This window comes from Netta rufina (genome assembly GCF_964035555.1).
Source record: "Netta rufina genome assembly, chromosome: 1".
Classification (NCBI taxonomy): Eukaryota; Metazoa; Chordata; class Aves; order Anseriformes; family Anatidae; genus Netta; species Netta rufina.
Genome location: NC_140123.1, coordinates 138,121,448 through 138,265,626, shown reverse-complemented (window position 1 = coordinate 138,265,626; position 144,179 = coordinate 138,121,448). Strand labels below are relative to the sequence as shown.

General features: G+C 39.2%; 2 protein-coding genes across 2 annotated transcripts in view; both read left to right on the top strand.

The window, feature by feature from the left end:
- Window positions 1–31,596: 31,596 nt before the first annotated feature.
- PDE3A (phosphodiesterase 3A) lies at window positions 31,597–127,439 on the top strand (the record flags this gene model as incomplete). The annotated part of the gene is made up of 15 exons (XM_084286563.1): window positions 31,597–31,647; window positions 82,792–83,052; window positions 87,722–87,876; window positions 94,014–94,129; window positions 97,344–97,563; window positions 101,356–101,441; window positions 101,884–102,053; window positions 103,388–103,525; window positions 108,695–108,806; window positions 112,296–112,409; window positions 113,869–114,068; window positions 115,037–115,240; window positions 118,304–118,459; window positions 122,712–122,952; window positions 127,192–127,439. Exons 1-15 carry the CDS (start codon window positions 31,600–31,602, stop codon window positions 127,437–127,439), a joined length of 2,469 nt encoding a protein of 822 aa, XP_084142689.1. The 5' UTR covers window positions 31,597–31,599.
- A 16,528-nt stretch (window positions 127,440–143,967) lies between these two features.
- Window positions 143,968–144,179, top strand: part of SLCO1C1 (solute carrier organic anion transporter family member 1C1) — a gene marked incomplete at both ends in the record, with an annotated part of 25,755 nt that continues 25,543 nt past the window's right edge. The window contains one exon of the mRNA XM_084281705.1: window positions 143,968–144,052. Coding sequence (XP_084137831.1) covers window positions 143,968–144,052 — 85 coding nt within the window. The remainder of the gene's footprint in view (window positions 144,053–144,179) is intronic.

Below are 144,179 nucleotides of genomic sequence, written 5' to 3'. Positions count from 1 at the left end.
ATGGTCTGTCTCACTAGGGCTTGGAAAGCAGTCCACACCAAGACAGCCACTGAAGTCACTTGGCTTGGACTTTTTCTGTGTTTTTTTTTTTTTTTTTTTGTTTGTTTGTTTTTGGTTTGTTTGTTTGTTTGTTTGTTTTTGGTGTGTGTGTTTTTGTTTGTTTGTTTTTAATATTTCTGTTGGTAGGTTAGATTTGAAGCATGTATTGCTCATAGTTGATTTCAAGTAATATGGGAACAATGGGAAAAAGAAAAAAAAAAAAACTGGTTGAAGTACATCTGGAGTATAATTCCGCAGTGGAAAATGCCTAGCATTGCTTGAAATACACAAAACTTTGTCTGGATTGCATCAATATGGAAATAGTAGGCCATTCTCATTCTCCAAGAGTCTCTGTGAATAATATGCAGAAAAAGACAGCAACAGGCTGTAGCTCAAGTCTTTGCTTTGAAGAAGCACAGCACTTCTCTTCTTACATGGTAACCTTTTTCCTGTGTCAGAGGTATTTTCTCAATACGTATCAAAACTAAAAGGAAAGACCTTCTTTTCAAACTTTTAAGTGTTTTTTGTTGTTGTTGTTTTTCTGTTTTTCTTTTTTTGTTTGTTTGTTTGTTTCTGTTTTTAACTGCCTTCTTAAGTGATTAGTTAAAGAACCTCAAAATATATTTGGTATTCTGGAAGGAAAGACTCAGACAATAAAGACAGTGTGACACTGTACCTGATACCTAAGAGAGGCATTCTTCAGAATGATGTTGAAGCCTTGCATGCATGTTCTTTACATCGTACAAAAAGATGCTTGCATCTAAAGCAGTATAGCTCTGTTTAGGAAGATACAGCTGGGAGCATAAATACATTGCAGTTTGCTCTGCAAACTGGGCCTGCTCTGGAAGGGAGGAAGGTAGATGGAGCTCTGATGCCAGTAGATTGAACATTTGCTTTCTTCCTTGACTATAATTGCATTTACTGTTCAAATTTAAGTGTTTCATCTTGATTCATGCTATGACAAGTTCAAAACTGTGATTGAGTGCAGAGTTGGGGGCTGTATGCTAGAAAGCAAATATTCTGTTTGATGAATGGTTGCTGTGGCTTTCTTGTTTTGTTGCATATTGAAGGTAGGAGGGAGAGAGGTTTTTTTCAGGGTGCTGGTTTTCTTTTATTTTGTAGCAATAAGAAACACTTTAATTTAAAAGGATAGATTTTCATGGGACTGTGGCATTTGTCCAATATCTGTTGAACAGCTGTCAGCCTTATGGCTACATGTTCTTCTTATGGAAAGTTTTTGTTATCACATAGGTGACATTGTTACATCCAATCCTGACACTTTTTTTTGGTCTTTTTTAAGAAAACGTATTCTGTGACAGTTGTCATAAATATCAGTCACTTCTGGTGCACTCAAAGTGCTCTGGTATTAGCAGTAGGCAGAATACTGTTAATCATGGTACATTAATGAGGACAAAAGTAGCAACTTCCCTTTTCAGCAGTCCATTAACACTCTTGACTGATTAGTTCAGAAGGCACTAACAGTTCCAGGCAAATGAGTCAGCAGTGAGTCAGACCAGACCCTGAGTCAGCATCACACCACCCGGCTGTGGAGGCTCACCAGGAAGCCACTGCCCTTGCTAGAGCATAGCTGGCCAGCTGACGGAAGTGATCCTTCCCTCCAGAGCTCCTAAGGCTGCCGTGATGCGCTGTTCATGCAAGAAGTGTCCGTGAGCAGGATTAGGTCAGTGGAGGGGCCAAGGCTGAGAGAAGAGGCTGAAGAATTTGGCTGAGATTTTCTTGCTCTCTTCAGGCTTCCTAAAATGGGATTATAGGGAAGGTGGAGCCAGGTTTATCTCAAAGATATATATGACAAAGTTCCAGAGACAACCAGTAGAGAAAGAGAAAATCAGATAGATAGAATTTTTCGTATTAACCATAGTTAAAAACACTGGAACACCTGTGTCACATCTACCCTGGAGATGGAAAGCTCACCTGGACCAAAAGCCTGAGATAACTTAACATTGGTAATAATCTGTGCTTTGATCAGGCACTTGGACTAGAAGACCTCCAGACGTCTTTTTCAAGCTAAATTATTTGTTATTTAATAAATTACATACTTAAATGGGTTCTCAGCATTTAATAAACTCCTACTTAATCCAAACTGAGATTCACCTATAATCTTTTAATTGTGCTGTTTTCTTAAAACAAGCAAACAAACAAACAAAAACCACCTTTGGGATTTCTAAGCCTGATGGATTCAGCCTTAGATCAGCCTTAGATTCAGAGAGCAAGAATTTTCTTTACATTGATAGGAGCTAAAAATTGTATTTGAAAGAAGCGAGATTCCAGAATGCTGAATGGTTGGTACAAGTTGGTACTGTAAGCTTCAGTCTGTGACCAAATGCTGCATTGTTTGCTCCTTTAGGAGTGCTTGTGTTCATACTGAAATGTGGCAGTGATGCACCAGCTTCTCTTCTGGACTTTGTCATTATGCATATTAACCCCAAATTTGTAGCTAGTACTGTGGGCCTTAGTGGCTGCGTGTGTTCTGCAGTTGTGGTGAGCTGCTCTCTGGAAGTCCAACACAGCAAGGAAATAGCTTTGTGTATCTCCAGGTTTGTTGTCTTCACACAGTAAAAAGATAAAATATATTGGACAAATACATTGATTTTAGTAGGCTCTGTGGTACTAGGAAGACTTGCTACTTTTTTTTTTTCTACCTCCTTGTGTCTCGGGTGCCATTGAGGAGTGCTCCCAGGCTCTTATCTCATGGATGCACCTTGTTCCTTCTAGAAAAAGTGGCAAAAAAATGTACAATAACAACAACAAAATAGTACCATTTTTGTTGTTGTTGTTGCTATTTGTTTCTCTAGCAAGTAAGATTCAAAACTGAGTAGTCTAGAAATTTGCAGAGAGATTTGCTTGCTTGCAAGAAAGACAACATTGTCATGGATTTGTTCTCTTTTAGAAGACTCGGAGTCTTACTGCTCCCAAGTTTCCCCTTTCACTTTTTGCTCAGGGACTTCATTCTTTTACCCTTGACATTTCTTGAAGTGAATATTGAGTTTTTGTTTTTCCTGTCATTAGGCTGGCCTACCTCAAGGAAAAGTTCAGACTCTTCCAGGGAGAGGATCAAAGAGGTCAATTATAAATGAAAGGTAGGGGAAGGAGGGATATTTTCCTGTCTTGCTTCATCATTTTCACTGATGGAGTCTGTAGAAGCAGAACAGTCTGGTGCTTGTAATATTTAGGGATGGCTCTGTGTTTTCTGAGCTCATTATGGAAAAGAGCCAGCTAGAGAGCTGGAGAAGTTAGCAGGCTGCCCACATGTTTAGAATGGGCTGGGAAACTGCTTCAGGTTCCTATTTCCCAATCCCTGCCCACAAAAAGGAGGGAAGGGAGGAGGTTTCTCCTGTTCTTTTGTGGGGGGAGGAGAAGGGGAGGAGAAGAGGAAGAAAATTTTGAAAATGAGAGAGAGATGAGAAGAATCTCTCTTTTTCCCTCCTCCTCGGGGGGCTGGTGCTAGATAGAGCATTTGAATAACAAAATGCCATGTTTGGGTTTTCAAACGCTTGAATTTCAACTGTGTCGTTGGCCTCAGAAACTTGTAAGGAAGTCCAAAAGAAACAGTCTTCCTCTCCAAAGAGCTTTAGCTTGCATCATGTAGGCTCCTTTGTTTGTAGAGTCATATTTAGTGATGTAATGAATAAAAATGTGGAAGTGGTGTTTTTCAAATTTGACTCTCAACCAGCTCCAGACTTGGACAAAAGAAATGAAGAACTGTTTTTAGCCTATACGTGTCACTGTATAGATGAAAGCCAAAAACATTCAGCCTTATCTTGTTTTGTTTCGTAAACTCTTCATAGATTACCCCCCTACACTCCCTCCCTTTTGTGAAACCAGAGAGAGGGAAGAAAAATGTTGATTTTGGAAAGTATGATCTCTCCTGACAAGAGAGGTACTGATGTATGGTTGGCTGCTTTGAATTCTTTTTGTTGTTGTTGTTGTTTTATCCCAACATCACAAGGCAATTCATTGGGAAAAAAATGTAAAACAATCTTTAGAGAATGACTATAGCAGCAGCCCTGCAATACGTACCTACCTACTGCATCTTGAAGCAGGGAAATAAAATGTTCTGCATCTTCAGCTTGAAAAAGTTTTCCTGCTCTTAAGAGTTTGTGTTTCTCCAGAGAATTTATAATTATCAGGAGTCAAGACCTTTTGTATCTTTTGCACGGTCTTGTCAAGGAAATAATTTTAGGTGGCCTCTGTTGAGCAAGTTGGCAGATTTTTTTGCATTATAGAATTTACTTATGTTAAAATGTGCAAGCTGACCTTGGCTAGCCAGATGTGACTTGTGTGACATCACCATGCCCATGGCAGTAATTAAAAGATACTGCTTAATTTATTTGTACTACTTCAAGCTGTCCAAAGTAGAGTGAAGCTTTAAATAATGAGCTTTAAGTAATGCTCTAGAAAAACATGATATATTCATTCCCTGTCCCAATTCTTTGCTTCTTGCTAGAATTTTGCCCTGGCTGTGTGGGTGTAGACAAGAGGAGGAAGAGGCAGGAGAGATTTTTGCCCAGTCTCTTCACTGCCTTTCCTCTCTTTTCAAGAAGAGGCACTCTCACTTCAGTCATGAGAGGGGGAGTGGGAGGCAATGGCAAGGTTGGCTTGGCCAACCATTCCTCAGTTCCTTGGCTCAAAAGCAAACCTTCCTCCCTCTCATCAGATTTGCTTTTCTGTAATCCCTGTGAGGAGCTAGATGAGGCTAGTCGTCTTGCTCTTCACAGTTGTCAGCTAGTTGGGGGTTGCGTAAAAGAGCCACCAAGGGAGCTCCTGGAATCAGGCAGGTATTGCCTGTTCCCCGCATTCCTTGCATGGAACTCTCTGTCCTTTGCCCAGCTCTCACATTTCTACTTCCTTCCTTTGGGAGAAAGGTGGAACAGATATGGAATTTGAACATGGGAAACCTCATGCATAGAAATGGAGAAAGCAATGATGTTTTGGCCTTTATAAATCTCCCTTAATCCAATATTTCTGATTATATACTGACCATACAGGTGATTGCTATTGTAATAGCCATGTTACCTTTTTACTCCCCCTGCCCTCCCTCCAAATTATTATTTTCATCATGGCACTTGTTGCTGTCATAGACTTTTTCTGATTTAAATCCCAATCTATTTATTGATATTACTTGATGTTTTGTCCACCCTAGAGCTTTTGAGACCTGGATGCAGTGGCTGTAGCATCCCCTGCATCAGATGCAGCAGAGCTGTTGCCCCCGTGTCAAGGGGGCAGGTGTGTACCAAGCAGATCAGGAGGGATGCCATCATGCTGTCACTGGAAGTTGTGGGATAGTGCCAGAACCACTGGGCTAGCTGGGTCTCTTGCTGACAAAGCGATATGGTCTGGAGTATTGACGTTTCCATATTTACAGTCTTGTGTGAGCCAGCAAAATTATTTAAATTATTTGGCATTTAATTTAAATATTTTGTTTTGAAGAGAGAAGGGTAAGGGACTTATTATTATTATTATTATTACTGAAAAAAACAGATTTTGGATAGAATTCAAATTTTCAGACATAGGTAATTCTTGGCACTAGAACATATGTAGCCAAAGATTTATATGCTTTTGAAAAGCCTTTTTTTTTTTTTTTTTTTTTTTTTGGAGACATGTTTATACTAAGCATTTATTTTATGCTATATATGCAGAAGTGTATACAATTAGTCTTTGAAAGTGGGTGCAAAGTGAAAACAGGTTTGAATTCAAATCCTCTAGCTTCTGAGTGTAAGAAAAAATGAGAGTCTTATGAGGGATATGAAAACATACTTTTTTAATAAAGCAGGTTTCTTCCTATTGACCAGGTAGAACTACTATAAGGGTGTTGTAGGAAGGTGTTATGCTTCAATATGAAGATCCTCTTTGTAATTAGTCATTTTCATATTTTGTAGATTTTCTTCTTGAAACTTGGAATATGTACAAACCTCGCAGTCTTTCTTTGCTGTAAAAAAATAAAAATTATCTTAATTCTGTGAATGGGAGGGTGGGAGAAGGGAGATGTCACTTATCAGAAGGCTTAAAATCAAACTGAATTTTAAAACCTGTTTTTGCAGTCTGTATGAACTCAGCTAACTGATGCTGCACCAGCTGAACACACAAATGTTCATTCCCTCTCTGTTTCCCTTGACCTGAGTACAAACATCACCATCCTTGATTAAGTTAGAGCTCTGCTAAAGAGGTAGCCTAAAATGCAACTGCCCACTCAACCATAGCCAGGCTTCATTATAACATTTTTTCTCACTTTGTTTTCCTTTGCTCTAAAGAACTAAATTATATAGAAGTACCAATAACTGAATAACAGTGCATGTCAGAAAAACCTCTGGGAGAGCTCTCTTGAAAGCTCAAGTTTACAAATTATTAGATTAAAAACAAGGTCTCAGGAAAATAGTTTGTTAGCAATGCAATATTGGTCTTTGGTGAAGAAATACAGTTAGAAGCTATGAGAGGTGTTTAACTTTTTTCTTCTTAAAGAGAGCATGTGGTTACACAAGGGTTGAATGATTGAAGGGTTGGTTTCTTCCTTCAGTTAGAGACTAATGTTTCTACGGAATCAGGTAAATAGAAGTCATCTTGTCTAACTGAAGAAAGAAAGGAAGAAAAAAAAAATCTGAGCTTAAAGTGATTTTTGATTATATTTTAATGAGACAATATTTCTGAGCCCATTCACACTGGATGATTTCACTTGCTGCTGCTTTTAAATATTCATGAAACTTGAAGCAAAAACAAAGACAGGTCTCACTTCTCTGACTGTATACCTCATAAAACTCCACTGGAAAAAAAAAGAAAAAAAAAGAAAAAAAAGGAAAAAAAAAAAAAAAAAACATTATAAAAGGGTTTATTGAGCTTGCAGAAATGAGGAGCAGGCTAGAATTACGGTAGCCTGCATGAGCTTAACTAGCCTGTGTTACATTCCCCTCCACCACCCACTTCTTGCTCACCCTGTGTCCTAAGCCTTTAAAATACGTGTCTCCTACACATGCCTCTATATTTCTTTTCTTACATCTTCCTCAATCCAGTCATTGCATGGAATAAACCTGTGTTGGGTGTAAATCTGTGTTCTCTACTGAGGGAAGCAGTATTTTCTTGGATCACATTTTTGAGGCTGTCAGAATGTGTTTAGAGAATGACTCTGGAGATTGCAGAAGGAAGAAAAATCAGGGTTAAGATAGGTGAATGATGCCCTAGAGTGCTGACTTTTTGTGCAGTACTAGGTAATTTGTTTAAAATCCAGATTTTTATAAGCAAGTTCCTGTTTTTAATGACTGCCTGACCCCTTATCTTATTTACTGAATGCTTTCAGAGATCAATGGGAAGTGTTTTCAATGTGGAAAGTGTTATATAATATCAAAAATTCTCAGAAACAGGCCTCAGTTTTCTCATACTGTACCTTTCAAATTAGTAGATGTATTTGATCTGACACTCTTTGTCTCAGCCCTCTTCCTTAAGGAAGTCTTATTCAAATAAATATTTCCAGAGCTTTCAGATACTGTGGTTATGAATGTTAAAAGAAAAAATAACAAAGAACAGATAGGAAAATTTCCATAGCTTGGAGTTAAGACATCTTAACACTATACACACTGAAGAAAATGCAGCTGCTTGTTCAAAAGCATTTGTAGGCAGCAGCCATTCTGTGTGCTGAATGAAAAAAGGACTCTGTATTGAAATACTTTTTTCACTTCATTAAGCTGTATGCTGTGCCATAGAAGAAAGCATGAAGTAAAACTAGACTTTTAGATTAAAGATTTCCCTGTGGATTTTCCTTTGTTTTCAACATTTATTTTTTATTTTCATTTTTCATTCCTAAGGTTTTCATGTTTTAGGTAAGCCAGTAATTCAGAAGGACTGGATTTCCATACTGCCTTCTGGAGTATGGTCTTGCTCAAGTTGGAAAAGGGTTTTCATTCTATCAGGTGGATGCTTCAGTATGTTTCTCCAGGTCTCACTGCTCTTGACACATCTTACCAGTGTTTTTCCTGGCTCAGATTTCTAACCTTGTTTCTCGGTCCTTGGCCTGCTCTCAGTGTTACAGAGCTCACCAGTAGCACATGTTATTGAAGACCCCAGTGCACACATCCTTACTCCATTCTCATGTCTCCCACTGCACCATGCTGTCTCCATTTCTTTTTGCTCCCCTGGTTTCCACCACAATCAGGCTAAATGCAGCTCTTTGTTGAGTACCACTGTGGATTGCAAACTCGCACATTCCCCAAATCCTTGATATTGCATGGTTCTTTCCAGGATCACTCCCTCACCCCTCCCATTTCTCAGGTCCTCATCACTTTGCAGCTGCTTGCAGTGGGTGTAGCATGACTAGATTTGAGGTGCTGAGGCTTTTATCCAGGCAGTGAGTTTCAGCTTTCACAGCAGAAGATTGGACTTTTTGCTATGCGTTTCCTTATTTTTATCAGGGAGATAAAGTTTCTTATTCACCTTCTCAAAAGTATTTGAAAATCCAAAAAGGAGCATTTCTTCAAGCTCTAAGCACTGAGCACCACTGATAATGAATTAAAGGAAATAAAACCAAAGTGGAGTGGGTGATGGTAGGATGTACCAAATGCTCAGGTAATTTTCCACAAAAGTACAGGGAAGCTTTCAAGCCATTTTAGTGCTGAACATTACTGCAAAAATCTCACAGTGCTTTTCTTCAAAGCACTGGCCCCAAAGGATAAACATCATGGGCTTCAGGGAAGTCAATTCAGCCTCTACATGATGTCTCCCAAGAGTTGTTCTCTTCACTGGAAAATTCAGTACTGCGCGTTCTGAGCTGCCCAAACCTGTGCACACTGCCATCTGCGCCTGCTGCCATATGCTTCCCTCAGCTTGCTGCAGCCAGGAACTGTAAGTGCTCTTTCTGATGGGTTAGATGTAGCAAGAGGAAGATTTTCTATTCTAACACCAAGGTAGCATTTCTTGGAGGAGCAGCAGGGGCAGGTGGAGGTTTGTTGGTTTTAACAGCCTTCTCTGCATGTTTGCTACTTGCAGCATTTCAGGATAGTCTTCCTACAATTTGGCAGCCTTGGATACTGCATGAAAAAGACCTTGTAGCACAGACAGCAGGTGCTGCATATGCAAGGAGATTTTTTTTTTTTACCTCCTTACTGGTGTATCATTCATTTTAAATTGAACAGCTTTTCCTTTCTGCAGCATAGCAGTAATATTCTTTGACACCTGACTAAGTAACCTTGCTCAATAACGCAGCAGCACTTCTTCAGAAAAGTTGCTTCCTCCCTCCTGCCCCCCACCCTATGCCTCTGAGTAGGAGATGAGAGCTGCAGGAGGTCATGCCTCAGGTTTCCCCAGGTCTTTATTTTTAGCTTCATAAATAATATATAAACAAACTTCAGAGATGTATGCAGCTAGTCAGCTGTGTGCATCCGCAGTTTCTCAGGGATATCATTAACTTTGTGAAGGTGTGTGTGTATACATATGTGTATATAGACATAAATATATTATACATATGTATAATTAAAACTCCTTGAATGATCCCTTCAAAAACATCGCTAGGTAATTTTTACTGTAAGAGTTAAACGTTTGAAGAGTAGAGTCCCATGCAAGGTTCCCATGGGCCTATTTTTAGTTTCTCTTATGGGAAGAATGGCAAAAAATAGACCAGGACCGTGACTTTGGATTTATTGTGCATAATGTTTATAGGTTAGCTGACGAGAGTGTGTGCATGTGTATGTACCACAGGACTTTAGTACTACGTTTCCTGTACATTCATTAACAGAACTCCAGGCAGAGCTGCTGTAGTTCGAGTGCTCATAATACTAATTTTAACATGCTGCTATAAAATGCGTCACAACTCTGAAGTGATATTTTGAGCCTTGATTAGGGATTAGTGACCTGAAATATCCTTATGTCTCCGGTGATCTTTTCTTGAGTTCAGCAGTGTATTTCCGGATTTGCCCAGAGTGCTTTGCTCCTCCACTGCTCTCCCCTTCTACAGAAGATATAGGTGGGGAGGGGATGCACACCATTTTTGTTGCACTTGTGCAGGCAGTGCATTTTTAGCCTACAAGTACTATGCTGCTGATGCTGCACCTTTTAGACTTGGATAATTTTAAATAAAGAAAATGATTTAAAAGTCTCTTTCATTCTTTTTCATTTATTTGTTTATTGTCTTTACCTTCTGCTATCCATGCTGATTTTCTAAATTTTGTTTGTTCTGACAGGTCTTGCTCAGTCTGGAATGCTGTCATTATTTCAGAAGTGTCAATTGCAGTCCTTCTGTGACTGTATGACTCTAAGTGTTAATGCGCTATATTATGATGCTCATTTCCAAATCATGGTTGGCAGGGATCATGTAAAAGACAAGGGCATAGACACTTGCTGTCTCTTGTGTGGAAAAGATGCACATTTAAATATTGAGAATTTTAACAAACTAACTCCAGCTGTTATTAACCTTTCCATTAAAATACCCACCTTGTATTTTCCAAGTCTCTTTCAATTGCAGTTGCTTCCCTACTAAATAAAATATCTTGCTAGCATGGGGGGTAGGCGGGTGGCGGGTGGTTATGGAAGAGGGATGGCAGAGGAAAGGCAAATATTCCCCTGCCTCCAAGACTTCATCTGGGTGGAAGAGACATGCTGATTGCTGTGGTGGCAACTCCAGATTTGGTCTGGTACCTTCTAAGAGTTGACTATGGTGAGTGTTCCTCTCTCCTCTGTGCTTCCAGCACCACAAAAACACACAGATTTGGGTAGCTGTTTCTCCTACATATAGTGGATACAGATTCAAAAACAAAACAAAAACACTAGACAAATCTATTCTGGGGGAGTGGAGTAGCTGTTTTCCTTAAAAAAAAAAAAAAAAAAAAAAAAAAAAAAAAAAAAAAACTGACTTCATCAGCCAGCTAGTCCCATTTCTCCTCAGATAAATGCTTACACCCACTGCATCACACGCATGGCCTGTGTTTCATTTGTATTTTATAAACTGCACAAAGTATTCAAAATATATTGCAAAAACTGATGGTTGCCCTGCTTGATGTCAGAATTATCACAGATAATGAAGCAGGGAACAAGAATAAAAGGGGGAAAAATCTTTCAGCGGTTTCCATATAAAAGCTTGTTTTTCATTTCTCCCCTTCTCTCGTGTATGTAACAACAGCAGGCAGGCACTGGAGTCCCTCCGAGCAGAAGAACCACTGAGGGAGGCAAGGAGGTGGCCAAGCACTGTTCTTTCTGGCCTCCCTCCATGCCTCTCTGCCAGTCTTTGCTGCTTTGCTGCTGTCAGCCTCCAGTTGGGGCCGGTGGTGACGTCAGTGGCTTTCAGCAAGCGACCCCCATGGCAAACCTGTGTAGCATTGTGCACAGCAAATAAGAACTCTCTTATGAGGTCTGCAGCTGGCTGGGCACAGGCATATGGCAGCAAGGATATTTTGGAAGAACAGGCACTGCTTGACAAAGAACCCAGTCTCCCGATAAAGGTTTACACTGGCACTTCCCTGTGTTTATAATACTGTATGCCAGGGGCATGGCCTTTTTTTTCATCATATTGTTGCTTAACTGTTTTTAAACCTAATCAGCTCATAGGTCAGGGAGTCTGAGAAGCAGAAACTTGATATCAATATTATTTTTTCCTTAGATTTCTCAGACTGGAGCTATGCTGTTATAACTGCCCGGACTCAAATCTGTTTCATATATAAAGTGAAGTAAGTTTGTCAGGACCAATTGTTTCTGTTATGAGAAGGAAGTTACATTTTTGAAAACATTCTCAAAATAGACTCAATATTGCCTTTTTTTTTTTTTCTTCTTATAGATATTCACGCTTGTTTGCTTGCTTGCATTTTCCTATGTTAGTTTATTATTACAAGATAACATAAGCGTGGCTGTTTTCAAGAGGGATTGTTGCTATTTGAGTGTGTTTTTAGAACTTCTTTCCCTTGCAAACTAACAATCTCAATAATAAGCTTTTCCTAGATCTAGGCGTTAAGGCGTGCATGTCATGCTGTTCTTCTATTGGTTACTTTGATAACTGGCATTTTAAATGATCGTACTTAACCTTTATTAGTCATTCAGGCTGATTGCTTAGTTAAATCCATATTTACACTGATAGCTAGAGAGGTTTTTGGTCTAGTGTAACTGCTCCTTTGGGGTTTCATTATTTGTAAGACAGTAGCCCCTAAGGTCTCCAAATGGGTATACAGCCTCATTGTTTGGAAAGCTGAATAAACCCAGGACAGAAGCATGCTTCCTTCTGTCCCAAAGAACTCACACTCAGAGTTTTTGCTTAAGGAGAATTCTACCTTGAACTGTTTCTACACCACCCCCAGCCTCACACAATATGCAGGGCTTAAACGTAGAGTCCTTCATGGGGAACTGCAAATTCTGAAGGGCAGTAAGTTTGTTTATGGCTTTTTGTGACTGCACTCAGTAACAAAGCAGCTCTTTGGCTTCTGGAGGCTGAGCTGTTGGTACTGCACAGCCTGTATCCTCTTAGGGCTGTAAAAATTCTCCAGCAGTACATAACATTCAACTTGCTGCAGCTTTTTAGCAGTAAAGACTTTATTGGGCAATGTTCTGTGTGAAGAAAAACCTGAAAATATGTAGTCATAGGTTAGGAGAGATGCTAATAATACAACAAGCAAACAAACAAGAAACAGCAAAAGCTAAAAAGAAGCCTGGGGTTTTCTTTTCACTTTCTTTACTGATTACTCAAGATGCAAATCAGTCTCTTGTCCCATGCCAACTTCACATTTCAGGTTACTATATCTACAGCTGTCTGAAATACACAGATAAAATATGTTTTCTGAAAAATCTTTAACAGTAAAATATATATATTTTTAAATCATTGTATTTTAGTTTCCTTAGCTTCATCAGTCTTGTTTAAAAAAAAAAAAAAAAAAAAACCTGCACAGTGAAAAAGGACTTTGCAGTTTTCAGGTTGCATTAAAACTTCTTTGTCCCTCTGTATTGAGAATGAAATTGCTGAGTTGCTGTTGATTATTATTTTAAATCCTGGTGCATCACAAGTGACGTACAGGGTGATTTTCATCCTTGTCTTCTTGGTAGGGATGGGATTCCCTACACAAGTAAAGAGGGCCCAGAGCAAAAGGCAACACAGCTGGGTCTGCAGAGCATGGGCTATACTTCACACACCTCATGAACTGAGCAGACAACTGTGTACAACTGAATCACTGTGCAATTTTTTCATGGAATTTTTCTCAAAAGAATCATTTTCAGCTAGTTGAGTAAGGAGCCACTGCTATCTTCAAGCCTGTTTCTATCACATCAGTGGGACAGTCTTTTTCTATTGGTCCTAGCCAGGAACTGGAAAAAAAAAAAAAAAAAAAAAAAAAAAGGAAATTAACTGCACCCTGGTACAGCTGATCCCTCGGGTTGTTCTCTAAATTGAACTTACTGCTTCCTCTTTTTTTCCACTGGGACTTAGGGGCAACTAAGGAGGAGGTTTGTGAAGAAGAATGGAGTGCCTTATCTGGCCACTTTGCCTCTTGCTAGCTTGCTTAATTTAAAGATGTATCCCATGGTATCAGGGTGGCCTTTAAAAACAGAACACCACCACCGCAAACAGAAAAGCGGAGAGAAGTCGTTTGCTCACTGAGCAGTTATAGATATCAGCTAGACAAATGATTAAGCTCTGTGCCCTCTCTCTTCTCATCTGTCCTTGGTTTCTTTGGTGTAAAACCAAAAGTCTGGTCATAGCCTGGCATACCTGGTGTTGTTTGCTTTTGATCATGGAAACTTGGGAGACCCTGAGATTTTCTGTAAATATTTCTTTCTGTAGAGTTGCTCTTCATTGTGCAAAATATATATTAATTAAAAGGGGGAGAATTGAAAGACTCTCCACTCTCTTATTAAGAGATGGAGAGGAAATGTGTTTCCTGCCTGGTAAGCCTACCTCTCAGTCCAAATGCATGATCCCTCTGCCACACCTTAGCCACAGCAGCAGGCAGTGCATTTATGCAGGACAAGCCACCTTTATGACGTGGCACTAATCTGCATGTTTGTGTTATTTTGGAGCTGCTGTTGCGTCCAGCCAGGTGGAGAGCTCACAGCTGTACAGGGTGAGCTGGCACTGAGCAGAGGAGCCGAGACATCAAATGCATGCGATGCACACAGGAGATGTTTGGCTCCAAGTCGGCATATAAGCAGCATTAGAAAGGCCTTCTGTTGATATCTGTACAGGTGAAATTCCTCCCTGGTATGAAATCCTAGACCTATGACCCCCCTACATAGAGCAAAACAAAAACAGCCATCTGCTTGCCATGTTCTTAGTATATTTCTGTTTGGGGTTTGTTGTTTTCTTTTCCTCCTTTCTTCCAAGAAAGTTGACATCCTGCTTCCAACCTCCTCCTACTAGGAAATTAACTTAGATGGTAATCAAAATTAAAGACTCCTCCAGGAATAACTGCAGCTATATTCTGTCCCGTCCTGGCCATGAAGATGAAGGCATCTATTTTAGGCCCTGGTCCCCGGACAGAGGTGAGTCTGCGCAGAGGAGGGCATGGCACTGGTGCAATCCTGGCGGAAGATGGCTGGCAAGGTGCAACTCACACACAGAAGAACATGCATCTGCAGCCCCCAAGTCATTTTGCACCATTCTGTTGTTATGTGACGGGAACTGCCAGCTAGCTAGCTGAAGTGTTTGTGCTGAGGCTTAGAGTCATTTAAGTTCGTACCCCTGCTCAAGCCTGCTTTTAAGTGCATATTACTCGGTTCTTGTATGAGCTCCAAGGATATTCCCTCTTCTCCTTCTGCCTCCCATTAAGTAACAAGATTACAGCAAATTGTTGGCCTAGATATAGCTTGCTGTGCTCCCTGGGTCGTAGATCAGACTCTGACCTCATTCTGTCTTTGCTCCCTGACATCTACATCCTGTGAAATCCGCTGGGTCCTTTGTCATTACGGCCATGCACTTTGTACACGTTGCCATCCCATCCCATCCCGTGTCTGGCAAACCCCTTCCCTATGCTCCCACAGTGGCACACACGTGGCTCTGTTCTCCTGTGCTGGTATGGAACAAGGGTGGGCAGGAGGGCTGCTGGATGAGGCAGAGCCACGAAGCAGCCTGCAGCATCCTGAGCTCACCAGGTTCAGCCTTGCACTGGGATGGTGTGAGTCTGGTGCTTCGTGGCCCCAGGAGGGTTAACTGACCTGTGAGGTGCTGATGTTTGGCCACTGTTATTAAATCAAGAGGTACCCTGTGACTGGGTTTATAAGGAAGGCTGTGGAGGCATTTCAGGAAAGGTATGCAGCTTTTTTCCAATAGAAAAAGCAAGCAAGAATATTTTGAAATACTCTGTAAATGAAGTTTCATTACCACAACAGCAGAAAAACAGATTTGGGTCTGTAAACACTTTGGAGCCTGAAACTAAAGTGTTTGGCTTTTTTTATTATTATTTTTTTTTTTTTCAAATTTTTAATTCCAACACTACATAGTAAAACAAAAATTAAATCCTGTTTTCCCTACATATTCCCTAGAAACAAGAGGTTCTGGTATCTTATAGGTGTCCTTTTCCCCTCCAGTACTTGCATGCAAAATGAAATCTTCACTGAATTCAGTTTAAATTTAGTGTTGATGAAACCTAGCTTTAACCTAGCTTTAATTCTTGTGGTTAGGTCTACTGGTCATGTTTTTGCTCCTGCTCCTGTGCAGGTGCTCTTTGCATTCTGGGTATGAGGAATTAATCTCTTCTTCTGTGAGTTGCTTCATGACAGCCTGAAATCACTTTTCTGACAATTATAAATGATCAGAAGTCTATTTCATTGAAGAAAAAAAAAAAAAAAAAAAAAAAAGACAAATACTTCACATAATATTAGAGCTATGGTATCCATGTCGCATATTTTTAACTCTCTCAAGTTCTTCAAATAAAGGCTTAGCATATATTTTTGCAGCAAGGCAGTAGGAATTTCATGCTAATCTGTACTATTGCAATAGCAGATATTTAGGTACTGGATAAGCTACTGGGTAAATTTTCACATGCTTTCTGACCTTTCTGATTCTGGCATCGGCTTGTCTTCTCAAGTAGCAACTGAGATAATTTGGCCCCTGAGATAAAGAAGGAGAGATAAAGACATTTTTAGCAATCTCTTGCTTTAGTTCTGGCATTTTGTTCTGTCCTGTCTGTCCTCCTTGCAGCATGGAAGGATGCAGCTTATTTATTATGTTTTACCATATCTACTGTTCGGAGATACTGTGCAGAGCTGGGGTTTGTCCTCTGGGCACTTTCCCACTGGTGCAGTGGCAACTTGCTGCAAACCCTCAGTTTTCAATCCTGTCTTTATTTGCTTCCTTCTTTACAGTTCTAGTAGTTAGAAACCTCATTTTTTCCATCCTACTGGAACTGAAATTTCTAAGAAAACATGAAATGCTTTGAGAATTAATGTCACTTCAGATATAATCTGTACAACGGCAGAAAATCATCATATGCATTTTCTGTAACTTGCAATGAGAATATTTAGTAAGACTGCAGTAAGAGGTTCCAAATATTTTGAACTTTACTTCTATGTGCAGGAATTACGTGCATCTTTATCCCCTTATTTCTTGAACCTATGTATTTAATATTGTGGAAAATGCTGGTGACATTATGCATCTGGATACTGAACCCCACTTCTAGTCACAGGGCCAACAAAGCATGTCATTATACACTTTTAGAGGGGTGTTGCCTCAAAGCCCTTGTGCTCCTTTGTGGTCATTTCTTCCTCAAATCCATGCTGCAGGCTGCCACATAGGAGGGCTTTTCCTCTCTACCGTGAATATTCACTTTTGTATAACTTCTTGGTACAAACTCAGTTTCCTCCCATCAGACTGGCTTAACATCGGCAGCTGTTCTGTCCACCCTGAACTTTCTGAATTTCTCTTTAACCAGCACTGGTGTTTTAACATGAACTGTCTTTCACTGAGAACAAATGAAAACACCAGTCCCAGGACCACACTGTATGTGCTGGGGGGAAGGGGCGGATGTGGGGGAAGAAAAGTATTAGGTTAGGAAAAATATTTAGGATATATTCATTTTTGTTTATGTTCTATATTTAGGTATGAGAAGGGAAGTTATTTTTTTCTTCTCTTCTGCAGTTCTCTCAAGCTCATAAAGCATCTGTTTCTCAGCTTCTGTTGCTGCTGCCCGAACCAAGGTTGTTGGTGGCCCTGGTTCCCCTTCAAGGAGGCTTTGTTCCAATCAAAGACCCATTGAGCATGCTAAAGGTGTGCAAGCACATGCACTGTGCCTTCAACATGAGAATTCACAGTTTAGTTCCCGGTGTTGTATTTGTGTTGATGCTAATAAGCTAAGTAAAATGCAATTGTTCACCATTTCTCATTTTGAAAACAGAATTGCATGGAAATAAAATAGAAAGTGGAAGAGATGAAATACTCTCCAATTTATGGAGCTCTTGTGGAGAACACTTTCATACAAGAGATGCCTCATGCACCATGATCACTTGATTTGATGAGTAAATTGGAAAGCTTCATGAGGATGCTTTTTTCTCCTGGCATTTCAGTTCTCCATCCATTCCCCCTCACTGTTCATCTCTGCATCTCGGTGTGCAGCTGAAGTGGTTTCAACATCGCTTGGGGAAGGTTCAGGTCAAATCTGGGACACAGCCTTTTTTTTTCTTTTCTTTTTTAGCTTTGTTCAAGTAGTTTTCTGTAACAAAAGAACAAAAGTCCTAAGTGAGTAAAGAGTACTGCAGGATGTCCCGCCATAGGCATAGGGGAGAAACTTTCACTATTTTTGATCCTTTGAGGTTTCCTGTCTTTCCCATTCCACTTTAGTGCTTTCTTAAAAAGGAAGACTGTTGATATTTGAAGCCTGTCCTTTCTCTGATATTTAGAGGCCTGAACAGTACATTTTCCAAAAGAGCGATAAGATCTCCTGGCAGCTGAACATGAGAATAATTCTGTTCCCTGGTGTATGCCCTCGACGCCCCCAAAAAAGAACTTGGACATAAATAGTTGGTCAAAAAGAAGTCTATGGTCTGGTCTCATGAACTGGAGGTATTTAGTTTCTGTTCCCAGTTTTGCAGTACTGTGCTGAGTAAATGCCTCAGTTCTCCATCTGTGAAATGGAGATAAATCAATTTTTTTTTCTTACATAGGTCTGCAAGTTTGTATGATGGTCTGGAATTAAGTGCTTTAAAAGTGGTTGCTGCTAAGATTTATCTGATTTGCAGCTGATATATAATAGCAGGGAGAGACTCAAAGCTGTTTTACAGAGTCAGAATAATTGTGTTTAACCTAATCTCCTGGAAGACTGGTCTGGTTCCCAGGCATAAGAGCAAAAACAAAGGACAACATCCAGACCACACTGAATTGATGAAAATGTTGTTGCTAGCATTAGTGGATTAGGGCTGCATCTATAATCAATACAGATCTAGAGATCTCTTTATGATAGTCATAGAACCAGATCTGTGCTGCTGTTTAGCACTTGGCAGTTCTGAGTATTTTGTGTTTTTTGTGTTTGTTTTTTTTGGAGCTAGAAACATAAATACCTTTCCATCTGGATTCTCGTGGTAAAGTGATATATACTAGTGTCTACTGAAATAACAGTTCTGCTGAAGAAAAATAGCATTTTTACACAAGTTGAACATACAAAGATGAAAGAAAAATATTTGTGACACAGGAAGAAGAAAAGTAAATCACTTTTTCAGCAAAAAAAGGAAGGAGCTGAAGCAATCATAATGGGATTTAATGGAAAGAAAAGCTCTGTTTCTGAGTGATGGCAGAACAGCTTGTCATAGAAAGAGGAAAACTGCTATTTTGATCAAGTTTGTTTTAGAAGTGTATCTCAGGAACACGCAAAGTCATTATGTGAGAAATAAGATTCTGGGGAAAAAAAAAAAAAAAAAAGAAAGGTCCAGTGGTGTAGGGGGAAGTAATATATATAAAAGAAAGGAAATTTTTGAACTTTCCATTTTGAATAGATAAAGCTTTTTGACATACAGCCACAGAAGTGCTACTTAATTTCATTGAAGCCAATTTGACAAATGTAGTTTACTCAAAAGGATGGTTTTCCTCAATAGCAGATTCCTTCGACAAGAAAATGTTCCGGCAATTCAGTTTAACAGACCAAATGCAGAGTCCTAAAACAGAGAGCCAGGGGCAGCCACACATCTCAAGCCTACCCCTGTCTTCCTACTTCAAAAGCCCTCCTATGGAGGATCCCTCTCCCCTTCACCCTGCCCTGCCACTTTCTCACTCACTGTAGAAGAGCACCCAGTATTTTCATCTTCACCATGGCACCCCCAAATAGCATGTATTCAATACATCCCCCACACAAACATCACAATAGAGACTGCACTTCTCATGGGCTCTGGTTTTGCTGTTAGCAGTAGTGTGACGCTATGGAAACACTGCCCAAGTGACCACATGGAATTAAACACTGGCAGACAACATTGCAGGGGAATGTATTTTATGACATCTCTCTAAGACAACGGGTATGGTTTCATTACTTTTAAAATAAAATCTTAGAAATAAAACCTCTGAAGAGTCATATGGGTTTGAAAGGCAGGACTTAAAATCACAGAAAATAGTGCAGCCATTGTGAAAATCTAGTTTGACTTCCAGAAATCTCCACTGAAACTGGTCCCATTAGAGGGGGAAAAGCTGACTGATGCTTCCCCCCTGTGCAGCACAAGCCCAGCATTCTTGTGACTGACTTTTGCCTGTTTATATCTAGCATCTCTGCAATCCAGATGGGGAAAAGCACGTGTGACAGCGTGTGTGTGATTTGGAGCAGCAGATGGGTGCGAATGACAAATTGTTGCCTGTGTAGGCACCTACCTAGAGATTACTCAGAGTCCTGCCTCTGTGTGTTGTTGTTTTGTTCCTATGCACCATTATCAAGGAGGGCACTGTCAGGGCTCCTGCATATGAAGCCTCACCTAACTTGACAGGGATCCTGTGCAGATGTCCCCATTTGAGTGCCTTTCAGTACTGATGTCCATTAGTGATGTGCCTGTCATCTAAAGAAACACTGACCATATTAAAAATTGTAGAGAGAGAAAAGCAAGGTGGGACTGACTTTGCATTGCAACTCCCCAATAAATCCCCAGTAAAGACATCCCATGCTAGTGTCTTTTTGTTCCCCAAGTGGGCCTGTCATCCTGCATTTCTTGCCCTGTTTGAGATGCCTTTCCATTTTCTGCTCTTGCTCTGGATGTGCTCCATATAAAGAGAAAAGTGATGGAGAGCAAAGTTTGCTGAGATAAGGGTTGGCTGCTTCTGTTGCTGTCCCACATCGGGAGCTTTTGATGTTCTCAGTGCATGGACATGCCCTTATCAGCTGGTACAGGGTTTCTCATGTTGTCCAACATCATGACTGCAATCAAAACGATGCCGTTTCCAGCAGTGGTGAAATTTACAGCCCAAATGTACTTTTACATGCATTTCAGCCCAACTGTCACTTCAATTTTTTTGGACGGGGAAATCTGCTTCCTTGAGCTGGTCCCATGAGCATCAGAAGGGTGATCGATGTTGCGGTTACACATGCATGTGTGCTTGCTAGTTTAGCAATGTATGTGGTGCAAGGTTTGATGTCTGATGCACAGCGGTAGTATTCTGTCATTTCTCTACATTAGTCCTACTAGCTCTGCTGTGACGCCTGACTGGGGTATGACGGAGGAACCTCCTCACTCTGGCAGCTCTCTCAGCCAGTGAAGCACCAACATTTGGCACCTCTGATCCCTTAAGTTTGCGGCAGGTAATCAAATCCTAGTGCTGTCTGCCTGAAACATGTATTCTGGGACCAGGAATTTTTGTGTGAATGTCTGTATGAAATTATCATGGTGAATTTTCTGTTTGTTTCTTTGTTTTCTTTCTCTCCTTAAACCATGTGGTTACATGGATGACTAGAAAAGATCCTTGGTTTACTGCTGGATAGGCATCTGAGCCCCATGTAAGCATCCCGCCTAGGACAGCTGGAGGAGATGCGGGAGCTAGGCTGCATGTGGAAGGGGTGGGTGAAGCATGCCTCACTGGGAGAAGATCACTGAGCTGATTTAATTAGTTCTGTTTCAGAGGATTCAGTTTTGCTCGGGTCACTGCTACATTCATCTATTTGCTTTTTTCCCCCCTCTTAGCAATAGACAAATGCAGGGTGATAATTAGTTTGGCAGGTTGATTGAGATTGGGTGGCAGGGAGGGGAGTTTTCCTGGATGAGTGATGAAGCATTGCCGGTTGAGCTTAAAGTGAATAGTCTGAAATAGAAAGTAGTTAGTATAAAATCCCCCCAAGGGTGTGTTTAAACTGAATGTACTTTGAATTTTGACATTGAGGTTTTTTAGTAAGCTACCAGGCTGTATGGTAGAATTTTAGGACATTTGTTAGCTGGGATCTAGCTGTTGAAATGTCAGTGCTATTCTTCTGCATTGTAAAACCTCAAAGCTAGGAAAATGGGGTGTTAATGGAGGAAGTTGGTGTGAGCATCAAGGTGGAGTGAGCTTTGGCAGAGTGATGCTGTCTCTTTTCCAGGCCAGTCCTGGAAGCTGAGGCTTCACCCAGCCAGATGCAGCACTGCTGTCAAGGCGGGAGAAGGCACTGCTGGGCTACCTGCTTTGGGCCCCGGCTCAAGAGAAGCCCCGTTCTTGGTGTCTTGGAATTTTTTATTAATAAATCTTAACTATTCCTCAGCATCCTGCCATTTAGGTTAATATGCTTCAGTACAACTCTCTGCTGAAACTATAAGAAATTAAGTTTATAGCTTTCTGCCCCACCCTATTTTAACCTCATCAAGGGCTGATTCCTGTGATCACTGTGCTTTGTGTTTTGTGCCAGTCAGATATTTGGTTGCCAAATTAAAAATGCAAGGTTTGGTTTTTCCTTTTCAATAAGTTTATGTGGTAGCAGAAGAGATCTGGTTTGTTCAAACTACTGAATTCTGCTGCTTACAGGATTTCTGGTTTTGTGGGTGTAATGGCAGCTTGATGTTCATTTGGTTTCTCAGGCCAAGGAGCTTGCGGGTTTTAGCGTGTCCACCACCTTTCTTCTTGTAAGAGTCTTTTTGCTCTGGTGAGGCGTTCTGAGTTGACAGCCATGCCAAAATGCTATCCTGCATGCACAAAGGATGTGCAGTGTGGAGACACAATAAAGTCATGCTTTACACTTCCAGCATTGCCTGGAAGTTTCTATGAGGGTTTGGTTCCCTCATAGAGGAACCAGTTCTGAAGGGTAAATGTCTGACAGAGGTTCTATACCTACTCAGTCCTTAGGTGTTTTTTGTTGTTGTTTGTTTGTTTGTGTTTTGTTTGTTTTGTTTTGTTCTGTGGTTTGTTTTTCTTTTTTTCTTCCCCTGCTGAGACTGCCAATAAGGATGTCAGTTCAACAAGGTTTTTCTCTTTTTCTTCTTTTTCTTCTATGAAGTAGACACTTATCCACTGGGAATTGCATTGGGAAATTCCTATTTCTACATGGTATGCCAGAGACTGGTCAGCTGTTAGCATAGTGCATTGATTAAACTAATTGATACTCAGCTGCCTTCAATATGACCTTTCATGTTTTGGGTTAGTATTTTGGGTGATTCACCTAAAATACTCAGAGGTTGACTGAAAATCCTTTAAAAGTCTTCCTGCTCTTCCAGTGTGTTTGTAGTTGCTATGCAAAAAAAAAGAGTCTTCCGTATCTTCAAGGAATTACTTTATTTGGAAGCAGAGATCCCCTTGTTTACAGATAAACAACAAAGAATAGCAAGTCAGCTTGTGTTGGGTAACAAAAGAAATAAAAAAGAAATAAAAGTAAATAGAAATAGAAAAAGAAATAGAAGTAAAAAGTGCAAATACTAAACTGGAACCTCAGAAAAGGTGGCAAATGAGGGGAAAAACTGTGTACTAAAGAGAAAGTGGTATTTGTAGCATACATTATACAGTGGATTTCTGATAGAAGAATTTTGACTCCTATTAAGAAAAAAAAAAAAAGCATTAGATACCTAAAAAAAATCTTTCAGAATGTAAGTTGACTTTGCAGCAGCTAGCTAGCTTTATCAAGCTTGTGCCAGGTTTGGTATTGTGACTGGGGTTCTTAATGCATAGTTAATGATTCCCAATGGAAAAAAGTAAATAAGCTTTCTGACTTTTTTGAGGAACTTAATTACACCAGAATAGACTTGACTGTGTAGCTTTGAAATCCAGGGACTTAATGTGTCTACTTTGAATAGTAAGCAAGGTTTAAATAGTAATTTTCATCTTTTTAACATTCTAACATTCTATTCTTGTTCTTTTGCCAGCTTGTTGCTACACTTAGGAGACTTGATATTGCTGTGTTGTCCTGCCATCCCCATACCAAGGAATCTTCTGTGTGTTATTGTCAGAGAATTATGGCCGTGGCTAAGGCAGGAGGATATCAGATAATCATTTTTTATCTCACCAGGACAGCTTTTTTTTTTTTTTTTTTTTTTTTTTTTTTTTTTTTTTTTTCCCCTAGGGTTTTAGTTTTCATCACAGTGCCCAGAATGGGAAAGTGAGTAAATGGAAAAATTGGAGATTGCTTTGGCTTGTTGAATACGTGTCCACCAGATCAACATGTCGATTATTCATCCACCAGATCAGTTTAAGTGGATAAGAAATCTACTTATGATCATTTAAATTGTTTTATTTGTTCATTATGGAAATTGTTTAAATATTCAGATAATGCTATTGACTTAGGAAGCCTTTGCTAGAAGAAATGTGTTCCACATCTGCCAGTTCTTTGTATTGCATCCATCCTTGAGGGGGGGGAGGGGAGAGGGGACAGAGAAGCAGAGGAGTCCAGGGGAGGTTGAATGAAAATGGTTGCTTTTCTTTAAAAATAACCACAGAAAAATATCCAGTTCTTTTCTGTAGTTTATTACACCTCTGCCTCCAAAACCCATTGTTTAAAATCCTATTTGATGTATGAAAGATTAATAGGGATCTGATAAATTTGATGGTGGGACTGAAAATAACAGAAACCTGTGGGGATTTGTTTTACTACTGTCATCTGTTTAAGTACTTGTGACAAAAATTTCTATAAATCCAGAGACAGGGTGTGGAGGTGGATATTCCCCTGCCTTTTCTTTTTCCCACCTACATTTTTTATTTCACTTCACGCTATTGAAAGTTAAACCTGCTCATTTCAGGCTATGGCATAAAGCAATGGGCACAGCAACTGCCCGCCAAGCCACCACTGCCCATTGCAGTTTGCTGTGCCATGCATCTCCTTGCCTCCTGCCCCATGCAGGAAGGCCAGCATCCCTGAAGAAGTCAGATGCAGTTTATTGTCTGGAAATATTTTAAAAGGTCATATGCTGCCATGAGAAAAGTCCTCAAAAATGTAGTCTCTCTTGCTGTCTCGCCCAGCGCCAGATATGATCTCATGCCTTTTATTCCTTTGGAGCAGAGTCCTTGGGTAAGTGCTTGGGATGGTTTCTTCACCACGCTCTTGCCTTTGGGGTTGTTCTCCTCTGCCACAGCACCCATCCACCTCCCCTTAGCCATAGCTTGCACAGTGCCATATTTCCTCCCTTCTCTTCTACTCATGGCTCTGCATCACATCCTCTGCCCTGACAGTCTCTGCCTGATGCCTGTATTTTTCCTGATGCTGGTGATGCTGAAGTTAGCTGCCTGGCCTGCCAGCCAAGCCTTCCTGGGGCTGCAGGAGTCAAGGAGGTGGCTGCCTCCACAGCTGCCAGCTTCACAGGGACCCCAGCTTCAGAGGTTTCACCCCACGCACACACAGGGCTTCTCCTGTGGGGAAGCTGCTCACTGCAGTGACCCATCCTTCCACCTCACTACCCCTGCCTCCGTTTCACAGCAGTGCCAAGGTTCAAAGCAAAACATTTCTCTGTCTGTGCCTCAGTTTAAACATCATCTCTCTGCTTCCAGCTGTTATCCAGCAGCCCACAAACTTTTGAAACAACTTATTTGATTAGGAAGCAGCTGAAAGGCTGTTTTTCCCTCGTTGCTTTATTCATTTAGTTAGTTTGTTGTGTTGTATGGGGCTTCTTTTTAAAAAAAAAAGCCTCCAAAACAGGGCTGACCTTGATGATCTGCAGGACTGAGAAGCGTTGAGAGCATTTGGGTGGAGAGTTTCCTTCCCACTAATGGCACAGCCAGAGGATGCAATTGGACAAGTGCGCAGTTCACATATCTGGCTGAGCAGTGTAACTATGACGTCTCGTGCTGAAGCTGACCTTGGGAGTTGGCAAGCAGTGGTGGAAAAGGATTGTTTTTCCAAATATTGGAGCATTTGGCTATCAGTGTGTCCTAGCCTACATGTGCCTGTCTATGCTCATGCTCACCACACAGCAAGGAAGACGCCTCTGATGCTGTGGATGCTGCAGTGTAAACTGCAGCTGTGCCATTTGATGAAGGAGGTGGTGGGTGCAGCCACAGGGCTGCTCCCCCATTACATTATAGGGACCCACCAGTGCTGGATCTCAGCAGCTATTGCCTGCTTAACTTCTCCTGCTGATGATGTCCACACCAAAGCAATGCTTCCTAAGATAGGCAAGTCAGTAAATCACTTCATTTATTATCAGGAAGGTGCAGGGATCAGCCTATCCAATATCAGGAGTCCCACTCAAAACAGCATGTACAAAAAATACCGTTAGTTTCTGTATCACCTGACTCTTCCATATTTGTAAAAATAAATATTTCTTCTAATATGCAATCAAGGAAATAATTTGTGCTTTTTTGTTACTGAAAAAGAAACGTATCTGGAACATTTTGTGTCTACATGCTGGTAACAAACAGTTTCTTTTTACCAGTGGAAATGGGATCCGGCCTGAGGCATAGCGAATACTCATTCAGTCAGAGAATATGTATCATACTGTGCACCATTCAGTGCAAGCTGTAAGGAGGCAGTGTCAAAGAACTCAACAGTGAGACACTGTTTCACATCTTCAACATGCTCATTCAACAAAATCTCTTCCAAAGAGGGAAGATGTTATGCTTGTGTTTAAATTAAGGATCTGCTCTTTGGCAAAGGTTGAAGCCAGGTGCCAGCCTGTGAAATCATTGGATGCTCCTATCTACATGTAGCTCTACTGGACACTGGTTTCCGAATTATAAGCAACTCTTAAAACTGCTGGCTGTCACTAAGCCAAAACTTCTAAGATCATTGGTGATTGATTTTGCTGTTATTAAATGCTCTAAATCCTTTCAGAAGTGGTAAAAAGACTTTTTTTTTTTTTTTTCCTGGTTCTCATTTTTTGGGGGGAGCTTTGTTATCCTATTGCAACCAGTTCAACAGAGAATATTGGATGCTAAGTGTTTGGCTTACAGTCATAGATGGGACAAAGGACCCATTTATCTGTCATTCCTGTACTTTGCTTTGTAGTCACCTTTCATAGTCACCACTATCTAATTATTTTTATAGTGATAAAAAGATTGTATATTTGTAAATGTATATCTAAATAAAATTCCAGAGCAGTAGACTCCATAAACCGTATAGAATTAAAATAGAGTCTGAATTGGTTTAAAGTTTTCTATTAAACATTAAGTATTACTGCTTTATTGGTTCTCAGAAGCACTTAACATGAAAAGATCTGCCCATTCTCTCTAATAAAACTCTGTTCAGTATTGTATTTGCTCAAATACAAAAACCCTGTGGTTTTCCAAAGGCTGTTACTGAAGTCTCTTTCCCCCTGCTTTTTTTTTTTTTTATCCATGACATAGTTAGCAGTATTGGTAGTACAAGAGTGCCAAAATCAAAACCTAGGCCAAAAAAGATGATTTAAGAGAAAAACAAGACCTAGAAAACTCCAGTTTATAAAGATTTGATTTGTCATTCCTTACTTTCTGTATTTTTATGTATTTAAATCTTCTGCAGTATGTGTGGCTCACATTTCTCTGCAGTTCTCTAATACTGAGAAGGCTTAGAAATATGGCTTATGAATTTTAATGAAAGTTGAGAATTTTATATAATCATATGCTGGGGCTTTCACTAAATCACCAAACAGAAGAAGTGCACTTAGAGTGAGAGCTGAGCTGAGGATGCTAATTTTTAAACGTCTTAGATGTCTAATTTTTTAAATGTCTTTTAATTGTCTTTGTTCTTCTCTAGCATGGGTACTTCAGACAGATTCTCATACTGTTCCATATCCTTCTGCAGGTACCATTTCATTAGTGTACATGTGGTTTATATATAAAATTTGTTTTTACAGCCATGAGGCTGACTTTATAGTGTTTATAGAAAAAGCCTGTGCAGTAGCGTAGAGGATACCACCGTACATATTGCGAGTGAGCTAGCTCTGTTTCACTTATCTTTTTCTCTCTTTAACTATGATTTTGGTGTTAGGGTCTTCCCTGTTCCTGGCCTCCTTCCATTCCCAAACTTCGTACTCAGCTGGGGAGGGAAAGGGGCTGTTTTTCCTAGAGAGCCATTAGTCAGTTTGTAGGGTAGAGTGAACTAGTTGGCTTCCGTGGAGCCCCTGTTTTTATGCATTCTTAACCATGCGAGAGTTTTTCTTGCTGTTGAGAGCTGCCTTCTTCTTTAAGTGTTAAAACTGTCAGAGCTGGGTTTCCAGGACTGTTTTAGATGAAATTCAAAGTAGATGCTTGCCTTCTGAGTGAGACAGACTGCACACATGCAAGCATGTGGAAGTTTGATTTTGTTTTTATCCCTCCTTTTCTGCTGCTGATATGCTTAGCTCCAGTGGCCTGGCAGTAAGAATAATAAAGAAAAGTAATTGGGTGATATGAGATCATTTACCATTGCTCTGGACCAAATAAATTTCTAGTAGTTTTTGGAGGAAGTGGAGGGGTCTGGAACAAACCCTTCTGTTAGTGATCAACATAAATCCTTCTACTTCCAAATGCATTTTGTCTGTCTCCCTGTTTTCATGCACACACCAAATAAATAATATTTCTTTCTCTTATTCTGGTTTCAAAAGATTGACTCTGACTGAAGTGGATTATGTGCATTCTCTTTGATTCTGACTTATTCTTACTATTACTGTTATTATTTGTAATGCCATTTTCTTCATCTTTTGATTTCTATAAAGCTTGTAGAAATCGTGATTTCTGAGTAGCCTTATAGGTCAGATATACTTGCTTTCCTTCTTTTCTGGATGTTGTGCTCTATTCAAATAAATTTTTTCAGAAGTAATCTAGGATAGTGTGGGTTGTGGAGGTAAAGGGTGTCATACCTACACAATCGTCCCTATGTAGGATGGCCTGGCAGAAATTTTGTTACAACAGCTCTGTGTGTTTATTTTCTGTTTTAAAACTTGAGGCTCTTCTGTAAGTGTGATATACTCTTTATTTTATTTTTTTTCCTCCTTCACTCCTTGGTAACTATGGACCATTGTAGAAATGCCAAGAACATTCTAGCATGAGATGAAAAGTGTTTTCTAGACTGTGAGGAAGAAATATATTTTAAAGCCAAATAAGTTTTAGTAGATTATATAAAACAGTATGACAAAGTTGGCTTTGTAGGGTCGTGTATTTTACGACTATGCTTGAAAACTGCCTAGAATTGACAAAGTCTCATAGTGCCATATAACTCCTCTTCTACTTCTTTAGTTCACTACTTTAGCAGGTAAAAACCACAGGATTAATTCAGTAGAGCATACTGGCACAGTACATGACATGCAAAGACAGAACAATGATGTTGAAATTCTTTTACAGTAGGGGCAATGCATCCATCAACAAATATACAAACACGTCTGATTCCACAAAGGCACGTTTGTAAGGAAATTAAATGAAATGTGGCTTGTGTCATTTGCTATGAAGAGTTAGCAGTTTTCTAATAAAGTGGTGCCAGATTCATTGCCAGAATAAGCAAGGGCTCACTCCATTGGTCCTGATGAGTTTATAACTGGTTGCTTCATTGATGACTTTGGCCTCTTTTCAGTAATTGGATTTGATAGTTAAATGCTGAAAGGTGGAGAAAGGACTAAAGGGCTAATTATTATGGCTTTTGGACTCGTTTTTTCCTGTAACATTAGCTGCTGCTGCCATATCTGACCTCTGACAAAAGGCCCCTATAAGAAGCATAGGATGAGGAGCAGCGGGGCAGAGCAGGGGCTGCCCATGGGGCCAGGGAAATGTGGGATGGCACTCCTGGGATGATGCAAAGCACCGGGCAGTAACTGAGGACCAGGGTGGGTGAACCATGCCTAGAGGAGATGGTATGTTTCAGAGGACTGGGTTTGGGCTTGAGAATTGGTGGTGAGCACAAGTAACATCCCCTGATACATCAGCCTGGTTTCCTGGGACTGGCTGGATGGGAAGCTGCCTTACATTTGGTCCACTTCCTCTAATGGGAATGGTTACTCCAAGCTTGACTCTTAACTGCATTGCTTAGTTTTGTTGACAGCAGTTCTTTGCTCTTCAGTGAACTGTGGACTCAGCAGAGCTGGGAGCATGAAAACCAGTGCAGTGGGGTCTCATGCTACCTCAAGTTTCGAGGGTGTGGTATGTGCCAGAGGTCTGTAGGGCACCACTTCTCCTCAAGGTGTAGGGGCTGAGTAGTTAACACAGAAGAGGTTTTCTTGTTACAGAGGTGCAGGAGACAGGGAGGAAGAATAAGTACGAAGATTTTGGCAAAGGTTCTGTGAGGCATACAGCTTTTGCTAGATGCATCTCTTTGTAGCTTTTGCGCAATGGTTATTTACTGAGAGGCCAGCTTTCATAAACATCAAAGTTGTGTTTAATACAGTAATGAGCAAACATAACAATATGGAGAAACAAACAGGGAAACCTGGCACAGCCAGTATTTCCGTCAACAGGATATGGGAAAGGAAAGTAATTGCAGTAAAATGAGAATGTCACTCATAAGGCTGTATCAGTTTGTTTGTTTGTTTGTTTGTTTTAAAAAAGTGTGACATTTCTGATCTTTGATGCTTACCTGCATGTGTGGTTTGTCTCCAGTTGTGGGGATGAGTAATCATAAGTAACAATTTACAGAAAAAAAGAAAAGGAACGGTTGATGGAGGGAGAAAATACAGATTTCATATGAGATGTCTGTGCCTCCCCCCTCCCCCTTTTTTTTCAAAGTAGTTTCAGTCTCTTTAGTCCTGGGATGAGTGTCTTGAAAGGATGTTTCACAATAAGCATAGGCTGTAAATCTCCTTTCATAACTCTAATCTGGGAGAAGATGCTTCTTTTAGGAAGGTGTGCTGGGGGGAAGGACACACAAGAAAATGCTTATGACTGTAAGTCACTGCGTGTCACATTAACCCTCCTGTTTTTATCATCCTAATTTTGTATTTGTATTAAGCTATACTTGTATGAGTAAGGAAAACATTACCAAGATCCCCAAGTAGCTGTAAAACAGTCAGCTCATAAGCTGTCATGCACATCAACAGAGTGCTAAGAGGCAGGACTTGGGCACTGTGTGGCTCAGGCTGTGTGGCAGCTCTTCCTGGGCACTTGCTGGTGCTTCCATGCTTTTTCAGCAGGTCTGATAATATCTTCATTGTCAGCTGTTCATGTTTGCATATAACCTGTGGATACATAAAACAGTCATGAAGCCTACTGGGTATTCTCTCTCTCCTCTTCTTTTGCTCTGCCTTGGCACATATGAAAAGAGCTGTTGTATGCAAATTGTATGTTGCTTAGAGTAAGAGTGTGAGCACCTGTCTTAGTATACAATTATGAAGTACAGTAGAAAAAGACAGAGAAAGACAAATTCTTTTTTCTATAGATTGGTCCAGCTATGTGTTGTCGACGGAAGGAAGACACAGACGCTCAATATGAGTGAACAATGAACTTCAACTTTAATGGATAGCTCAGTTGCCTTTTATCTAGTTCGAACATAATCAACTCATACATATTGCAAAAACTAAGCTCAGGATTGGCTAACATTTCCCGCTCTTTTTAGGTAGTTCCTCCTTCTTTTAGCCACCATCCCGCCTTAGGGACTTTCCCCATCGCTCAAGGGCATCGTGTCCTTGAGCCTGATTGGCTCTCAGCCAGCTGCGTACGTGCCAGACTCATGTGAGTTGAGTGCTATGCAATCCAATGCCTGAGAACTTCTCACAACACAGCCTGTTGTGGGGTTGGGCAGAGGATTTGAGAGCTGAAATTGAATATAATTAATACCTCTCTTTAATTTGAGGAGCTGCATGCCATCACAAATCTTAATTTCCACAAGAATCAACCCACCATCTCTAAACTGTCTCTTGCTTTCTTCTTTTATGCAATGACCCTGACATGTTTTCCTGTAGGGAATGTACCTCTACTCTTTTATTACCTTGAGAAGTTCTAGAAAAATTCAGTGGTGTGACAAAATTAAAGCTCTCAGTGACTTTCATGCTGGGTATAAAAAATGCATTGCTGCTTCATCAAATGTCCACTGGTTTTGGTGATCTCATTGTTGATATGTCATCTCTCCTTCTGCCAGTTCAATCATAAACACTTGTCTAATTAATTAAATAGTGGGAATGTTATTGGCATGAGCAGTGTTGTGCTCAAGATGATGCTAGGTGTGATTTGGCTCTGACTGCAGTTATAGTCTGACAAAGTTATAGTAACACTCATTATGAAGCTAAAAGCTGTGTGAAGTAAATCATGAAAGAAAACCTGTTTGTTTGTTTTTCCAAGGACAAATTGTAATTGATTTAGAGCATGAATGTTTCATTTAAAGCCAGTCAGTGTGATTTATCACTTACCTGTGTTTTCTTTTCTTTTTAAAGCTCATGGGGCATTCTGAATGGGATCACAAACGAGGACCCAGAGGATCACAGGTCAGTAGCTCAATATTTTGTGTTTCTTTTTGGTATTTAAGCAGGTTTTCTGTCTATGATTGGCAAAATTGTTCATCTTATTAATATTCGTAGGATTGAACCATAGAAAGAAATCATAAAACCATGACAACTTTCATTGTTATAATTTTTGAGCTATAATCCAAACAGGTGATCTCAGCAGAGCAGAATATTGCAACAGAAAGAAGTTTCTTTCTGTAGCAGAAAGACAGATTAGATGTATTGAAAAATCACTTACTCTGCTTTCTCCATGTATCTCCAGTATATCAAGAAAAGCAATCTCAAATAACATGTGTGTGGTTTTTTTTAGCCCAACAAACTGGTAAAACTCAGATGGCCCTCCTATCTTGTTCAATAATAGAGGGATTAGTGGTGTTGAAACTGTACAAGCATGTGGGGGAATACTCTGTAGCTCATGGTTTGCTGTTGACTCATCTCTGAAGGGAAGTTATGCTAGTAGGGTTAATGGCATTATACATTTTTAAGTTTTCTGTAGAATAAGAATTACTGCAGAGGAGTCATTGCTACTAATGTGATGCTCAGGAATTTTCCTGTTTAGAAAAAGCAGTCTCTCCCATCTGGTGCTGAAATGATATAAATACACTATTAGCCTTTCTGTATTTCAGATTTTCTTTTCCTTCAGCTGAAAGATTTTTATACAAATGTGAACATCTAAGTCTAAATAATTAATAAACAGGCTCTGTTACTGTGAAGCTACCTGCTATTTGTGACCTTAATTTCAGTAGGTTAGTTCTTGAAGTATCCTTCATACTCCCCCTTGCAAAAATCACTGGAGGAACTGCTTTTTTTAATGAGAAAATACTGTATGTCAATTACAAAGCTGTCGCTTGTTTCCTTAATGGACAAGATTTACTATTTCCAATGCAGAACTCATTTGCTAAGTTGTCCTTTTGCTTTTTTAGCCTTATTATTGTTGAATTCTACATTTTTTTCTGTTTTCCAAGTTTCTGCCTTGCATTTTTTTTTCAAATCCATCTTGAAATTTGCAGGATGTTTATTATTCCATTAAACAGTTTAAGATGTGTTGCAGTTCTGATTTTCCAGATGTCAATATCTGCCATTTCAAAAATATAAAAAACAGAAAACAAGCTAGTTTTCAATGGAAATTTAGGAATTTCAGAAATCCTATCTAGTAAGTGGAGAACTGTTCAATACTTAATCTCTCTGGCCTCATCAAATGTACTAGTTCATCATATTGTGTCCTTCTAGTCCAAAGATTGGAAGGTAAATTAGAGTCCTAGACTACTGTTGAGTAGAAGTGATCACTTGAAGGAGCCCTATGATGGCTTAAACTTTTCTAACATTATTACAAGTCTTCATCTAATTTATTTTTATTTTTTTTAATGTATATGAAAATATGGGTATGTTTTTGTACGTTCTACATGAGTGCCTTCATGATTGAAAAATGCTTTGATGTTCTTGTTCTTTTTTGTTTGGTTGGTTGTTTTTTTGTTTTGTTTTGTTTTTATTTGTTGGTTGGTTGGGTAGACATTTTTGAAGGTTTAAAGCTATCTAATATAAACAGTAGAGAAAGGGATTTAGGTAAGTGGTATCAATCTGATTTAAATAGATTTTAAATTAAAAGATAAAAATAGATGAATTTGACCATCAAAAAGATATCTTTCTGCAGGAAAGTTGTACTGTTTAATGGATCCCTTTTGTGTTTTCTGAAAAACAAAAACAAAAACAAAAACCAAAATACAAACAACAAAAAAAAAAACAAACCTGAGCTCACAGGATGAAACAGTTGCTGAAGAATTTGTTGATTATTTGTTCTGATGAGGCTGATTTCTTCCAAGAAGGGTTCCAGAGAACTACTGGCCTGGATTCTTTCTTTCACCCACTTCTAAGAATAAGGAGGGAAATAGTCACATAGACATTCACTCTGCATATGCAAATGCTGTAAATGCCATCTGCATATAAAACCGTTTGTTGGGCACTGTGAGAGAAAGCTGTAGTTGGTCAAAATGAAATAACTGGTTACTAAACAAATACAGGTGGAGTCCTCTGGATTTCAGTGGAGGCAGGGGAGGAGATACTTGTTAGAAGATAGATAGCTCTATACAAACTTTTAAGATTTGCTCAGTCTGACTGAGTATGGTTTTGTTCCTTCCCTGTGTGATATCCTAGATACTCCTCTACCATTTTGTATTAAAAAAAATAAAATAAAATAGAAAAAGTTCAGGGCTAATGGGATAAGAAAAGTTCTTTGGCATTCCCTGCAGGTCAACCTGCAGTAATTTGAACTTCCCTGGAGAATACAGTCATAGTTTTAAAAATGTTTTTCTAGAAATCTCTGTATCAGATTTTCATGTAGAAGTTTCCAGTTGATTGTTTTTTCCTTATGCTGAATGTCTTTTGGTTTTATTTTATTTTTTTTAACAAAATGCACAAAAAAATATTTCAACTCCTCAGATTGTGTACCTTCAAAACAGGAGAAAAACTGCATACATGTGGTCTCTTTGATAGAGAATAGAATCTATCTTTAAAAAAATACAAAGTTTAGATCAAGTTCTTTCTTTAAGCAATCTGTTGTTGTTGTTTGTTGTTTTTTTTTTTTTTGTTGTTTGTTTGTTTTGTGTATAGGTGCTCTGCAATGCTTCTAGAAAGCTAAACATCATAAATCTTGGCAGAAACGTTGTAAATACCAATTTGTACCACAGAAATGTTAAGGAAACTTGAATAAGGTGGGAAAATAAAATGACCCAAGCTGTGTATAATGTTATATCCTAGTGCCCTGTCACAGGAAATAATGAAGAAAAGTTTCATTAGGGAGAAGAAAGAAATCTAGTTTGTTGCACTGTAGCCTCAGATTCTTTACATGTTTTTGAAAACTGATAGGGACAGTGTTAAACTTAATTCCTTGAAAATTTAGGAAAAAAATAAGGAAGATTGGATTTTCACATGCAATATAAAATTTGTTTGTTTTTAATACTTCTGTGATTCAGTTGCATTGTTTCCAATTTGTATCCTTTAAAAAAAAATAAATTTACCCTTTGTTAAATAAGATCTTGTTTCAAAATTACAATGAGTAATATGGTGGATACACTCAGACATCAATTCTTTAAAGATGGACTAGCAGTTGCCTGCACCACATGATTGCTTGTGATGTTTCCGTAGATCTGTGCGGCTTTACTTCAGCAAGGAAATGGGACTTGGAAGCAGAGGTCTTTTGGCCAGTGGCTGGCCAAGTAGCAAGAGGGAAGGAGAAGGTTTTTGGCTTGTGTACTTGCGAGCCAGTTTATTAGTCTTCCATGATCCTTTAAATCTTACATGTATGAAGTGAAGAAAGTGGGAAGATGGATCTTATGAAGCCACCTGTGTGTGTGTGTAAGCAATGTCACTTGAAAGAAAAGGAAATGGAACCACTGGTTTACCATAAAATAAAACTAAATTCCATCAAGATTGGAATTTATTTATTTATTTTTAGAACTAGTAGATTTTCTATTCATTGTGCTTGAAACATAAAAGGAAACTACTACAGTGCACATCATATTTCTTAATGAACCACTTAGAAGATATGTTGCTTTTCTGCTTGCGGGAGTTAAAAGCAAAGTGAAGTAGTTACAGGTAGCACTGGATGTCAAATGAAATATTCTTAGGCTTATGGAAATTTCTTTTTACAGGAGTTTGTCTACTGTGAAGCATCTGCAATTCAATAGGATGTAAATAGGACAAGTAAAAAGCTGTCTTTATAGTGTTTAACTTGTTCCTAACTTCCACACAAGAACCTCACTCAGTCCATTGTAGATTATACACATAAGTGTATATATCTATGTACATTGTAGGTTTCCTTTTCTGTTAGAATAATTTTTGCTTTTAAAGCTGCTGTAACTAGAGTGAATTATATACTGACTTATAACAAGTAGATGAATTCCTGGGTACCTACCTCTTCATTTTTTCCTTCATTTTGTGATTTCTGAAGATAAGAACTCCTGCTGTAAATGCTTCATGTGCAGAACTTATTCTCTGGATTTGATAGCATGAAGCAAGTGCAAAGTGAATTTTATTATGTTCCAAGCTTAATTTTTAAAATCAATACCGATTAAGATCTAGGAAAGAAACTTCCAAAGTAGCATTCCAAATTTAAAAAAAAAAATCTAACTGTTTGGGAATGTTTAACCCATCTAAATAAAGCTCTCTCAAACATACACATGCAGTCTGTAAAACTGTATCATCTAACTTGTGTGAGGGGAAAATACCATACTTATTTCTAATATTAGTATGTGTTACAAGAAAATATGAGTGCTAGAATTAATTCTTGGCACGTTATCCCTCCAGACAAAATAGGTAAACTATATTTTAATTATTCTACTAAAATGTAACACTTAATATTTCTAAGACATTTTAGGTGTGATCCACAATACACTGTGCAGACATTTTTATAAGGGACCTTGAATTCATGGGAGTTGTTTGTTGCTCTGTCATCAAGCCTTGTTTGGCTTGCTGAAGATGTAGGCGTAGCCCCAGGATTCAGTGGAATCGAGTGATCATTCTTCCAGCAATATAAAAGGATGATGATCGGGAGAGAAACAGAGAGGTTCAGTGTTTTTAATTCTCTTTAAATATAAAAGCTCTCAATTATGTATCTGAGGTGCTGCGTTTTACCACTCCAGTTCCTAAGCAACAGCTATTTTCAGATTGAGTGCGTCTGGTGTTGTCTACCTACTTCATGCTTCTACGAGGTAATTCGTCAGTGAAAGCTAGGCTTTTCACTATCTCACCCGATTCTCTTTGTCGTGGTACTATAAGGAGACAGACACTTTAAAGAAACAGAGGAAGCTTTGGCGAAACCGGTCTGAACCTTGCAGCTTGCAAAACTTCCATACATCGGAGAGCTCTGCCGTCTATAGCCATGAAGCAGAGGAATCAGAAATAAGGTTCTTAACACTCGTTTGGGAGAAGCCTTTTTCTTGAGTGTGAAAAACCTCTAAAGCAGATTCAAAATCATGAGCCGGAAATCTCTGTACTTGCTGAAGCGTAGATGGGAGTCGATTCCCACTACTGACCAGGTACTGTGTTCTGGTGAATCTGTTGTGTCACTGTGTTCCCTTGCAATACCACTGCAAACAGACCTGCAGTGACTTAGGTGTGATGGTTGGGGTTCTCCAAATACAGTGAGATCCATCTGATCTTTGCTTTTTGTTTCCATGATGAATAGTACAAAAATGTATGCAAAGCTGTCTTTGCAAGAGCATGTACTTGCAAATGTGGAGTTGCCATTGCAGTCCACTAATGCAGATTTAAGTAACCAATAGGATTTTCCTCTCCCCCAAATGAGATGTTTGTTGAAGATTAAATTAAAAGGAAGATGGATGTTGCAAGTATTTTAAAAAGATCGGCTAAGGAAATGTGTAATTACTGCTGGTAGTTCCTTGGTGCATGTCTTTGTTGCATGTCGTATCTCATACATGTATCTGTGTATGTATGATATCACTGGTTACAAATAGCTGTAATGCACTGGCAGAACCTCAGCTTTTCCAACATCATCTTGGTTGATGCGTCATTTTGAGTATGTTAAAAAGGACTTGTGAACTGTGGACTTATGTAAATGATATGGACCACAAGTAATATAAAAATTGTGGAATTGTCTTTGGAACAAGCATCATCATTATAGGTAGGATTAAAATGTCATAAATGGAAGTACAATTAGTACATTTCCTACTCTTGTGCCAGGCACTGTAGGGTTATGTGAAATCTTTTTTACATCTTACTTGGGATGTAAAGATGCTAAAAGAATTAATTCTAAAAGTAATAGTGATAGGAAAATGGAGGAAGTAGCTTATTACATGATCCAACTCAATTTTTCTGTTTATAGAGTGGTTGACTATTCCGTGCGTCTTGGGATGCCTTTACCAATAGGAAAGTAAAAATCTGGGAGAAATTTCTTCAACAGAAAGAAAGATAGAAGAAAGAAATACTATTATTATTTTTTTTCAGAAGGATCATCCTGCACTTTTTTTGTTGAGAGAGGGGAGGGAAGGGTGTGTTACATGCCTTTTTTTTTGTAGAGCTGTAGGTTTTAAAGCCAAATTGGACTTCTGTGAACATCTAGAGATCTCAGACTTAGTAATAGTGAAAAAATATCATGCTGTCACATGCTGTCATCTCAGGCCTATATTTATTGTGTAAATAAGAATATGCCTTTTAGAAATATATCCAGGCTTAATTTAAAGTCTTCAGGTGAATAATAATTCGTCACATTCTGTGATAAAATTTTTCCATTTGTTTAATGTTGTCAGGTTTTGGTTTGTTTATTTTTTTTTTCCTTTAAATAAAACCTTCTCATATGACTTTATCTAACTTAAATCTGCAACCATATCAATTTGCTCCACCTTTGAATGTGAAATGTAAAAAGCCCTTTTTCAGATTTTTCTTTTCCCAAACAGCTACCTATGTTATTTTTATACTCCACAGCTATCATTCAAACTATCTAAAACACTAAATTTCAAGGGATGTTCTGGTAACTGAAAATTAAAAAAAAAAAAAAAAAAGGCATCGTTGGTAAGCACAAATTGATCCAGCTCAATCAGGCATTCATAAATGTCCTGGTAAAATAGAAGTAAATAAATGCTGTTTCATGATGTGTCATTTGTCATGCTGTTTCTATTAAGGAAAACATAGGAAGACTAGTGCCCCTTCTAAGGAAAGCTATATTTTAGCCTCTTGGCTTCATTCTTTCTCTGACATAAATGCCGACCTTTCACTTATTATGAACAAATACTTGACTAGCAAGGGATGCCTGTTTTTGCATGTTGATTGTTAACCATTTCATTTTTCTGGTGTTTCTTTTTTCACTTGAACCCTAATGTTGCATTGCATTATATCTAGGTATATCATACTATTACATTTATTATATACATACATTTATTATATACATACTATTATATTTTCTAGGTATATCATACTGTAATAGTATGATATACCTAGAAAAAATAGATATTCCTTACCTGGGTGTGAGGTGTGCTTGACATCCCTGAACTGTGTATCCTTTCCATCATCAGCCTCTGAAAGTTTTTAGAAAGAGAAAATGAAATTTCCCTGGCCCATCTACCACTGGGGGAGAAGCAAGACTCAGTAAGAGATGCATGCAGAAGGAGTTGACTTGAGAGGAGTGTGAATCTGTACGGATTTTTTGAAGGTAAATTAGGGGAGGAAGACAGTGTTTGATTTCAGTCCCAAGGAGATTTGTGTCTCCTGTGCTGTAGTTATGCTGGGCAGCACAGGTACAGTGGAGCTGCTTGTGCTTTTTCTGTGCAGCAAGCAGGAGCTTTCCCCTTGCTCAGTCAAGCCTCAACAGGAGAAGCAGTTACTGTGCAAGATCACAGCCACAAAGGAAAAGACAACTTCTTCAGCATTTCAGGCTGATCCTGCTCAAATAGTTATCATACAAAAATAAGAGCACTGGAGGCTGTAGCGAGGTGGGGGTTGGCCTGTTCTCCCACGTGCCTGGTGACAGGACGAGGGGGAATGGGCTTAAGTTGAGCCAGGGGAGTTTTAGGTTAGATGTTAGGAAGAACCTCTTCACTGAAAGGGTTGTGAGGCATTGGAACAGGCTGCCCAGGGAAGTGGTGGAGTCACCATCCCTGGAAGTCTTCAAAAGACATTTAGATGTAGAGCTTAGGGAAATGGTTTAGTGGGGACTGTTTGTGTTAGGTCAGAGGTTGGACTCGATGATCTTGAGGTCTCTTCCAACCTAGAAATTCTGTGATTCTGTGATTCTGGTGAAAATTCATTATTCAGCACTTAAAGGGATACACTAGCTTATTATGTTCCAGGCTAACTGTGAGGAAATTATGTTACATTTTTATAGGTAAGCAGCTACTAACAATGTAGGTTATTTCTCTATTCAGAGAAGATGTTTATGTTAGTGAATGGAAAAAAAAAAAAACTTCAAATTGGTTTACTGCTATTAAAACAAACAAAAAACAAACAAACAAACAAACAACAACAACAAGGAAAGCAATAAAATCTAATTTGTAATGTGGGATTTTTGACTTGAGATTGTTTCTAGTTTAAAATAGTAAGGCAGATCTGACTTTTAAGGACACGAAAGCCATAACTTCACTGTGAAGCCTGGTACTCTATTTAAACATACTTCTTATCTTTTAAAAGTTATCCATTGCTTTTTATTCCTCATTTTATATGCTTTCCATCAAGTCAAATTGACCCAGAACCATTTAGTAAAGGCATGGATGAGCAGGCTCCAAATAAGTGGAGAGAAAACCCATGAGTAATTATGATGAATATAGACAATACTGTTTGAGGTCAGGGGGTGTTACATAATTTTATTTTTGATCTGAGAATCATCATGTAAGCTCACAGAGACCACACTACAGAAGTCTATGGTTTCTAGTGTGTAATACACCAAACCTTTCTGTTCTTGTTTTTTAGTGTGTGCATGTATGAAACAGTGAGGGAAGTGGGTTTGGTTTTGAACCCTGAGTTAGAGCTTTATCATTTCAGTTGGTGAGAAATGTCTTACCTAGTTAAACATTTTTATGTGTGGGAGAGCCTGATCCTGCGGGCGTTTTGCATGGGTAAATGTAAGCAGTATGATGATGAATAATATATTAGCATCTTCAAGAAACTGTGGTATCTCATAGTGCTTGATCTTGAATGCTGTGTAGCTCTCAATAATTTCAGGAGGAACTACCTTTATAGATCTGAGAAAAAACTTTAGGAATGTTTTTCTTTCTTGCTCATCCTTCAGTTAGAATTAACTGAACATCATCTGCATTGGAAAATATTTTCTAAAGCTGCTAAGTTTGAAGTTTCAGTACAGTTTTGGGGGAGATTCTCCAACTGTTGTTTTTATTTGGTGTGTGTGCCTGAGGATCTTGTTTTTTGGACTGATGATAATTTTTTATCCCTGGTAACTACAACTGAGAATGATTTCACTGAACAGATACACATTTAAAATGCTGTGGTAACCAAATGGGCCAAAAGTGGTGAAGTGTTAAATATTTGCTGTAAGGTTGTTGAGTATTTCCTCCTGCCTAAAATTCCCTGTAGATTACATGAGCCATAGTCTTTGAGTATAAATTGGATTTGATACCTAAGAGAAGAAGTCTTCACACATTTGCCTATGGCGTAAAACTTAATAACATTGTCTGTCATTGATTACTTTTGAGTTTAAAAACAAGAACTGGATTTATACAATATAGAAGCCCATTAATTGATATGCAGATTTATATAGCTATAAAGAGTTCAAAGGGATGTACAGCGCAGCTAAACAAAGATATATTTAATATTTCTTTAGCTAGAAATGCATGCTTGTAAGAGTACAAGCAATGGTAATGTTTTCTGTACTGTTAAATTACTAGATTATATTTTGACAGATTTGTGTAAAACCCAGGAAGTGTTGCCTCTCTCACCTGCCAGTGGTTTACTACACAGCTATGCCTACTACAGCTTGTAATGTCAAAATCCTGATCCTTACCACTGTTCCATTAGATAGGAAAAACTTCCATAACCTGTAATCCATGCAGGGTGTTAAACAACAAAGAAAAATTAATCCCAGTATGACTTAAGTCATAACTTTGTGAAATTATAAATTCAGGATTTTTTTGAGAAAGTCTGATGTAACATTACATCATGCTGCCCCCAGACTTTCATTCTGTTCTGTATGAATTCATTCTGTTGGACTAAAGCTCTTTTGAAGAAATTGAAGGATTTTGTCTTGTCACCATTTGGAACTATGTTTCTATTTTTTTCCAGGATTTATTGCTCACTTAGATATAGACTTTTTTGCTAGTTGTACCTTGCCTTTCTGCCCTGAACGATCCTAACCTCTATGCATCCCTGAGGATGTATACATCATATCAGATATCTTCGTGAGATCAGAGCTCCTGTGTTTTATTTGTCTCTGAGATGTCCGTTAGATTTGGACTCTTTTTTGCCTGCTGTCCAGCTGCATACAGAAGGTTGACACCAATGTGGCACTGCTTATTGTCTTTGTCCAAAGCCAATTTCACTGGGAAGTTCATGCTGAGGAAGCGTGTGCCCCTGCGAGGCAGCAGTTCTTGCCTCTTGGCAGCATTAAGGAATGCATCAACATGGATGATTGCACAGGGGACAGCCATGGCTGAGATTTACAAGCAGGCACAGTACCAGATGACAGGGCAATCACCTTCCATTCCCTTGTTGAAAAGGGCACCATTCTGTCATCTTTTGGGACCACACTGAAAATCTTCAGTGCAATGGAGATTCTTGGTACCCGCATCCTTTCTGTGCAGAAATCATTAAGCTCTTTACAGACAAAGGGTTAATTGGTATGGGCAAGGAGGCCGAAGAGCAGTTGATGTGGGCCTGTCTAGGTCTCCTTGGCTGACAGATTGCCTAAGGATTGAGAAAACATAAACAACAGAGCCATCCTTTCAAGTGCCCATTACTGGCGGGTTGTGCCTGGTTATTCCTTTTCCACAAAATCTCTCCCAGGAAGACTACACCAAGTCCTTGAAGGACACTTACCATGGCACTACCACCACAAGCGCACATGGTCCCTTTGGGAAGTTTCGGTGTCAGAAGAAGAAGAAGAAACATGCACAATTGAGAAAGAGAAATGCAAATTGTAGTTGTAGTCATTGTATCTACTTAGAAGGAGTGCATACAGACTGAGGGGCTGCAGGAGCAGCAATGAAAGTGACCAAGGCACTCAGCAGAAGCCCCAAACTACCCTTGTATCTTCATCTTATGCCATCCATGCACCCAGATCTTATAGCTTTTTCATTCATATATTATCCCTCCATCACCTCCACATCAGAAAGGCCCAGGGAGAGTACATGCCTGAAGCCAAGTTTCCATGGGATACATGACAACAGTGATCCTTGTATCTAACCCCACCTGAAAACAGTTCAAAAATTTGTTTCCTATTAAGTATATTTTTGCAGTTTACCAGTTATTTGCTGTTAATAAAACCTTATGTTATCATTTCATTCAGCACATTTCATAGCTTTTTTATGGCAAAGCAGAGATTTGTAGAGTTTGGATATTAGGAGAAAGAGGCCTTATGGGAGGTTTGTGGGTTGGTGGGAATATGATGCTGAGGCTGGGAGAGAAGAGTTGCTTTTGCACAGCAGGCGAAGTGCAGAGAGCTGAAATTGAGACCCAGAAATGATGTATAAAAATTTTCTTCATTTTCTAATGCAGGAAATGAATAATATAATGCAGAAAGTTATCTCAAAGAAATAATCTGCCTTAGATTTGGCCTTGCTTCTCTCAGAATTGAGGTGTTGAGCCACAGGCAGTAGTTGTGGCTGTGTATCCATTTCTGCTTGGCCCCCAGGCTTTCTACCCTACTGCTGTAGTGAATGTGCAGGAGGTGAATAGTGTGGCAGTGAGCTTGGCACCTGAGAGGCAGTGCTTTCTTGCCCATGTACAACCACCACTGCTTAGCAGATGACCGGTCGTGATCACGGATGTTCTGGAGGCAGTCAGGATTGTCAAGATGTACTTTTAGGACTGGGAGCCAATGTTTCCAAAGTGCAACAGAGGCCCAGTTCATTTCAGTAGGATCAGCTCCAGAAATATGCTTGTCATCTTTCATGCCTTTGGCCAGGCAAGAGCTGTGAGGGGAAATCTTGGCACTGTATATCCTTCTATGCTGGCAAATGACAGTAAAATGTCCAAATTGATTCAAAAGAACCTGAAGTGTGATAGAGAAATTGCACTTTCTGTTGATGTAGAGCTGAAAGAGACTGGGAAAACAAAAGATAGGATCTGTCTCACTGACAGCTGAGACACATGATGCAAACAAACCTCCTGCAACCTCTCATATCCATCACTTGTAGGGTAGAGAGAAAAACTTTTGCATGGCATCAGACACTCTCTGAATCACCTACTCCATCAGCTTCTCTGTTCCAATATGATTGGCAATGGGACATTGGAATCATATGGAGTAGAATGTTAGCTTGATAATGACAGCCCTCTTAAGACTCAGTCACTTTGTCATGTCAATATTCTTCGTAGCTAATCAGGATCTAACCATAGATTTCCATAAATATCGCCTTTCTTCTTGAAAATATTTTTCTACCATTAATCCTCCCAGGTTTGTAATGCAAGTCCTGCTGCTATTGGGGCAATCCAGTTGTGTGAAATAGAATCTGTCTGATGATACTTAACTGCAACAATTGTATTTTACTTTATTGGGTAAGCAAGAAGGGATGTTCCCAATTCAGGAAGGTTGCAAATTGAAGGATCATAGCTATGCTGCATTTTGTAAAAGAAATCATTGTAAAAGAAAGCATTGAGATGCACATGACAATCTGAAATGTCTTCCTAGGGAAATGGTTCCTTGAAACTACATTTTAAGAGAATAAGCAGTTAGGGAGCATGGCATTTAACTTAGTTTTTTGAAAAGCAGAGATAGTGGAAGAAGCTGATATGCTGTCTTCTTTTTCCCAAGCATTGCCTTAGAGTGGAGAGCGCATATCCACTTCTGTGATGCAAATAGAGATTGATTATGACATTTGGATTGGGAGGACAAGATTGTGAACTGTCATCATCTGGAGTAGAGGAAGTGGATCTTTCTCTCTCTGGGTTGATCATATTCCTGAAATACTCATTTATCTCCCTGCATTTCTTTCAGAACCTCAGTGTATCTTTCCAGTCCAGCAGTTTTCAACATTTGTTGTTGTTGTTGTTTGTTTGTTTTCAGATACCTATTTTTTATACAATGTAAGTTTTCTGGCAAGAGCTTGCATGTCTTACTCTTCTAGCTCAGAGTCTTCTCTTTAAAAGACAAAAGTTAAGAGATTATATCCATGTGTACTTTTTGTTTTTAAGATTCCCATTTACAAACTGTTATAAAAAAATGCCGCGTGCATCAGTTATACTTGTTTGTTAGTTTTAGGGGGGTTGAAGTATATTGGCATCTTGATGGTTAAAGTTTATGGCTACCTTTAAGTACATTTACAAAAAACTTGAAGACTTTCACAGAGTAAATGAAGCTAAAGCCCTCTGCTTTAGGACAAGCTAAAGCCATCGGTAGGTTTTCAGATTGCAAATTCTTCAAATTGCCAAAATTTGGGTGTCCATATGCCAATCCCTGAAACAAGAACTGCACTGAGAATGTTATGAGTACACATTGCTGCACCTCAAAAAGGTTAGCAATTAATGATGAGCAAAACAGTGTCCCTTAGTTTTCTGGAAATGGCTATACTGGATAAAATTTTCCAAACACCAGTTAACATTCGCAAGGAAAACTTTAGTGCAAACATTGAAAGTTTGACAGAAAGTATAAGCAAGCGAAAACAGGAAATCAATGGAATTGATGTCCAACGTAAGAATGGGTGATACGGATAGCTTCCTTGTAGTAATTATATATATACTGATATATATATATATCAGTAAATTTTTGTAGTGCTGTAGCTTTTGAGATGATGAGAGAGCAAATTTCAGATCCTCCTAACTACTAATGCTGAGAGTTGTGCCACAAGGTGTTCTTTTTATTTCCAACATCTTAAATTTCACTTACTGCATATGTATGTTTCAGGTATTTGTTACCTTCCTAAGCAAAGTGTTGAATAGAGTCATTATGAATTTTTGCCTTCCTGTTTTTAGAGATGAAACCAATTATGGAATGAACACAGTTAATGTACTCAATTTTTTACTGAGCAGCAATTATGCCCAGTCTACAGCCAGGATGCTTCCACTGGTATGTTAATAGTAACACTACTAGGGGATGTGGGCTATTCTTCCTTACAGAGTTTCACAATGCAGCAGTCTCTTAGTTGTCGGAAGATGTCTTCGGTGATGAGGATAAAATGAGGACTGATTGTGCTCTGCAACAACAATTTAGGTTTAAAATCATTTTTATTAATACTGTGTTTTGTTTTGTTTTTCTTCTGTGCTTTGTTTTGATACTGGGGTAGACATGTATGCTGTAATTGCTGCTCTATGGGATAGTTTTAAAGAATAAGTAAGTGAAAGCATTTCCTATTGTTCCTTCCTTACAGGAACACATGCTGAACTCTCTAGTAGCTCATTTTATTAGTTTCCCAGTGGAAAAGCTCACAGCTGATCAGCTCTGTTCTCAATACCAGATGTTCTTTTTCAGCTTGACTTTAGTAGTGAGCCATAATTTTGTTCTGTGTCTGATGGATCAGTGTTCAAAATTTCAAAATGAATTATTGGAGCAGCCTCCTGAGATTTTTGAATAAGCCAGAGTCGAAGTAAATCTTAAAGTCAAGTCATAAAAAAGAAAATTTCATGTTGGGTTAGATTTTACAGATCAAAGGTTCATTGTGTAATAGGTCTGCATTGCTCAATTTTCAATTCCTGAATAACCTTGAACGTTACAAGAGCAGTATGAATTCTTGCAGTCCATAAAGGAAATCTGGAGATTATAAGACCTGAATCTAGAGTTCATGAATTTTGAGTTATTGGGCTTTATGCAGAACTGAAAAAGCTACTTGTTATGGTGAGTAGACGAGCCTCTAAAAGAAAGGTAGAGTCACCAGCTATTGAACTACAGAAAAAGGCAAAAATGGCTCAGTTTGAAAAAGGTATCATCATTAATTACCTCTGTGATGGGCAGAGTGCACCTTCAGCAAGTTTGCAGATGATACGGATCAGGGAGGAGTAGCTGATACTCCAGATGGTTGTGCTGCTGTTCAGGGGATCTCAACAGGCTGGAGAAACGGGCTGGCAGGAATTCATGAAGTTCAACAGAAGAAAATGAGAAGTCCTCTCCACATATGAGGAGAAGTAACCTCAAGCACCAATACAAAGTAGGGGCTGACTGGCTGGGGAGCAGCTTGGCAGAGAAGGATTTTGGGATGAACCAGCAATGTGCCCTTAGAGCAACAAAAATCGATAGCATCCTGGGCTGCATTAGGCAGAGTGTTGCCAGCAGGCTGGGGAAGTGTGCCTTCCCCTCAGCACTGATGAGGACACACCTGGAGTACAAGGGAGACATGGAGATTCCTGATACTTGTCTCTGATAATATCCACATATTTACTGGTATCAGAATTGCCAAGAAGGTCTTACAGAGAGTGATGCGACAACGTACCATTATGTGACCCTTGCAGATCATAATTCATCAACTGATGTCCTTCCCATTTCTGGATGATGCTGATAAAAGGATCAGAAAAAATCTAGACTGAAGGGGAATGGAGTCTTTTTCTACCAATCCTTTGCAGCTCACAGAGTGAGTGAGGTATACAGTGTTAATGAGCCTATCCTGCTTGTTGAGATATGGAAGTAGAAGGTGAGCTGAACAGTTGTAAATACTCTTCCTCTCTACATCTCAGTCCCACCCAGTAGCTGGAAGACACGTGGCAGTAGCAGATGTTTCCCTTTTCATTTTCTCTGCATATCCCACACACAGAAACCACACACACCAAATTTGGGAGGACGGGAAAAAAGCTGTAGTTGGAGAAGAGAAGCCAGAAAAAAAAAAAAAAAAAAAAAATCTTTCCAAATAGAGCTGGAGCTTATCCCTTTTCAGTCTGCATAGATAGTATTTTGGTAGAAACCCAGGTAACCTTTCTTTCTGTTGCCAGTAACTTTGCTTTTGAAGCACAGAACCCAGTTCCCCCCAAAAAAAGACCTTAAAAATGAGAAAAATTCACTTGTTAATAACATCTATTCTTCTTCTGGTACCTGACAGACAGTTTGAAATCTTTAATGTATAGTTTTGAAAGTTTGTATGCTGTTCTCACAAACACGGCCTCAGCTTCTGAGTAAACCTCACACATATGGCATTTTCAGTTTTCACATCCATGATAGAGGGACTCAAATCTTCAAAGCTAGGTGACGTGACAGAAATGTGGAATGGCAATGGGCTTTCTTTGTGTTGTATAATCATGAGCCAGTTTTTATAAGTCTAAAAATAATAACTGTCTGCATACAGAGATTGTGTTTTAGGACTCCTGGAGGGTTTTATATGCTTGCTTCTTTTTAATTAACAGTTGGAGTTGAGTGAACAATCTGCAAATAATTATTTTAAATTACATTCTTCATTAAGATGCAGAGAATAGAAGGGGGGAGTAGCTGACAGGAGAAGCTGTGGCCTGAACTTTCTATGCCTTACAACTCTGCGGGAAGTGAAAGTGATAAATATCTGAAGTCCATGATTAGAATCTTAAAGGATCAAGGTTTCATTTGAGAAAGTGCTCTCTCAAAATGGAGTTTGTTGCTAGAAGTTTGGTGTGGTTGCATTCTCATCACAGAAACAGGCGCTGGACAAAATCACATTGTAGATTTTGACCCACTTCTGTTGAGATAGTTGTTAGAAAGTGTGATTGTCCAAGTGGTTTCTATGTGTAGCTGCTACTTCTTGACTTATAAAGAGACCAGCTTTCTGTTTTGAGCTGTTTTTGTTTGTTTGGTTGGTTGTTTTTTTTAATATTAGTATCAATGATCAGTGCAGCTTGATGTTGGTGGAGGAGCAGCACAAGGCACGGGCTCTCCTTCATCAGAGGACACAGTGCAGATGGACAGTGGCATGTCAGCATCTCAGTTGTGATAGCTCACACCCAACACTCTTAGGCTATAGCAGCAAAGAGTTTGCTTTATAGTGTAAGTTTTTACTGAAGAAAAAACAGAGCATGCAGGAGAAGGAAAAGTAGAAACTGAAATGGAAGTACCTTAAGAGGGGTGTGAATCAGTGAGGTATATTATCTTATCCTGTAACAGACACATTTGCTGGAGCAAATCTGATAATTTCTTGGCATGGGGTATCCCATTGGCTTTGGGACTGCTTAGTCAGCACCTTTCTTTAAAGACTGTGATACTCCTTCCCCCCTACTCCAGTGCTGAGTCTTAGAGTTGGGAAGAAGAAAATGGAAAAGTTATGCAACTGATTGGTGGATTCCTGAGATACTCGAGGTCCTAGAGATGTGCTATTTTTGTTCCTGCAGGCATTTAAAAAAATGTGCTTCCAACATTTTGTTTTGGAATTATTGCTGGAGTTCTGAAGTCCAGGAATTTTTAGCAAGTCTTCACCATGGGAGCAGAAAGAAACAAATCCAAGATATTTTAATATGGCACACATAGTTCTGCTGTTGCCAAAGGGAAGTGCTCTACTTAAATGTCAAGACAATGTTAGCAGCAGCTGACTTGAGAGAAATAATTTGGTGATTCCACTCCAGTTTGTAATGGTCAACTGTCTTTCACAGAAAACTCTATCACAGTCTTTCAATGCTTGGAAGGTACTTATTGTGAAATGGATATGTAAACTGCACTCTGCTTGTTTCTTCAAGCTGGGCTTTTCAGAGTCCTTGTAGTAGGGTAGGTGAATCTTCCTTTCTCAGCATCTCTCATGTTCTAGAGAGAATCATTGGATGTGGCAATCACATAAAGGCACTGCACATTTTTGGGGTCAGACTTTTCTTCTGATGATGGTGCACCTTCTCTTTCTCTTTAATTAGAAATCCTATTTCTTGATCTCAGTTGCCTTTGCAAGGGAGGTAGCTAATAGTTCTATTTTAATTGGCATGGTTCTTGCCATTGTGGTACTTGATGTTATTTGGAGGACTTCACTCTGTTTTACTCTCACTTGCTTGATCATACCTTGTGGTATGACCACAAGCTATAACCTGTCCCTCTCATGTCTTTTGCCATGTTTTAGTACCACTGTTGACTTCAAAGTATTTTTTTGTCTGTTATAATGAAATTGGAATTTAACTTAGTCTTGTCTGGAATTTTCTTACAGTGCCATAAAATCTTACATGCATATTGATCCTGGATCTGTTTTAAATGCAAATTTTTACTTCAGTAATACACAACTGTTATTTTTCCAGATACTACTTCATGGACCCCAGTCAGACTACTTTTCCCATTCAGATGTAATGACTGCCCAGTGCTTTATGAAAATTACTGTGTATTATTGGCATTCTAGACCATGTTTTCATCTGACCAGAGTGCATGTTAACACTCACTAGCTTTTCTTCAGCTCCACACTTGATGACCCTCTAAATGCTTACTATATTAGACTCTCTATCTTCTCTTTTTCCCTTCAAAAAAAAAAGTTCTAAAGCCTCTTAACTTTACTTTTTGATTCACCAGAAGCCAATTCTTAATAGGAACACAGACCTAGATGCTTCCTTCCAGTACCCGTCTAGATTTCTTACAGGCTTCCTTTGTATCATCTTTGGCTCTGCATAGGCCCTTGAATCCAAGCAAAGTTGACTTATCCTTGCCAAACTTTTTTCTCCTTATGCAACATCTTTAATCTGAAACTTTTCCCATCCGCAAAATGAGGTTTGGGTTCTCAGTGTTTAAGCCTTTTTCCCTGCAATATCCATTGCTTTGAAATTTAAAAATGCCCTTTTCAGTTAAGGAAAAAATCTTCAAATGATTCTCATAATTCCTGTTCATCAGCTACTACTTTTAACAATTTCACCTGCTCTTATCAGATCCTTTCAGTTTTGTCTAGCCTTGTGTCTAGCATTAACTCTTTCACTGTGACAAATCACAGAATAACAGAATCACAGAATTGAAGGGGTTGGAAAGGACCTCAAGAGATCATCAGGTCCAACCCCACTGCCAAAGCAGGTTCCTTAGCAAGCTGCCCAGGTAGGCGTCCAATGGGCCTTAAATATCTGCAGAGAAGGAGACTCCACAACTTCCCTGGGCAGCCTGTTCCAGTGCTCTGTCACGCTCACCATGAAGAAGTTTTTTCGCATGTTGGTGCGGAACTTCCTGTGCTCTATCTTGTGACCATTACTCCTTGTCCTGTCCCTGCAAACCACTGAAAAGAGGTTGGCCAAATCCCTCTGTCTCCCACACCTCGGGTATTTATACACATTGAGGAGATCCCCTCTCAGTCTTCTTTTCTGCAGGCTGAACAGACCCAGGTCTCTCAGCCTTTCGTTATAGGGAAGATGCTCCAGGCCCTGTATCATCTTTGTGGCCCTCCGTTGGACTGTTTCCAGGAGCTCCCTGTCTTTTTTTGTACCGGGGAGCCCAGAACTGGACACAGTCCTCCAGGTGAGGCCTGACCAGGGCAGAGTAGAGGGGGAGGATCACCTCCCTTGACCTGCTGGTCACTCTCCTTTTAATGCACGCCAGAATCCCATTGGCCCTCTTGGCCACCAGGGCACACTGTTGGCTCATGGTCAACCTGTCGTCCACCAGGACCCCCAGGTCCTTCTCCTCATAGCTCTTCTCCAGCAGGTCATCCCCCAGCCTGTACTGATATATGCGGTTGTTCCTTCCCAGGTGCAGGACTCTACACTTGCTCTTATTAAACCTCATTTGGTTTCTTCCTGCCCATCTCTCTAGCCTGTCCAGGTCTCACTGAATGGTAGCACAGCCTTCTGGCGTGTCAGCCACTCCTCCCAGCTTTGTATCATCAGCGTACTTGCTGAGGGCAGACACTATTCCCTCATCAAGGTCGTCGATGAAGGTGTTGAACAAGACCGGACCCAGCACCGAACCCTGGGGAACACTGCTAGTCACAGGTCTCCAGCCAGACTCTGCGCCACTAATCACCACCCTCTGAGCTTGGCCAGTCAGCCAGTTCTCAACCCACCTTACTGTGCACTCCTCTATCCCACACTTTCTCAGCTTTGCTAGCAGGATGTCATGGGAGACAGTATGAAAAGCCTTGCTGAAGTCAAGGTAGATGCCATCCACTGCTCTCCCCTCATCTACCCAGCTGGTGATGCCATCATAGAAGGCAACGAGGTTGGTTGAGAAGGACTTCCCCTTGGTGAATCCATGCTGAATACTCCTCATAACCTTCTTCTCTTCCAATTGCTTGGAGATGGCATCCAGAACAAGCTGTTCCAACACCTTTCCAGGGACAGAGGTGAGACTGACTGGCCTGTAGTTTTCCAGATCCTCCTTCTTGCCCTTCTTGAAGACCAGAGTGACATTGGCTATCCTCCAGTCTTCAAACGCTTCTCCTGTTCTCCAGAACCTTTCAAAGATGATAGAGATCGGTTCGGCGATCACCTCTGCCAACTCCCTCAGCACATGTGGATGCATCCCATTGGGACCCATGGATTTGTGTGTGTTGAGCCCACTCAGATGCTCCCGAACCATTCCTTTGTCAACAAGAGGGGAGATCTCCATTTCCCAGACTCTTTCTCCTCCCTCCAGGGTTGGGAGTCCTTGAAGCAAAGACTTCCCCCTCCTGGGGAAGAGTCCTTGAAGCAAAGACTGAAGCAAAGAAAGCATTCAGTATCTCCACCGTCTCAGCATCTCCCATTGAGAAGGTGGAGATATGACTGTATCATAACCTAGTGAAGCTCTCTAAAACAAGGAAACAAAAGATGACTCTTAAATTCATTTATAACTTCATTTTCTTTCTGCAGAACTTTCATTGACTTTTTTCTATTGACTTTTTTTTGTTGTTGTTGGGGAGGGGGGTGTTGCCATTATATTTTATAAGTCAAATCCTATGCCTTTATTGTACTACAACACCTGTCATCTTACATGAGGATATCGATAGTTTACAGATCAAAAATTGGTTCTCATTGTACTGTATATACAAATATAGATATATATTAACTTAGGTGACAAAAAAAAAGCCAGTCTCTGCAACAGAAACATCATAACAGATGATGTGACCATGTTTTTAGTGTTTTCTGCAAATTTTTTGGCTTGCCACCCAGAGAACAAAGTGAATTTGGCATTGCTCTTTCAGTTTGTAAAAATATGTTCTTTGCCTTTGAAGTAGTTTAACTTCATTTTATTTTCCTTCTTTCTGTTAAAAAAGTCACTTATCAATGAATATTTTTATTTTATTTTACTATATCATGATTCATTAATGAGGATAAATAGTTTTAAAGTACTGGAGGGATGGAATTATAAACAGGAGTAGGTGGTGAAAGCTCTGAAAATCCAAGGTTGGGTTGCCACTGTGTCTAGGGGGATAGAATAGGCTGCCCTGTATATAATAAGCTCTGGATGCCTTAGTGGGGTGTAACCTGGTTTCTGAATTCCTGGCAGCTGGAAATATTGCTCTGTGAGAATTGCCATCCAGGTGATGCCTTAATTTGTTATGTCTGTGTAAGGATATTATATTAACATCAAATAAGATTTTTGCATAAGTGCAAGAAAATGACTCACCACCCCTTTCTACATTTTGCCAGCATCTACAATACAGTCAGTACCAAAGCATCCAGATTACTTTTATGCACTGAGTATACTATGGTATGAGGGTGTTGTGGGGACAGTAGCCCAGTTTGTGGATTTCTGCTGCTGCCAGGATGCCAGAGGACTTGCTGCATACCCAGGTTCCAAAATAAAACTTGGCTGAAATCTCCCCTCTCCTGTGTCAGAGAATCCATCTTTTCAGCAGCAATTACCTTCTGGGCACAGTCTTTGTCAGAAGACTTCTCAGTCACTCATTTGAAGCCAATATAGATGTGGATGGATGTGTTGCAAGAACTTGACGTCACCATTTGCCTCATGTTGTCCACTTCATGATTCTGTGGTTTAAGTTCTGAGGCCACATGCAAAACTCGACCAGTTTTCTCCTGTGCTAGCTTTCCTGCTACAAGAGATTTTTTTTCCTGTTCTCCATGTCTGATGCAGTATAGAAGGAAGAAATAGTTGGCACTATTTACTTTTGAGTTAATGAACAAGGAGAAATCTTCCAATGCTGCCTCTTGCTAGAAAGAGAGCACTATGTAATCCTTTCATAAACATAGTATGAGCTCTACCTTACTGTTGCTCCACTTGTTTTTCCCCTCCCCAAATTCTCCTTTAGTGATAAGGAACAGTCTTCTCATTTCCTACCTGTATTTTTGTGCATCCCATTTGTCCAACATTACTCTGTAGCATAAACAAGACCCCTCTCTGAAGTACTTTATAGGGCAATCATATCTCTCTCAGCCATCACACTACTACTTTTAATAGGGTTTGCTTTTTCTATTCTACTCATATAATATTTGCTTCCTTCCTTCAAAGACAGTTCTCTGTGTTTGTTGCAGTTAGGTAGAATTCAACTTTATTCAAAAATTGGATACAAATTATAGTCCTAGTTATCTATTTAAGGAAAAGGACATAAGTCAAGTAAATCTTGTTCAACTTCGGAGAATAAAAAAAAATATATAAAAAATCTATGTATTATTCCAAAGACCTGGGTTTTGTACAGTGGCTTAAAACTTCCCTGCATCTAGTGAAAAGCCTTTTTTCTGAATTGTCTATTATGTTTTATTTTGTTTTTGCAACATCAATACATGATATTTGTTCTTGAATTGAATTGTGAACATGATCTTGGCCATTTGAAATGAAGAATCTTTCTTTGGACAGATCGAGTGCTCTTATTGATAGAACCTGTTAGTACAACTTTTAACTGCTTTACTGGATTTTGTCCATTTTTATCACTCACACTCTTATCCATTTTTGTTCTGTTATAGTGTCTCAGTTGTCTGTTGTGCGGACAATGAGTTCCAGTGCTGTCATCAGCACGTGTCATTTGCTGACTCTGCTTCTTGTGAAGTATCACTGATAACAATATTAATTATTGTATTTCCTAAAACTCGTTCTTGATTATTTTTTTTTTTAGTGAAACTCAAAAAAAATAATCTCTGTAATCTACACTGACATTTCCACATAGACAACTCCTCAGAAGTCACCAGTTTCTTCAGCAGCAGCCAGGATGATAGATTTCTATCTAATGTAGGTAACAGAAGCACCACAACTGTGAAGAAAAACCGAGTGTGAGGTGGCAGAGGGGAACATGTGAGGGGACTCGGACAATGAGTCTGTCTTTGCTATCCGGAGTACTGTAGTGAGAGGAGAAGCTGCCATTCAGCTACATAGAGGTGAAGATCTTTAGGGACAAACGTGCAGTCCAAACTGGCAGGTCAATGGGCCATATGTGTTCTGTATGGTGAGCAAAAAGCAAGGCAGAGGCTTTGCAAAATGTATTTAGTGAACATTTTATATAAGTGGTAGCATTCTTGGAAATTCAGAAAAACAGAACTCTTTAAGTTAAGCCATAAATATATATGTATATATAGATGCTAATTAGCAATTATAAAAGGACTATAAAGTTGGTAATTAACAATTAAAGTTTTCTAATTAGCAATTACAAAAGAAGTATAAAATCCAAAAGACTGTGATTTGGATTGTGGTTGCCGTATTCACATTTGATTCCAGAGAGAAAGAGAGCAGGAGCATCTCAGTAGTAGAGAGCAAGGACTGAGTTTTCATAGCCTTTTTCTTCCTGAAGTTGAATTTCAATAAGTTATACAAAAAAATAGCTGAAGAAAAAGGTAGGAGGAAAATAACGTTTTGCACAATGGGATCAGAAGCTTTCTTAAGGGCAAATAGCCACAGGAGGTGGAGTAAATTGGTAGTCATCTGTTTCTGTTTCCTAGGTTAGTGCTTGATGCATGGGATCAGTTAAAGAAGAATCTAGTGCTTAAATGAAATTGAGAGTTGCATTTTAGTGTAATACTTTTGTTATTACAGCTTTTCTGTTAATTTGTAATCAGGACCTTGCCCTGTTACTTTTAAGATTTTTTTTTATCTGTCTAAAGTTTAACATGAAGGCAAGAACTGAGAAACTGGACACTTTGAATTCTTGTCTGATAAATGGCACAAATCATGACTGCAGACAATTGTAGTGTAACCCAAAACAAGTTTGGGAACCTTTGTTAGTGTTCCCCACCAAGCTGTGTAAACTGGTTGGAGAGCTAGTAATGCCAGATGCAGAGTCCTTTTGGCAGATGTTACCCAAGGCATTTCTGGCAGAGGTTCAGCAAGAGGAGGACAGCACTTAATGCCTGTGACATTGGATGACCTCATACTGTTACAGCTTCTAGCATATGTTTTTATGTAACTAAGAAAGGGTGTTTGACGCCATTACTTTCTCACACACGGGTTGCCAGATATTTTGGGACAAATCTAGCAGTTCAGTGCTGCTGTGTTTTTTGTTTGTTTGTTTGTTTGTTTGTTTTGTTATTGTTGTTTGTTTGTTTTTGTTTTTTTCTCTCTGGAGTTTCTTCAGATTTGCAGTTTTTGTGCATAATGTTTAAATAATATACTTTCCATAGATATATAGATAGACAATATATGTAGGCACATGGGAGGAATGTGGGTGTACACTGCATTAAAAAAAGCCATCTTATATAATACAAAAAAATATATATTTTTAAGCATGAGGAAGTGTCTGTTTCCTTTTGGAGCACAGAGTTCAAATGGAGAGCAGTAAGGCAGCACTCCTAGTGTAAATGTAATCATTTTGATTTAGATGGCTTGCAATTACAGCTTAACCTAAATGGGTTGCTCTACAGGCAGATAATCTAATTAAGCCTAATTAGTCAGTAATTTATGTTTCACATCCCCTCTACACCCCAATTCCCTAATGCCTATCAGTACTGTAACTCCACTAGGAATCAGCAGAGAGCAGAGGGTCAGGGCTGGCTGACCAGGTCACTGTTGGCCTCGTGCTGAAACCTTTCCCTCTCCCCTTTGGAAGTCACACCAAGGCATTGCCTCTCATCAAAGGTCATGATACATAAAGATGTCTTGCACAAACAGAAATATATTTGGCTTTTGTTTTGCTGTCAGATTGGGTTGAGCAGCTAAGGGGTTGAGAATAGCTATGAGGGTTCAGCTCTTGCAGGAGAAGGCTTCCAAGGGATGGGCAGAAAGAGGACTATCTACCACTTTAGCTTTATTTCTGTCAAATGCTGCATATGTATATAAAGGGAAGGTCATACGCTGGGCATTTTGTATCTATTAAACTATTATAAATAACTGATTTTCAGCCAAGAATATTTTGTTGTGGCTAGAGCATTCCTTTAACCTCCTCACGTAATTTTTTTGGTTGCTATGTGTTGCAGTTTGTTGACATACATAGGAGCATACAGTACTTCCATGAGTGCTTATTAATCATGGATTAGCATGTATTTGTAATTATTGTCCTGATTACTTCCCTGATTGAATGTAAAATGAATAATAGACTTGGCAGCGTTCATGTAAAATGTACAAATTAGAGAACAGGGTCATAGGTTTTTCAGAACAAGTTTTGCAGTTCCCAGCAGGAGGACAGTTGAAAGAATATATTTTTTTTTTCTTTGAGAAAGACACATCATTAGTTGGTACCACAGCAGATACAAAGTTTCTTCGACTGTCCCACTGAAATCAGATGCGTCTTCTGATAAAATTAATACAATTACGTTAACATTAAAAAGAACAAAAGGAGCATGTGACCACAGCAAGGGGGAACAGTAGCAAAACAGATTTCAAAGCAGATACCACCTTTTGTGCAGCCTAAATCATGCTGACTTCCATGTGAGCCTAGAATTAGTATTGATTGTGGTGGTTTTACCGTGCTGGGCAGCTAAACCCCACAACCGCTCTCTCACTCCCCCTCCTTTAGATGAGGAGGGGGAGAAGTAAAGCAAAGAACAACTCACGGGTTGAGATAAGGATAATTTAATTAAAGGGAAATAATTATAATAATTAAATAAAGACTACCATGAACTAAACAATTTAACTAAGGGGAAATAAAAAGGGAAAGGGGAAAAGGGAGGGGAAAAGGAAAAACAAAAAAAGAAGGGAGGAAAACAAACAAACAAAATAAATGAAGGCTATATGGAAGTGCAGAGGAAAGAAATTACTTTCTACTTCCCACAAATGAGCGATGATTGACCACGTCCTTGAAGCAAGGCCTCAACGCACGCAGCCGGTGTTCGAGAGGAGGACTGACGTTTTCCCAACAAGAGCCCACCCCTCCCCTCTTCTTCCTGTTTCCACCTTTTATTGCTGAGTGTGACATCACACGGTATGGAATATCCCTTTGATTGGTTTAGGTCAGCTGCCCTAGTGATGTTTCTCTCCTCACTTTTTGCCCACCCCCTAGGAGGGTTAGAGAAAGGCCCAATGCTGTGCCACCGCTGCTCAGCAGTAGACACAACACTGGTGTGATAACACTGCTGTTCCAGCTACAAGTACAGAGTACGGCACTGTATGGGCTGCTGCCGGGAAAGTTAACATTCCAGCCAGACCCAGTACATTGATTCATAAGACAAAGTATAAACCTTAAGATCTAAATTTGTTTATAGAAGTCGGAGTGATTTTTTTTTTAATTGTTTTCAAAGAGTGTTTCTATTCTGATAGAAACACTGATAAGATCTGATACTTAAACTGATATCCTCTTTCATTCTGGGGTGGATTGTTTTTTTGCAGGGCTGTGGGGGGCATTGAAAGGGTTAACTGCATAGAAGAATCTGTTGTTCTGTCTCAATTTTGATTGCTCCCGCATCTGATTTCTTAGCCTATCTTCAAATAACAGCGCCTATTCACTACTTGAGGTTTTAGGCATCTGTATTTGTTTGTTTATTTGTTTGTAAGACTTCCAAAGAGTATAAACTTCATGGTGAGTTGCACTAAAGGATATAGGGAAGAGGATGAAAAATTTAAAATGTCTTTAAGTGGAGCTGGCTTGCAAGCAATTGTAAGATAAAAGTGCTCTTATAGTCTGGTGGGTTTATTTCTTCCTACTTCACTGAAGTCAACCTGTCTATGGGAAGGCTTGATTTTGGCAGTACAATGATGTGTAGATATAAGGCAAGTTAACGTTGGTATTGAGAATATCTCAAACAATGTGCTTGGCTGAGCTCCTGAGCAGCTGGAGTAGAGGGGAGGCGAGGGGAGGTGACCACGTGTCGCTTCAGGCATGAAAACCTACCCCAGCACCTGTTCCAGAGCATGGTGGGACTTCTATCCTCAAGCTGATTGACATAAATACTTTTGTTCTTATTTAGATCAAAGTATCTTGCATTTGTGTTGAACAGAAAGGGTCCAATATTGTAGGATGTGAAAACTCTACACATCCTGTGCAGAATATGATACTGGACAGATAGCTCTTCCTGGCCTCCTGCAATGTCAGCTACTGCCCCTGCACTAAACAGGCAGTTTGTGTCAGAGGAGTGAGGGCTCCTTGAGAAGGGCCCATGACCCAACTGGTCTGCTTCCTCCTGTTTCTCCCCCTGCCAGGACACAAAGAATTGCTCTGGGCAAGTGAACCGACCATAATCCTGCCTATAAACTATTACCACCACTGTCTTCATAGCTGGCTGCAGAGTGTTTATTACCAATGAAGCTGTGGGAACAGGAAGAAAGCTGCCTTTGATTTACCAGTCACAGATGACGTAGCAAAGATGTCAGGAAAATCGCTTAAGGACCAGTTAACTGACCAGAGTCACTGAGTTTGTAGCAAACTAGAAATGGTATGACATTGTGTTGGCACTGCTCCTTTTCCTCTGGTAGTGTTGTAACCCTTTTGGGGAAGTGTCTGTTTTGCACGTCACTATGCTAATCGAGTTAGGTTAATGAAGACACAGAAGGCTTAGTCAATACTTCAATACTTTTCTCAGAAAGCTCAGTTCCAGCTGCATGCACAAATACTTTTCTTGTATATAAATCTTCTTTACAGTAACAGAACTTCTGAAGAACAAAATAATTTTCCTGATGTCTTCTGTTTGGATTTTTTTTTCCTCTGCATTATTTTGGAAAGGGCAAAATGCCAAAGACCACGTGCATTTGCTTGTGTATGAATCAGTGAATGAATGTATGTTTTATTCATCTAGCTGTTTTCAGACAGGCGCTGCTGCAGCACCTAGCAGGCGTGACTCAGGTGGATCTGTGCGACTGCTGAAGTACTCTGGTGTTTAATACCGAACCACTGGCCCCATCTGACTAGTCTCCTGTTTGAAGTTACAGTGTTGCTCATTTTTAAAAATATTTACAGTACTTGTGGAGATCCCCCCACACCTCCCTTCCAAAAGCCGATGAAGTAGAAAGCCACGAAGAAGGAGGTAATGCTGAGACAGGGAACTCTGTGTTGCAGAAGAGCCTAGATAGGAATGGAAGATGAAAAAGAATAAAGATGTCTCCCTGTCTCATCTTCCTGCCAATTTTGTATTCATCTGTGCAGGTTATCCTGTGCCACCCACCAGTGAGATGGCAACAGAAGCAGAAGTTGTTGCTGGTAGTTGTCATCCACCCCTTTCTTATTCTCTTAGCTTGAATTTAAATATTTTGAAGGTTAATACACTTACATTCACATGCAGATTTTAACAGGAAACCTGAGTTTGTGGGCTTCAATGTAAATTATTAGAATGCCAAATAACTGAGGTTAAATTTTTGAATGGTTGTTTATGCCAACATTTTATAAGAGTGGAGGAAATAAACCTTTTCTGAACAGCTTTCCTAACAGAAAGTGTGACTTAAGCCAACAGAAATGTGCAAATACATAGCTCAGTGCCAAAACTGCCGTACATGAATTAGATTTATTATACACCAGACAGAAAGAAATTCAAACATTCACTTCAGCCCTCGTTCTGCATTGCAATGTGAGTATTGGGGGTGTAATCTGTGAAAGATACACTGTCTGGGAAATTAAACTTCAGAAGACCCCCCCCCCTTCCTCCCCTCCCCAGTCCTTGGATTCAGGCTCATGTGATTTGCTGTCATTACAGTGTGGATGAACTTCCCAAACTTCAACATTGCAACTCTGTTCAGTGTCACAACTACAGTGTGTCAAGTTTATAATAAAATAAACCTTCCACCGGAAATAACTTCTCTTTGAAGTTCAAAAGTTGTTCTAGTCTCAGTTTTAAAAAAGCAGTATCATATATCAAATACTCTGAAAAGTTATTTCAAGCTACTTTTCTATGATAAAGCACTATGGTTTGGCCAGTGCTGCAAGTGGAGATGTATTCATTGCATTCCAGTCTTTGCCAGTGCATTATTTTATTTATGGCTTGCTCCCTTCCGTTTTTATTTTTAATAAGTGTTAGTAAAATTTGTCACATTGCTCCATGCTAAAGACTTCAACACAGTGGTAAGTAAATTTAAAACTCTTCAAAATGATATATGTGCTAGATTGACTTGCATAGCAGAGAATGCAGGGGTTACCAAAAAGGCAAGATCACAAATGTGAATCAGCTACCCTTTGTCAGAAATAATTTTGCCTTGTTAAAACTGGAAAATTAAAGCAGTAATGGCAGAGGTCAGCTACAAGTACAGAGTGTTTCTGTATAAGCAAACACTAGACATACTGACTTCCTTCTCTTACTTGCAGTGGCCCTGATTTGGTAAAGTACTTGACTGTAAGCACAGTTGTAGCTTGAAATCTGCACATGGCTTCTCCATGGTGTCTTACTGAAATCCTCTCTTTCTCACTGTGATGATAGTGAAAATGGGGCTAAAGTTAGGTGTTAGTTATTTACCTTACCAAGGTGCACCATCACTAGTCAAACTGAAAGTATGTTCCGTGGAAAAAATCATAGCTGTGTGCATCTGTGCTTAGGTTTCTGAAAGCTGCGCTAAAGGTGTCAAAGGACCTTTAGTATGAGAACCAAATTTGGTAATATCATTATGAATAAATTCAGTAAACACCTATTTTAAAAAACTTGTTGGATTGCAATCTGTGTTAACATTTTTTTTCTTCCCCTTCCCCTTCTCCTTCTCCTTTTTTTCCCCTCTTTTGTGTCTTTTTGGAGAGGGTAAGATGATAGTCCCTAGGTGATCTACAACTTTGTGTGGTCATTATATCTGTAATGTAATCAAATTACCTGTGATGTCTTACTGTTGCTTGTCCTAACAAAGATTTTACCCAGAGCCTTTTGTTGTTTTTACTCTTCCTAGGATAGTAAATTTTCTTTACTTTTGGTCTGGAAAGCTTAGTTAATTTGTTTCTTAATGTCCTTTAAAAATGTGAGTGTAGCACCTGCATTGTAAATCTTTGGTTGACTTCTGACTGTGATTTGTAGTGATGTCGTAGGCCTCTCTGACGCTGTTCTCAGGTGATGCCATGCAGCCTTAGGAGGAAGTTGGCATGGGCTCCATGGGACACATGATAATAGTGGTGTTTTCTGCTTAATGAGTGATGAAAACAAAATCAGTATCCATTTTGTCCTTCAAATTTAGCCTATTACATAATAATATTGATGAAATACTGTCATGCTAAGCATGAAATAGTCTATTAGTTACTCCAGTTATCACCAGACATGACAAAAAGCCCAATATACTGCTGCAGAATGTGATTCTTTTGTGTCAACATGCAATGATTCTGTAGCCGTAGGTTTTCTCATCATCTTCACAGCATTTTACAACCCCTCTGTCCACCTCTTCTTGCTCCCTTTCACTCCAAGTCTTCTAAAATAATATTCTAGGGATGTCTGAGTTGGTGCCATGGTTAAAGAGCAACTGAGGATGTTTGCAGCTATTACCTAGATCAGCCAGATGCCTCTAGAACTCTAAATCTAGATGTCATGAGGTAAGACTCCTGGGCTAATGACCTCTGAGGACTGGCTGTGAGAAGGGTCACGAACTGCAGCTGGTGAGCTGGATGTGTATGTCCATTTAGCAGGATATATCCAAAGGGCTGGATGAAATCCGTGTTGTACTCTGAGTTCCCCCTTGATTCTTCATTGAAAGCCCAAGACAGAAACAATAAAGCTCATCCTGTTTGCCCTGGTGTTTTGTTTTTTGTTTTGTTGGGTTTTTTTGGATCCCAAATGCAAAACCTTGGTTCCTGATTTTCAAGTGTGTGGACGTCTTCAGATGGGGACAGCAGGTGCCAAACTCATAACACATCAAGACTTATGTACAAATATTGCTAAACAAAAGTGAACTGTTTTTAAAATGTATCCTTCAATGACCTGTGAAACTGTAGTGAGGAAGTGTAAGAATCAGGAGGAAACATTTAGGCACCTTACACAGTATTAAACAATGGATTTATCTGTTGAGCGGAGATGTGGATTTTTCAAATGCCCCAAAACAAACTGTAAAAATTAAGAAGCACTATCCATACAAGAATAAACAAATGTTTGTGGAAAAGAATCCATACGTGGCATTGATTTCCTCCCATGCCACTTCCTTTAGTCAATGACAGCATCCCTTTGAATAAGTTACATTAAGTGTATGCAGAAAATTATGGAAGGATGTTTTTTATGTATTTTAAGAAGTCAGCAAAGAAATGTTAAGCATAGCATTTCCTGAAATGGCAGCAGAAAATACCTGTATCTCTTCTCCATTCTCTGATTCACTCCCGTATCGGGATTTATGGCTAACTCAGTTAAACACATACTTTCCTTCTAATTGCCCATATAGTAGCAGACAGTAGTCACTTGTTGGGGGTTTGTTCACTTCTGGGTTGGCTGCCTGAGAACATAAGGATTTGCAGAGAAACTGTGGACTACCTGTAAATTTTTGTAATTGAATTGAGCATAAGCTTTCAAGCTTAAGATGTGAGCAAGGAAAACTTTCCAGTTTCCACACAGAGCTGTCTCACTGCAGTTATTTACACAGTGCTGCTTTGACTTGCTCTTAAAAATTTGTGCTAACGCAGAGATTAGGAATTCAAAGAGCAGTTTAGTAAGCAAAAATGCCTCAGTTTCATTCAGTAAGAGGACATGTGGTCAAGGAGGGAGAAAACGGTGAGTGAGCAGGGGAAAAAAAAGGATTATTACTTCAGATAGATTTACATACATCAGTCAGAGAGACCTTGGTCCTGTAAAGCCATAGGAATATGCTTTATGTGATGCCACTCCAGTGGGACAACTTAGAGTATGTGAAGTATGTCATAGGTCAGCCTCCTCCCTTCATCTCTCCCCTCTAGTCATCACCCATTTTGGATGGTTCTGTTGAGAAACAGAGTTGAGGGTATTGAGTTTCTTTCTGAAAGCTACTGTAAAATTTCACATCCCTCACTGAAAGTTGAAGCTCCTCACTTCAAGATTTAAATATGACACATGGAGGAAACATCCATCCTCTTGGTGTTTGGTTTCTGATCCTGTCCTGTTGCCCTTTTCTGCATTTTTGAATGACTTGTTAGTGGAGATTGGAAATAACTGAAGGAGTCTGCTAACAGCAGAATATACATTAATACAAAAAGATGGCTGGCTTAGTCTGCATGCATGCGTGTTGACAGTACTATTTTAGCTCATCACAGGAAAGGGAATTTGCCTTAACGACTTAAAATGTTGGTTTTGTTTATGAATGTGTGTTGGTTTTTTGCTTTGTTTTGCTTCTATGTTCATGTGGCATATAATTATTGGGAGCAATATTATGCCTTCTATTAAATATAATATAAAATTAGTAGCTGCAGCATATAATATTATTCCTGCAGGATTTGAACATTATTCATGCGGTGTCCAGGGTCATTTATCATTTGTCATCTTGAAATATTTATGTGAAATTTTACATAAATAGTACAGAACTTCTTTCCTCATGTTCCAGATGAATGTGCAAGAAATTAAGTCAAAGTAGACAAAATGAGTGGTGCTTTTTCCATACTCTGCAAATTTACCAGCGTGTTGTTGGAAGCCTTATATCTTTCCCTGCAGTCTACCCTGAGAGATTTGTTCCCTGTGCATAAACTTTCAGCAAGCTGACTGTGACAAGACAAAATAATGGAGAGGATATAGTTCATGTAGCTTAATGCTTTGTCTCTTAAACTGAGGGGCAAGGAACTCTCAGTGATATAAAAACAAGTTGCTTTGATGTTTGCTTTCTGTGTGTGCTTTGGGACTTGTCAATGGAGGGAGAGCACCACGAGGTAACAGACTCCTGCTTTGTGCCAGGTCAGAGATTAGATACCTGGTGTTCTTCATTACCCTGTGTGCTTGCAACAGTTTCCCCTCCCTAACAAAACTGACGTCTTTTTCTCATGAGACTTAACCAGTTACTCTGAAAATCTTCAGTAGCTTAAGGAGAGCAAGAGAGACCCCATTTTTCAGAGGAGATCTGCAAAGGTGAAAGCAGGAGAAAATAACATGCTTGCCTGCGCTGCCCGCCACAGAGTTACTGCTCTGTCAGCTGACAGTGCTGCTGCTGTAGCAGGTTTTTAGTAACACCAGCCTGAAGTGCACACGCATGGAGGAAGGCTGCATTCCTCCCCCTCCCGCTCAAGGCTTTTGCTTTTTTGGGGGAGGTGGTTGTTGTTTTTCTGCGCCTGCTGACGTCAACAAAATTGCCAGATGGCATTTCAATGCTTTGTAAAGAGACAGGAGCCTTTTATTACTGGGATCACGTGGATCCTATTCATTTGCATTCCCAGAAGTGGTCTAAAGCTTTTGCTAACTGTACAGGCAACGAGTCCTCTGCGACTTCCAGAAAACCCAGAGGACCTTTTGTGGGATATTGTTACCTTAAGTGGATCTGATAAGAGGTATGCATAGATGAAGGTTTTGCTCTACATTCATTTGGCTACCAAATATTGAAAGCTTCCAGATGGTTGTGCTTTGCAGTTTGTTTTTGTTTTTAATGACAGAAGGATACTTTTGAGAACTTAGGGCAATAAACAGACCTATGGCTTGGCTCTGAGGTGATTTAATAGTCTCTCAGATGCAGGTGACTCAGTAACTTGCAGAACAAATGTGCAAGCTGAACACTGTGATAAGCACTAGCAGCAAAGAGCAGCTATTTAAGTTTAGATTTTGAATTTTTCAGACAATACCATTGGAGTATGGATTCTGACATGATCTATGCACTGACATGGAACTTAGTCCTTTTATAATCCTTTAGAGATGACTGGTAACTCAGTACCAGATGCACAAGATGTACATAAAACCAATTTAGTTTACTGTGCTTGAGCCATCCCTACAGTAGCTGTGCAGGGGACCTTGCAGAGTTTGAAGTCCGCAACGATCTCCTGCTGACATGGTAACTCCGACAGCAGCCCTTGTCTGGCAGCTAAACCAGAAGAGAAGGACTGTGATTAGATTTCCAGGGGACTGAGCCCTTTGGGAAATGATCCTGGATGAACCCACAAAACCCACAGGGGAGCACATGGATGTTGGGGAAGGGAAAGCCTGCTTAGACTAGATATTGAAGAAGAAGGCTGTGGAGGCCTCATGCTTCTTGCAGATGACCAGTCTGGTCCTTGAACTGGTTTCTCAGGACAAAGGAAGGAGAAATGCAAGGTGGGAGCACTTGTTATTTTTCCATGAAGCAAGTGGCTGGATCCCATGGGCTCTGTGGTGATGCAGAAAGGAGGCAAAGTAGTCTGGTTTAGACTCAAGCACAGTTTGAATCTCCTCTAAACCAATGCAAGATTTCCAAAGGCTCCAGTATGTGCAATAATCTTTGTTCTCAAACCAGCTTGTCATACATTACTGTTTTATTTTCTACCACTTTCAATTTCCCCCATGGTGCTTCCTTGCTCAGAGTACACTGCAGTGTCAAAGATGTGTGTAAGTTACCAAGGGGCATCAGTCTGAAAAAATAATAATACAGGGCAACATAACCCTATGATCTTTCCAAGTGTGAATATTTTATAGCTTAACAAAGTGCTATTGAAAGGCATGAAACAGCAACATCGCATATACTCCCCTTTTTCTGCTCAATAAGCCATGTGTTAATATTGCTTACCCTTGTCTTACCAATTTTCCAGCTGTATGACATGCACTAAGTTCTGGTGATTTATCATGGTATTCTGTGTATGTTAAGCATTGCTGCAATTCACATGGTGTTAAGTGGTTACAGAGGAACACACAAATAAATATAGTGAATTATTGGACTCTTTAAATTTGGTACCATTATACTCATGACTAGGAAGTGGAGAAATTATTTTAAGCTGGCTCTGAGCAGACTGGTGGAGGTTGGAGACTACAAAGAGTAATAACCAACTTGACCTTGCTTTCAGAACTCCATTCTTCAGCTGGGGGAAGAGAGAGCACAGTTTCTTTAGGGCTGGCATCACAGGGAAACTTATTGCTCATGCTGTGCTCTGATACCTAATTTAATTTCACAGGGGAGTAGCAATTGGCATTTGCATCATGATTCACAGATCATGGAACAGGAAGCAGCCTGTCAACTTCTAGGAGCTGAAAGGGGGGGGAGTTGCTTGGAGAAAAACAAAAAAAAAATAATTTGTGAGGGAATTCAACTCTCAAGCATAGCAGGCAAACTTCAGTTCTTCTGTGATACTAGCTGAAGTTAGAGGAGTCAATCTGCAGGTAAATTTGCCCCTAAAGTTACCAATTTATAAATTCTTGAGTGCAGATGAGTCCTTTGGTGGACTGGGAAGAAACAACAACAACCAACAACAACAACAAACACAATACCTGTCTAGGATGAGAGGGTTTTGAGACTTCAGTTTTAATGTGCCCTTTCTGTACTTCCAAGTCATCTGCATTCTGGATTTGCTTCCATAGCCACTGGAGCCTTGTATGTAATAGCAAACTTGGTGCTAAACAGTTCATATCTTCTTGAAAACCACATCCACGAAGCTGACATAAATCATGCTTACATGAGCATGCACAGGCAAGCACTCTTTCAGCTTTTGTATTGTTTCATTATTATCATTTTTTGCAATATTATTTAATTTTCTATCCTCCAATACAATTTGTTTGTGGATACTCTCAGCAGCTCTATTTTACAATAAACAGATAAATACTAAGTAAGTAAAATAATCTTCAACCAAGTTTAGGGAATGCTTTCTTACTAAACACAGCATAATTATTAATTTAGCATCTTTAGCAGCTCTGGTAGAATACATAAGAAATGGAGGGTAAAAGGATATATTTGTGTATGTATATGCTATCCTTGACTTACTTCTTGAAAGACATTCTGCTTTCTTAATACAGTTGTCAAGCACTGCATTTATTGCTGGGGAGTTCCGTATTCCTACAGAAATATCTGTAATCCTTCTACTGCAGAACATTTTTACATGAGGGTCAGTTGAAAATGTTATGAGATTCCCTCCATGTCCCCCAGATGCAGTGATTTCTATGTTGTTTATACAAGGTTTTTAAGATCATTGGAAAGAATGAAAACTGTAAGAGGCTACTGGACTAATACTTATATATTAAAGCGGGAAAAAAAAAAAAAAAGAAAAAAAGAAAAAAAAAGAGGATTAAGAATTTTTTCCTCCCAAAACGATGGTAGCATGGTATGTGCACAGCAGAGGTGAAGTCACGATTTGAAAGAAGAATAGTGCCATCTGCTGATCCCTAGGAAAGGCTTTTTCACACATAAAACTGCATGATCGTAACGGGATGTATTAAAAGTTCTGCTCAGCTGCACCGCTGTCGTTATGCTGTACCCTTTCTGAAGACCTGACTCCTTTTAAGCAGTTACCTAGCATCAGGTATCCAGGTGCTGTGGTGTGTTTATTTATGGAAGTATCTGTGCTTTAGCATTGATTGCGTATTTAAACCAGCTGTTCCACAAATTTCTCGCTGTCATGCCCTCTGTGAAGCTCACATCCCCTTCTCCCATTGTGCTTTTCACATCAGCAGCTGGATGTCCTCATATTTGTGCCACATAGCCCCCTCTCCCCTTTTCCTGTTCTGTTGACACCAGCGGACAGTCTGGGAGCCAGCGACCATCAGAAAGAGGAGTGACACTGCAGGTTTCCTCACTCCATCCCACTGGGAGCTCCCAGTTGGCATCACTCAGTTTACAAACGAGGCAGTGGCTCCATTCCAGCAGATGACCTGTGCTCTGATCTCCTTTCTCTTTACATTCTCATCAGTAACAAAGGGCTGGTGTCTGGACCGTCGCTGCTGCTGCTGCTGCAGGAGGGGAAGCAGAGGCCAGACAGCTTTTCTGGAGCCATGTGGGGTTTTGCTCTGCTGTCAGCTCAGTGCATGGAGGAAACATTGTGCTGTGCTAAAGGTGTATTCATAAATAGTTTATATAGACCTAAATGAACGTCATTTTACAAGCAAAAATAGTTACTGTGTGTGGTTAGAAGTATGTCAGTGGAAGGGTTTTATGTAAAATAATTTGTACTGTTGACTTGGCAAAACATCTTTTAATTGCTTCTCATTTAGGCTGATCACATAAGCAAGCCCTTGAAGGAGAGAAGAAACCCCTAAATCATACATAGAGTTAGAATGAGATTTTTATCTTTTTTGCCTGGTTACTAAGTACACCTAAATCCACACAAATCAGGCTTTGGAGTTAAATATGAAGTCCTATTTGCAACTTGTCTGTTTGTTCTTAACTGGCATGGGCTCATCTGGTTCTCTTTATACACAAAGGATTAGCTAGCCTTTAGAGACAGCTTTTGATTTACATTTTTTTTCTCTGTTTATAAAAAGGCCAGCTAAATGTTAATTCCTTTCTTTCCAATTAAGTCCCATCCCCCAAGTTAAACTGAGTTATTAATGTCTTTAAGTGTGAGTATATTACTTTGAGTCTGTATAGAATTAGATCATTAGACAGTTAGTTATGGCTTAAAGGCATATTTGTATCATGTCAGAGAAATCCCTTCCTGATTGAAAGCATCTTTCCTAAAAAGAAGAACAAAGAGGAACCTCATCGTGTTGCCTTCTTATGCCACCTTGATTTTATTGACAGGAAATCCACCATATATCTTTGATCTATCGGTGAAGATTAAAAGGGCAAGTGGATAATTTTTGAGCATGTTTAATTTGGTGAAGTTATTTCGTTTGGCTGTAATATCAGATAGAATGTTTCTGCTCTCTACAGCCATTTTTGCTTGCAATAAAAGATGAGATGGATACAAATAAACTCATATTCAGATTAAGGGCTGGCTTCATGTTACTGGCAAAATGCCAGTGCTTCACAGTGTGAGCATTACTGTTTTATGTTTCCTGCTCTGTATTAGCATTTTGTTGGGAATTACAAGAATCTGCATTTTGCTAAGAATTTGTTCTTTTAAAAGAACAAATAATTAACTCATTTTTTTATTATTTTTTTATTCTTTCTGGAGAACTTTGATTCCTTATTTTATTGCCCCAAATCCCACCTAATGCATTAGGAGCAGCAGAGGTGTATGCAGAGAGAATTGGTCAGTAGACTTATTTATATATTTTTTTTAACTTTAATAGAATAAAAGGGGTGTCTGGGACCACCAGTCAGACTCAGACTGAAGCAGTCAGGGAGATAATGCAGATGTAGGAAGACTAAATGCACATACTTCATCAGCTTTGTTAGAGTACTGTATGGCAAACAATTTGGCTCATTGTCTGTTTCAGTAGGTTAACAAATATGATTACATAAAGCTTGGCAGTGAGAGATGTACATGGCTCTTCAACAAGGTAAATGGTAGGAAGTCAAGTGTTTCTTTGTGATCAAAGTGGTCTTACGTGTTTGTTACTCTGAGTCACCTCTTAAAGTTAAGCTGACTGTGGAGGGAGACTTCTAATTAAATATCTTACACTAGGTCACTACTCTTAGCAAACCAGAATACTGAAGTCATCTTCAGCATCTAGACCATTATGGATCAGTCCTATTTAAATCAACAATGAACCTGTGAATGTGAGCGACACACTAAGGCACTGCAGAAGTCTGATGTGGTAAAAAGTGCGAATGTGGGTACCAGGCTGTTTTGCAGACAAGAAGTCATAATCTTTCCGGATGAAACTAAAAAATAAAATAAAATAAAATAAAATAAAATAAAATAAAATAAAATAAAATAAAATAAAATAAAATAAAATAAAATAAAAGCAAGTTTGTTTCAACATTTTCAAAGTGAAGATTTAAATTTTGCAAAGTTGAAATGAATTCCCATTCCTATATTTTAATAAAAAATGTTTTAAATTTTGCTGAAACAAAGCTAAAATAAGCCCTTTAAGTTGTCAGAAATTCCCAAGCCAGTACCTTTCTGTCATGGTACATAATACTGACAATAAAGTTGTCAATAAAGTGAGAACACTTGAGCTGCCTAGTTTGAAACCCAGTTTCTAGTTTCTCAGGACACTGTTCTTTGTGGAAGACAGCTCTGTGGCAAATTTGTGTGACTGAAAGTGAAGTGTTATCAGCAAACAGATCAGTAATAAGTCCACTGATTAGTAAGATTCCTGGTGAGTTAAACTACCAAAACTTGCTACTGATACACCTTTTCAAATAGATGATTTTCAATGATAAAGGAGAGATTTACATGTTGGTACTGCCTTCCTACACACCCTTTTAAAAATTCAGAGCAGCCTTTTAACCCATCTGCCAGGAAACATGAAGCTCTGTGTGGTTTTAAGGCACTAATGCCAGCTGATTTGAAAGTAGCCCTCCTTGTGTCCTCCTCTTTGATTTCAACCTATCAATATGTCTCCCTCTTCCTCCTGATCCCTTGTCCTGCTTTTATGTATTCTCTATACTTCTCCATAGTTCTTTAGGTTTCCACACTTGTTATTTTTCTTGCATTCAGATGAACTGTGTTGATGCAAGATCACTACACTGACGCACCCAGTGGTAGCTGGTGGCTAGGTTGTGTATAGGACCTCTCTTCTGCCACTGGTGGGCTTCACCCCTCAGGATTTGGTACCTGTGTGGTACGCTGTGTGCCAGCTGCCTGGGCAGTGTAGTATACTCTCTGTGCTGCTGCCACCCTCAGCAAAATTTGCATGCTCTGAAATGCATGGTTCAGCATGTACTTGCATGTGCATGCCTCCTGGCAGAGGTACCTTATTACTTGTCTGAAAAGTAATAGATGTCAGTGCTGCAGGTGACTTACCCATCAGACGGTGCTATTTATTTTGAGTTGACTCTGTGGTAATGTAGGACTTGATAGTTAGCTTCACCGTAGCAGCACATGGTTCTTCAGCGTCAGCAGAGGTAGGAGTGTTACAAGCCTCACCTGTACCAGAGTATGAGTACCAGCAGGCTGCTTGCCTGAGTATGGGCAGTGTGTTCAGAAGGAAGCAATATCTTAAGCATTCACCTGTTCTCTTTTAAATGTGATTTTGATATTTCTATTGTGATGCTTCTCAGAAAAAGTCCTGCTGCTGGGGTTTCAGTGGGTCATCTTGTCCCACCAAATTCAGCCTACTTAATCTGTTCAGTAATCATAAGGGCTTATTTTGCACTCACTAATGTATCATCATTCATTTCTTACTGGAGTATATTCAGATGAATCACTGAAATTCAACTTTGCAAAGCGATTTAATATCTTAAGTAATATGTGTACATTTAACATTTTAAAATTTAACATTTTAAATAACATGTGTCACATGTATAACCACAATTGATTTTTTTTTTCTTAACACCTACATCCAAAAAGAAAGCGTAAGTCAGTGTAGAAATTTACAATGATTTTGTAGAAATCGTTGTCTAGATGGATTGCCAGTGTAAGCACAAATGCTTCATGATCTGCTTTTTGGTCTCTATGGCTTTGGTTGTCTCTTGTAAATGAGAAGCCAATGCTGCTAAATTTAGACGTGAATTTGAATCCAAGCTTTCCAAGCATAGAAGTGTTTTGACCCTCATCAAAAAGTGGAGATCCTGAGCCAGGTGCTCAGAGTTCGGTATGGTGAGATGTTCATGAATCAGAAGCGCAGATGGATGAATCTCTAATTAGAATTGAGAAGCAATCAACATATAATAAGTAGGGTTATTATCTGCATTTTATTTCTTTTTTTTTTTTTTTTTTTTTTTTTGTCTAAAGTGTAAGTCAAGAGATGTTCACAACCTAAAAGCCACCAGCTGAAAGGAAAGGAGGTCCTTATTTAGACTAAAACTGTGCTAACCCAGAACTAATCAGTCACCAGATTCAGAAAAGAAATTAAAGATTGATGAGGTTTCTTAGAAAGTCACAGAGCCTTTAGCATCTGGGTCATAGATTGTAGGCCAGAACAGTAACTCTGGACTGAAAACGACCATTTTATGCAGCCATTGACCTCTTGCTGTGATCAGCTGTACACCTTATATCTCAGCATGGAAATGTTTTTTCTCATTTGTGACAACAAAGGCAAAGTAAGCCTATAGTATAAAATAACCTAGTGTGTCTTTAAGTAAATCCTTGCAGGTCAAGAATGAAGTAGGTTGGAAACAGTCTTCAGGGCTTGCTGGTCTGTCAGCTTGTATCTGTGTTAAGCACAGAAAATCATTTAAACATCACGGAAGACATGTAAAGGATAGTGTTTTGTTTTTCTTGTACATGAATTACTGTTTCTCTCTTCTTTGATCTGCTGCTTTACTGAAGTATCTTCCTATATGTAATTGAGGAGAGGTAGGTGATTTTCACATATAGTGAGTGCATGCTTAGTGTGCCATTTGCATGTCCTGGCTTTGGATGTTGAAGTAGCTTGTTCTTGAGAGAAATCTCAACTCTTCAGTGCTGATGATGGAGGATTTGGTGGTTGTAAGTCCGTAAGGTAAAAGATGCTTGTCTTGAATGAGTCATAATGTAAGAATCCAAAGCTGAGTCTTAAAGAAAAATGTTTAATTCTTTTCACAGAGTTCATTAGTGACTAAGTCATGAGGAGGAGGAGGAGGCTAGATGGTTATTTGACTGGTATTAGTGTGAGCACTCTAAATCAGGAGAGATAAAATAATGCAAACCACGAGGACTGATGGAGAAGGAAATAGTGTTAAAATTTGACCGATTTGATTACAGTGAGGCAATCACCTGATTTTCATAACCTCAGATTTTATCTTTTTCAAAAAGTTCAGAGTATCTATGCCTGCCTTTGGTTTAAGTGAAAGCACTCTGAAAACTCAGCCACTAAATATCATTAGTGTTCTGTCTGCCTGAAGAGTTTCATGAGATCTTCCTGCTCTTTTTCCTACAGCACATGCAAAATACAGCACAAGATACACAGTTGGCTAATTTCCAAATCCCTGTCATAATTTCAGAAAGAACAAACTGAACTTTAAAGACACTTTAACTGCAACTTCAGTGATGAAGATTTTCTAGATTCTAATTTTTGTTTTATTCTGGTTTGCAAGACTCATTGAATTGTTCTTTAAACCTCAGAGTTCAATTTTTTTTCCCCAGTTGCTTGATTTCTTCCCCAATTTATGCCAGCTCACTTCTAGTATTTAAGAACATATGCGATGCTCTCCGTAGCAATTCTCTGAAAGCGCCCCCCACCCCCCAAAAAACAAACAAACAAACAAACAAACAAACAAAAACTTTTATCTTAATATATTTGCATTATTGCTTTAGTGGTATTTAATCATACTGTTATGCTTAATGTCCATGGTGAAGGACTGAGGTGGACATGAACTTTTAGATGGGGTAGTTTTCATATGTATTTCTGCAACTTGCTGATAATTGTGATGTCACTTCCCAAGCTACATCCTGAAAGAGGCTGAGATATTTTGAAAGGGATAAAATACAGGAGTATACAGTTCCTTTGGCTTTGTTCTAGTGTAACTGAGACTGTCAAGTTGAAAATGTGGGAGGATTAGTTAGTAGGCAGGAGGCAGAATGGTGATTATTGCTTTCAATAAATCTTTTTTTAACTCATGCTGTGTATTTGGCTGCTGTGTTTCAGTTCACCATAGAATCAAAATAGCTTCCTGTGCTAAGCAGGCAGTTGGGTTATTGGAACTGTAAACTCACACGGGTAAGATCACCAGGTATTAATAGATGACATATCCTCCGCAACGTGTGCACCCTGCATCCTGCTCCTGCTGGGCCAGCTGATATTGCTACATCTCAAGTTGAGACTGAAGACAGTTGTCACTGTTTTCTTCACATGAATGCAAACTATCAGCTTCAAGCTACCAATTTGTGACCATCTGATGTACAAATTGAAGAACAATAATGTAAGACAATTGAGGACAGTCTCTGTAGTACAGAATTGTATTCCTCAGTCTGTGTTATTCAAAGCAGATTTGAACCCCATTTAGAATTTATTTTTTTCCATCTGCTGTGTTTTAAAGAAAAGTAATAATTTTTAAAGTTCTGAGTTTAGCTGGAGTTGTGTCTACTTCTTAAATAATAAGCCCCAACTGTTTATGGCTGATTCTGTGATCTGCTCTACATCGTCAAATAGTTCTTCAGACTGGGATAGTCATGATAGTTTAAGGTTTTTAGGCAGTCAAATCACATGGAAAGTCCCTGGGAATTGGGTTACTGAGTCCCTGAGGCTCTGCTGAGAACATCAAGCATAAGCGTAAGAGTTTCCACAAGGTTTCCAAGATGAAAATGGTGGCTCTTTGCCAGGAAGTTCACCCTGTGCTCTTGCCTCCATCCAGGAGCTGCTCACCCTGGATCCTTCTTGTGGAATGCCTTATGCAGACAGTCACCAAAACTCCTCCACGAGTCTTTTTTTTTTGAACTGGGACTTCCCCTGGACCTCGAGGCCAAGCCCAAGTGCATCTCGTTCCAGCTTGCCCTGCACAGTTCTGGTGTCCTGCAGAGCAGTGGTGCTACCAACAGCTCAAGCTCTGGGTGACAGGCCCTAGCCCCCTCCCTCTGTGGCTTATGGGGGGAAATACTTATGTCCCACTGGGGCAGAAGGGAACATGGAAAACTAGGTACTACTTTACACTGGTGCTGGTGGCACTGGTAAATTTAAGGTGCCTTCTGTCAGATATAGACAGTGGGGAATTCTTCCATTGATTTGGGTTACATCCAGTATGTGAACTCACTCAGATGCAGGCTTCCTAGTTTTGGGTCTCAAATCTTACCAAAACTAATGACCCCACTCCTTGAGATGATTTGTGCATTTGCATCTGTCTTTGTCTTTATTTGTTTGCCAACAACTGCAAAAAGATTTTCTTTTGTTGCATTTTAAAAATCCAATAAAGCTTGTTTAGGTGACCTGAGAGCAAGAAGTGAGTTTCCCTTGAAAATTACAGACGGCACCAAAACTGCTTAGGACTTAAATGTATTCTAAGATACGTTTTTTTTTTCTTTTTTTTTTTTTTTTAAAGTACCCCCTGAGTATTCATAATATCAGGTTGCCTACTACCTATGATATGCAAAAGAGTCTCCTGCACATTGTTGCTTTAAAGCAGATGTTGCTGCTAAAGCTCTGATACAGACTTCCCTCTGAGCAGCTGTGGCCCATCAAGGGAGATGCTCACCCAAGCCTAGACACTGGAAAGAGGAGCAATCACTGCAGTGTGATAACAATTATATTAACACTGCAGTGATAACAATTACCATGACCTTGTCCCTCAGCAAGAAGGGAGAATAATTGAGGTGTAAGTCTGAGCTAGAGACTGACAGTGCAATTTTGGATTAAATGTGTTGTTCCTTTGCCCCTTCGGATGTTGTGCACAGCACATGAGGCATGTGAGTAGCGTGTGGAGGTGTGCGCACATAGGGCCAGTGGCATCCTCAGGCAGTTTGGTGGCTGGTTTCTGGCCAACCACAGAGATCATGTGAGCTTTTTTTTTTTTTTTTTTTTTTTTTTTTTTTTTTTTTTTTTTTTTTTTTCCGGGGTAAGGCAAAAGGCCTTAACGCACACTCAGTGCCTGCTGCAGATTAAATGGTATCAGTTTACTAAGATTTCTTAGCATGAATAAAACACTCCAAGAGTGTTCTTGTAAATGTCTGAACAATTTTTCTCAAATGTTGAAATAATTCACCCCAGGCAAATACCTGGCACAAGCCAGTTGAGTCTGAGCTTTTTGGCTGACAACGTTATCACAAACTGAAAGGTCCTGTAATGGAAGAAGTTAAGTCAGCTTTAGCCATGAGCTCTGTGAATGTTGCCACCTAAAACAGGGGTGCAGGATGTCAAGATGGTGCCTGCAGCCACTGATGAAGTTTGCTGTAAACATTGAGATGCATTCCACAGATCTTGTAAGAGAAGCAAAGTGTTTCTTCCTCAGACCCTGCCTCTTTCTGAAAGACTCCATATTCATGATTTGCAAAGTCCGAATAGATTAAATGTTAGAGCCATTTAAAAATGGTGTTGTTTTCATACTGGTTTTCTGAACAAAGTAGGCTTATGTGATGGTGCCGTCTGATGGTTTAAAGCAAATTTGACAGATGGGAAGAAGCACCAAAGATTACTATCTTCCCAGAAACCTTGTTACGACGTATGATGGGATATCAGAGGAAGATCCAAATTAGTGGCCTTTTTTGGTAGTAGCTAACTGGAAGCTTAACACAGAGATGGATTATGGGAGAGAAGTGTAAACCTGCTCCTCACTGTGCCCATAGCTCCCAGCATGTCCGTCTGCTGCTGACCATGCTCCTGCAGGGCTGTTGTCAGGAAACAGGGTCATCACACTGCAGCAAGTGCCGAGGGGGCACAGAATACAGCCCTACGGTGAGCCCCATTTTACTGGATCTCCTGTCTGCAGAACTACTACTAAAAATTTCTGCTGGCTGCACTTTGGTCCTAGGAGCCCCTATGACATGGGGCAGGTGAGTGCTTTGGCTACAGGTGCACCATGTGTGTTAGTCTCAGCATTTCCTCCTGAGCAGACCAGAGTTCAGCTTAACTGTTACCAGGAAAGGCTCAGTTGTTATGGTGATGCCAGCCCAAATGCCATGTACCCAGGGTCAGAACTGTAATCCCTATGGCTCACACAAGATTGTTTTATGGCTTCTGGGTGCTTTAAAGCATCAACAGTAAAATCAGTGGTCACATTAGTGATTAGGGAAAGTTTTCTCTGATCAGTATGCTGGGACAAAAGGAAGGTGTTATATTCTGTTATATTTGTTATATATAGGTGTTATATTTGGTATATATTCTATATACCAAAGAATATGCCTGTTTGACAGAGCTTGTGGCATGTTCACCTCCAGACAGAAGTGGAAATGCTATGCTTCACGAGAAAAGATCATCAGAAATCTCATAACTGTTCACAGGCAAAGAGAAAAACACAAATCTTGTGTTAGGACAAGATCAGAATAAAATAAAAATAAGAAGTCTGAGTAAGACAGCAGTTCTGCAGCTTTAAATGCAGAAAAGCAGAATGTCAAAGAATTGTACACATGCTTTTCTTTTCTCCTTAGTCATCCAGTGAAAGGTGGAGTAGTTAAGTTTGTGGCGCCTTTAAAATGATTCATTATTTCCATAGAAGCCAATTCATGTTTACCCTTCAAATCGCTCTGTGGACATTAAAATAATGGAGAATTATATTTGCTTTTAATTTTGTTTCCAGAGAGCTTGGCCTGGCTGCTCGTGATGTGACTTGGAAACTATATCAAATTGTGATTTATTGTTGCTCATAATTGTGTGAAGATTGAAGATATGCTGGATGCTGCTCTTTTCCTTTTTCTCCTCCTGCCTCCCGCATTCTTTCACTTACAGAGTGTTCTCGAGTGTAATGTGGTGAAAGGCCAGTATCTCTGCCTTTAATGCTTTTTCCCTCTACAAGCCACAGCAAATGAATATTTTATTTTTTTAACATGAAGTTATGTGAAATGATTTGTGGTTTGTATTTGATAACTGTTTTATTTTTTCCTTTCTCGTATTATTATGTTATTATTATGCTTAAATTTTGACTGTTTTGTGTAGTGTAGTCATGTTAGACATCCTTTACTGTGGGGTGGAAAGAGAGTAGTATTTTTTTAGTTAAGCTAGATGAGTCCAGTTTCATGTAAAACATATGCAGAATACTAATTGAGGAAAGGTGGGGGACAGAATTTTATTTGCAGTAGAGCATCCATTACATATAAAAACATCAAATTTGCTTCACTGGTGGGTCAACTGATCAACTTATAAACCAAATTTATGTATCAGGTCTTGTGAATAAAGGATTCTGTTATTTTTACTTTTTTTTTTTTTTTTTTTTCCTGCACAATTTTATCTGCTTTTTCCCCTAGTGAGTAAAAAACTATTCTCAGATTTTATTTTATTTTTTTTTTTTTTTGCATAATATAATATAATGGAAGAAAATAAATGGGATTTTGCAAAATGTAATATAAAAGCATACAGAAGGTTATGCAAATTTTGCAAGTTTTTGTTCCAGCCATGTTATGGAATCCAAAATGAATTATTCAAGTCTGAAAATGCCAAGTGATCATTAAAATTTACCAGAACATTGTTTTCCTATTGCACTTAAGAACATTCCTAGAAGATAAAAATTCTCTGCTCTGACAAAAATTGTCAGTGTGACAGTAGGACATGCTGCCTGTGATTTGGTATTGTAAATTGGCGGTAGTATGGGCACTTCATGGGCACTTCTTACAAGTTCCCCGTAAGCCCTCACCTATGCAAGCATGGATGATTGCAGCTGGTGCTAGGAAGTGTGTGGGTCTGTCCCTGCTCTGTAATGCTTTCTACCATCATATTGCCACCTTTTTTTTTATCCATATGACTTTTTTAGGACAGAACCCCTTTCTTTTATTTCTGTACCTAAAATGAAGCCTGAATACAGACAAGAAGTGGGAATCCACTGGGATTCCCAGGTGGTATCACAGCCTCGAATACCCACCTGAATGCCAGTTTAAAAATAGAAGGAAAAATAAAATAAAATAAAAATAAAAATAATAAAATAATAAAAACAACGCCAACTGTTTTACAGCATTGTAAGGAACATATTTTATCCATTAACTTAGTTATCAAAGAGCATAGTTGATGTGGTCTTACTTTTGTTTCTTGTCTGTTCAATTTCTTGTTCTCATGCCCTAGAACTCTTTGGTTTTAGTCACTGCTTGACATCGCTTAAATCAGAGTGAGGATGAAGTCACAAAGTGAGCAGTAACCCAGCCTTCTCCAAAATGCTTGTGAGGAAACTGAATTCACAATTATTAGCATAGATTGATAAATGAATACTCACCAGTGTGAAATTAAAATTCACCTTAGCACGGGTGTTTGCTTTTGGTTGGTCAGTTTGTTCTATTTTTATCAAGTTAGAGGGTTGTTTGTTTTTTGTTGGTTGCAAACATTATTCATGCCTGTATTCCCAAGTATCCGGTCTTTGTGTTTAGATGAGTAAAGTGGTTTGGAAAGAATCCAGATCAGTTCATGCAGAGGCTATGCACATTAATAGAAAACCACATATCAAATCTGAGCATGTGTTTTTTATGCACTTTTACCCTTAAAAAAGACTGTACATATATCTGTACATGGGTGTATATGCATATATACTATGATGTCAATCTAAAATTGTCAGCAATTTGCTGTTTTATATTAAAGAATCAAAAAATACGGTTTAAAAAAAAAAAAATCATGCATTCATTTTATAATAGTTTTAAGGAAATAGTCATTTAAGTATCTGTATTTTTTCTAGTCAGAGTAGTCTGATAGTATTCAAAGTTCATTCTGAAATGGATGAAATATTCAAACTGCCAGGAAATCAACCAGCCAAACAACAACAATAACAGTAACAAATATTTTCCTATATAGAGGTTCAATTCAATTACATTTTAGCATACAAACTATAAATTTAGCATATGTTGTTAATGTGTTAATGTACTGAATCTGGTGAAAGAGAGACGTCCTTCCTGCTTTTTTCTTCAAACTGAATTTAAGCATGATCCTTCTCCTTTAAAATATGCTGTAAGGCTTGAGTGTGTTAGTATTACAAGTAGTTCAGACAAGACTGTACTACAATATATGATATTTATATTATAATAATTGTACAATATATACAATTATATACAATTATATATATTGTATTAATTATACATCATGTTATTTTTATTATATTTTTAATTTTTATATTCTTATATTTACATTTTATATGTTATTATTATAATATTTACTATATTAATAATCAAGTGTAAATTATAATGTATATTAATTATTATATATAAATAAATGTATTACATATTATATTAATTATAATAATTATATATAATACAATATATAACTTATTTTCCCTGGCAGGGGTATGGGCAACAGCAGTGTTGCTGTTTGTAAGGTGCCTAACCTGATCTGAGTGCTGGCTGTCCTTGGCAGTGAGGTGCTGACACAGCCCAGGGCAGGAGGAGACCCAGAGTGTAGCATCCCTGTTCAGGGGCCCTGTGGCCCCTGCACCAGCTCCTCACGTAACACAGCAGAGCCCATTGTTGGAGCTGGGCAAGCCTGATGGGTCATGGATTCAAGGCCTCCCCATGTGTCAGAGGCCATGTGGCAGAAATACACCATTGAGAAGAGCAAGGCTCTCCCTTGCCCCACTTGGTGCTTATCAACAAGAACAATGCTGGCTGCTTTGCAAAATATTAGTACTGCAACACAAAATCTGGGCCTCTGCATATGGCCCACTGAGTCAGACGTGTTTACTTCATTGAAGTATTAATCTCTATCTCTGATCAGCAGTCAACAACTCCTGGCTCCAGGCTTAATAGAATTTCAAACTGTAGATTATGCATTTTTGCTGAAAGTATGAGGCTTCTATCGCGCTTCGAATGATGTATTCTCCCTCTCACCCCTTTGGTCTGTTTTACATGGTGGAGGCTAAGATAGATAATTAATTCCTCCTATTCCAAGCCTTGACTTTTAATTTAAGAATTTTCTTTAGCATCTGCCAGAATCTTCAGCATGGACTCCTGAGAGATTAAGTAATGAAGAGAGCCATTAAATTAACTTCAGACATTAATTTTTTTTTTCAGTAGGATAAAGAAGCACTTCATTATATCAAGTAGTTTCTTTTCTTTGTCATGATAGCAAATTAAAATCAACCAGAAATGTGGGGAAGAAGCTGTTTTTTTCTGATTGTATGACAGGATGGGGAATGTGGAGTCCGGTTTTCTGATACTGCCTTTGTGTGAACAAGAAGTAGGACATGAGGACTGGATCAGTGGAGTGAAACAGCTATTGCCAAGGACATGATACCCACACTATGTGATTGGGAAGGTAGAGTGGAGAGGTTTAGCTACACCTAGCTAATGTATCAGTTTCCTTAGACTTGCTCTGCTATTGCTTGTAAAGCCTTTCATGAGAGTGAAGCTATGTAAAGCTCTGTTTTGCTGTTCTTTGATGTACTGTGAGGTCCATAAATGATGTCGCTGGTGAGTCATTCCTGGCTGGGACTCTGATCACTCTCCTGCTAAGCAGTCTGCCCAATTCTCCATGCTATGTACCTGCTACTCCAAGAAGCCCATATGCTCTTTTCACAGGCATAACTTCCCCATTTGGAAAACAGCGTATCATAGATTTCACTAAGATATACACGAAAACAAATGAGTACAAAATTGTCTGGAATGGAATCTCAGGCAAACTGCACATATGTCTACTGAAAAGCCCCAAACAGTAGGACTGGGTTTATGTTTCAGAAGCACAGCAAAGGAAAAATGTTTGGTTTTGGAGCGTTTTGAATCAGTGACTCCACATATAATTTGTAGTGATTTATAGTGCACCAGCTAGTGAGGCTGAAATGTCACTGCTGTATTCACAGTTCATAACCAACAAACAATGTGCCTGATGCCTTCCTATTTATTCTGCTTCTGTACAGATCCAGTCTCCCTCCTAGCGGATTTTAAAAATCCTCAGTCTTCTGCAATTGTACCATATAGTTGTCAATTCACGGATTTGACACCTATTGTGCTTTTGGCAATAGACTGTTTCTTTCAGTGGTAATATATTGCCCTACTGGGTTTCAGGAAGGATGGCAATTAGAGCTGCTGAATGTTGGGAAATCTGGAGAAGTTCAAAGATGCAGTTATGAATCAAGCCTCTTGTGCATGTGCTGGAAGCCCAGTGCTCCAGCTGTGTTAGATTCCCTACATGCATGATGTATGGCCTGGCTACATGTATGAAGGCAGTTTGCCTGGACCACAGTTGGTTTGCAGTGTGTAATGTGCAGAACAATTATGTACATGTATTGAGTAAGGTGTGCAAGATATGTCAGTGGTGCAAACTGCTTCTTGGTACTATTTCTGCTTACACATCACTTTGGTTAATAATTCTTTTTAAATGATATATGTGAAGTAGGTATATATTTCAAACCAAAGGGAGACTAAGGACCACCTGAACTGGTCATACAAGCCTGTAGAGTAATTATTCTCATTACTTCTGTCTGAATTAAAAAAAAAAAAAAAAACTGGAAAGTCCACTTCTCGCTCTATTCTCACTCTATTTTGATTTTGGTATAGCTGCCCAACACACACTTGGTTGGAGAAGAATGCTGTTTTTTAACATCATGGAAATATTTTTAAAATCTCAGAATATGCTTGGGATTCATTTACTTCATCTAAGTATAATCACTGAACATAAATTACTTGTCCTAGATCCCTCTGTGGACAGTAGAAAAGCATCTTTCAAGAGGGACTACTCCCATCCTAAGCTATGTCTCACAAATTATTTGTGCAAATAGTCCCCGGCCATTGACTATGTATCTGTAGGGAGCCTGAACAATTCATTCAGATGGATTAAGTAAGCTGCAGATGCTGAAAGCTGATAAATCAGATATGATAAAATTCTAAACTCATCAAAGACTGTGAGTGTTATGTCTGATGCTCGATCTATTCAGTATAATTTATTTAAAGAATTATTTCATGCTATTAATTTTCCATTCTGTTTGTAATGGATTTAATAAAAGTTGATAACAGAGTTCACCATTACCTCTGATACTGCTCAGGAGGTTGCTCATTTCTGTTGCCTTACCTGTACTACTTTTGTTTTCTTCAGTCTTCTGGTACCAGCATCACTGTGGATATCGCTGTCATGGGAGAAGCACATGGGCTCATTACAGACCTTCTAGCAGACCCTTCATTGCCTCCCAATGTGTGCACTTCGCTGAGAACAGTGAGCAACCTGCTTAATACGCAGTTAACCTTCCAGGCCATCCACAAACCAAGGGTGAACCCTTTGGTGTCCTTCAGTGAGAACTACACTTGCTCTGACTCAGAGGAATGTCCAGAGAAAGGAGAAAAACTAGCTATTCCTAAGGTAAGTACTGGACAGTAACTCTGATCTTTTGTTATGGGAGAGCAGTAGATTAATGGAAGATCTCTCTGGAATTTTTGATTGTTTGCTTTAGATTATCATTTTATGCACTAATCATGCTCTCCAATATATGAACAGTTGAACAGACTGTGGTTTTCATAGCAAGACAATCCCTGTGTATCTTTCAACTCATGGCCAGCTAAGCTTTGATTCAGGCATCTTTAGAAGATGATATTTGACAAAAGATAATTCACACAGATGATGTGTGTGTTTTCCTCATGGGTGTTGGTTGGAGCTTAAGTGAGAGAAAAATGATCAGGAGCAGAACAAGCAAAAGCCTTTCAGCATCCAAATCACAAGTCTTCCCCATTAATTCTTGCAGAGAAATTCCCCTCACACTCAAAATATTTGAGCCGCTGCGTGTGGGGTGACAATCCTACTCAATGTATGTAGGATTCGCAGTAATGTAAGGGACCTTTTTGCCCACTGTGAAGTTTGGAATTTTACATTTTTGTACAAATTTCAGCCTTTTCTTCCTTCCCTTCACTGGGGTGCAAAACCTGTATAAATCAATAAAAAAATTGCTAATGATGACCTCCGTGGGCTTTGGACCAAGTTCAAAATGATATACCAAACAAACAAACAAAAAAGATCACAATACTTAGTATGACAGATATTGTGACCTCATGAGAAATAATCTTGAGACAAAAAAGAATACTGAACTGGAAAAATATATATATTACTGCTTTGACAGATGGCTTTAGGAATGCTCAGGAATTCAACAGGGATATTAATGTTGTTAACCATCCACATTTAGGAAGTTAGGAGCTAGAAAGAATATATCAGCTTTGAAGAAGTTTGTATTGCATGTTCATTGCTAATTAGCTGTCCTGCGAGGCCTACATTTCACTTTCCAAACCAAACTGAAATACTTTTTTCATGTGATTTCACATGTACAATTAAATGTAAGTATATTGCACAGTAAATGCTTTTAACATTTGATGGTTCAAATGTCACAGACAGCATTCATTTTAGCATTTCTTGGCATCTGAATTGCAACACTTGTGATTCTTTTTGAAATATATTTTAATGATGAAAATTATTACTCTTCTTGCCTGTGTAGCAACTGTATATAAGTGGATGTTCACAGGTTTTGAAGCACATGTTCCAGTTAAGTTTAGTGTACATGTTTGTAATGGCTATACTCTACTCTGTAAGGAGAAAAAATACATGGAAGAACACTGCCATCACATGAGCAAACAGTGAACACATACCAGTTTGTAGTTGCATAACTCTCAGTGAAAAGAGAAATGAAGGATGAAGAAATGAGTTAATGCTACAGAGGAGTAATTTGACTGAAGAATTCACTGACCTGAATGCATTATGGTTCACAAAACTAATGTTTGCAGTCCTTTATTTATGTGTCTAAATATAGATTTAGGGTCTTTACCTTAATCATCTGACACTGAGTATTTTGGGTATGGAGTTAACATGTTAACATATTTGTTTGTATGCTTGAGCTTCAGACCCACATGTATCTTCCATTTTATTTCTTAACGCTCTTGCAGAGTCAAAGCTCTCTATTGCAGAGACATTTATTTTAGTTCTTAACTATAAAAATGACATAATAATTACAAGAAAAACATCTTACAAAATCACGGCACAATCCTCCACAAAGACATCATCACCCCTTATTATCTGTCTGTCTTGAAAGCTTTGGAAAAACAATACAAGTCCTATTACTGGAGAAAAGGAAGAATCAGATGAAATAAAAATGTAAGGTGGCCAAGAAAAATCTTCTGTAAAGTGTTGCTTTTTATAAGTTTTTCAAAATGTCAGGTCATGAAAGTTTTATTATAAACTGGGGAGATGTAGCAGGAAAAATAGGAAGAAAGTAGGGAGAAAGTTCGTGTGGCCAAAGCACACCTAGAGTTGAAGCTGGCTGTGTCTGTGAGAGAAAATAAAAAGGGTTTTTTTAGATATGTGAATGGAAAAAGGAGAACTAAAGAATACATAGGGCCGCTCCTTGATAGGGAAGGTCTCCTCACAGACGATGACATAGGCAAAGCAGAGACGCTTAACGCCTTCTCTGCCTCTGTCTTCAATGCCGATGATGGGCTTCGGGACCCAGGGTGCCCTGAGCTGGGGGACCGGGACGGTGGGGATGACAAACTCCCAACTGACCCTGAACGTGTGCGGGATTTGCTACTCCACCTGGATCCCTACAAGTCCATGGGTCCGGATGGGATTCATCCCCGGGTGCTGAAAGAGCTGGCGGACGTCATTGCGGAACCTCTCTCCATTATTTTTCAATGATCCTGGGAATTTGGAGAGGTCCCGGTAGACTGGAAGCTGGCAAAAGTTGTGCCGATTTTCAAGAAGGGTCAGAAAGAAGACCCTAGCAATTACAGGCCTGTCAGTCTCACGTCAGTGCCTGGTAAAATCATGGAGAAGATGGTTCTCGAACTTATTGAGGCGCACCTGCGGGACAAAGCAGTCATTGGTCCCAGCCAGCATGGGTTTGTGAAGGGTAGGTCCTGCCTAACTAACCTGATTTCCTTTTATGATAAGATCACCCGTATGGTGGACCAAGGGAAACCAGCTGATGTGATTTTTTTGGACTCCAGCAAGGCTTTTGACACGGTTTCCCATAGGATCCTACTGGACAAAATGTCCACCATACAGCTAAATAAAAACATCATACGATGGGTGAGCAATTGGCTAACGGGCAGGGCCCAAAGGGTTATGGTAAATGGGGCTGCGTCAGGCTGGCGGGCGGTCACCAGTGGGGTCCCTCAAGGCTCCATTTTAGGGCCAGTACTTTTCAATATTTTTATAAACGATCTGGATGTAGGAATAGAAGGTATTTTGAGCAAGTTTGCTGATGACACCAAACTTGGAGGAGTTCTGGACTCGAATGAGGGTGGAAAGGCCTTGCAGAGGGATCTGGATAGGTTGGAGAGCTGGGCGATCACCAACCGCATGAAGTTCAATAAGAGCAAGTGCTGGGTCCTGCACCTGGGACGGGGAAACCCTGGCTGCACGTACAGACTGGGCGATGAGACGCTGGAGAGCAGCCTAGAAGAGAGGGATCTGGGGGTCGTGGTAGACAGCAAGTTGAATATGAGCCAGCAGTGTGCCCTGGCAGCCAGGAGGGCCAATCGTGTCCTGGGGTGCATCAAGCACGGCATCGCTAGTAGGTCAAGGGAGGTGATTGTCCCGCTCTACTCTGCGCTGGTGCGGCCTCACCTCGAGTACTGTGTGCAGTTCTGGGCACCACAGTATAAAAAGGACATGAAACTGTTGGAAAGTGTCCAGAGGAGGGCTACGAAGATGGTGAAAGGCCTGGAGGGGAAGACGTACGAAGAACGGCTGAGGTCACTGGGCCTGTTCAGCCTGGAGAAGAGGAGGCTGAGGGGAGACCTCATCACAGTCTATAACTTCCTCGTAAGGGGGTGTCGAGAGGCAGGAGACCTTTTCTCCATTAACACCAGTGACAGGACCCGCGGGAACGGGGTTAAGCTGAGGCAGGGGAAATTTAGGCTTGACATCAGGAGGGGGTTCTTCACAGAGAGGGTGGTTGCACACTGGAACAGGCTCCCCAGGGAAGTGGTCACTGCACCAAGCCTGTCTGAATTTAAGAAGAGATTGGACTGTGCACTTAGTCACATGGTCTGAACTTTTGGGTAGACCTGTGCGGTGTCAAGAGTTGGACTTGATGATCCTTAAGGGTCCCTTCCAACTCAGGATATTCTATGATTCTATGAAAAAAAAAAAAAAAAAAAAAAAAAGTAGAAGCTTCCCTAACTTATTTTTCTTGCAGCCTTTCTTGCCTTGCCTCTTTGATGTCTGAACATTCATGACATTTTAAATCACAGAACAGTTGATGTTGGAAGTACCTCTGGAGATCATCTAGTCCAATTCTCCAGCTCAAGCAGTTTGAACCTGGAGCAAGTTCTCTAGAATAAACCTAGTTCAGGTTGCTTAGGACTATGTCCAACTGGGTTTTGAATATCTCCATGCATGTAGAATCTACAACCTCTCTGGGGATTGCTTCCAGTGTTCAATCATCCTCACAGTAATTTATTTATTTTTTTTACATTTAAATGGAATTTCCTGTATTTTTTGTGCCCACTGCCTATTATTCAGTCAGTGGATACCACTTCAGAAAGCCTGGCTCCATCTTCCTTCCCCTCCTTGCATTTAGGTATTTATTCACATTGGTAAGATCTCCCTTAAGATTTCTGTTCTCCAGGCTGAACAATCATGGCTCTCTCAGCCTATCTGATGCTTCAATCCCTCACTTATCTTTGTGGCCCTGATGACATGCCTTTGGCCACATCATTTCTAAAATTTCCAAAGAGCACTGTCAAAACTGACTGTCTCCAGTGACCTCCAAGTGTTGAACATCTATGGCCATTGGGCTGTGGATGCATAGCTTTTCTGTAACATAAAATAAGGAGGAAGGTCAAGACTCTCTAAGTGTTGAAAGCACCAGCCTGTGGTGATTTCAGTGGGAGGCAGGCACTGTAATACCTGGACAAATGCAGACCAAAGGTACCTCACCAGGTATCATCAGGCAGGATTAATCAAATGCTAGCAACATTTTTCTTCTGCATATTTAATGTTTTTATAAGCCTATATAAACTCTAAGCAACTGATTTTTCTCTAGCGCTTACGGAGAAGTTTGCCTCCAGGACTGCTGAGACGAGTGTCCTCCACTTGGACCACAACAACATCAGCCACAGGTTTGCCTACACTGGAACCAGCCCCAGTGAGAAGAGATCGCAGTGCCAGCATCAAACCTCATGAATCATCTTCATCCAGGTTACAGATTACTTCATCTCTCTTTTACAACTGTCTTTGGGCATTTTTTTTTTTTAGTTCTGTGCAATGATGTCCATCATTTAAAAGTTCTGACTCCAAAATATGGAGTTAGAACAGCTCTGTACTGTAGAAAAAGAACTGCATAAGGACAACTTCCACACATCTCCATGAGTTGGGTTATCGAAGAAGTGGCTAAGTGGCTTTCTCAGTTTTAGTCAGATCATTTCCAGTTTGCTTCCTATTACTGGGAAGCAAAACGAAAAAATAAATAAATAAATAAATAAACTATTTAAGCTAGAAAAGTGCAGAATTACATAATAAAATTGAAAACAATGAAAGGTTATGTGGTTAAAGTCCTCTTGATATGCAGATTGAGGTTTCCTCCATGGATATTGCTTAGCCAAGAGATAAATCTAACAGGTAATCCAAGTGCTGAACATCACTTTTAAGAAAACACCTAATGATGTGTCCCTGTCAGTAAACCAGTTGATCTCCATCCTCTATAAACAGTAACTTCCAGAACACAAACCCTGATTTGGGGTAGAACTTCCTAAAATATGCAGTTCAGTGATTTTCTCTCCATAGAAATAGTGTCATAAGACCCTACATCACTGTACAAACCCTGCATCTCATGTACATACTTAATTCCAGAATATCATGAGTGCTTAGGGCTTCCTAAATGTACTAAATGTAATCCAGTAGCAACCAGTGAAGGAAGGAGTTGAATTGCTGTTAGTCTTTTGAGAAGGGTGTTTGTCTGTGAGAAAAGAGAGGCTTGGGTCCTAGGCATCATTAACTATGATATATTGTGTAGTTATTTCAACAGCATTTCCTCTTTTCTGGCTCCATTATTGTTTTTTTACTATTATTATTCCAATCAGAATGGAGCAGAACGTTCAAAGGAAAGATGGAGAGCAGCTAGCCTTGCAGCCTAGTAGTTACAGTGCCACCCTGCAAGAATGAAATTTAGGTCCCTTCCCTACCTCAACAAGGGCTATGATCCTTGGTGAGGATAGAGTGTGCAAACATGCCTTGATGCCAGGGAAGGAATCGCAGAGCAAAGGCACTGAAGTCAAGAACAGAATTTCAGGCTGTGGTCTCAGAAAACTTATGTGTTTGTTTTTTTTTTCCCTCCCTCCCTCCCTCCCTCCCTCCCTCCCTCCCTCCCTCCCTCCCTCCCTTCCTTCCTTCCTTCCTTCCTTCCTTCCTTCCTTCCTTCCTTCCTTCCTTCCCCCCCCTTTTTTCTGCAATTCAAAATCTGGAGCCAAAGGACCTGAAAAGGCCCAACATCCTCAATGTTTGCTGTTGGATAGCGTGGGTGAATATACCCCTAGAGCACTGTTTTTCTTATACAGGGAGCCTAGGTGCTCAAGGCAGTCTGCAGAGTACACTTGAATGTCTGGTGCAAGAAAAATACATGGCTAGCCAAACTTCCCTTTGCAAGGAGTCCCATGTATCTAAGTAAAAGTAAATATAAAGAAGCTATAACCAGATGGAAATATTCTTCAGTTACCCGTCTGTGGTTCCCAGAGTGTATTTGATTTATACTCTTGTTCCCAGACTCTCATGTAGTATGTAAGCATCCTAAGATGGAAATCCAAGGGGGAAGGAGAGCTATTAAATATTATTGTTGGTCCTTTTCTACAGTTGTTATATAACTACGCTTGATGAGCCAACGAAGCAGGCTATCAATTCTTCCTATGTTTAATGTCGCCAATTGTATAATTATAGCTCTGTCAAGCCTTCCAGCCTACTGTTTGCAGTTCTTCTTTTACAGTAGGAGAAACAATGAATTCCAGAAAGGGGAAAAAATGAAGCCCATAAGTAAGTCTAGCTTTAAAAATTCTGGCAGACCAATACATATTTGCTTTCAAGGAAAAGAATTTTGAACTGAAGGGGAAAAAAATCTTGATTATCTGCCACTTCCTCTGTACCAAATTCAAGCATGCCATAGAACACAGAAAAAGGATCTTTTCATCACTTGAAAGGGATAAGAGGGGGAATAACAGTAGAGTTGATCTGTGGTAGACTCTGCGATTTGCAAATCTGTAACTTCTTCCCCATAGTCTGGAAAATCACTCATAGGTTTTAATAGTCACAGATTTCCAAAAATCACCCTTAAAAATCACCAAACAGCCTTAGGAGTTGGACTCAATGATCCTTATGGGTCCCTTCCTACTCGGGATATTCTATGATTCTGTGAAATCTCTGTCTAAGATTAGAAGTCTTGTCTTCCTGTATCCTTTTGTCACTAAAATGTTAAGACATGGTGCTCTTATAGTTTCAAATGATTCGGGAAAAATAATAAAGCTTCCATATTCCTGTCCTCAGTCATCTCTATACTGAGTAGATTTCCCTTAAGAAATCAAATAATGGGTTTGGGGTGCTTTTTGTTTGTGTTTGTTTTTGTTTTTCTTTATGGTGGACCAGTATTTAATATTCTTTCTACCAACTGACAACACCTCACTCCCTCAAAAAAAAATAATTTTCAAAAGACAACAAACATTTTTATAGACAGTGCTTGCTCTTCCAAAACAGTGAAGTGTTAGTAAGTTAAGATAATGTTACATACTTTTCTTCTTTCAGAATATGTTTTTTTTTGAAGTTTGGCTAGGACTAAGCTGTTTTAAAAGGCTGTATTCTGCCTTGTATGCCTTCTGATCACTTGATGAGGGAAGGATGCAAGACTGTGAAGAAAAAAGTGGAGACTTAGAGGCCTAGTGGATCTGTGCAGAGAAGTGTTTGGCCTCATGATAAAACCCAGTGCTGCATCATTGCAAGAAGCTGACATTTGATGAGTGCCATTCCATAAACAATGATCAATACAATTCTCTTACTTTACAAAACTATTTTCGCCCTTCCGGTATGCAGCCTTAAGGCTGAAACCATGCACCCATTTTGTATATAGAACCAACATTTGTTCATCATTGCCACACCCCTTATTACTTCAGAGAGTTTAGCTTGGATCCATGACGAATGTCTGCAGGGTCTGTTGGCAGGGTTTTTTTTTATTTGCACCATGTTCTTAAACTGGTGACAGCATAAAGTGCTTCACCCAGCAACAAGGCACACCACCAGTGGCATCAGTACAAGGCTCTGCTGAGCCTCTTCTGGCTTCCTGAGGAGCTCTTCTAGTGCCCGAAGGGTTAATGGGTATCTGTCTTCACAGTTGCAGTAGAGACATCGAGGAGACTGATTTTTCATTTATACTGAGAATCATAGAATCATAGAATATCCTGAGTTGGAAGGGACCCTTAAGGATCATCAAGTCCAACTCTTGACACCGCACAGGTCTACCCAAAAGTTCAGACCATGTGACTAAGTGCACAGTCCAATCTCTTCTTAAATTCAGACAGGCTTGGTGCAGTGACCACTTCCCTGGGGAGCCTGTTCCAGTGTGCAACCACCCTCTCTGTGAAGAACCCCCTCCTGATGTCAAGCCTAAATTTCCCCTGCCTCAGCTTAACCCCGTTCCCGCGAGTCCTGTCACTGGTGTTAATGGAGAAAAGGTCTCCTGCCTCTCGACACCCCCTTACGAGGAAGTTGTAGACTGTGATGAGGTCTCCCCTCAGCCTCCTCTTCTCCAGGCTGAACAGGCCCAGTGACCTCAGCCGTTCTTCGTACGTCTTCCCCTCCAGGCCTTTCACCATCTTCGTAGCCCTCCTCTGGACACTTTCCAACAGTTTCATGTCCTTTTTGTACTGTGGAGCCCAGAACTGCACACAGTACTCGAGGTGAGGCCGCACCAGCGCAGAGTAGAGCGGGACAATCACCTCCCTTGACCTACTAGCGATGCCGTGCTTGATGCACCCCAGGACACGATTGGCCCTCCTGGCTGCCAGGGCACACTGCTGGCTCATATTCAACTTGCTGTCTACCACGACCCCCAGATCCCTCTCTTCTAGGCTGCTCTCCAGCGTCTCATCGCCCAGTCTGTACGTGCAGCCAGGGTTTCCCCGTCCCAGGTGCAGGACCCAGCACTTGCTCTTATTGAACTTCATGCGGTTGGTGATCGCCCAGCTCTCCAACCTATCCAGATCCCTCTGCAAGGCCTTTCCACCCTCATTCGAGTCCAGAACTCCTCCAAGTTTGGTGTCATCAGCAAACTTGCTCAAAATACCTTCTATTCCTACATCCAGATCGTTTATAAAAATATTGAAAAGTACTGGCCCTAAAATGGAGCCTTGAGGGACCCCACTGGTGACCGCCCGCCAGCCTGACGCAGCCCCATTTACCATAACCCTTTGGGCCCTGCCCGTTAGCCAATTGCTCACCCATCGTATGATGTTTTTATTTAGCTGTATGGTGGACATTTTGTCCAGTAGGATCCTATGGGAAACCGTGTCAAAAGCCTTGCTGGAGTCCAAAAAAATCACATCAGCTGGTTTCCCTTGGTCCACCATACGGGTGATCTTATCATAAAAGGAAATCAGGTTAGTTAGGCAGGACCTACCCTTCACAAACCCATGCTGGCTGGGACCAATGACTGCTTTGTCCCGCAGGTGCGCCTCAATAAGTTCGAGAACCATCTTCTCCATGATTTTACCAGGCACTGACGTGAGACTGACAGGCCTGTAATTGCTAGGGTCTTCTTTCTGACCCTTCTTGAAAATCGGCACAACATTTGCCAGCTTCCAGTCTACCGGGACCTCTCCAAATTCCCAGGATCATTGAAAAATAATGGAGAGAGGTTCCGCAATGACGTCCGCCAGCTCTTTCAGCACCCGGGGATGAATCCCATCCGGACCCATGGACTTGTAGGGATCCAGGTGGAGTAGCAAATCCCGCACACTTTCAGGGTCAGTTGGGAGTTTGTCATCCCCACCGTCCCGGTCCTCCAGCTCAGGGCACCCTGGGTCCCGAAGCCCATCATCGGCATTGAAGACAGAGGCAGAGAAGGCGTTAAGCGTCTCTGCTTTGCCTATGTCATTGTCTGTGAGGAGACCTTCCCTATCAAGGAGCGGCCCTATGTATTCTTTAGTTCTCCTTTTTCCATTTACATATCTGAAAAAACCCTTTTTATTTTCTCTCACAGACACAGCCAGCTTCAACTCTAGCTGTGCTTTGGCCACACGAACTTTCTCCCTACAAACACGAACAGCATCCCTGTATTCTTTCCATGACACCTGGCCCTCCTTCCAGTAGCGAAACACTCTCTGTTTCCGCCTAATCTCCATTAGAATGTTCCTGGTCAGCCACACCGGCCTCCTGCCCCGCCTGCCTGACTTGCGATATTTAGGAATTGCCTGATCTTGTGCTTCTAGGAGGCATCGCTTAAAGAATGACCAGCACTGGTGGACATCGAGGCCTTCAAGAGCAGTTTCCCAGGGGACCTTGCTGACTAGTTCCCTGAGCAGCCTGAAGTCCGCTTTCCCCATATCTAGGGATGAGGTTTTGGTGGCACTTTTCCTTCTGTCACCGTAAATTTTGAACTCAACCACTTCATGGTCGCTATGACCGAGGCGGCCACCAATCACTACATCTCCCACCAGACCCTCTCTGTTTTCTAGCAACAGGTCTAGGAGGGCACCTTTCCTAGTTGGCTCCGTTAGCACCTGCACCAAGAAGTTATCATCTAGGTGCTTCATGAACCTCCTGGACTTGCTCGTGTCAGCCGTGTGGCACTCCCAGTTAACGTCTGGCAAGCTGAAGTCCCCCATAAGGACAAGGGGAGTTAATCTCGAGGCCTCTCTTAGTTCTGTAAAGAATAATTTATCAGCGCTATCGTCCTGGCCAGGCGGTCTGTACTGGCCAGGACGAAGTACCAGAACTTCTGGTACTTCTGGTTGTTCTAAGAAGGCATTAAAAGAGAGTATAAATTTAACATATTTCAGGTCTACTTTTAAGTGTCTTTGTGCTATCAGAACAATATGCCGAAGACATCTTTGTATAAATAATATGAATAGGGCTAAGCATTGAAGGAAGTCCAGCTTTGGAGTGCCTACATTGTAAACATTTTTTTCTGAATACTCCTCACAAATAGCAATTCAGCCAGCAGATAGATGCTGGTTTCCTCCTCAACAATATTTTGCCATCTCAGTACCACATAGTTCTTGCTGTGGCTTCTAATTTCTTCAGATTTTCCCTCTAGGCTTTTCCTACATCAAACAACACTTGTTTGCACTCTCATTTTACAGCACTGACTCCTGGAACAGCTCCCTTCTGATGACAATCACAAAGAGCCGCTCCTTCTCCACATCTTATGCCATGTCTCCTACCAACCACCTGAATGCCAAAAGACAGAGCCGGCAAGGTGAGTGGGTACCCATGACTTTGTCAGGCTCACTTAGCTCCCAAGGAACTTGGTGATGAGCACATGCAGCTGCTTTTGGTCTCTGTGTCTCTTCTTGTTTTTCCATCAGTATGAGTAATTTACTTTATTTAAAAAAGTAGTGACTTAAAATACTGTAACTCACAGTGATGCTATTGTAAATGTTTTGACATTTATGATTTATAGAGGTTAGTCATGACATGATGTGGAAAGTGTTATACTAAAGCTTGTTGTGATTTATATCCATGCAATTCCAGTGACTGCAATGGGGCTGAGAAAAGAGTTTTTCTATAACATATGTTAAATTAAATGCCTTTGTATATTGGCTCTCTGAGATTTCCTACATAAGCCCATTTGGAGCTGAAGGCAGCACATGACCCTTCTTGCACAAGCATGTCCAAGACAAATCCATTGTATAACTCATAGGTATGTCAATGCATGTTCATTATCAAAAAAAAGTTCAGCTAGCTTTTACAGATCTTTAAAGAGAAACATTTTTTGTTTTGTTTTGTACTTTGTTTGTTTTACTTGGCATGTAGGGCCTTCAAAGAAACAACTTCTCTTTTAAGTGAGAAAAAATGGAGAAGGTGACTTCTTCACTGATAATGGAATATTCAATAAGACAGTCACGAAGTAGTCAATCTACAGCAGCATGGTTCTCTTCCCTGTACAAGGGAGAGATAAGATAAAATTTACCCATGCTTTAAATTGCAGTTGAAAATGATCACAAGGCCTTCCTTTTTGTTTTAAATGAACCCTTTTTTTTGTTGTTGTTGTTGGTTTGCTTGTTTTGTTTGTTTGGTTTTTGATTGATTGGTTGGTTGTTGTTATTTGTTGGTTGTTTTATTTTTCCAAACATGGAATAATGCTGGGATACTGTTATTCGGAGGTTCTGGTCACCCAGACATCAGATAGAAATTGATAGATGCCTGAGGCCTGACATTGAAAAATTCAGGGAATCCAAACTTAGAAATTAATTTAAAGAAATGGCTGCACAATTATTCTGCATATCTAGCTCTGTCACATTACATCTCTTTTTCAAACTGAAGAGTCTATTAAATCTCCTCTTGTACGGAATCTGTGTTATGCCATAGTGAAGATTAACTAACCCAGTATTATCTTAAAAGTGTAGCAAGAAGTCAAATTAAAAAGAAATAAAAATAAACTGGAATAATGGAGTTATACTAACAAGAATCCAGGAATTTATTGTAGAACTTAACAAAAGAAATTTAGACTTGTGATTTTCAGAGATGAACCCATTAACTTGGAAAAGCATAGTTAATATTTTCTACCTGGAAAATGAGACTTAGCACACATATCAGTCATCTTCACATTTCATCTGTTCCACTTTCAGAAAGCATTAGTAGCAATCTTTGCTGCCCAAAGATGTGAGCTAACCAATGATGAAGGGAGAGCTTCGTTCCATCACAAGCAATTCTTAGGGGCACCGATTCACAGGAGTAAAAATTTTGGCCCAGATTTTTATGCTGAAGATTGATATTTTGCTTTAAAATATTTACAATCACGCACTTTTAATTATGATTTGTTTTTATGTTTCAACTAAAGAATTGTTTCAATTTGCCATAATTATTATCAATTAAACATTTGTGTATTAGCTCCATTGGCAATATATACTAATTCTGCTCTAGGATTTGATCTAATTAAATTTGTAAACCTATTAATTTACAAAATGTGTTTTCAATTAAGTTTGAAAGTTTTAGCATTTTAAAATACTTCTAGCTATACCTGTTTTAGCAAAACTCTCAGGTAAACTCAAATCTAAGTTCATATCAAATCAATGTTAGGAAAGTTATTGTGAAATTGTGTCATCGTTTAAGTTCCTTGGACTTGCTTTAAATTGTTGAAATATTTTACTCTTTGACAGTCATAAAGATTACCTGGTAGCATATACCTCAAAAATAGTTAATAATCCAACTCAATCCCTTGGGCAACTAACAGACTATGGAATGTTTTTAAAAACATATTTTTGTTGGAAGGAAAGCAGATATCTCTAAGGATTAGAAAATCTAAAATAGAAGATATCTGTATTTTAATTACATTTCCACATCATTGCCATTTGATAACTTTTTAATTCCTTCATAGGCTGTAGGTTTCTGATCTCAAGACTTAGTTGCAATTGTTGAATTAAGGCAGCAATATATATAATGTTTTCTGAGGAAATTGCCTAATCAAAATGTAGGTGTTGTTGAATCTCAAAGTTATACTGTAGCAACTTCACAGATTATTTTTAACTCTTGGATTGTCAACAGTAAATCATATTTTAAGCTGACATCACAGTAAGTTATCAGGATAAAATGCTGGAACTTTACATGTATGTACTGCAAGGTTAGTATTTCATAAACTTAGATCAAAATAGGACCTTATTCTAAGTTAATTGTGTCTGGAATGCATTTAGGTAGTGGGCACAATTCAAACATAAAACCAGTTTGAAGTTCCCAAGGTCTTTGTCATTCAGCTCTGAAGATGAGCATAGTAAATGAACTGGAGCTGTGTTCCTTCAAACTTTAGAACAAAGGTCAGGAAGTATGTCAATTTAAATGCATTTCCTTTTAAGAGAGATGTTGTTTGCTCCCCTGTGCATTATTATACACTTGGGACCTTTCCATCTGAGACTGGAAAATATAAGGTGGATTCAAAGAGTAAAGGCATGGGTGTGGTGCTTAGGGACATAGTTTAGTGGTAGGTAGATTTGGTTAGGTTAATGATTGGACTTGATGATCTTAGAGGTCTTTTTCAAATGAAGTGATTCCGTGACTCTGTGATCTCACATGTAGAAGTTCTAATATGATAGGAATGGGGGTAAGCCTTTCTTGTCTCTCCTGTACTGGTGGAAACAGTGAAACAAAGACATTCTGCGGAACAGTCTAGTTGGAGTCAGGTGCCTCTGTCACTAGAATAGTGATACCTGTAGTGATACCTCTTATGCACATCTTTCATTTCATGCCTTTCAGCTAATGTCAGATCTTCAGAAGGTAGAAACAATTGATGATGGAGCTTCATCATTCTATGACAGCCATGAGTTTGACTCAGGGTAAAGGAGAGTTTTCTCTCTATTTTTCATTTTGGAAGCTATGCTAGTGCCTTCATATTGCACGAGGAGTATTTATGCACGGTAAACTCATACAACCATCTGCTGCTACTGTCAATTGACAAAGTTATTCTTTTCTCTTGCCAGGTATCCCACCAAATATCTCACCTCTCACCTCCCCATGCCATTCGCCTATTCAGGGAACGCCTGCTACAAGTCCTACCGGAAAAACATCATCTGTGTCATTTCCAGACTCTACAGATACTGACAAGAAGCAAGGTTTAAAGCCACATAAAGTCTTAACTGCTACTCAGAGCGCACCTAGCCTGTCAGACCCTATCATCAGCCCCTCTGTTATCTGCAGCAGGTAAGATGGTAGTTTGACATGAGTTGGATCATTTCACATTGTCTCTGCAAACAAGCTCTTCTGGTGCATATGTAAATTCTCATAATTTGCTGCAGTATTGATATTTTAACATTATTTAAACACTTTTTAGCATGTGAGTAATTATGTGGATTGATGATACAAAGTGCTTTTATAGTGCAAGACAGTTAGCTACATTTTCAGCTTTTACTCATGTTTGACTAATGAACAAATTCCACATCAATAACTTTCAGATCTGAAAGTTGTATTTCATGTTAACAACTTGAGTTTCTCATGCCATGCTGCTAACAAGAACAGTCACAGGCCTAGTCTTTCAAAATGGGGTTTAATACAAAAATCTGACTGCTATGGTTTAAAAGATGCTGTCCTGTAGCCCTGTGCTCAGAGTCTGTGATACAGGTGTTTTAGCAATGCCTGAAGAGTAAGTGATTTTGAGCACTGGCTCGGAAGGGGTGAATCCTGACCTCCCTAGGGTAATGTCAGGTTATATCCTACTAGGATTTTTTTCAGAAATCATCTGCCAACGAGTTCCTCCGACTGCTAAGAGTTGCAGTAATAGTTTAACTTCACACTTTAGGCAGACCATTTTTAGATTTGTTAAGTTAGATTACTAGAGTTTTCAATATGTGTCTAGTTGCAAATACCAGTATTTAGAAGCCAGCTCCAGTGCAGTTTCAAGGTAACTCTACTGCTTAGATGTTACTTTTGGTCACAGTAGTGTGTGATATTTGTGGTTATCAGCTAGACAGCAGATATCGTCTGACCAATATGCTGGGTTAAACGTTACCAAGGCCTAACCATCTTTGAAAATAGTTTTTAGTTTCTTAGGATGTGTCTTGCTGTGTTGTTTGTGTACAGGACTAGGAAGCCTGCTAAAAACTCATAACTGAGTTTGTAGGCTTACTGTATGGAGCCATGTTCGCTGGAATTCAGACTGGGATCCTGACGTATGTCCTGGTTTCAGTTAGAACAGAGTCAATTTTCTTCTGAGTAGCTGGTAGAATGCTATGTTTCGGCTTAGGATGAGAAGAGTGCTGATAACACCCCTATGTTTTAGTTGTTGCAGAGCAGAAAAAAGAACCCTGACCAATGTAAGACTGCTGTAGGTAGTAATGAAATATATTTACTTGAGAGGTGTAGAATTTGATTTCAATATAATCACTGGTAAATGTTTATTAACATTTATATAGTTAATGTCTTGTTTGATCTGTGGAAGTTGCATAGCATACTTGGGTTCTTAATTTCCTTCTTTTCAAATGCTTAGACCGTGTAAGAACTTCCAGTAGTGACATTGGCTGGTATAGACTTTGTTGTTGATTATTTGAAACAAATATGTTATTTAAAATATTATGGTATAATGACTGCTAATAAAACTGACATCCACTATTATCACTGTGCCTTTAATGTCTATTGAAAAATCATAACCACTCTCACATTTCTAGCCATTACTATACTGGGATGTCATTTCCACAGATACGAACTGAACTGCACGTAAATAATGCACACTTCAGTAATATAAGTGCAATAAAGTAACAAAAAAACCCCACATATAATATATATATATAAAGAAAACAAACAATTAAAAAAAAACAACACACACAATAAAGAGATGAAATGGCCAAGACAAACTGAGTTAAATTAACAAAAACTGGAAAAGAATTTTTTCATGTTTGAGTATTCACAGTGTAACTTGCTGGTCTTCATGGTGTGCAGTGCTCAACATTTCCTGATAAAATAAATAAATAAATAAGTAAATAAGCCTTGCTGCAAAATAATACTAGAGTCAGCAAACCTCTGCCACCAACTCCTTCCCCCAGCAACAACAGAAGAGGAAATAAAGTTTCAGTGGATTCAGTGCTTTAAATCTGATCTACTCAGGCACTGGCATCAAGACAGAAGTTTTACTTATATACAAAGTGAAATGTGGTAGGACAATGGAGTTTGAAGGCTATATTAAACAAGAATATATACCAAACAATGCTATTAAAATACTTTTTAAGTAATCACTCTTAATTCTGCTTAGTGGATGAGGCAGGGATCCTGTGAAAAAAAAAAAAAAAAAGTTAAACAATCCTGTGAAGTACATGTATATTATAGTACCTGCATATGAAGGGGGATTGGGTTAAAGTTGCATGGGCGCATTTACTTCTGACAAAGAGCAGATTTCAAGTGTTCTAACAGGTAAAACACTTTCTAAAAATACCTAAAAAAAATTGGTATTATTTATTTATTTATTTATTAATACAATTTTGTATGTGGACTGGACATACTAAATCAGTAAGAGTTTGTATATGTTCTGGAAATAAAGAGGTGCACTCATAATAATGCAGAAACCTTGTAGTATCACAGCCAAAGACTCTATTTCTCTATAACTTTTACATTTTGACTTGTTATCATTGACCTTATGGCAACCACAAGGAATTTTGGAAAGATTTTTTTTTCATCTTGTTTATAAACCTGAGTGATATGAGATTTATTTGTTTGGCAATGCACCATGTGCATCGTTATTTGTGGGTTTGTACTGTTATTTTGAATTCTTTCAGGGACATGTTAGGTTTGCAGGGTATACCAAATTCCACAATATGTTTTTGACCCCATCAAAATCATCAGGCATAGGATTTCAGCCATTTTTATATGGTGCACTAACAACGGTGCAAAGTTTCTTATCCAAAATTTGACCAATTTATATAATTCTATAATTGTTTCTTTATAAAGACTGTTATATATAGTTTATGCCACAAAATACTAAGTCCAAACAGATAAAGATATTAAAATGTCAGTTTTTCATGGGAAGACCTGATATAAATCTGATATAAAAGCTAAATGAGGCTTCAGAGCTTAATTTCTCTTGTGATTTCATGCTATATCATTCTTCCTTCAGGTCTGAGATTCAATCATATTGGGACATAGTTATTTGAGATATTCCAGCTGGTAGTGAATTAGTGTTTAGGGCTTAAAGGGAATAGCACACAAGGAATAAAGAATTTTAGCAGAAGGGAAGAACCAGGCATCGGAAAGGCCTCACTATTGCAATCAGTCCCACAATGTCTTTCCTCTCTGGCAATGATGAAGCAAACTCTGTCTGCTAAATGTCTGGATACTAAATCACCCTCCTCTTGTTCTATCCAAAATGCCCATTTTGGATATAAAATAAATGTCCATTTATGCTGTACATGGTTTGTTGTCACTACAGTAATGGCAAAACAACTATTTGCATTATTAAATAGGAATGTATTCAAACTTTGAGCAAAGAAGCCTAAGCACGGTTGTGTTCAAAACATAAGATTGTATGGCACTTTGGCAAATTTTTACTGTTTTCTTTAATTCCTGTTTATAGTACAGTTGTAGTACAAAGCCAGCTTTTTGTTTGCTTGTTTTGTACTGATAAACTTAGAAAATAAAGAAAAAAAGGTATTTATAAAAGATCACATGGTATAATTTAACTGTTGGCGACATTAATGGTGTTAGCCATGTCGAAGGTATAAACCTGTCTTTTTGCATTTCTGACTTTCAGTAAAACTTCAGCTCACTCTTGTAATTTTGTCTTTAGAATGTAGCCTATGCCATAGCTTAAAATGTGTGACGCAATCATATACTGGATTTGGTCAACAGGAATATGTTTTATATAACATATAAACTGTTATATAACATATAACATATAACAGTTTATATGTTATATAACATATAACAGTTTATATGTTATAACATATAGCATATAACATCCAACTGTTATGATTCTTTATAAGGTGTATGTTTCCTGATGTTGTATTTCAGCTGTGGCAGACCCTATAACCAAATAGAAGCTGGTGATGGGACACTAGATAGAAGTGATGGTACCACACACTCCCTGAATAGAGCAGGTAATTCTTTGTCAATCAAAAACTCCTCCTCCTTTAAAATTTAATAATTATTCACTGAAAGGGTAAATATGCCTCTGTCTCACAGAAGGAAAACATATGTAGGTGAGATTATTCAAACTGCCTTTGAGGCTTCTTTCCTTTTTGCTTGTTTAAGATGCGGAAAATGCTCATGAAGAATATAGATACAATGCAAAATAAATATGTTTTTCCATATGGTTTTGTCTAACCTTGCCAGTACAAATAACAGTCACCAAGTTTTTTCCTGCTCTTCAATCCCTAATCCCATTTTTCACTCTCTGCAGGATATATGCTTTAATGTCTTTGGACAGATTGTTCAACATTAGACACAGCCAAGCAGCACATATGTATTATGAGTCAGAGATCCTGTTGCTATTATTCAGAAGGTCTGTTCACACAACAAGCTCTGTGATTTGTGTTGTAGATGATCCTGCACAAGCCACTTCTGACTATGAGACCAACAACAGTGACAGCAGTGATATTGTACAAAATGATGATGAGACAGATTGCTCCAAAGAACAGACACAGAAGGGATCCGTCTGTAGGACGTATGCGCCTGAGACCATCATTCTGCATCCCTTGATACCACCTGAGGTAGCTTGTTTAAATTCCACTGTCACCATAGACTGAATGTATATGGAAATGAAAAAAACAAACACAACCCCAGAGCAATCTAAAGATTATGGCTATGGTTTTAAGCAAAAATTTCAGCAGCTAAACCTTGTAGTAAGAGGTTTGACTGAAGAATTGAAAGGACCCACTGAACTGTGTGAGAGGTCCTAAGCACTGGCCACTTGTGAGACACTAACCATCTATTTTGAGGAATGAATACAGGCTTATAGATCTGTCATTAGGCACTTAAGAAATGTTTGTCTTCTGTATTAGTATTGCCTTTAAAGGGAATAGATTGGAAAGAAAATAAATGATAATCTCGAACTACTAGCATGATGTATTGTATTCCTGTTTAGCCACTTCAAATTCTCAATGGCCTTGCAATCCTGGCTGATATATACAGTGATTCTTACTTTTAAAGAAATTGACACTTCCCTGAGAGTGCAGCATGATATTATTGTCTTGAACAGAATAACATTATAAGCATGCATATAACTTAAGAACATTGCAGTATGGTGAACATTAACAGGTGCTGATCTTGAAACTGCTGTTATATTCAGATGTAAATTTGATTCAGAGGTAGAAGGAAAATTTAGGGTTTTGTTTGTTTGTTTGTTTGTTTTCCCAGCCTTCTGTGGAACTGGATTAATAAATTTTAAGATGGTTTGAGCTCTTGAAAAAAATATTGTAGTCTGTTGAATTGGGGTTGGACATGCTGAGAGAAGATGTCCTTCTTGAGATATTTTAGGGTTCACTCATTTGCAGTTCCTTAGTAATAATGAAATGCAATAAAGTGTTTAGGGAAAAATTTGAACAAAGGGGAATGCCCAGTCTTTACTTTGCAGACCTTGAAAAAGAGGTAGGTCTCAGTTTAAGATGGATAATTCTTCTCATGGAACATGTTCCGTTAACTGTGATACATGTAGATTATAATGAATGTGTCCTGATGCGAAAGGAGAAAGTGAACATTTTTGCCTCTCTACCCCAGCAAATTTAACAATGAAGAAGACAGACTCACTTGGAAATGAATGAATGATTCCCATGAATGAACGAATGAATGTCTCTCATGCCTAAGTTCAGAAAATGATGTTTCATATACAGAATCTCCTCTTCATTCAAGTGAAAAAAAAATATATAAAAAAGAGTGACTAGCTGTAGGGCTGGTAGAAATGGGAACATCTCTGCTGAGCTGAATAAAGTACCATTGGCTTAGAAATGATGCTAACATGGCCTTAGTTTTTAACAGCACAATTTTTTCTTTTGCATGAGATGCTTCACAGAACTAAAACTTAACTTTATTTTACTTTCTGCCATAGGACAAGCCTGTGCTCGCTCCTGAGCCTCTGGTTATGGACAACTTGGATCCCCTGATGGAGCAGCTAAACAGTTGGAATTTTCCAATCTTTGATTTGGTGGAAAAAATTGGAAAGAAATGTGGTCGTATTCTCAGTCAGGTAGGAAGGGTATCTCATCTGTGATGACTGGCTTGATTATTGATCTAGAGATATGATTTAGACAAAGTATTTTTATGACCTGTAATCTGTTCATTTAATAAATTATGATCCCTGACACCTAATTCAAAGCTGACAATATGAACTCCTTCTCATTAAATTCCTTACTTTTGAAATCCCATCTCTTTTAATTTAAGAATGTGAAAGAAAACAAAAACAAAGAAAGAAAAAAAAAAACAACAACAGACACCTATTATGACTGTTACTGTTCACCAATGAGTTTATGTAAACCCTTCTGAATATTCTCTCCTTTCTGCAGGAGTTGTTCTAGTCCCTTACCAAGTATGTAGTGAAAAGATTTATCTTGAGCCCAACATGGGAGGGCTAAACAGTAAAAATACTCAGTTGTGATGCAGGAATTTTTTTTCTATACTGGAGATTTAAGTCAGGCAATGCAAGGCATTATGTTGTGATGAGTGCTGTTTATTGGTATGTTTGAAAATTAACCCCAACACACAAACACAGAGGTTAGTGGGTCAAGCAGATTTCACTGCAACAAGCTCCAGGGAATGCTATATCAAAATCAAATGTTGTTCCCTTTGGGGCTAACTACTATTCAGCTATATTCCATTATCCAGTGGTCAACCAGGAAAACCACAGCATGAATTTAAATTTACTTGTGGTCTGTCTTTTATCATTCTGTAGCTTGGCAAGCAACATCTATGTTTAAGCAGCCTACCAGCTCTCTAGGTTAGTTTTAGACAAATAGGCAAAATGTGTCTGGATATGGGTAATGATATACATTCACCAGTGGTCGTTGAGACAACTTTGCAATACTTGGAGAACAAGTGATTAAAATTCCCTTCTAGGTCTTCTTCATCATGTTTTTGTCTAGCAGTAAAGCATCTTACAGAGTCATAAAGGAAACATAAGGAAAAACAGAATGCTTTTGATGGCAAAAACAGTAGTTTGAATGAGTCAAACATTCTTCTGTTTTCTCATCGGTACTTCTATGGGTGTTAAGGACTTTATTAAGTTACGTGGAGTTTTGAACCTCTTGGGACAATTTCCCTCTGCTGCTCACAGTTTCCACTAAAGCTCCACACTCTGTTTCCAAATATTTGCTTTTTGATCAGGTTCTGAGCACATTATCACCGTTTCAGTGACACAAAATAAAGCCTGTGAAATATACTAGAGAAGCTTAAATAAATAATATTCAAGATCAAAATTCACTATCTTCTGCAACAGCTGTTTGTATTAACTCTCATTCCTTAAAAGCAGAAAGCAGCAAGTTCAAACTTATTCATAAAATAAAGATTGTTCCTTTAGTTCTTTTCCCCACTTACTCATACGTTCCTAACAAAGTAATTTTTAGAAATAAGAAACTGAAACAAATATATATTTTTTTCCTGCAGCTAAAAGTATTATTTTTCTTGTGTAATTTTTAAATCCTGGGATATTACCAACAAAGGAAAACAAAAGCACTAATGATTTATTCTCTGATTTTTCTGTTAAGTGGACTCATCCATTAAAAACAATAAGTAAATTAACAAGCTGGGTTAACTATGTTTGCCTTGCTAGGTTAAATTTATGAGATGGAACAAAGCAAAGTTGACACGTGCCGCTAGGGAAGCATTTGGTTTAGAAAGCAAATGCTGGCATAGCATCTTTAATGCTGCTTGAGATGTCTGTTTCTTCTTTTTGTAAAGTTAAATTGATTTAGACATGTAAAGAGACCTTGAACCAGCCAGCAGCCATAAAAGCATGTGTGCAAAATACAGTGGAAAACACTCTAAATGTGGCACTAACGAATATGCATAATAGGGGCTAGGGAGGAATTTACATACCAGTCCATTTCAGAAAGGAACAACAAAGCTCTCCAGCTGAGCTGCTGCTTCACAACAGGCCATAAACGTAGATAATGTTTTCAGTCACACTTAACTCTCTTCTTACATTTCCTATAAAAACAAACAAACAAACAAACAAAAAAACTGCAGAAGAGAAACTCATTTGCTTTGAAAAGCAAATAATGAAAGTGAAAAAGGACAGGCTAAAGTTAAGATCTCTCCCCAGCATTTATTGCTAGGCCCATAGGAACAAGAAATGCTGGTGGTGCTCCTACACTGCTTGTACTCCAGCATCATCAAGACAGAGTGGCATCACTGCAGTGCGTGTAAGTTGGTCCCTCTGTGATTCCAAGAAGAATACGTAGTCATCATGTATGATTTCTGTAGAAAGAAACTGCAGCCATTACAAGGGAACAAGGGAAATCTGTCCATGGGGGATGGAATATTCCCTGGATCATTACAGCCGCCCTTGTGAGAAGTTATGTTTGTCACAGCTGGAGACCAGGCATTGACGACTTGAAAGGAACACACATTTGCAGAAATTACATACAAGAGCCAAAAAAGGAGTTGTAGCCTACAAGCAATGAATAGGGAACCACTAACCTGAACCTCGTACATGTCCTCCAAGATATTTACGTGTGCCTGTAACACTCCAGAGAGGAGCTACACGTGAATGATGGTCCCCATTTCTAAAAAAGTTTCCCTTAGAAATCATTCAGGAGAAACACTTGTTCAGGCAGCAGTACTAGAAGTATCTGAGTTATAAATGATTCACTTGAGCATTAGCAGTCATTGCACAGATGAACAGAAAATGGAGGCAGGAGGGAAAAGGCTGTGTGGAGCACCCTATGTCAAGTGGCTGGATGCTGTCAGAGCTACCCCAGGGCTTTCCCCTGGCAGTGGAGACCACACCATGGCTGCAAGAGCACTGGGGTCAGTCTATGGGATGGTGACTGCCAGGGAGCTCATGAAGCAGCATGCAGTTTACAGAAGAAAGATTTTTAAAGTGGAAGCATTTAAAAGTGTTTAATCCAGAGCAATGAATAATAACAACAACAACAATAGAATCATAGAATCATAGAATATCCCAAGTTGGAAGGGACCAATGAGGATCATTGAGTCCAACACCCGGCACCACATAGGTCTACCCAAAAATTCAGGCCATGTGACTAAGTGCACAGTCCAAACACTTCTTAAACTCCACCTGGCTTGGTGCAGTGACTACGTCACTAGAGGAGTGAAGAACCTCTTCCTGATGTCTAGCCTAAACCTCCCCTGTCTCAGCTTGATGCCATTCCCATGGGTCCTATCACTGGTGACTAAAGAGAATAGATTGGCTCCTTCTCCTCCACTCCCCCTTGTGAGGAAGCTGTAGACTGCGATGAGGTCCCCCCTCAGCCTCCTCTTCTCCAGGCTGAACGGGCCTAGTGACCTCTGCCACTCCTCATATATCTTCCCCTCTATGCCCTTCACCATCTTCATCACCCTTCTCTGGACACTCTCCAACAGTTTTACGTCCTTTTTGTACTGAGGTGCCCAGAACAGTACTCGAGGTGAGGCCGCACCAGCGCAGAGTAGAGCAGGACAATCACCTCCCTCGACCAACTAGCAATGCCGTGCTTGATGCACCCCAGGATACAGTTGGCCCTCCTGGCTGCCAGGGCACACTGCTGGCTCATATTCAACTTGCTATCAGCCTCAACCCCCAGATCCCTCTCTGTGGGGCTGCTCTCCAGCGTCCCATCGCCCAGTCTGTACGTATAGCCAGAGTTGCCCCATCCCAGGTGCAGGACCCAGCACTTGCTCTTATTGAACTTAATGTGGTTGGTGATTGCCCAGCTCTCCAATCTGTCCAGATCTCTGTGCAAGGCTTTACCACCCTCATCCGAATCCACAACTCCTCCAAGTTTAATGTCATTGGCAAATTTGCTCAAAACACCTTCTAGACCTACATCTAAATCATTTATATAAACATTGAAGATGACTGGCCCTAAAATGGAGCCTTGGGAGACCCCACTGGTGACCATCCGCCAGCCAGATGTGGCCCCATTAACCACAACCCTTTGAGCCCTGCCCATCAGCCAATTGCTCACCCGTTTGATGGTGTTTTTGTTTAGTTGTATGCTGGACATTTTGTCCAGTAGGATCCTATGGGAAACCATGTCAAAAGCCTTGCTGGAGTCCAAAAAGATCACATCAGCTGATTTCCCTTGGTCAACTAGATGGGTGATCTTATAAAAGGATATCAAATTTGTTAGGCAGGACCTACCCCTCATGAACCCATGTCGGCTGGGACCAACGACGGCATTGTCCCCCGGGTGCGCTTCAGTAACTTCAAGGACCATCTTCTCCATAATTTTACCAGGCACTGACATGAGACTGACAGGCCTGTAATTACCAGGGTCTTCTTTCTAGCCCTTCTTGAAAATTGACACAACATTACCATAGACCATTACCAGGTAAACGACATAAAAAGGACAGAATTTAGCTAACAGCAGTAATTAAATAAAGAAGCTGACTTGTGAAAGAAGTGAAGAGGTCATACAGTAATTCTACAATGTCCTATTGTTCAGCATGTCAAGTTCAAAGTTGCCTTGAATCTTGTCTGTTTTTCAGTTCCTCCTGTCTACATTTCTGAGCTTTCCTCTCTCCTGAACGCTCCCTCATTCATCCATCACATTCTCCCTTCTGATGTATCCTCTCCTGGATGTCTGTGGTCATCCTTTCATGCATGAACTCTTTGAGCAGCTCTGCCTCCTAAGCTACTTGCTGCCAATGAGATCCTGAAGTCGGTTTTACCATGTCACTGCCAAAATCTGAGTGAGGGAAAGGAGATGATGTAGAGGATCCAAATCACCCTCTCATTTTCTTATTCCTTCACTTGCTTCCTTTTTTTTTCTGGGAATTGAATTGACTCATGAATGCTCCTTGGAGAGGTTTTTGAGGATTTTTTTACTATTATTATTTTTTTTTCACAAGACTCTGGAAAGGAACTCTGGGCACCTTCTTTTATGTATATACACTTCTGAGGTGCCTGCAAAATCTGGGGGTCCATATGCCTGAAAGGAAGAGCAGAACATTTGGAAGGGTTCAGTGAAGGAATGAAGAGGACTGTTTGGTACTAATAGGTTGTCTGCTTGTCTGTGTAACCACATCACTATGGAAATGTGAGTACCTGCTGCTATAGCTGGATGAGGTGATACACTTGAGAAAATACTGTGAAGAAAGTACATCTACATGGGGTGATTTGACAGAATGAGTTTTGTATCTAATTTTTAGATTCTTTCTCGTCTATTTAGCAGAATGCTGGTTTTCATTTTTTCAGGTATCATACAGGCTTTTTGAGGACATGGGGCTGTTTGAAACCTTTAAAATTCCAGTGAGGGAATTTATGAACTACTTCCATGCCTTGGAATGTGGATACCGGGAGATACCTTGTAAGTAGTAATTCCCAGCAGACAATAGTGCTTCCTTAAAGTTTTGGGTATTTTCTACACACTTTGTTTTGAAGACTTTATTCTCTCAATATATCAGATTTTTTTTAATGAGATGCCTTTTTCATTAAACCTTCAGATGTGTTGGCTGAGACCATATTCAAATCATATATTGGTGATATTGATTAATATTATAATTTACCACAGCAAACTGCTTCAGAAGATAATGGTGCAATGTGTAAACCAAAAAAAAAAGGGGGGGGGGCACAAAAAATGAAAAAAAATAAAATTCAGTAATAATAGCAGACTCTACTCAATGCATGAAAGCATACATGCTTTCTTGAGCACTAACAGAAGAATATTTCTTCAGATTTTTCTTCTGCTATGTCACTACCAAATGGATAGCTCTCTCTAGTCAGGGGGTGGTTTTTGCACCACAATTCCATTTGTTCTTTTTCATTGCATTTACTATTTCATGTTGCATAATAATAATAATTCATGGGAAATGTTGTACAAGCCTGCAGCCATGTGAAAATGTTATACGTACAAAGAGCTGTTTCCTGTTGAAGTGTGTATTCTTGATTATGCAAGTATGCCCCTGCCTCTGATGTGTTATATTGAAACATTTCCCCCTCAGTAAGAGATCTGGATTTTTTTACACAGTAGCAGTGCTATACTACCAAAAGAGACATATTTTGTAAAGCTGAAATATACCAAGTAGCTGAGTGTCTCCTGTTCTTCTGCAATTACAGCTAAGCTGGTATTTTTCAGTGTGAATAATTTATTCACAGAAAACCTTGCTTTCAGTCATTTTAAAAGTATTTACTAATTCAAATCAAACTTACCAAACCCCTTCTACTGCAAAAGACTCTTTTTTTCCAGGAGGAGGGAGGCAGTTATTCCCCCTTTTAGCTGTCAGATATCTCCTGTGCTGAGGAATATAGGACACCCTGTTTTCTCCCACCTCCCAGAAAAATGTCTGAAACATTGGCTTATAGTCTCCGTCTCGAAATATTAAATACAAATTGGAACAGCTACAATGTAAGGGATTGAAGGAAAACTGCCTCAAAATGCCTTCAAGCCAGGTGGTTTGGACTCTCTTCTGGGAAAGTAAGAGACCAAATTCCAAATCTTTCCCTGTGTTTGAATCAGAGAAGGGATTTTAAGCAGCAGATTATAGCCAGAGGGGTTATAGGTGGATGTTCCATAGTCTGTCCTTCCTATTGAAGCTGTTCCTCTTTGTTTTAAATGCTTTACTCATAGGGGCTCTGGATTTTTTGTAAATCTAGCTATTTACAAAAATATAGCCTCCATTTCCTTGATTTTTCTTATGTGTGTTTAATTTTATAGTCAAGAAGAATATTTTGTCTAATACATAATTAATTTACCTTCCAGTTTTTCATTTCTGTGAAGGAGTAAAAACCAAAGCAATTTGTTTTTATTGAACCAGTCTTTTCTCTTGGTTGCTGAACTAAAAAATGAGTTATTCATACAAAATTAACTATGACTATACCTGCTGGATTAAGTTAGTACAATTTTTACAAGACTTTCATCCAGCCTTTACTCCAAAGAAAAGCATTAGACCCCTATGCAGGACCATCCTCTAGGTTTTGCATAAGATTAGTTTCTCAAGATAGATGTTCTTAGTACTTCAAAAAAGGCAGCAGGGAGGAGATCTCTTCCATATTTTATTTTGTGTTTTTTTTTTTTTCAAAAAATATCCATTCCTGTTCTGCTTACTGTTTTACTTAATACTACTAATAAAAAAGTAGCTAAATATCTAAATGGAGAAAGTCACAGAAGAGCAAGAGATTAAAGTAAGGGGTAAATACAAAAGCCAAGTGGCATGACATTATGCTCACGTTTGGTGAGTAAGCGAAGTGACTGAAAAATGTGAATATAATAAGCCTTTGTGTTACACCCATCTGCCCTTGGTAGGCAGGATTTTAGGCCAATTTTAGAAGTAGACAAAGTAGGCAGTTGTCTTGAGCATCGTAGTCTTTGGTCAGCAAGATGGCGAAGCTCTTCTTTACACCTCCTATGCCAAAACTGAGCAAATGCAGGCAGAGAGCTTTTGCCCCCCTGATGACAAGGGTTAGAAACATGGTAGCAGCATTGCTTCCCTGGAGGAGGCAGATTGCTGCTCCCAGCAGGAAAAGAAAATCATCCATCCCTCAGCAGTGGCAAAGCGACAAATCTGGCTCCCTAGGATGCTTTCTCCATTCCAGCTCTCCTCCTTTCTTCCTGTTTTCCCACAGAAGGGTGGCTTTAGCATGAAGTTCAGCTTCAGTGCTAAGAAACTCTCTGTCAGCTGCATACTGCCTGTCTTAAAGATGAGGCAGGTATAAAACCAGGTTGCTTACACATCTTGCTGCCAGACCATTCTACATCCTGCAGAGTACAGAGTTTTTGTCACCTTCTCCTGTGAGTTATATTGATGGGGGCAACCCAGTGATGGAGTCCCACATTTCTGTGCTTTGGCCTCTGAAATGCATATTTCCAGAACTGCAACAATGATAGCGTAGCCACAAGTTAAAATTCAGATAAGCAGATTGCTAGCAGCATTAGTTAGTCACTGTAAAATACACCTATGCTCTGCCCAAAATTAGCCTGAATCACAAGCTGAAATACTTCTCTTTCAGTGGTTCTACTCCAGATGTAAGTTCTGGTCCTCATGCAACAAAGTGTTACTCCTCTTTCAGCATCATGTTTGCTTTTGCCAGTGTATGTTTAGATGATACTTTGTGCTGAACTAGTGTGTGATTCCTTTTTCAGTCAGTTGTTTTGGTTGTAGGATAGTTTATCTGGCCTTAAAAGATTTGGTGGGAAGAGCCTTGGAGTGACTTTTATCTCTCATTTCTGCAAAGAAAATTTGTAGCAAGCCAGATTACAGGAGTCAGGGCCTAAAATCTTATCCCTGGCCAGAAAGCTGCAGAAACAACTTGTTTTGACTGTGCAGTGTACACATATCCTGAATTTGACTTTGCAGTGCAGCCATTAACACAGCACCGACATTTGCTCAAGTAGAGTCAGGTAAGTCTTATCTGCCTTGTGTATAGAAGTTGGGAGAACCATCTGCTGAAGCAGATGGGGTTTTCCTAATGATTTCATTTGAATCAGAGGCTAACAACAGATATTTAGCCTACGACATTTAACAAGTGAAAGGCAACCACTGGAGTAAAGGAAAGGAGCTGGAAGTGCGGGTCAGACTCCTTGCTTAATGCTTTCTTCATGAAGTTTCCTACAGTGCAGGTACCACTGCTTTGCTGTTGTTTTTCTCTTTTTGGATGGGTGTGAGACTTGCTAATGAATTTGCTTGAGCCATAGTGAAAAGCTGAGCATTTACATTATGCAGATGGTTTTCATGGTTGTGATACCATTTGATTTGTTTCTGCTCGATTGACTGTCATGCAGTACCCACTAGATGGTGCTGATTTCCCTCCGTCGGAAATACTCATGTTTAATAACAAGGTCATTTGCTTTGTATCACAGATCACAACCGAATCCATGCAACTGATGTTCTGCATGCCGTTTGGTACCTTACTACTCAGCCCATTCCAGGACTGCCAACTGTGATTAATGATCATGGGTCAGCAAGTGATTCAGGTATATTTAAATATGCTACTGTATATGTTGTACTTTTTTAAGCTTTTGATGTGAAATTTGCTGGAAGAAAGCCCACAATTCAGAGCTGAGTGCAGTACTTGCTGCTATAAAGACTTTTAAATTCAATAGCCTGTTGAATGCTGCATGTATATTTGTATAACATTGAAGAGAAGGTAGCTGGTCCTCCAAAACCTAATATTCTACATTTAATGTGTGAATGGAAACCTTTGTGGTCACCCATAATAACAGATGTTTATAACCATTTGTTTTTTTCAATAGTTTTTCTTCTAGGAAACTGTGTTAGGAGTGCTTTCTAGTGCTGCTACAAGAGACAGTGTAGACTTTTTATTCCTCAAATCCTGCATTGTTTTGCTATTATGAAACTACTGGGACATGCAGGTAGTGGCATGTACTGCTACTGTTTGGCTGTTGTGAAGTGTTTCTTTGCCATTCCTCACTGTCTCCAAAGAAGGAGAGTTGTTACCACCTTGCAATTAGTTTACAAGTCTGCTTGTAAAGTACAAGTCTACATTGTCTGCTGTTTTATGATTGCTACTTACAGGAAGCTCTTATTGCACATTTATATTAACTTCACCAGTCTGAGCTATAGCAACTAGAGGACCTATCTGTGTTTTGTGGGGATTCTGAGGGAGCTGTTGAAAAAACAGGAGTTTGGTCCACAGAGAACATTTCCACTTTGCATGTGTGTGCATTTGTGTGACATTAGAACATCATTTGTGAAACTCTTCAGGATGTTTTGGTGCTGGAAAAGGTTGCTATTCCTGGAAAATTTTGTCACTAATCATATCAGCAAATGTTGGAGGCTTTGTAGCTGAGGTGAACTGGGTGGAATGAAAGGACTTGTGTTTAGGGGCTTTTGATGTTTGTAACTTGAAAGATGTTTTCATTTGCATGCAAGTTCCATTCATACATCTCCCTCAAAATCTGCCAGTGGCATGTTCAAGCTGATTCAAAAAGAGGCTGGTAAGAGAGTTATTATCAAAAAAGTAAAGTCTAGACATTGGGTTGAAAAATATGCACCTATACCAATAAAATTAACAAATGCTATTCCACTACTTTAAATACTGATAGTATTTCATAAATTAATCTATATGATGAAGCACTTAGAGGAAGGAATGCGAAGACTGAGTTACTCACAAAGCTAAAGCATGTCTGTTGGCCCATATCTTATTGTTAATGCTTTATGTAGTTTGAGACCAGGCTCTGCTGGATGGCTGGAAGTTCCCTGGGGGATCTGAAATTGTTCTTTTTCAGCAGCATGTCTTATTGTACTGGGTCATGTACACAGCATCATAAAGTGTTCAGCACAGGACATGTTTACTCTTCAGTTAGGTACTATGAATCCTCCACTCCTCTTCCTGCTTTGCTGCTCCCATCTGTTTCAGTAAGTCACTGAAAAGGTGATGAGAAATTTTTAAACCTATTTATTTCTGCTCAGATTCTGACAGTGGAATCACTCACGGCCATATGGGTTATGTGTTTTCGAAGACATACACACCTACAGATGACAGCTACGGATGCCTAGCTGGCAACATCCCAGCCCTTGAGTTGATGGCTCTTTATGTAGCTGCAGCCATGCATGATTATGACCATCCAGGAAGGACCAATGCCTTTTTGGTAGCAACAAGTGCTCCTCAGGTAAATAAATCTCAGGCAGTGTTGCTGCCAAGTTTGGAAGGTCTGTGGTAACAGCTTCTACTTGTCAGTGATACCTGAAGCTTACATTAAGCACAGTTATACCAAATATTTTGAAATAGCTTATCAAAGTGAAAGAAATAATCACTTGGGGATTGCCAGTGAGTCTCCTTACACACCCTCACTACACTCAGGGGGAGTGTTAAGAAACGTATAGATAAAATGTCTTTGTGAAGGAGCAGCAAATGTTCTGCTGAATGTTGCAGAATCTATAACTGTTTGTGAAATTAAGGGAAATATTACTGTACACAGTAAGGCACAGAAGGATTAAAACAAACAGACAAACAAACTATGTAGTTTCCAGTGCACCATGCAAGTGAGTTTGAGCACAATCACAACATATATTTTCTGTTGCTCCTGTAGTATATGAATTGCTGCAGTCTTTTATGAATGTATCTTTACACTATGATTCTACCAGGGGAAAGAAAACATCTCTGTTTTACAAATGAATAATTGAGACTTAACTAAGGTTACACAGAAGTTGCTGCCAATGCTGGCAGTTGAATTCAGTGATTCTGAGTCACTGTTTATTGGCTTAATTATGAGATCATCTTTCCTTAGTTTACATAGCTGACCTGCCTGGCTTCGGTGTACTCTGCTGAAAGATATTTCTGTGCAGAAAGAAAGAACAAAAGGTGGTGTAATGATGAGAAGTTGGTTAGGGATGCAGAAATTAGGGATTTACTCCCCACCATGGATACAGAATTCGTTTCTTATCCACTCTAGCTGAATAAATAGACTGATAGAAACTACTATTCCTGCCAAAATAACATTTGAAACCTCAGGAAAATCTTGAATAAAAATGAAATCAACCAAACCTGAACGTCCCTCATGCATTATCCCCACATCTTTCTTATTTCTGTAGTTGTGGTGTTTCTTTTGCTGAACATCTGCCCATGTTGTTTTCACAGGCAGTGCTGTACAATGACCGCTCCGTTCTGGAGAATCACCACGCTGCTGCTGCCTGGAACCTTTTCATGTCGAGGCCAGAATACAACTTCTTGGTCAACCTTGACCATGTGGAGTTCAAGCATTTCCGCTTCCTCGTCATTGAGGCAATTTTGGCTACTGACCTGAAAAAACACTTTGATTTTGTTGCCAGATTCAATGCCAAGGTAACAAGATTCATTTGGGTTTCTGGTGGATAGTCAGAAAAGTTTCCAGGGCTTGGTAGCATCACAGTGAAATGACTAAAAATGCTGCTGTGTTGCTTTTTCTTCCGAATGGCCTCTCAGCTGCTGTAAAACATGAATATTAATCTGTCATTTCTTTTACCTATTTGAATTTAGTGCCACAGCTTCTTTTCTTATATATGCTTGTGTTTTTCAGAAGTTGGTTTAAGGCAGTATTTGTTGTCTTGTTGATAACATAAAAGCAGATTTAGAAAGGCTACTTTGCCCTGTTGAGGATATTATGTAATATAGGACAATTTGATGAAAATCCCAGTTACATCCTACTTTTCAATATTGTTTTCTTCTCTGCTGGTATTTTAGACATTAGCAAAACACTCAAGGCAAAAAAAAAAAAAAAAAAAAAAAAAAAGAGAGGTTTTACCACATTTCCCTAATGTCTAAATACTTAATGTGACTCTTTATCTGTTTAATTGTACTGTTCTATTAGCAAAACACAGATATTGTATGACTTTGAAATTCTGATCTGAAATGCAGTAAAAGATCTTTCTTTCCTACTTTGTTCCCAATGGGTAAGCCCCTGAGGAAGGTCAGTAAAGATCTTTCCTTTATGCTCAACTCAGTGAGCATAAAATCACAACCCTAGGAACCTATTTTTAAAAAAAATATTGTACAGTTTCATCTAGTTTCAATTTATTGGAAATTACTATTTATAAGTTTATTTTAATAAACTCCATCATCTATCCAAGCTGTAGGTACGTTACCTGGATAATATCTGCTTGGGAGCTGATATTGCCTACTTGTTCCTTGTATAAAACCAAACACAGTGTGTTTCTTGTCCTGGATTAGGACCTCCTAGCTGTTTTAGTTTCATATGTTTTCTTGAGGTATTGCTTAAGATGGACCTGTATCCTGAAAGTCTGAAGCCTACAGATGTATGACTGGTTTTGTTTTCCATTACCCTAAAAGATATCTCTTTGTTCGGCTCTAAGGAGCTGTAAAGAAAGGCCTTAAATTATGGTCCAGGGTAGACAGAGAACTGATCTGAAGATCCATGGAAGTCTTAACTCCTTTTGACCCCTGTTAGACATGTCCCACATCGCTTCTGGTGATACCAGAGGGGCTTCTTTAGGTCTTAATTTTAAACCCCAAGGCCATTTTCACCTGTCTAATTTCCTCTTAAAGTATTGAACTTACTGGCAGATTCTCAGCTGCTAGGGCTTCCATGACAATAAAGCACAGTAAATTCAGGCTGTCTGAATAAATCCTTTGCCTTTGACAGTTTGGACCAAAACCTTCACTTCTGTGAAAGTAAGTAATATGAAAAAAAAAAAAAAAAAAAAAAAAAAAGAAAGAAAGAAAGAAAAGAAAAAAAAAATGAAGAGAAGAAAGTGAAAACATTAAGCAGTATTTGTGGCTGATCCTAGCTTTCCCTGAGTCATCACTGTCTTAAAAAGAGATTATTTACACTTGGTTAGAAAAACTTCGTTTGTACCAGAGTAGCCTCCAAGAGCAGACCTCACATGTTTATATCTGAGTTTCTGCAACTTTGATAAGCTGAGCTATACATGATTATGTTATTGATTGAGTTGCTGAACTGTAGTTTAGTGTATTGACCATAGTCAGAGAGACTGTAAAAGTCAGTGTAAGCACATGTAATATAATCATCCTCCTACCAGAAAATCTTGCAGTCTGGAAAGTACAAGAAACAATGAAGGAAACTCACTGTCTGTCACTTTGGTGATATCAATGCATCAGAGCACTTACTGTCTGTCCTCTGACACTAGTTATGTCAGCTCATGTATATTAAAAGCATAGCCCTCAACGTTGTGGACCTACTCCTATATGAGACAGGGGACTTGGTGACAGAGGACACATAAGTTTTGTCTAGTCATAACACAACTTTCTATCCATTTTCAACTACTGAAAAGTTGAAAATTAAAGCTGTGTTTCAAGAAGGGATTTGGATTTAAAGTTAATTAGACAGTAGAATAAAGTCCCTCCAACACTTGGAGATGTTTTAGGAAAAAAACCTGGGATGGGAAAATGTGGCTAATGACAGCAAAGGTTGGTATCACTGACCATTGGAAAAGGCCAAGGTCCTCAATGCTTTCTCTGACTTTGTGGGTAAGACCTGGCTTCAGGAATACCAGATCCAAGAGATGTCAGAGAAAGTCAGAAACAATGATGACTTATCTTCAGTGAGGGAACACTGTAACAAACTCTGCATATACAAGCCCATGGGAGTTGCAGAGTGTTATGGGGTGACAGGGCAAGAGTCAAGGGGTACAAATGGAAACACAGAAAATCTCATTAAAAATAGGAAAGGCCTGATTTACTGTGAGAGAAGTTGTATACTGGAAAAGGTTACTCAAAGAGGCTGTGGAGTTTTCCTCTTACTAGAAATACTCAAAATCCAACTGGTTGCGATCTTGAGCAGCGTCTAATAACTGGCCCTGCCTTGAGTAAGGGGATTGGACAAGTCCAGAGGTGCCTTCCAACCTCAGCTTTTCTGTGACTCTTTGAAGGTTATACTTTGATTTTAAGGCAGTTGATAGCATATATCACGTTTCATTGTGGAAGGTATGGGAAAAATTGAGAAAAGGAAAAAAAATGAATCCTGTCAGAAAAATTTAGATGAAATAGAAAAATAGACCTGTTACATGCATCTTCATGCTATAATAAAATCAGCATGTCATTTAATGGCAATTTATTTTTGTGCACAACTTAGGTAGTAATTTCTTGGAAAATGTCATGGAAAGGTTGCATTTTTTTTTGTTTTCCTAGTAAATGCTTTCAGACAGACACATTATTTGCTAAATATTAATTTCTCATAATATATCTCAATGTTCATTGTTTTTCACTTATTTTTCTTTTTATAGGATGATATGCAGGTAATTGTAAATTTCAACTTTAAGCTATCTCACCTGCTTACACTTGTGATTCTGTCAAGTAGCTGAACCACAAGGTATCCCAGGGCAGAATTTCCTCTGTGGATACATTCTTATTGAGCATTACTGTCAAGGTTTTCCTTTCTCTGCCTCACAGGTGAATGATGACGTTGGGATTGACTGGACTAATGAGAACGACCGCTTGCTGGTTTGCCAAATGTGCATCAAATTGGCTGACATAAATGGGCCTGCAAAATGCAAAGACTTGCATCTGCAGTGGACAGAAGGCATTGTGAATGAGTTTTATGAGCAGGTAAATAAATCATGTCCAAGGTGGTATCTGCTGGTTGCATGTTGTGGGCTAAACAGTCCTGCAGTGTGCTAATGCATGATGAGTGAAAATTGCAGAGAACAGGACTAAAGGGAATGCCTAGAGTTCAAATTAGACCATTTGTTTGCTGGATCAGTGATAGTCCATATGGCACTCAAGCTTCTAATTTGTCCTCAAAGACATCTGATGATGGGGTTTTGTACAGGCTTAGCCAATCTAGTCTGTCAATATCCTTACCACGTACATGGTGAACAAGTTGTTCTTTTCCAATTTTTTTCTGTTGGCTTGTCATCCTTCTTTCAGTGTTCTTTAGTACAAATGATCTTTTCATCCTTTCTTCCATATCTTTTCAAGACATCTACTGGTTCTCATTGCTCTTCTCTGCAGTAACTCCAGGTGGCTCACACTTTTGTTGACATGTGCTCTCCAAAACTGGACACGACATCCTTACTGAGATGATCTAAACAAAGAAGAGGGGTTATTTTAGTTTCCACTTGGACCATATCCCTGCGTGCACACACACAGAAAACCGTTATGTAATGAATATGAATGCCATTGTAATATTGTTGACTTTCAGTTTATTACAGACTAACTATATCTGCTCCCTACATGTTGATTCTAGCTCATACTTTTTTTTTCTTTTTTTTTTTTTTTGACATCACCTTCAGCTTTCCAAAGGTTTGTTAGTACAACAGCAATAATAAATGCAAGACTCAGCTGATGGTAGCACAAGGAAGAAGCAGACACAGACTGATTTACAAAGACCTGGGAATATAGCCAGGCACTGGTGCTCTCCTGCCAGGTATAAGGGTGCTCTTAATTGAAACTTTTCTCATTATAATTTATTTAGGCATGCTGAGTGCAAGAGACAGAGTTGTTCCCAGTGGAAAGACATTTTGTTTCCTGAGTGGAAAGACATTTTGAATGTGCTGGTTAGACTGAACTTCACATCCTGTCTTTTCAGGAAGAAGCGTGCAGGCTAAATCACTGGATCAGACACTGGATAGTCTTCTAGGAGTGGGCAGACTGACTTAAAGTCATAGGATAACCCCTTTTAAAGTCTTGTCATCTTCACTCAAATTTACTGTACTTAGAGTTTGGAAAAATTAGGATTTTCTTCTGCTGCTGCATTCTGGAGTATGTAAAGAAATGGAAGAAGGGTCAAAATTAAGACATTGCCCTGAAGGTCCTTCATTTCTTTAAACAGTCATGAGGAAAAGAAAGGGCTAAGATTCTTATATATATTACAAATATAGTTAGTTCAATTTTTCTTTTTTTTTTTTTTTTTTCTTTGTAGAAGAGAATGAATCCCATAACAGAAGCAATTAACCTTCATCTCCCACGTTTTCTTTCAGGAAATACTTTTCTTTGCTTATTCCCATTAAAGTTCTTCCAACAAATTGTACTTCACCTAATTCTGGTGATGATCATAGCTTATGTGTGTGACCACTGCATGCAAACAAAACTTGGTAATCATGTATATGATATGACTTTTCTTTGGTCCATAATAACTAATTTCAGAGGGCAGTAAGTGCTCCAATACAGTGGTATCATCAGAGTGTCAAAAAGTGAGCTCTGTGTTGAGCTTGGGAGGAACATGTGTGAGAGGATGCTGTGTTATCTGTTCCACAATAAAATCTATGTTGTTGTCCATCAGTCAGGAAGTTGTGCTATTAATATTTTCATGCTCTTGGAAGGTGCTCCAAAGGACTGCTGCAGATAATTTTCTTGTAATGCTATAATTAAAAATAAATAAACTTAAGATTTATCTTCTCTGCAAATTTTGATTCAGAATAGCACAATTGTTATCTTCTTTACTGACTTTACTTTTAGTATGGGAACTGTGGGCAAAAGTCTTTGAACCCTTCACCTGCAAATTACAAGACATTGGGTGGTCGGTATGATTTTGTTGGTGGTGGTGGCGGTTTGTTTTAATAAAAGATGTATATTCACTATACTGAGAAATCAATATGTACTATTAGATTTTCTATTTTGTCTTTTGCCTGACATGAGTTGCCGTCCTGACAGGATACTGGGACTTATGAGAAAGCTGTAGAGGGACTCTGTCAGGAAGTGTACTGCCAGGAAGTGTAGTTAATGGTTTTAAACTAAAAGAGGGTAGGTTTAGATTAGATATAAGGAAGAAATTCTTTACTCAGAAGGTTGTGAAGCACTGGAACAGGTTGCCCAAAGTTGTGGATACCCCATCCCTGGAAGTGTTCAACGCCAGGTTGGATGGGGCTTTGGGCAACCTGATCTGGTGGGAGGTGTCCCTCCCCATGGCAGGGACGGCTGGAACCAGGTGGTTGTTAAGGTCCCTTCCAACACAAACAATTCTGTGATTCTATGATGGGGCTGAAAACAAAGAGCATATTCTTCCTAGGACCTACTTTTGACATTAATAACAATAAGTTAGATTTTCAATTTATTTAACCTAGGTTAAAACCTGACTTTCTTTAATGAAATATACTATATATGTTGTATTAAACCATCTTCGCAATGCTTTTGATCATCAACTTTCTTCTGAGTAGGGAAAAGCATTACTTTTCTCACTTCTGAAGAGGAAAATTTTATGGGAAGTTTGAACTTCCCCAGAACTGTAGTTATCAAAAAGCATACATTCAGCTTTTCCTGTGAGAATAGTGAAATATTTTTCTTGGGTTTCCTTTAATAAACACTGATTCCTCTGATGAATTTAACTCCCATAAAATAACAAGTGTATTGCATATAACTGTTGAAAAACCTGTACCATATTGTTACAGTATGTTTCATTTTTTCCCTCCGTGTGTTCAGTATATTTATTCAAAGTTAGGCTAGATTTACATTAAAAAGAATCAAAAAATGTGTTGTAATATATTTCACATAATAAATCATGTTTTAACTGGACATGAAAAAAACTTATAAACATTTCAATACTCAGCTTTCTTTCCACTAGCGACAACTTACAACTATGAAATCTCAGATATGTTACTATGAAGAAGAGGGAGTTGCCACTTCTTTTAAATTTGCTTGTTATTTCAAGGATGGATGACATGTTTCAGTGTTTTGTTAAGACAAATATTCTGCATTTAATGATTGATTATAATGTTTTTGGTAGGTTATGATAAAAATAAAAAGAACAAACCACAAGGAAGTGAGATGTTTGTGGTACACGCTTCAAAATCGAACTCTCATTCATTGACTTTCCAACCTATCAATGAGTTGTTGACCAGATAACATTGTCTCTGACTTTTGGAAAATTTAGATTGCCAGAAAATAAATTCAGGCAACATGTAAATTCAAGGAAAGTGAATATGTCTGCCCAGATCCTAATCTGTATTCTCAAAAAATAGATCTCCATGTTGCATTAATGTCTTAATTTGCATAACAGGTTTGATTAAAGGGGTGTGGGGGTTTTTTGTTTGTTTGTTTGTTTACTGGGGAAGTGGTATTCAGTCTTGACATGTCTACTCAGCTGAAAACTCGCTGATATCACCAGAGTCTTTGCTATGATAGGGGTGAGTGAGAATGTCAGACTTTGTACTTAGAGAAAGTTCGACCTTTTTCACATCATGAGAGGAGGCAAATAAGTCTTCCTATACCTCCTCTCAGCCCTCTCTCCCCAAGAAAAGATAGCAAAAAGCTTTATGGGAAAGATTTACTGCGTCTGAGTTATGCCGACATTGATGGGGATCATTCTAGAATTTCCAGAAAGCAGATAATTATGACCCAAAGCCAAAAGGAGCTCTTTGTTTTAAGAAATGTGTAATAAGGACAAAATCCATAAGAAAACTAGGTCAATGAAATGGCTCTGGCTTGTAGCAATTCAGTCTTGTCCCCTGCAAACAGTTGGCTGAGTACAAGGAGAATAAGCTAACAATCACAAAATCAGAAAACATTTCTGAAAATAATGTAAAGAAAGAAGGAAATCATCAGTTTTCAAACTTTCAAATTCAGTGCAAAGTACAGGACTGTGGTGATGGGCATCATTTTGAGCAGTGATCACAGTAACATTCTTGTTAAATTCACCCTGTTGGTAGTGGGTCCTCTTACAAGAAAAGAGCTGTAACTTCAATGAATCATTTGACATGATGGCACTGTAATAATGTCATATTGGCATGGTATGGAAGTGGCATTACAGTAGAACTATTTTTCTTTCATCATTTTTAATTGGTTTGAAGTGCATTGCTCCTTTTCATTACACGGTTTTTCTTTCATTCACTTCAGAGAAATTACTGCTGTTTTTCTTCTCCAGGGTGATGAAGAGGCTAGCTTGGGCCTTCCTATCAGTCCTTTCATGGATCGCTCTGCTCCTCAGCTGGCACACCTCCAGGAATCTTTCATCACTCACATTGTGGGACCACTATGTAACTCCTATGACTCAGCAGGGCTGATGCCAGGAAAATGGATAGAAGATAGTGATGAATCAGGAGACACTGATGAGCATGAAGAGGAAGATACAGCAGAAATGGAAACGTATGAAAATGCTGAATCCAGTAAGTTACTCACACTTATTTTTTTCAACAGAAAAGTTCCATATTGTGACCAAAAACTAAGAAGTCATATTGTAAAAGCATAGAGACCATGAACTGGTCATGTTCCACGTAGACCTCTCCAGAGTTAGTGATTCAGTGCTATCCTTGGTGAAGTTGTCACGAGGTTAGTCACATTGGCACTCCCTTCCCTGTATCTCATCTGTCTAGAAAGCACCAGCCTTTATTGCCCTAGTGATACATAGCCTTTTCTCTAACAACCTAAACTTTTCTATTCTTCCCCAAATCGTTCCATGCCCAAAGCTCAAAGTAAACATTAAATAATATAGTGTGCACAGGTTTATTTTAGTATCTACCAGCTCTACAGGATTATCTCTCTAATAGCAGACAGAACTACAGGTTTCTGTGGCAGATTCACATTTATGGAATTGTCTACCAGATGGAAAGCTATGAGGTTGATAACCAACAGAGACTACAAAGCATTGAAACTGATGTTTCTGTATTAAAAAGAAAGACGAAGGATGTTCTCATTTATCCATCCTAGGGTCTGGCCTTACTTTTAAATTCTTAGTCACCATTCATCTCATTGCTGTATTGTGTAATATTCTGTGTCCCTGCTAGTCAAGTTCAACAATGCTGTTTTTAAGTTTAAAGCACAGGCCATCATTAACACTTGCCATACTGAAAACCAACCATTTTTAGTCATCTTCTGTTTCCTTTTCTGTTTTTCTTTTCATAGAATCATATCATAGAATCATAGAATGGCTTGGGTTGGAAGGGACCTTAAAGATCATCTAAATCCAACACCCCGGCATAGGCAGGGATGCCACCCCCTAGATCAGGTTGGCCAATGTCCCATCCAGCCTGGCCATGAACACCTCCAGGGATGAGGCATCCACAACTTCTCTTGGCAACCTGTTCCAGTGCCTCACTACCCATACAGTGAAGAATTTCCTCCTAATGTCTAGTCTAAATCTACCCTCTTTGAGGTTAAGACCATTCCCCCTTGTCTTATCATTATCTGCCTGAGTAAAGCGTCCTTCTCCATCCATAAAGACCCCTTTATGTATTGAAAGGTCTAAATTAAGAGTCTGAATTGAAAGGTCTCACTTGAAAGGTCTCCCTAGAGCCTTCTCTTCCATAGGAGAGGTACTCCAGTCCTCTGATTATCTTTGTAGCCCTTCTCTGGATGGAGAGGTGCTCCAGTCCTCTGATCATCTTTGAAGTCCTTCTCTGGACTCACTCTAACAGGTCCACTTCTTTCTTGTGCTGGGAACCCCAAACCTGGATACAGCACTCCAGGTGGGGCCTCACAAGGGCAGAGTAGAAGGGGACAATCACCTCCCTCAACCTGCTGGTCACACCTCTTTTGATGCAGCCCAGGATGCAGTTGGCCTGGGCTGCAAGCACGCACTGCTGGCTCATGTTGAGCCTTTCATCCACCAGAACTCTCTAGTCCTCCAAGTCTTTCTCTGCATGGCTGGTCTCAGTGAGTTCTCTCAGGCCATACTCCTGTCTTGGAGTGTCGTTACCCAGTTGCAATACCTTGCACTTGGACTTGTTGAACCTTATGCAGTTCATGTGGGCCCACTTCTCCAGCCTGCCCACGTCCCTTTGAATGGCATCCCTTCTTTCTTTGGTATCAACTATACCACTCAGCTTGGTGTCATCTGCAAACTTGCTGAGAGTGAACTCAATCCCATCATCTATGTCATTGATGAAGATATTGAAAAGCACTGGTCCCAAGACAGACGCCTGAGGGACACCACTCATCACCAGTCTCCATCTGGACATAGAACTATTGACCACTACTCTCTGGGTGCAGCTGTCAAGCCAATTCCTTACCTACCAGCAGGTCCGCCCTTCAAATACATATCTTTCCAATTTAGAGATTAGGATGTTGTGTGGGACTGTGTCAAAGGGCTTACAGAAGTCCAAGTAGATGACATCAGTCAGTCTTCCCTTGTTGACTGATTCAGTTAATCCATCGTAGAAGACCACCAGATTGGTTAGGCACGATTTACCCTTGGTGAAGCCATGCTGGCTGTCCTAGATCACCTCCTCGTCCTGCATGTGCCTTAATATTGCCTCCAGGAGGATTCATTCCATGATCTTCCAAGCACAGAGGTGAGGCTCACCAGTCTGTAGTTTCCCAGGTCTTCCTTTCTACCCTTCTTAAAAATTAGAGTGATCTTCCCCTTTTTCCAGTCACTGGGGACTTCACCTGACTGCCATGATTTTTCAAATATGGAGAGTGGCTTGGCGACTACATCAGCCAACTCCCTCAGAACCCTAGGATTCATGATGTTCTACCTCATTATAATATTTTATTATTCAAGCTATTGCTTTTACATTTTGTATCTTTTTCAGAAACTTAAAAATGAAAGTATCAAAAGTTTTGAAATACCCAAAGAAGTTCTTCCTGCTTCCTTCTTACTGAATGTGAGGTGCTCATCTCAGTCATACCAACATATTAAAAACTGTTTTCTTCTGGTTCCCTCATACCAACATATTAAAAACTGTTTTCTTCTGGTTCCCTCAATTCTCTGTGACTATATGGATCTGCATTAGGAATCTACAGAATCTTTTGTGTAGATATAGAGGTCTTAAAAGTTATTAGAAATTTGTTCCTATCATCAACATAGTTATGGATGTTCTAAACCTTCACAAAACTTACAAATGAAAGGTTGAGATGTGAGATACATAAATACTATGTGTTGTGGAGATGTTGGTAGAGATGTTTTTCTTGATGGAAAAAAAAATAGGTATATGGAAATATATAGTTGTTGCAGAAGATGTAGCTCCTGATAATTCACTGAAACAGCAGAGATATATGTAGAGTTATGAAAATTTAAGGTAGCCTAAAATTGATTTATTTTGTTACTATACAGGAACATGTAATTTTCTCAAAGTTCTGTTGTAAATATAAAAATTAAACAGTCTGTAGTTATTCAGACAAATTTTATCACCACAGCAAATGCTCAGTGGTCCCTGCAGAGAGCAGCAAGATGCAGGTCACCCAGGAAACCCAGAAGGGAATGTCCTGCTGTGGTATTGGCAGAGTAGGGGCTTCTTATTAGTGCTAAACCCAAAGGTTTCATACAGAGAACCAAGGGCTTTCTAATGAAGGATTGAATTGGATTTGGTCTGTGCTCAGTGAAAAGCTCTTTGTTTCCAGTTCCAAAGCTTCAAGGGCTAAACATTTTGGACCCTGACACAGACATACTTCAGGCAACCTGCAAATGCTAATCCACGCAAATTTATTTGGTACAAAACATTCCTGTACGTCACCTTCTTTAAAAAAAGAAATCAGCAGTTGTCTTTGGAGGGGTTATTATTTCAGTTCTATCACTGACATTGCCACTGTTAATGATCAGGGAAAATTTGCAAGCTTTGTAGTGTTAAGGAGTTAACAATTTGTGTTGGACAGGCTATACAGGCATAGGAAAAAAAAATCCTTCAGAAAGCAAAACACTTGTGTCAGGAGCCCTGAGAACTAATAGTGACAAAAGCATTTTTCAGATTAATAGGAAGGGACTGATGAATCAAAAACAGAGATATGAGATACTTCCTGATAGTCTTTAGCTATGTGACCACTTCATCAGTGATCAAACTCTGTTGCTGGAGCAATGATGTGTAAAGACTTTGTGATCATCTTCACTGTAGTGGTAGAGTAGTAAATCTCAGTCTTTGATGAGGGAACATAGGAACAGGTTCCCTCCTTTGATTACTAATGCTTAATCAGTTTATTACCCTCCCACAGCACTTCTCAAATCAAAGGCAAAATGTGAGAAAACACAAACAGGCAAACAGGATTTTTTTATATTTTTTTTCTAGAGCAGTGAGCAGACATCTGTTTTGTGATAGGGGTTTAATGTCTGTGTTACAAAATAAGATGATCACTGTCTTGAAGCACTTAATCCCAAAACAGTGAGTGGAAACAGCTCAGAAACATATTTTGTGCATAATTGTTCAAACACTAGATGTCTCTGTGAGCTATACGGTAAGTGACAGCATGCAGTCCATGAGCAGACTAGGCTGGGGCTCAAACAGTGTAGGAAAAGTTTTCTCCTGGTGGTCTGGGTTGACATGACTTTCTGAGTTTTTAAGAATCTTTAAGTTTGTGATTTTAAAAATCTGTTGGTGCAATTCCTGTATGTTATAACACACCCTACTTCCTACACCTTCAGTCTGTTCTACTTCTTCCCTCACAGAACATTAACATCACATGGTATTTTACAGGAAAGAAGAAGTTCAAGAGGAGGAAAATATACTGTCAGATCACTCAGCACCTGCTCCAGAACCATAAAATGTGGAAGAAAGTAATTGAGGATGAGGAGAGGTTAGCTGGGATAGAGAAGCAAGGCGCAGAGCAATCCACACTGCACCAATCTTCAGAACAAATTCAGGCCATCAGGGAAGAGGAGGAAGAGAAAGGGAAGCCCAAGAGGGATGAAGAGGAGAACACAACTGCAGAACCAAACCAATGACAATATTTACAGCAGTATTTTAAGACAGATTGACTCATGCACAAACTCTTTCTCAAGCCAGCACAGCATTTAGACACAACACTGTAGAAGTATGGGATTATGCGCCTACAGCTGTTTAATTTGTTTCTCTTTCTTTTTTATGGTGAGGTACATTCTTTAAACTCCTATGCTCAAGGAAGCTTTCACACTGCGACACCGGCTTTTACAGACTTTCTTTACAGAGATTTGGAGGTGGGGGTGGGGGATGGAATTATATAAATATATATATACATAGCCAGGGTTATTGGCTGCGCACTTCAGCAAAATACATTTAATGATATATTATGGTCACTGTGATATTTACAGAAGGAAGTTATCTAAAGAAATGCTGCTTCTAAAGCACATTTGCAGTTAACAGTGAGGTACCAGTTAAGTAGCTTTGCTCTTAATGCTGAGGGATAACAGTTCCAAAGCTTTACATGAATGCCAATGTATCCTGCCAACATATATGTGTGCGTGAGGGGGGTGCTTGCGTGTGTGTGTGTGTCATATAGCATAGTTTGAGTTCTTATCAGACTAGCTGTAGCACATGTCCCGATACATGACAATGAACAGGAGGCCTGCATTTTAGAGAATTTGTGCCCATGAGGAAGGCGGAGCCCTTTGTGAGGAGCTCTGTGTTTCCCGTCGTCCTCCAAGTCCTGCATTGCACACTGGCTGCAGGCAGCAGCCTTGCAGTAGGACCCATGCTAGCTTCATCTCTGTCTCAGATCTCCTCCTCTTCTGGCATTTCTCAGTCTGCTGGCAAAAGAGAAATGCCAGGGCGTTTATTTCCAGGGAGATTTATGAGGGGTTGTGCAGCACACTGCTCTTATAAGGATCTGGCCCTCCGTCCACTTCTGAGTGCGTGAATGGCATATATGTTTCAGCAGGAGAGAGAAGAAAGCAAATGTGCATGCGCACATGGAAACTAGAGGCACACTGCCATCTTTCCACCCTAACCATATGCCTCCATGCATCAGTGGCCAAACATAACAATTTTGGAGCAAAACTAAGCCAACGTCTCTTGAGAGCAAAAGAAGGGGAGCATGGGGGTCATGCCTCAAAATAAAATGCAAATGTTGCAATAGGAGAGGGGTGGGAGAATGGTGCCAGTCCTGCGTATGTCTCAGCAACCACTCACATGAGCTTCAGAGAGCTTGTTTCTTCGGTGTGAGGGCTGGATGGGAGCAGTTTGTAGATGGCGTTCTGCTTAGAAGCAGCGTGTTTGATCCCACCAATATATTTACTTTTTGTTTGCTGTTTTTTTTTTGTTTTGTTTTTTGTTTGTTTGTTTGTTTGTTTTTTAATGAGAGGAAAAGATCAGGCCTGTAGAAGAGCAGATCTTTTTGTTTTGTTCTGTTTGTTTTTCTCTGTTGTTTATGCTGTGAGCCAAATGTCTATTTAAAAAGTTGAATATTCACTTTCAATATTTTATTTCACAATATTATATTTGTCAATGATTAGCTATCTAGATGTAAATATGGAAAATTTTTTATGGGTTCCTGTAGATAATGATATCTTTAAGAAAAAGAAAAAAAAAAAAAGAAAAAAAGGGATTTTTTTTTGTAAAGCTAATTTTTTAAAGAATAAATACAAAAACATTTTTATACAGTGTAGCCATTTTCAAACCCAACAAATAAAGTCTTGAATACATGTAAAACCTTCTGGGAAGCCACTGGTCTACAGGATCACGGCTTTAGCATACTAATGCTCTTTGGGACTGGCGGCACCAACCAGTACCACACAATTTACAGGTTGTCGTTGTTGTTTTTCCCCACAAAACTAATTACACGTATATATATATATATATATATATATATATATATATATATATATATATATATATGAATATATATATATATGAAGATCTCTCAAAAATGGTTTGACTACATATGTTTTTTATATGCTAATCTTGCAGTCCCTTGCCAAAAAGAGGATTGCTTGTTGGAGTGAGAATGCTTGTGAAAGGAAGAGTTTGTAGAAGTCCTTTCTATACATGTATTAAATTGCTGACATTGCATCCATCGCTTTTTGCCATTGTTATACATTTGCAGTATTTCCCAGTCCTGTTGATACCTTCCCCAAAATGTTAGAAAACCCTCTCTATCAAAGCCAACATGTGCTGTCAGAGTTTCTTTTTGCTTTGCGTAAAGAGGATTGTGGTTTCTTTCAAGCAGAGAAGATGTTTGCATTTTGACAGAATGACTGTAGAGCATGGCTCTGGATGCTCTTACCAGCAGAAAAACTTAGTGAGTGGTTTTCAATGAAATCAGAACAAAGATCCAAATTTCACTATTGTTTTACAGGGAAAGTATAAAATTAATTCAAAAGAAAAAGTGCCATCACTTGAGTGTTCTCCAAGATCTAAGCAAGTCTCCACCAATTTCAGCTTGCATTGTTTTCATGCCTTTTCTGTTACTTCGATTAACCATTTAATTTGGGGTTTTCTTGTACAAGTGGCATGCATATGTTATAGTACCAGAATTATTTAATGTGTTTCATTCTGCCCTTAAAAATTAAACATAGAGATGCTTTAAAATATCACATCTCTAAGCATATTTTTCTTCTTTTTTTTTCAGTGCATGCTCACTGGATTTTTTATATTGATTTTATATTGCTTTTGCTAGAAGAAGAAAAAATTTATTACACAAAGTGTCAGTGGGTGCCCGCTTGGTAAAATTAAGATGAGCCAGAATGAGGTCAGTTCTTGTGACTAAAGTTTCATTAACTCATCTAAGCAAATATACAAGGTTGAACCAAGAAAAATTATCCTAAAAATGTTCAGAAAGGGAATTATTATATTTTTCTTATTCATCATTGTCAATAGGTTGTCAATAGGTAAAATCATTGTCCACTCTAATTTGTTAAGCTTTCTTTCTATAATAACAATGCAGCTGTTATAAATTACTACATTGGTACATGAGCCTATTTGTGGGTGCAGTTTGATTAACTCAGGACTTTTACAGTATGGGAATTGCAGACAGGCGATTTATCCAAACTGCTAGCAAAGAAGCAAAAGTATCTGGTACTGGGACTGGTGATTTTTTTTGTACTCCACATAATTAATGGTAAAATCCGATTTCTGCAGGTATTCACTCCTTATCAATCTGATTTTGCATCTTTGCAATGTATTTCTGGAAAAAAATTAACAGGGAATTCCCCAGGATGTAACACAAAGAAAATATAAGAGATATTTTATATCAAATGTGTGAATACATTTGTTTGCTTTTTTTTTTTTTTTTTTTTTTAATAGATAGTGAAACAGTGACTTGTTTTTAGTTTTTATTTTTGTTGTTGGTTTTTATACCAGTCTCTTGTCCAAAGGAGGCAAACCTTTTGACCTGCAGTTACAGCACTGTTTTTGAGGTTAGACCTTGATGCTTTTCCATTTTGTGCAATCCTTTGGAGTTGCAAACCCTAAACAAACCACAACCTGTGCAGTATGTTGGGGAAAAAATAAATGGGGAAAAAAAAAAAAAAAAAGACAGAAAGAGAAAAAAAAAAAAAAAAGAATTGTATCATCGAAGTGTTCAGAATTCTGGTAGGATATTTAAAGAATTGATATGGGTTTCTGGTATGTACATTGTGTAAAGGGGTTCATCAATTGCTAGAGAAAGTAAGCCCTATTTAAACAGTGTTTTGCAGTTTAAAAAAAAATAAAATATTTTAGTTTTCAATTCTTTAAAAACAGAGAGGGAGAGAAGTATCAGACTATGTTTTCCAGATTCAATGTTTTGCTTTTTCCACTGTAATGGCACCTGGGGGCTGATCCTGTTCCTTTGAAGTCTAGGAGGTTTGCTGTTTCATTAAGTTGGAGGCTTTTTGTAGGACTTGCAGCTTCTTGTGCAGTGAGAATAATGCTCTGCTAATCATGTGGCAATTACATATAAACCTATTTGTCCCTATATTCCCAGTTTGCTTAGTAGTCATATGATGTTTACTGTAGAATATAACTTCTCTCTTTATGCTTGTGGTGCAGAAGGAACACAATGAAGTAGAGATTATGAAAGCCTCAAATTAATTATTTGATTACCTTTTCTCTTATGAGGAGTCTAAGATTTTGGTTTTCAAGAACCTAAAACAATGTCTGGAAGTAAAAATTTCTACCACTTTCAAAGTGTCATAGTTTACTTCTTATGTTCTGATTTTTGAGGGAAATTGGCATTACGTGTTTCATTTGATGTACAGATTGTGTTGACACACCTCTAAAAATCAGTTGCTTCCTCCAGTAGAAAAAGCAGTTGATGTGATTCTGTGAGCCATAGATCAGAAATAAGTTTTAGGAATCTACTAGGAAAAAGTAATTCTCCAGCATTTCTTGCAGCATTTTAAATTTCCTTCCTCTGTACATGAAATCCCTTACAGAAAGGTAGATAAATGACTGTGTCACCAATACCCTCCCCTGTGACCTTATACAGGGTGCTGGCTCTCATAGCAAATGACTGCCACATTCTGGGTATAGATGGTTCCTAGGCAGATGTGATTAGAGACTGCATTTTTAACATGTGTTTTTAGATACAAAAATATTTTTGAAAGTCTAGACTGTCATCTCTACTTTCCTTCCCTCCTTCCCTCCAAAATGCCTCAGGTAGTAGAATGCAGTGTGGACAAGCCAAGGTTCTAACCAAACTGAGCATCGGTCGGTGGTACAGCTCACGAGCACTTCCCAGCCTATGTTCCAGTCTGGGCACCTCCGCACCCGCTGCTTCATCCATGCTACCAAGCTGTGAACTGAGTAGGTGTGGAGTGGCTGTCAGTTTAGGTACTTGACAGGCTGGGACTTAGGATGTTAGAGATTTTTGTCTATTTTCAAAATGAACCTTAAGCACTTCTGAAAAATTTTGTCATCAGCATAATTCATCCAAAGGTTTGTGGTTGGTCCCAGGTTTTAATGAAGTAGTTTTGCAAAGCCTCATTAGTTACCTGGCACATCCCGCTTGGTCTGTGTGGGGGTGTGATCCTGTGGTGGGGTGATGGTGAGGGGGTTGCTGCTGATGTACATGGGTGGAGGTTTGGATCCACCCTCTCACTGTCTTTCCATTGGCACTTCCAGAAGTGCCAGTCAATGTGAACCTGACTGTGACACCTGACAGTGTGAACCACTGCAAACCTGGCTGTGCGCAGGGCTGGGACCTAGAGCAAGCACAGGATGCTTGACCAGCAAACACCCCAGAGATATGCATCGGCTGATCCAAGTGTGGGAGAGGCAACACAGGTGTACTGCAGTTCATTCTAGAGAGGAACCGTCTAATAGAAAGGACATTCAATAGGCTGGGAAGGCAGCAAAGAGTTTGTGGCTTGTCTTTCTCAGAAAGCAGAGGCTTGACTGTTGGAAAACCTTGTGATTCATAAAAGGTATAGTAGTTGCTGTTTCGTTTTTAAGCACTGTTATGGTTGAGATGTTCCAGAATTACATGTTTAAAGCAAAAAGGTTTCAGTTTAAGCATGAGCATGAGAATCTTGAGTGTTAAATCAGAGCACGTGCCTCTCCCTGGTCTGCTGCAGGTTGGAGGCAGGTGTGGACACTTGCTTGTTCTCTCTAGTCTTGGACCTGGATATTGGTTTGAGAAGTTGAGTATTCCTTTTCTTTCAAAATCAAATGTTAATCCCATTGGAGTGAAGTAAACCTGGAGTTTCAGGGTTTTTAGTTGATGTTGCAGCATTAGTTAAAATGGTCACAGCATTAAAGAGAAATGTTCCCATTAACTAGGGCAGAGGAATCTTCTTTTCAATTTTTAAGTGACTCAACAAATAAAAGCACCCTTTGACATCTGAACAATTTTTTTAAATTTATTTATTTATTTATTTTTAATGTTAGTAGGAGTAAAAGCCTATAAATTTGAAAGGAAGGAGTAAAGAAAATATGCTTATGATGTGTTCTCAGTGTTCAGGCCTCCTGAAGAAAATGTACCTGTTAAGTGTTGAAATCAAGGTGAAAACTATTTTAAGCAATCATTGGAAAAACTAGCAAAAATATTAATTTTTGAAGGCAAACTTTGAATTAGAACAAAATAACACCAGTACATTTGAGAACAACTGAGTAAGATAAATCTTTCTTTGAATTTCATCACTTTCATTTAGCAAAACAACATTCCTGTGGAGGTAAATCAAAGTATGGTTTTAGCCCCTGCTGTGGAAGTTATTGAATCTCCATGTTGGAGGGAGCAGTGCAAGAGTTACCCTCCATTTACTTCCTAATTATGATTTATTCAGAGTCTTTTAGTGTGATTTGCTTGGCAGGCATTTTTGATGAAAAATTCATCACACCTCCTCAGTAGGATGTAAACGTTGCCCCTGTAAGTCCCTGCCTGAAGTCTTAGGGAGATGCAAGCTCCTCAGGAGCTGGCTGGCAGACGAGCACTGATTTATTTCTGGAGAGTCCATTCTCACAATGGCAGATGGGGGCAAAAGCTTGAGCTAGTTAACAATACTTCTTTGGCAAAACTGAAACAACAGTAAGTATTGCACAGCTTGAAAGCTTGCCAGCATCATTCGAGGTGTATGCAGAAATTCCCCTGAGTGCTTGCAGATGTAAAACAATTCCTTCTCAAAGGTGATTAGTTTATGTATAATCAACTGGCCATGTCAGTGGTCTGTTGAGCTGAAGTATGATGTAAAAGAAGGATTTCTGGTTGAAGTGTTCTAGTCCTCTGTAATCAAAGAAAACTTTTATTGGTGATACAGGATGAAAAAATGATAATATTTATTTCAATTGAGATTTTTTAGGTAGCTGTACTGTGCTTGTTGTTTCTTACTTACAAAGCTGTGCTTTGTGGTATATCCAGTTTGGAAATTGGACAAGAGGTGAGAGCTGTCCTGCTGGTGCTGGCATATGAGACCTGGGTGCACTAAGGAGCACACCAAAATTTGCAGACATGGGAAGTCTTTTCTCCCAGGAGTGACTTGGATGGGAAAACACATGCATTTCTGTTTTCTGGCTGTGTAGAAGCATAAGACCAGACATAATGGACTTTGCCACAGCTGTAGGCTGCATATCCTTTTATGACTGAAATCTGTCCTGGCTCAAGGGCTGTAGAAAGCAGATTAAACAAGCAAGGTGCAGCACATGCCGTGGCCCCAGCGAGGCAGGCATGCATTTGCTCTCACATCTGCAGGCCTGCAGCAGGAGCTGTGCTCACACTGTCAGCCTGTGTGAATGGTAGAGGATGCAGCAGGAGGGAAAAAAAGTCAGATTTCAGAGCGCTGTTGTCGAAGTAGCTGGAGAAATACCTGTGGATAAAGCAATCCAACTCTATACCCACCTCGCCATGGTTGGCTTACAGCTGTAGTAGCCCCAAGCGCAGTGGGCTTAGATACTCTGTTTCCCAACACCGTCTTCCTTTATCACAGCGAACACTTGCAAACAATTAATGTGAATTAGCAATTGCTTGTTGCTTTTAAATATTTATTTAAAGGAGAATTGTTTTTGTTATGTTGTTCCTTGACCCCAGTCATTTTGCACCCATGCTTTTATGAAAAGGAAAAATAAATATAAAAATAGGTCTGTAATGTGAGCAGAGAGAAAGCAGTTAGTTTGCCAGGCATGTACATACTTTTTTGGGTAGAAAATCCATCGTCTGCTAAGGCTATCTTCCCTTTTTGAAATTCCTCCCTGATTCTGACACACAATTAAAATCTATATTTGAATGCAAAATTTTCATTTTAGGTCTTTATAAACCTTAATGCAGTACTGCAGATGGTATCTAAAAGATCAAAGACAGCATTTATTACTGCTATATGGTGTTGATGATATTTTTAATATTTCAGCCATGTCAACATACATTTGGTCATTACTTTTCTAAAGTCAAGTCTTCTTTTCTTGAGTAATCAATGTAAGATGTTTGCATGATGGAAAGTAATTTAAGTTCAATTTTTAAAAAGATGTGATTCATACTGTATGTTATGTTTGTTTATCAGATAACATTTTCACTGAGGGGTGGCAGTTTATTTTTTCTTAGTGCTTTTGATAGATGAACATCTGGGACATTTTCCAACAGAAACACATTTTCTAACCCTTGCCTCAGCAACTCCAGTGGAAGTAGTACCTTTCAAAAATAAGGGTTTTCCAACACAGTTTTGCTATCTGGCTAAAAATATGCACGTATGCACAATACATACAAGCTATATTTAAATAAATAAATAAATAAATAACCCATTTTCATTGAAGTAATTAAAAAAATCAATCCAGCAAGGTCAAAACGCTGAATGAAAATTTTGGGTGTGTTGATATAATTGACATGCTTGCTTCCCGACCAAATTTTTGGGCCAAATCATACAAATTTTGTATTTTCAAATGCACAAAAGGCCAACTGAGGTTTCTGAGTTCAGAAAACCCCTAGGAATTGTTATCTCCCTTTATATCCTGTGAGCCCTTACTCCTGTTGACTCCCAGTGCTGCCTTGGGACCCCAGGGCACTGCGCTCCAGACAGATTTTGTGATGTTCATTCAGATTCACCTTGAGCAACACATTTCTGCAAATCTCCACTAAATTTCCAAATTAATCCCTCCTGAATTTTTTCACCTCAGAAGGTGAGAGAAATCGGGGAAACGTAATTTTTTTACGGCTGCATTTGAAAAGGGTTTTGGATACCTTTGTAAGTCCTTTGAAGCAATATTTTGAAAAATAACTGCCAACCAAAGTGGCAATGCAGAAAAGTGCCATCTTGTTCAGGATTTGTACACACCAATTTTTAACACAGTGTTCTTTTCACTAAGTACTACATACGTTAATTTATATTTATATATTGTCAATATTGTTGTAACCAAGCTTCTCCTTTTTAAACACTTCAAGAAAAAGGCCTTGTATTTTTAGGTGATTTTCATAAACGGAATAATTCTTTTCCTTTCACTAGTATCTTGCACTCAGTACATGTAGCAATACTTAATATATTCTCTTCACAAGTATTTGTTAAGTGATTTAGTTAATGGCTGATAAATGTTTTGTACAAAATAGATTCTGTACAGGAAAAAAAAATCTTTTAGATAAACATTATTTATTTTTACTGTTTTGTAAGTTAGACACTATAATGAAGCTCCTTTTTGCCAGAATTACTGGAAGTGCCTCTTGGTAAAATGTATTATACAGTAAATATGTATTCAAAATTATTAGAAATAGTTGTCACAAAATGAACAATGTGGATGTTGCAATGTGAAGACAAATGTACAACATAAATATAATTCTGTGGTATACTGTTTGCTGTGTTTCTTCCTTTATCGAACAAATTTGCTTTCAGTGCTCAGCTTTCTGCTTAAGTGCCAGGCAGCAGATGATCTATCACCTCTTCAAACTCCAATTCAGTAAGGTTAGTGGGAGGAGTTAATCAAGTTTTATATCATGTCCAAAATCACGTGTTCTCTCTGAGCCTTCAGGTGGAGGGTATAAAATAGGTGAGCATCAAACTGCAGAGGTAACTGATAATACTAGACAATCCTGAAGAAGGACTTTTCTTGGGCATCATTCATACTACATAACTTCCAGCATAGACAAGGCAGATTTCTAATTTGTTTCACGGCCAGTTAGGTGACTAAACACCAAGCTGAGCAGAGGGTGAGGTGAGGGCTGTTGGCTTTGTGGTGGCTGCCAGGCACACCCCTCTCCTGCTCCGCAGTGTCCCTGTAATCCTCTGCTGAACTTCCACCAGCTTGCCAGCAGCTGTTTGAAAGTGCAGCCATTAAAAGTGTTCGCATTTTGCCATTGTGTGTCCTGCCAATGCAGAAAGTGTTTACCCTTTCTCCATCTTGGTTTTTCTCCTGTTTGGGTATGACAGGGTTATGCTGGTGCATATGTATCGTATATTCCTTCTTCTGAAATGTTTGACTATACCATAAAGCAGGTAAATATTGAATTACCATTCTATCTGCCAGCCCTGCTCTGTATGTGATTGTGACCCTTGCTCACGTTTATTGGTATCTGATTATTTGTAACCTTACCAGCAGAATTCTGCACTTTATTTCAGATCACTAATAAATACCACATTAAATGCCGCATGACTCAGACAATTTGTTAGAAGGCTTCATTATAAACATCCTTCTTTAATGAAGACCAGTACTTCAACATCTGTCGTCTACTTTTCAGTCCAATATGGACCATACTGTTTGAATGTGCTTTATATGTTATGGAACTTTTCAGTCTTAGTAATGCAGAGTAGCTAATGTTTCCAGAGAAAATGAAATGTGTCACCTTAATAGTGTTTCCCTTATTAATCACAAAAATAATGTTAAAGTGGAACATCAGTAAGTTAAATCAATTTTCATGCAACTGTTTTGACAAGTATACTGTCATTCTACAGTGAAAGATTTTGTAGTCCATAATGTGGACTAGCATTGATATCTATTATGAAAATTAAATAAATAAATAATAATAATAATAAAATAAATAAAGCATTTTATAGCAATCTAATTTTCCCTATTTTTTCTTAAGTTTTATTACCTACTTTCATCAAAATTTGGAGAGCTTTTCAGACACCTTGTTTGAAATGTTTGACTAAAAATTTTCTGTATGTGCAATCTATTCCAAGCTTCTTTTCCTATAACTTAAAAATTACAATTTTCAAAATATGAAAAAACATCAGCCACAAATCTGTCTGCTAATTTTGAAGTGCCATCAGTTTATCTGTTCTCTGGCTTAAATTCTGAATGGCAAAAATGTAAGGAAATTTGCACCAGGCAGTGATTAGAAATTTATTAGTTGGGAGCATTGCCAGCATGAAAATAAAATATGGATATACCTATTCTAACCAAGATGCTCATAAGGCTGCAGCTGGTCTGTTCCAAGCTTTTAATAACTCCATAGCATGCAATCATTTGATACAGAGATTCAGAGCTGCCAACAGAAAAGCACACTGCTGGAGTGACAGAGAAAAACCCTTTTCATTCAATACACCTCATCACAAAGACGAGACTACCAAGGTAAGAATGCACTTGTCTTTAGAAATCACAGAACTCTCTCTGGAGCTCTTCAAACAGTGAGAGGTTCCCATGGGAAGGGATGAGCAACAAAACACAGAGTAGAAGCAGTCAATCTGCTAATGAGACCACACATGAGCATGCCTTTCCTGCAGTTCTGGTAAAACATAAAGGAGACCTTGATGCACAATCAGTAGCAGCTCAATTAAATGCTGCATTTTCCAGGTGCTCAAATTACTCTCAACTGCTCAAGCAAATCTACTGCCTAAACCTCACTTGAAGTGTCTCACTAAATATAGAAAGCTCAGAGAATTCTTGGCACTCTGCTTAACATTACTTTTTTTTTTTTCTTTTTTTTTTTTTTTTCTTTTTCTTTTCACCTTTCAATTCTCTCACTAAAATCCTGTGGAAAAGACATTATCCCTTATGCCACCATGGGCTCCCTTGGTATCATTGGTGTTTCACACATGACTAATATGTCAGCTGCCTAATATCTTGGTGCTGCCCTGACTGATGGGGCGAGTAGCTCTGGGATAGGCATCTCATCTGAAGGCGTCTTTTAACTACTCCACACTGGGATCCCCAAAAACTAGCAAGCTAAGGATAAAAAAAAGCCAGCTACTTTGTTGAGCAGCTTCATAATCAAAGCTTCACATACAAAAACTGTCTTAATTCATGATACATGGGCTAAAACATGCAAGTTTAAAGTCTTACCTAAGGCTTTGATGACTTGTGCCATGCTCAGTCTGGACTACTAGTTGTGATCACTAAGTAACCCAGAATAGATGCAGTTATGATTTGGAAGCTTGATATGGATAAAAAGCTGCTGCAACCTCTGCTTATCTGCAGCCAGGAAGCAAACAGAAGAAGGGTCCTGTTTGATCTGCATGATGATTTCATTTATAGTGACTGTTGTTGTTGCTAGTAAATTACTTCACAAGCTTTTGCACCTGGCAATTCTTTATTACCATGCTTTCCAAAGGCATCGTATTCAACAGATTCCACACCTTCAGCATAATAATCTGTTCTTTAGAACTTTACACCTTCTCTTTCCAAATTTTTAACCTAAATCTTATGGTTTAACCCTAATTCAAGGAACTTATCTGCATTACAAAAAGTGCTGTGGGATTTTATTAAGATTACTGGTGTTAATCCCTAGTACTTGGCCAAATACCAGTTTCTCTTATTCTATTATTCTAAATTAAAATTCTGCCAAAGCTACAGTTACCCCCTGGAGTAACTTTCTGCCCTGAAGAGCTGTATCATTTTGATGGATCTCTATTTCTCCATTGCATCCCCTCAGAACTGCATTTCCTCAGGGTCCACTGGGATCTTTACAAAGTGTGGTTTTATATAGGTACACATATTGCTTCCCTTCTCCTTAAAACTCTAGTCAAAACCTGTCTGGATCTGTAATTTGAAGGACCTCATCATTGAAGGACAACCTCCTACCACTTTTACCTGATCTTTTACTTGGTTACCTTGTGTGACTGCTTTCAAGATAATCTACAGCCATTGAGTATGCTCCTATATATTAACCTAGCATGGAGAACATACATGGTAAAGGTGGTGTTGTTCCATTGTAGGACTGCAGCAAGTACTAAATTGAACTCCAACTGCTATTTCCCCAAGTGCTTCTAATAGCCACTGTGTATCTATGCTTTTCCAATATGCGAGTTTTGTTCTGACAGTGGTTTTCCTATTCATTTATTTGTCTAACAAGGATTGCTTTATCAGCTAATTGCAAACATCTTTGCTGCATCTGCTTATCACTGACTCCAAACTATATAATTCTCCGAGAATCACAAAAAGCAAAAATGTATTTTTCATAAATTTTGAAGTGAAATTATACTCAGAGACGTTTCTTTAAATGAAATTGTTGCTTCCAACCCATTGTGCTTTCTAAATTGCTTTTATTCTGGCAGCTGCATTTCCAGACTCAAGGGTGGTGGAATGCCTCGAGCTTACTGCTCATTGGACAATGATTCAGATCTGGATCTGTTTGATTTTTTTTTTTTTCCTGAGCTCTGCACAAACTTCCTTCATGGTCTTCAGCAATCATGAATGATTTCAGTTCCTCTCCTTCAAAGGTAGTTATTACTTGCTATTACTTTACAGACAAAATGCTTGTTTTTGTCTTCTGCATCTTCACTCCTGCACTGTGCTCTCTGAGGGTTTAGGAGCTCACCACAGTAGGGGGACTCTGGGCCACAAGCAGTTACTGCCACAACTGTCTCTCCTTTTGCATGAATCATTGGAGGCACAAGAGGGCAGCTCAGAGTTGAAGCATTCACAGAGTAACATAAATAAAATAATAAAAGATAATTTGGCCAAGGGTCAAGCTAAGTAGTTGAGAACTCATTCTGCTGGAAGTCTGTACATAGCTCTGCTTTCTATGGCTTGAGAATGTGCTCTCTGTCAGACCATAGAAAGTACATGATCTCAAATTTTAAGATAAAATGACAACATGGTCTATCAAAATCTTGGTTATACATTTTCTGGGTTTCTCTCTCTCTCTCTTTTTTTTTTTTTTAAGTCAATATTTTCCTTTTATCAGATAAAACCAAAAGTTTCTTTGCAGTATTTATGTGTGTATTCAGGTTTCAGTGTAATGTTTATATTTGCAGGCAAGCTCCTAAATGTCTGTTAGAATATGTTTTGACATAACACCTTTTACAAAAGAAGAAATTCATGTATCTGAACACTGGTGTTGTTTTATTGTTGTTTTTATTTGGGGTGGAGGGGGTTGAGATTTTACAAGGTTAGCATTTTTTCATGAAACGTGCTTAAAGAAGCAGCAGTCAGTTCTGTGGAGCTTCACCTTAGAGACCTGCTGTTGGATGGTTTAAATACTTACTCACAAACCTGCTGTGTGATTAGAGTATTGATTTGTCTATGCATTAAGATTACTCTTGTCCCAGCTATTCACCATGGCTAGACTAGGCTTTGTAAATGTAATTCATTTAACCCTGTACTTTAGAAATGAAGGTGGTCTTGCTTCTAATTTCCTGTAAAAAACACAAAGTAGGAATGCAAAGAAAATGGAAACAGACCTTGAGGAACAGCATTTATCTGATCCTTTGTCCTATATCCGCTTTCAAGGCTTTGTTTCGATTATAGAATAAGCATTATAAGTAAGCAATTTCTTTTGGGACTATGGGAAAGCAAAATCTTTCTTTGATTAATTGTCTAGTGAGCTTTCAGGGAGTTTTGTGACATTGTGCATCAGCAGTGCTTTACTGTGGTAGGCAGTGAAAAGAGAAATCAGAGTGAGGATTGCCATAACAGGTGTCATGTGCTGCATCAGAATTGGTAGTGATTTGTTTCCCATGTCTCAGATCTCGTTAATAAATCAAACTAGGGGATCTACTGCATCACCTTCCTATGCAATATCTGTTGTGTGGGAGGCTTGTGAGACCGATAAACTCCTACCTGGATGACACTTTCTCCTCTGCCAGATGGACTCAGTTTTAGGGAGGATCTTCTGTTCATTTTCTTCAAGCTTCTGGAAAATAACTGTAGAGGAAATAGATATGACTGTTGCTGAGGACTGTTATAATTAGCTCGTAAGTGAATGGTAATGCTCATTTGGAAGGTGTAAGAAAACTTTCCATAATGGAAAATATCTCCCTTAGGGTGGTTTTGGTAAAGTTCCAGTTAAGATATTATCTACACCTATAAAGAAGTCAGAGAAGGGTCTATAAAGGAATTCCAGTAAAAGACCAACTGTGATAGAAAGCTGATGTTGAGGATTTACAGCGACACAAAAATCCAGAAATGATGAGAACATTGCACTAAACCTGATAGGCCTCATTCTTTAAAGCATTACTTCATCTTAAACTGCATAACACCCCCCACACCACCCCACCCCCCCAGTTTTTTTTCTTTCTTTTTTCTCTAAGGGTTGAGAACTATGCCCCAGAGCTTAATGATAATTTGTAGCGTAATGAGGTCTCAGATGAATTATGTGAAAGAGATTTATATAATGAATATGCTATTCTGAATATGAACTTCACCTATATTAAAGGACATTGTGGTAAAGGCTACCAGTGGCAGAAAAACTGAAGTTTGTCAGAAGTCATTAGAGGAGACAAGGTCAGCAACAAAGATTAAAGATTAGGCAAAACTAGTACAGATACTGTACTGTGTAAACTCCATTTTCCTAATAATTGAAGGAAACAGGCTAGAAGCTGCTGTCAGAAAGAGGCTGAAAGAACTCTTAGCTCTACTAATCGCTATGGGCTATTAGACACACTGATATCTCTTAGAAAAGGGGAAAAGAGATTTCCAAGTTTCCAAACCAGCCAAGTAAGGATACAAGACATATTAAAGAACAAAATGTGAATTATGTGCAGTGTAATAAAATTCCAGCCACATTAAGAACCCAAAATGGAGTTATAATGAAGGAATGGATAATAATTTGTATTAAGACTAGGAAAACAGAAATCTGCTCCAAGGTGCTGTGTTTGGCACCTCACCATTTTGAGTGTCAGTGGGGTTTTAGCTGCCATGGCAACATACCTGGCTGCAGAGGGTAGAAGAGAGCAAGGAGGGGGAAGGAAGAAGAATTTGTAGTTAATACCTCCTCTGTTTGTGTAATGAAATCTCACAAGTTAGCAGAACATGCAGGATTTATAATCTTTCTCAGTTCAAGTGACTGTGCTGAGAACCACATCCCTCCCTATTACATGAACTTCCTATTTCATGTTGCCATTTCAACAGCCATAACCATCTGACAGGAGAAACACAGGGCTGGAATGAAGTTTGCAAAATTTTCCTTTAATTTTGGCAAAGAGCTTGACTGATTATCTAGTACAATTCTGTCCTCTCTTTAGATGGATCTCTTCATGCTGGTTTTACTTCATGTTGGCAAGGGCTTTGCCCAGGGGCTTTGTGGGAGTACTGGGCATACTGGGAAGAACCAGTGCCTGGATTGGAAAGTTCTGTAAATAACCTTTTCACCCAACATCCTATCTTATCACTCACAGTCGTGTTTCTCTCTCTCCACCCCTCCCCCCCCTCGCTCCCCCCTCCCCTTTTCTTTTTTCTGGCCCATTCTGCCCTGAAATCTTTCTTTTCCTGGGAATGAGCAATTAAGAAGATCAGGATTATTTTTTCTCTCTCAACAAATCTTTGTCACGTGCCCCATCAAACTTGTAGCAGGTTCCAAAGAAAAATACCCCAGGGAGGGCTTAAGTGCTCTCCAGGATTTTGAGTTAGGGCACCCGTCATTGCTGCTTGCTGTATGCCCGATGTGCTGGAGTTAATAGGAGAGGAGGAGGGAAGAAAAAAATGAGGAGGTGGGGAAGGAGGTTGAGGGTAGATGAATACCAAATTCTCAGGCAAAACAGGAGACAGCAGCCCCCCCCCCCCCCCCCATGTTTATTCCTTTCTCTACCTCCAGTATAAGTTGTACTGTCCTTAGTCTGGGTAGTTTGTAAGAGGTGCTCTTTCCCTCCAGCTTTTCCTATTTCTATTTCAACCTGTGAATTGTTCTTTACTTTACTTCTTTCCCTCCTCATCTAAGGAGGGGGAGTGAGAGAGTGGTTGTGGTGTTTAGCTGCCTAGCACAGTAAAACCACCACAGACCTGAGCGTGTGCATGAATGTATGGGTAGGTGTAAGCGGTAGAGGGAGCTTACCTAGAAAAAAGGGTAGGCACCAGCTGTGGAGATTTCTGCTGCCAGGTAAGATTTTTTTTTTCTTCTCTTTGTTGCGTTGCCTTTTTGAGAGGATGTCTCTGTACCTGTCTCCTGTGGTCACCTAGTCTAGCAAGTGCAGCCCCTATGCCTGTGGGCTGCCACATAACAAAGG